Genomic DNA, 136,860 nt, shown 5'->3' with positions numbered 1-136,860 from the left:
TGTGTTTTCCCAGCCTGCAGCAGAGGGGTGAGCTGCTGTAAGCCCACCCTAGTCCTTCCCAAGGTGAAAAATGGGTCCCAAATGAAGGGCAGGTTTCAAAGCCCATTTAAAACAAGCAAATAGGTGAGGATTTGGGGGGTGCACGCAGCAAACAGCCATCACTGGGGGCTTTGGGGGGGGGGGTGGGAAGGGCTGGTCATGGGTTTCTACATGGCTTGTGGTGGTCCTTTTGCTTTTAATCCTGTTGGGTTTGGCTGCCACGCTCCCTGAATGCATGGGGTGCATTTACTGCTGCTCTTGTTGCTCCCTGACCCTCCCTAATCAAACAAGGGGCTGTTGGGCCTGGGGGAGGCAGAGGACCTCTTGGCCCCATAGAATGGGGCAGAGCCCCCAGTGTTGCTGCCCTGGGCAGCCTCACACCGTGCTCCTGGAGCAGAGCAGAGGCAGCTTGTCCCTGTGCCACAGGGCTGCAAACCACCTCCAGAATCTTTGGAGTCCAGCCCAGAGGTTGTGGTCCATGGGCAGCTCCTGTGCTGGGAGGAACAGGCAGGGGATGGCCCCAGCAAGGTGCTGGAGTGGCCTTTTGGGGTTTCCCCTCTCTGCTGCCTTCCCCAGGGCAGGCAGGGATGCTGTGCCCTTGGGCCAAAGCCAGCCGAAGCCTTGGGTACGAACCGGAGCATCTTCTGGGTGCCCCAGGGAAGAGGCTCGCCTCCCGTTTCGCAGGGCAGCTGCTCTCTGAAGTGGTGCTGGTTGTTTAAGAGCACATTCTTGAGGCTTAGCAGCTCCATGGAGCCGTCTGGGAGCGACGGTGCCAGCGGCAGAGCCGCCGCACGTGGCGGGAGGATGCAGGAGGCGGCTGCTGGCAGTGATGCTCTGCAGGGCAGGGCTGGGGATGGAGGCATTGCCCCATGGCCCCGAACCAGGGGACACAGGAGCCTGTTTAGTGCCTGAGAGAGGTTTCCTGGGGGGGAAAGGAGAGGCTGGAAGGATTCAGCCAGGATTTGGGTGGCGAGAGCCATCCTCTCGGAATGGACAGAGCATGGGCATGAGGGGCTGTGCCCTGGAAAAGCATCGCTTGTGGTGTCATGGAACGGTTTGGGTTGGAAGGGAACTTAAAGCTCCTCCAGTTCCAACCCCTGCCACAGGCAGGGACACCTTCCACTAGAGCAGGATGCTCCAAGCCCCGTCCAACCTGGCCTTGGTAGGATCTGCATGGCAGAGGACTGGTGGGAGGAGAGAAGGGTCTGGCCCCTGCCTGTCTCCAAGAGCAGATTCCAGAACAATTGATCTTCTCCGTCCGAAAATGCCAGCTCAGAAGGTGCAGCAGGACGGGCTGCGTGTGCCATGGTGATGGAGGAGAGGTGGCATCGCTGTGCCAGGGCTCCCTGATGGGCTGGGGACACTGGGAGGGTGTGAGGGATTGTCCCAGCCTGGTGATGGGCAGGGACAGGGACCTGGCTGCTGATGCCAGCCCCTGCACAAGAGCTGTGTGGCTGCAAACAGTGTTTTACAGCAGCACGGAGAGCACCACGGCATCGGCTCAGGGTGGGATAAATGATCCCAGTCTCTCATCCATAAGCCCGATCGGATCTGAGCTGGAGCCATAGGAGATGGCAGCGGGATGGGAAGGTCAGTGTCACCGCAGCCCTCCTGCGCACCAGCACCCTGGTTGTGATCAGACGGCAAAGCTTTGCTGATTTGGAAGCTGTGTGGCTCTTCCATGTGGAAAGCCTCTGGTCCCTGAGGGCATCCCAAGCAGGTTGGATGGGAAAGCTCAGGGAATGTGTCCATCGGTGTGATGCTGCACCACCGTATCAGCATCTCTGCACACAAAGGTGCAGGTGATGCTGACCTGCTGCCTCCAGCAATTCCCATCATCTCCAGCCCTCTTTAACCCAAGTATCTCCCAGTTTGGAACTTTCTCCACCCAAAATCTCCATTCCCAGCCCATCTCTGTAGCTGTCTCAGGAGGAATTCCTCATCTGCTCTCTCTGGAGCAGCACTAAGTGGTTCAAGATGTCGGCAGTTGCTGCTGGAGTCGGACAGTAAATGCTAAATGGGATATTAGTCTGTGCACCGTCCAAATCCCACTGGAAGGGTTTAGTGCAAATTGGATTTGCAAACATCTCTTGGGTCTCTCTGCCCTTAGAAAAGCGCTGTAATCCCCGGCGGGCGCCTTGACAAGCCAGCTCCTTCTGTGCAAGTGGAATTAAAGACATAGAGAGAGGGGAGAATGGAGTGAAGATAGGGAGGAATTCCCACTGCTGGGCTGGAGGTGGCATCGGCATCACCGGCGCTTCTTGGTCTGGATCCTGTTGAGGGATGCGGATGGATCCTGTTGAGGGATGAGGATGGATCCTGTTGAGGAATAAAGATGGATCCTGTTAGGGGATGCAGATGGATCCTGTTGAGGGATGTGGATGGATCCTGTTGAGGGATGAAGATGGATCCTGTTGAGGGATGAGGATGGATCCTCTTGGGGAATGAGGATGGATCCTGTTGAGGGATGCGGATGGATCCTGTTGAGGGATGTGAATGGATCCTCTTGGGCAATGAGGATGGATCCTGTTGAGGGATGCGGATGGATCCTGTTGAGGGATGTGAATGGATCCTCTTGGGCAATGAGGATGGATCCTGTTGGGGGATGTGGATGGATCCTGTTGGGGGATGTGGATGGATCCTGTTGGGGGATGTGGATGGATCCTGTTGAGAGATGAGGATGGATCCTGTTGAGGGATGTGGATGGATCCTGTTGAGAGATGAGGATGGATCCTGTTGAGGGATGTGGATGGATCCTGTTGAGGGATGTGGATGGATCCTGTTGAGGGATGTGGATGGATCCTGTTGAGGGATGTGGATGGATCCTGTTGAGAGATGAGGATGGATCCTGTTGAGGGATGTGGATGGATCCTGTTGGGGGATGTGGATGGATCCTGTTGGGGGATGAGGATGGATCCTCTCGGGGAATGAGGATGGATCCTGTTGGGGGATGCAGATGGATCCAGCTGAGGAATGTGGATGGATCCTGTTGAGGGATGCGGAGGGTCCTCATCCCTCGTGGAGCATCCAGGGGCAGTAGCTCCCCTGTCTGCCCCTGACATGGCTCGTTTCTGGCTCAACCTGGCCTGCTGGCAGGGATGCTGGATTAGGGCAGGATCTGTTTCTTTAGGGATGAGAGCAGGAATGAAAGGACCATGCTAGCCCACATGGAAAAGCGGAGGTGGCCTCTCTGCTCCCACAGGCACCCTGGGAATATAAGGAATTAATACATGGAGCCTTCAAAGGCCATCGTGCTCCCAGGGTGTATTTGCAAAGGGGAAACTGAGGCACACCGCAGCACAGGGACATCCCTTAGGGCGCTGGGGGGGGGAATCATGCCGTGATGCCAGCCAAATCCACAAGGAAGGAAACCTACAACCCAGGGAAGGCAAAAGCAGCCCAAGTGAGAGGAGGCGATGCCTTTAGGGCCCCGTCACCCTCCTTCCTCTGTTGTGTTTTCCCTCCTGGCTCCACTGAAGGAGGTTTTGCCCCTGTGGCAGCTCACAGATACCAGCGGTTGTTGAAACCAGCCCAGAGAAGAGCACATCTGGGGCCTGGGCTCCATCTCGCTGCCAAAATGAAAGCTTTCAGCCCTGTTTCCCGAGGCACTGGGGTTGTCCAAACAAGCCACGGTAATTGGTTTCCTCCAACAAACCGGCCCTTTTTGGCATCGTGCAGTGATTTAGTGCACGGGGGGTGCTTTGTCACCGAGGGAAAACAGGAACTGACATCCAGACATCAGGGTTTGGCATGAAGGGGGAGCTTAGGGCTGGAGGAGCAGTGCTGGGTAGCACACAATGCGGGCACAGCATCGCCCATGGGTGCCCAGTGCTGATGGGGATCTGCTTGTGGGGTTTTTATGCCCTGGGCTACAAAACCCTCCTGGATTGAATGTGACTTTGAATGATCCACTTGTATTTTCTCTGCCCATCAGCAAACGGGGTTTGGCCGCATCAGTGGGGTTGGGTTTGCCGTTTGTATTCCCTCCTCATTCCCCGTTGCAGCCACGAGCAATGCTCTGCTCCAGCTGATGTGCTGAGTGATGCCACCTGAAGCGCTTGAGCATCGTTTATCTCTAATTACTTATCTCTTATCATAAGGGCGGCTCTTGCTGCTGCTTAGAGCTGACTGAATCAGCTTACAAAGGTGGCTGCGTTGCTGTGGCCTTGCTGCCCTTGCCAGGGTCAGCAGGGACACGCTGGGGCCGGGAGCTGGGTCCACACCACGCGTGTGCAGCCTGATTTAAACACTGCGGCTGATTCTTAGCAAGGAAGAGGAATAAAGATCCCCCACATCACTGGGGCTGCCCCATCCCTGGCAGTGTTCAAGGCCAGGTTGGACACAGGGGCTTGGAGCAAGCTGCTCCAGTGGAAGGGGTCCCTGCCCGTGGAACTGGGTGGGCTTTAAGGTCCCTTCCAACCCAACCCATTTGTGATTCTATGGCACTTTGATGGTTTAAATGATTGTTTGTGCAGCCCTGGGGGTGCTGGTTATGTCCTGGTGTCCTCAGACCCCCGTGCAGGCACCTCCCTGTGTCCCCGAGCGCTGCAGTGAGAGTTGTGCTGCATTTAAACTGCTTTCTCCTTGTCCTTTGCTGCTCATTGACATTGCAGCTGCGTTTCTGCCTCTGCCCTGCCCCGGCGAGCCATGGAGCGAGCAGCAGGGATGGGAGACGAGGACATCATCATCTTTATGTGCCCTCAAGGGGATCAGCTGAACCCAGCCAGCGCTGAGCTGGTCCAAGCGCGGGCACCCGCAGCACTCGGGGCTGCGTCTGCAGCAGGATTCATCCCATGGGAGCTCCCTCCATCTTCCCTGTTCATTAATGACATGAAAGCCCAGGCAGGGGCTCCGGGGAAGGAATCCAAGGAGCTGGTGCTGCTTCCTAGAGCATGGATGCACCCCATGGGGCCGATGGCCTCCTCACAGCCCCGTGCCAGGGCACGCGCTGGATGGTGAGAGCAGGAACCCCATGGGAGGGACAGGAGATGGTGAGAGCAGGAACCCCATGGGAGGGACAGGAGATGGTGAGAGCGGTCGACACCATCCTGGCATCCGGCCTGTGAGGGGTCCAGCCCCAGTATGGGTCTGGGGATGGGGTTCCTGGACTGGGGGCACTGGGATGGTGCCAGGTGATTTACAGGGTGTTGGTGATGGGTTTTCCAACCTGGTGAGTTTGGCCTCTCCTGCCCGTTCAGCCAGGGCAGCTCCGTGTAGGAGGATGCTGTCCCTTGCCATGCAAGGGTGGTCCTTCAAGGTGCCCCCTGGCCATGGCACAAATCAGGTTTTCATCCCCCTGTGCTCCATCTCCTCCTGGAAGAGCTCCCAAAGCCTCTCAGTTCCTGTTGGCAACGGGAGCATGGGATATGGAATATGGGACACAGGAAAGGGCATCTCCTCCTTGGCACTGGGCACTGGCCATGCTGTGGGGGCTGCCGGGGGTCTCGTGCCTGCTCACTCCCAGCTCTCCAGCCCATGGGGAGGAGATGATGCCCTCCAGTGAGGCACATCCCCGGAGGTGCCTTGGGATGTGGGATGAGTTGAGGTACCTGAAATCCCTGCCACCTCCCGGTGCCATCTCCCTTTGAGCTGCTTTAACTCTCTGGAGCTTGAAATGGGGACAATAGTGGGGTATGGACGGGGGCTGCTCCATCTGATGGGGGCTCTGCAGCTCCGCAGCTCACGTTGGGATGCAGCATCCCGGCTGTGGCAAAGCCCCCAAATCTGATGTCTCTCCTCATTTCCCTCGTGGTGCTGGGGCTGTGCTTTGGTTCTGGGGGGGGGTCCTCCCCCCTAAAGCTGTTTGCAGGGCTGTAAACCCAATGTGCCGTAATTCAGCCCCAATGTAAATGTCATGTCAGCGTGGGAACGGCGCAGCTTCCCGGGGGTTGGCGTGTCAGCCGAGGGGCTCCCCGCATCCCGGGAATGCGGATGCTCCCCCCCACCCCACCATGGCCCCTTCTCCCCCTCCGCCATCCCATGGGGCCGGGACCGGCTCCGTTTCCTCACCGGGATGGGGTTCGGTGGTCACCCCAAGAGGAATTCCCAGGGGATCCAGGCTGTGGCCGTGGCCCAGGGATCGGGGTCTGACTTGTTTGTGGTGGGCTCTTTCGGGAGGGGACCGGGGCTGCGGGAAGAGCTTTGGAGTTTCTCATCGTGGGCTGGTTTTCACTTAGGCAAAGCAGAACCATGTGTCCCGTGCGCGGCTCTGGTTTTGCTTATGGGGGAGCGGGAAGAGCTGGGGAGGGGAAGAAGGAAGGGCAGGGATGAGCAGGGCTGTGGGATGTGGGATGTGCCATTGGCCATCAGTGCCTTTGGCGTGCAAAGCACGGGGCTGTGGGAGAGCAGCCAGCGGGGACCCGGCTGCTGCTGCCCTGTGTCGCCAGCCAAGGGAACGCCTGCACTGGGATTGCGGCTCTGAGTGCCCCAGGAATCACCCCTGGAGCTGAGCTGGAGAGGGGAACCTCAATTCAACTCAGACCCGGCTCTGGGGCTGCTTTTCCCTTTCAGCACTCCCCACTTTGGGGCCAGTTTTGCCATTTTGGGGCTCGTTTGACCCCGGGGCATCCCGCTGCAGGCTCTGGTACCCGCGGTGCAGCATCCACCCTGGTTGGGGGCGTCAAACACACTGATGCTCTCTGGGGGGCTCAACTCCCACCAGAGCATGTCAGGAGCTTGCAAAGAGCCCTGCTTGGGTACTCTCCACCATCCCTGTCCCCTCCGACCATCCTCGGAGCAAGCTTTGAGCTGGAGGAGCCACTTTGCAGCAGCCTCTGGAGCTGCTTGCCCAAGAGCCTGGATGGAAATTGTTTAATTCCAGCGGGATGAGTCATGAGGAGCCGGGATTTCAAAGCAGCTTGGCTCCCATGTAAGGCACTCAAATAAACAGTGTGTGGCAGGTGGAAGCTCTCTCTGATGTCCCGTCAAGGCCTTTGTCTTTCCAAGTGCTTTTGTGGTGCCAAAAAGCCCTCGGCCACTCCATGGCCTCCTCCATTCTTGCACAGCGTGGCTGAGACCAAGTGCTTGAAGGTAATAAATCAGTGCCCGGAAGCATGAATCTGCTGCAAATTTATGGCACACTTACTTAGGATATAATGTCTTTTGGGTTCTCTTGGTCCCTGGGCTTTGATGCATCAGGGCTGAGGGTTTTCACGTCTCCTCCTTCTCCCCCCAAGCAAGAAGGGTACGAAAGGGAAATCTCTGCTTTACCCTCGTCATCCCATGACTCAAGGAGTTGAGGCTTCAAGTCAGTGCATACTGGGAGCAAATCCTGCTTGTAGCATGAGGAATGGGTTAGAAAAGAGCGATGAGAAAAACTGAGGGTGTGAGCAGTGAGGGAAGTCCGAGAAGCCCAAGATGCTCGGGGTTTGTGAGCAAAGGCAACGCATCCGCAGGGAAGGGGTCCCTGCGTTTGGATTTAGCAGGAAAAAGCAGTGGAAATGCTGGCACTGGAGCGCTGAAGTGAAGAAAACCGGAAACAAGACTGGATTGATCCGAGTTTATTGAATGGGATTCCTGCTGAAGAGTGAGGCTTGGAAGAGTTTCCTTAGGGTGTGGGGTGGATTTGTTGGATCCCTTCGAAAGGAAAGCTGAGAGGGGCATGGAGGGGGCTGCCAAGACAATCAACTTGCTCCCTCCCGACTAAGAGGCAGGAATTGGCCGTGCTGCTGTTGGTTCCTTTTCCCTTGGGTTTCCAGTTCTCCAGGACACGGGGTGGTTTCTGCTCTGCTTGGGAAGCAGCGAGCCCTGGGTAGGGATGAGAGCGGGGCAGGTGGTGGAGACTTCAGCCCTTCATGGAGCCAGGGAGAATCCCTGGGTCCATCCCAGGATGTGTTGGCAGCAACCAGTGCCCCATGCCTCGAACCCCCTGTGATCATTTATCATCGCTGGGAGCAGGTTTGAGCTATGTGGAAAGCAGGAAGATGGGAGAGGGCAGCTCCGGCATCATCCCGGCTGAGTCACGGCTCCGATGCCTCTCTTTGTGTGTGTTTTTCCTTTCCCCTTCAGCTCTCACCGCAGGTTGGCACACGTGGTCCGAGGCTTTTTAGAGCGAGAGAAACCAAAGGCAAAGCCTGGAATGTTGGGAGTCTTGATATTGTTTTGAGTGCTGGAGCCGGGATTTCAGCCTTTTGAAAGGTCACTGGCGATGGGTGGGGGCCAGGCTGCCTGGCTGCTGGAATAGCAGCCTCTTTTATGGGAGGTGCAGCAGGGCTGACACCGCTCTGCTAACGTTTTATGGGCTTGCAATGAGCCAGAGGCACTTTCTCAGGTGGATGGGTTGAAGGTCGCAGCCCTTCCCTCCCCGGCGCAGCCCTGAGCAGCTCAGGAGGTGCTGATGAAGGTCCAGGCCATGTGTGATCCCATCCTGGTTGTCCACCACGGTATTCACCTCCCAGAACGCCCAAACATCCGCTGCCAAAAGCTGCTTGTCCTCCCATCCAGCAGCACTGCGAGCGGGTCCCTTCCCACCGCCCAAACCCCTGCATCTGCATCACCCGGGGCTGCTGGTCCTTCTCTCGTCCTTCATTCCTGAGCTGTCACCAGGTCCCCAAGAGCAAACTGCAGCTTCCTCAGGCCTTTCCCTTTTGGCACCCATCCCCTCTGCCTTGCTGGGAGCCGTTTGATGCTGGTGAGCGTTTTCAGTGCCTTTTCCCCGCTCCTGCTCTAATCTCAGAGGAGAAATCTGAATTTAAGGCACCCAATTCATAGAATCCCAGAACCCCGGACTGGTTTGGGTTGGAAGGGACCTTAAAGCTCCTCCAGCTCCAACCCCTGCCACAGCAGGGACCCCTTCCACTGGAGCAGCTTGCTTCAAGCCCCTGTGTCCAACCTGGCCTTGAACACTGCCAGGGATGGGGCAGCCACAGCTTCTCTGGGCACCCTGTGCCAGCGCCTCAGCACCCTCACAGGGAAGAGCTTCTGCCTCAGAGCTCATCTCATTACAATGATGGACGTAGGTACCAACACACCCAGCGCCTCCATCACTCCCCTTGCACCTTCTGGATGGGGCAGCCAGCTCCTCCTTGGCTCTGCAGGAGGAGACAGAGATGGGAGCATCCCAGCCCCATTCCTGGTGCTCCGGATGCTCCCCACGAGCCGGCTGCAGGCTCTGACCTGGTGCTGCCGGTGCTTATCTCCTCCAGCTCCGCCGCCGTGTTCCCGTCGGGATCGCATGGTCTGAGCTCCTTATATGGTGAAACTATTCTTTTCCCAGCTTGGCATTGTTTATAGTTGAAAATATTTAGGCTCTGGCTGGGTTCTACAATTACCTTGCAACCTACAGGGCAGATAATCACTGTTAGCTAATGTGCAATTAGCTGCATCCTGTCAAAGAAAGGCTTGCTGGCAAGGAGGCGGCGTTCCCAGCCCTCCTTGTGTTCTTCAAGAGCAGGAACCTGTCAGATCCCATTTGGAAATAAACATTTTTTTTCCCCTGTTGGTAAATTCTGTTTGGCAAAAAATTGCTGAACCGGGGCCGCTTTTTGTGGTTTTCTTTTCTTTTTTTTTTTTCCCCTGGTGGAAAATTTATTTGAAAAGGGGAAAATGTTTGGAGTTTGTAAGGAGCTGGAATCAAACAAGGGGCCGGGAGGCAGCTGCAAGTCGGTGCAGCTTCCAGAGTGTCTTTGATGGGGATTTAATGCCTGACAGCCCATTGATGGGAGCACCGACCCCATTCCCTGCTGCCCTGCCTGGCTGCAAGGTCAGTTGTAAAATCCCACCAGATCCAACCTGCTTTGGATGGAGGAAATGGAATGGTGCAAGGTAAGGGTGCACTTTGCCTGTGAGGGGAATGCCAGTGGGGTTCCTTTATGCTTTGAGAAACCAGGCTGGGCTGCACTGGATGTTCTGCATGGCTGAGGTCCCACCAGAAGCCTTGCAGCCGTGCTGAGATGCTCCAGGCATCCCATTCACTTCTTCCTGAGGTTGTCATGATTTTGGCTGGGTTGGATGGAGCTGCCGTGTCCCTGTGCCAGCGGGGAGGGATTTGGGCTCTGGTTGAGCATCTGGGTGGGAGGATGGCCGGGACACCAAAGCACATCGGGGCTCTCTGAGGAGGAGGAAGGACGATGGAGCTGGGGCTCCTTACACTGCTCACCACGTCCCAAGGAGGGGATGTACAAGGCAAAGAGGTGTCACGGGCTGGGGTGACTTGAGTTTGCCCGTCCTTTTTCCCTTCCACTGTGATACCAGCCCCTGGTGTGAGGAAACTTGGCTGGAGCCAGGGGAGGTGGATATCATGGAATGATTTGGGTTGGAAGGGACCTTAAAGCTCATCCAGTTCCAACACCTTCCACTAGAGATCAACCTGCCTGGCCAGGCTGCATGGCGTGGCTGAGGGCACCCCCTTGTCCCTTTGCCACCACTGGCCCCAGGCCACCCTCACCTGCCGTGGCCAATTCCCCCTCTGCAGCGCAGCACTATCTCCATGCCTCAGTTTCCCTACATCAACACTGCTCCAGTCTCAGGAGGGCAGAGGGGATGAGATGGAGCCAAGGGGATGCTGGTGGTCCCATGGGAGATGGTCATCCAGTCCAAGCCGTGGGGATGCGGGGTGGGAAGAGGGGCCGTGGGTGAAGGCCACGTAATAAGGATATTTGTTTTGCCTGTTTTGCAGAGTTTCAATGTTCTGACTTGCTCTAAGATGAAGGTATGGAAGTTTGCAGCCATTGCATCGATGCTCCTCAGTTCCATGTTATCCATTTTAGTTTGTAGAGACATGTTCAACGGAAGCCGGAAATACAGCCCCTTGCCTTCCTCGCCGTCTTCCTCACGGGCATCATCCTCCTCTTCATCCTCCTCCTCCTCCTCGCTGCCGGTGGCTCCCCGGAGATCCCCACGGGCCCTGCAACGCCACAGCTCGCTGCTCGCCCAATGTAAGCTGCTGCACCTCTGCACCAGGGCCACGTCCCTCCTGATCCCACAGCATCCGGCCCCACACTCCCATTGGGACACGCTTCCAGCTCACAATGAAACGCTCCAGAGGGTTTATTCCCTTGGTTTCTTTCCCTGCTCTTGCTTCTGCACACCCCTTTATGCATGGTTAAGGAGGAGCTTGGGATGCAGCGGGGGGTCCTGCGGTGCAGGCGCTGGGCACCAAACCGTGAGCATGCAAACGGCTCATCTTAATGCGAAGAAGCTGCTTTTTTAGCACCAAACGGCTTTTTATTTTCTTTAATTTTTAGGGGATTTCTTTTCTATATTTCTGTGCTATTTTGACACATGCTCCATGTCAAACGGGAGCTGAACACGAGGGGGACGGCTCCGCTCCACGGGGAGGCAGCAGCTTCCCCCCTCGGTGCTGGCAGCCGGCTCAGCATCCCGGCGTGTCTGTTCCCCTTCCAAACCAGAACAACTTCTTTTGGGGCTGAAACGTGGGAATCGATGACAAGTTGTTAAATTACACTTTCCTCCATCCTTCCTGCACCTCCCCCGGCGCTGAGCTGGACCAACCCCAGCTTTAGCGTTTGGATAAAGGGATTTGGATGCTGCCAGCGGTGGCTGGGGACAGTTTGCAAGTTGGGGGATGGAGATCTTCCACCCAGGCCATAGGGAAACACTCTGGCTGATTTTTAGCAAGGAAAAGGAATAAAAGTCCCCAAAATCACTGTGGCTGCCCCATCCCCGGCAGTGTTCAAGGCCAGGTTGGACACAGGGGCTTGGAGCAAGCTGCTCCAGTGGAAGGGGTCCCTGCCCGTGGCAGGGGTTGGAACTGGATGGGCTTTAAGGTCGCTTCCAACCCAAAGCAGTCTGATTCTGTGCTGTGCTGGGAGTGGAAGGGGCTGTCTGGGAGAGCTCCAGGCAGGGGAGGAAACAAGAAAATAAAGCAAGAAAAGGCAAAGGAGAGGAAGGAGTTTGGGGTTTTTCACCCTGGGGCTCCCAAGGCCACGGGGGAGCTCTGGCCTCAGGGTTTGGGGTTTGGGTTTTAAAGCCTTGGGGTGTCTCATGCACACCTCAGGATGGCTGCTGGGAACCAGCACAGGGGACGGGCACTGCCCTGGGGCCCTCCAATGTGGGCAGCATCCACCTGCCCCAGGCCACCCCCATTGAATCCTAGAATGAACCAGGTTGGAAAAGACCTTTAAGAGCATCAAGTCCAACAGTGCCAAGGCTACCACTGCCCCATGGCGCTGAGGGCCTGCGGGGGCTGCCCACGTGCCCTAAGCCACCTCCATCCCATGGAGGAGCTGCAGGGTGGGGGGCACCCCACTGACGCGCACCCCTTCCCTTGCAGACAGCAGCCTGCTGGAGAGCTACACGGAGGGGGAGATCCGGCAGCTGATCGCGGCGCTGGTGGAGCGCTACAGCCAGGCCATGAACTCGGGTGGGCACGAGCTGCCGCTGTTCCCCCGCGCCGGCAGCCGCCGCAAGCGCGCCCGCGCTCGCCACAAACCCTGCGAGCTGAAGGAGCTGGAGGTGAGCGTCAGCGAGCTGGGGCTGGGCTACGAGTCGGACGAGACGGTGCTGTTCCGGTACTGCAGCGGCACCTGCGAGGCGGCCGTGCGCAGCTACGACCTCTCGCTGAAGAGCATGAGGAGCAGGAGGAGGATCAAGAAGGAGAAGGTCCGGGCGCGACCCTGCTGCCGGCCGCTGGCTTACGACGACGACGTCTCCTTCCTGGATGCCTACAACCGCTACTACACCGTCAACGAGCTCTCGGCCAAGGAGTGCGGCTGCGTGTGAAGGGCCGGGGTCTCCTCGTAAGGAACAGGAGGGAGAGGTGATGCCCCGGCCCTGGAACCTCGCTGGTCACCAGGCAGAGGGACCGGGCACAAGGATAAGCCCAGACCTCCCCGTGCGGGAGGAGAGACTGAGCTGCTGGTGCGTCCCTTGGCACCGCACAGGACCAGAGACGTGGCTGGGGGTGCCGGTGGAGGCTGCGGTTGTTGGAGCGGTGATGGGTGCTTGCGGCTGTTGTCCCACCCCATGGCGGTGGCCATGGGGTCCCTGTCAGCCTCCCCGGAGGGTGACGGTGGGCGCACAACACACGCAGGGCATGTTCGACACGTTGAGGTTGTGTTACAGGCAGAGGGGGTGTTGCAGAGCGGGTGTCCCCCTGCCGTGGCAGAGGTGATGGGGCACACTGGGCAGCGTTTGTTCGCACTGGGGTGTTGTGCGGGTGTTGCTGCATATGGCGTGGTGCTGGTGGTGCATGGTGCTGGTCGGGGTGTGCTGCGTGCCCAGTGTGTGTTACGGGGTGCATTAGATGGCTGTATGTGCCCGTGCTGCCCCAGGATGGGGCTGAGCCCTGCAGGTCCCTGCACTCCCAGGGGCAGTTTTGTCACCCCAGGTCCCTGTGTTTGGGGTCAGAGATGCCCTGGCACTGGCTGGTGCTGGGGGGGGAAGGCTCTGGCTCCGCTCCCCACCGATGCCCCCTTCACCATCACCTCCACACCGCAGCCCTGGGCTTTTCTTTTTAAAGCTTACGCTGATCTGAAGTAACTGGATTAACCTCGAGCCCGGGCAGCTGGGCTGGGGCCCTGCCGCCACCCTGCCGGTGACAGAGCCTCGAGAGGCCACCGGTGCAGGAGCATCCTTGGTTCGGCATCACGCAGAGCCGGACCGGGCTCTCCCGGCTATGGCACGTGAGTATTGCCCATCGGTGGGGCTGGAATCCTGCGGGAGAGGGGGCTCATCCTGGGCTTTGGCTCCGGTTCACATTTACAGCAGTGTCACTCTTGTTTACTCTGCGGAGAAATAAATGAGACCGCAGACTTTGGCGTCCTCGGGGCAGGCTATATTTGCTGCCTGGGATTGATGGGCTTTCTCCCCTTGGCCCTCTTCCCAGAAAAAGCAAATCATAAACAGAAGGAGAATATTGGTGTCATGTCCTGGGCATTAACCAACATGAGGGAAAAGGGCTCTGCTTGCCACCCCCTGATCGCAGCAGTGTCCCAGCTCCTCCACCCGGCTAAATGGGACTCAATGGCCCATCTGCCTCCATCCCGGCGCAGTAGTGATGAGGAGGAGTCCTCATATAGGTGACCACAGCAGCCGAGGGAGCAGAGTGGGGTGGGAGACAGCTCTCCCTGCTACCCCAACCTCTGCAAAGGGCCGGGCTGGTGGGTTTGATCCTGCTTCTTCATCCCAACGCAGCTCTTGGCTGAGCAGAGCCAGGATGTAGTGAGGCAACATAAACAGCATCCTTCAGCAGGGCTGGCCGCGCACCCAGCACCCCTGGGAAAGCAGCCTGTGCTCCCTAACACAGAGTTTTCCTGCTGGGGAAGGGAGAAGGCAGCCACAGGCATGGGGAGCATCCGTGCTGGGGAGCCAACAAGGGCTGGTGATTCTGTACCACGGGGATGCAAACGCTGCTGAGAGCAGACAAGCGTGGTCCATGCCGCAAGGGAGAGTTTGCACCACAGGGCTTGCAGGGAAAGGAAGAAGCTGGCCCAAGGAGCAGTGGGAGAAGGATGGGGACAGCCATTGGCTCGCTATTGGCTTTAACAGAGTAAATGCACCCAAACGTACTAATCCTGACTGCGCTCTCAAGGGCCTGGGTGCTTTCCAGTTCTCACTACTATAAAACTAAAATTAGTTCTGTTGTAGTAGGAAAAAAAACCAAAAGGAGCTAGGGCAATAAAGCAAGGGAAGGTGTTGCAGAAGCAAAGCAGGGCCCGGTGCTGCAGGAGCAGGGTTTGCAGCCCGGCTGCCTGGAGTTTTCTTACCCGGAGCACAGGGAGATGGCTGGGAGACTTTGGAGCCTTTGCTTGGGGAATGGATTTAGGGTGCCTCGATTTGCAGGGATCAAAGGCAAAGGGATCAGGGACCCAGTGTAAATGCAGCTCGCACCCCAAAGAAAGAGGCACGCTGGGAACTCCCCCAGAGCAATGTGTGTGTTGCAGACCAACATGAGTGGCTCCAATTCATCTATTTTTTCCTCCTTTTCCCTTTCACCCGCCAGCAGCTGAGCACCAGAGGAATAGGGGAAGCGCCTGACATCCGCGGCTGCGCCTGCACGTTTGGGTTTGGGATGCAGCTGGGGTTTGGGATGCAGCTGGGATTTGTAACTGCAAAACTCCCCTGTCCAGGTCTTGGGGTCAGCTGGGGCATCACGGCTGTGGCCAAAGGATGGCTTTTGCTTTGTGTGTCTTCTCTCGTGCATCTCACTGAGGTCCATCCTCCGCGTGGAGCTGCTGCGGCTCCACCGCAGGAGCGCTGCTCATCCCGCGCCGCTTCGCTGCCGCCTGGGCATGGAAATGTGGTTCCAATCGAAAGGCTGATATTTCCCTGATGCTTTCCATTTCTACAGCCCTCTCCGCTGTAATAGGAGCTGGAGCTGTCCGGAAGAATGTCTACAATGCAGAAAGGGCAGCAAAGGACGGAAAATTCCCTGCTCAAAGATGCAACAAAATCGCATCTGGCTCCTTCCTCCGCATCCCATGCGTTATTTAATGTTAATCATAATAAACGGGGTGCAGCATCCGCATGGGGTTGGGTTTAGGTTGGGTTTTTTGCAGCTTGCCTCGGTGTTGCTGCAGCTTTGCTGTTTGCGGTGGCATCCCTCCCCAGGCGAGGAGGGGGGCTTCACAGGGCTGGAAAAATCGGGAGGTTTGGAAACACGAGGAGATGTTTAAAACTCTCCCCATGGTTGTGACAGCGCGAAATACGAGTGTTGTGTTATCCTGGCTCTGCGACAGGGAGTTATGGGATGTCTCATTGTGTTTTACTCTACACGTTGCTCTACGTACAGCCTGTGTTTGTGTAACGCTGGCCGGTGCCGGGGCGGCGGGAGCACCGGGGCTCCGGCTCTGGCTCGGATCCACTCATCACTTGCATCCATTGGGATCCCATTTGCTGACATGGTCTCACTCCCGATTTGGTATCTGTGAGGGGGAAACGGGTCTAACATCATTGTTTCCACTCCATGGACGCACTTGCAAAGGGAACGTTCCTTATTTAAACAGGTCCAGAGACTTGCTGGGAAGAAATCACTTTCCCAATTTATCAAGCGGGATTCAAAACCTCAGCCTTCTTGCCTTGGTAAATAGGGCTACCACATGTTTTCCTTCTCGGTTCAACAAGGCGTAGCCTCCAGTCTGAGGCCCAAGAGATTGGGGGGGGGATTAAAAAGTGGGGGAAAAATAAAAGCAAACAAGGAAAAAACAGGACAAAAAGGAGCCTGGTTTCACAGCCGGGCAGGAGCGCACGGCCCAGCCCGCGGCTCCGCTCGGCACCATCCGGATAAACCCGTTTCCCTTCTGGTATTGTCGGGTCTGACCGACCATCTGCAGAGGTTGATGCAATGCATCTATATTTTCGATACTCTCTATTTATTGGAAGTAACTTATGTTATTTATTTAGATCCCATAGCGTGCCATCTACGTAACGCGCCCTGTCTTTCTCTCTCTTCTTTGTTTTTCAACTTTATTTATTGATCCAGTGGTGCCAAGTGCAGTTTACATTTATGACGTTTTTACCATTTATTCAGAACATTGGGGGGAGAAGCAAAGCAGTCTGATGGTATTTTTTTTAAGCAACCATAAACGCGGGTGTGATGCTGTTCCATACTCACGACAAAGTGAAAATAAAAGGATTATATTGATCTCTTGCCACGTATTGTCTCTCACTGATGGGTAAGCGATGGTGACGTTACGGCCTCAACATGGGGATGGAAATGGGAGAGCAGGCTGAAGGATGGCAGGAGCTTGCCTTTATGTTCCAGGTTCTTTTAGGAACCTCCCTGCACACCTGCAAACAGCTCCATTTCTTTCATTTTCATCTGTTGCAAAACTATATTGATGAAACCGATGATCTGGGACATTGCCTGCATGGGGCTGTGCTACCCCTCCTTGTGAAGGTGCTTCCAGTTGGGTTGGCTCGAAGACACGCCAAGTCTGGCCAAATCGCATTAAAAAAAAAACAAGGAAAATATAAAAAGAAAGAAATGGCAAGGTTTTGATAAGGTCAGCCAGAAAAAAAGCCTCAGTTGCTCCTCTGGAAGCAGTGCTGAGGTTAGACGCATATTTTATTTGACATGGAAAACACCTCAAAGGCGGCAGCAGCATTGGCCAGGGGTTTGTTGCTCTTCCCATTAGAATGACGATGGTGGATGATGTTTCAGGTTGGATGAAAGGCTGCAGTTTGAAAGCCCAGCCAAGTTTAGGACACAAACGTGTTTCGAAGTGGAAAATGGAAGCGTTGGGCCCAGCAGCTGCACGCCCTCCAGTCCCACCCCAGCTCCTTCTCCCTGATACTGGTTTCCAGTAGCTCCCCAGGGGACGAAAGCCAAGGAGGGACCTGCTGTTGAAGCCCCATTTTAGCACAGATTAACCCCATTGAACAGGCGCTGGCCCTTTTAAAAGTGCATTTACCCCTTTTAACGTGTGCTGCCCCCCCAGTGAACATGGGTTACCTCCAGTTAACACACATGACCCCCTCCATTTGACCCCACTGAACACAATTACCCCAAATTAGCACCTATTAGAATTATGTCATTATAACTGAAGGCACATTACCCCCATTTAAGGCACATTATGGCATTTAAGGTGCAGAGCATCAGTGTCCCTGACAGGGAAATGCCTGTCTTTTAAAATCACTACCTTCCCACCCCAGTCTGCCCAGGAAAACGATGATTTTTAGTTCTTTTTTCACTGAAAACCAGGCTGAAACTCCCTAAAGCCCATGGTGAGGGTGGGCACAAGCTCCTGTGCTTGTAGCTAAACCGCTTTGGACCCACAAAGGCTCCATGTGGGGGGGTTTGGGGAATGGAAAGAAAGGTCTGTTTATATTCCCCTCTCCTGCCCACCCGGAGGCCTGGCAGCCCTCGTGGCCGAGTGAAACCTTCACGCCCGAAGCTCTGCTTTGTAAATAGTTTATGAAGCATCTTTGGAGACTCATAAATCTCGGCAGGCGCGCGCACGCATGCGTCCGGGCGCGCTCCAGAGAGCGCTGCGATGCTCCTGCCAGCCTGTCCCGGGAAACAAGAAGGGAAAGAAAGAGCACAAAGTGAAGCTTTAACGCTCGGAAAATCTGACTCCTCCACAAGCAAGGGGGAAAAAAACCAGAAGGGAGACAACAGCGTGAAGCTGGGCTGGGCTGGGGCTGATTTTGGGTGCAATTTCTTGGAGATGAGGTGCACGTTGTTGGTTTTCATGGTGTAAACGGGAGGTTTTCTGGTTCTTGCTTTAAAGCCCCAACTTGACAAATCCCAGCTCTCCATTGACGTCCTGTCTTCATGTGTTTGGGTTTGAAATGGAAAAAGTAACAAGTAGGAAATAGGATGCTGAGAGCGCTCAAGCTCAGCGCTCCGGTTGTGCTGCTCAGGTTTGCCTCCCAGTAAAAACAGGGGGGAAATAAACCCAGCCTGGCTTCAAGGAGGAAAACATGAAATAAAAGTGAAGACAAAAGTGTGGGGTTTGCAAGTCTTTAAAAGAACCAAACCCAGCCCCATAGAGATGATGATTTGGAACTAGATGATCTTAAGGTCCTTTCCAACCCTAACTATTCTATCATTCTATGATTTCTCTCCTTATATCACTACCAAACAATAGTCGTTGCTTCAGCTGCCGTGGGGTTTTGCCATGAGGGAAGGCAGGAGCTTGGTGGTAGTTCCATGTTCCCTCTCCCTGCCTCCCTGGACAAAACTAGGAGCAGGTTTCCAAAGCCTGGGGTGGGGGGTATCTGCCTGCAGGCTCAGGAAAGCTGGAGATCATGGGGTTTACAGGGCTGGTTCAGGCACCTTCACACATCCAGAAGGACAAAGGCAGGGATGGATGATGGAAATGCGAAGCTTGCAAGGCTCCAGCTGCTATTTTCAGGGGTTTGGTGTATCTGAGCATTGTCTCCTCCCTTCCCAAAGGGCAGAGCTCTGCTGAGCCGGGCTCGGGGAGGATTTGTTTCTCCCAAGCTCTGCCTCTCCTCTTGGCTCCCCTCTGGTCTCTCCGCAGAGCTGAAGGCCGACACTGCTCCAAACCCCCATTTTCAAGTTATTATCACACTGATATCCCATGAGGAGCAGCCTTTCTCTCACCTCTTGGGGAAATGCCCCTTCATCTGATCATCGCCTCATCAAGATCTCCCCTTCTCTGCTTTTTGGGCCCCAAAGCATGAGTTGGGAACGCTTCAGCCTGCCTCCTACCACCTTTAGGGAAAAAGAGGAGAGATTTGGGGTCAGTTGGGGTGTTTTCATGTCTTCACTGCGAGGCACTGAAGCAACCCCTTGTGCTGGTACCTCCAACCGGGTGTGGAGGGGAAAACCCACTCCATCAAGGAGGCAACAAGCCCCAAAAGCCAGATTGTGACTTCCCAGCACAGTCTCCCAGCCCCGGGCCCCCGTGGCGCAGCCATCCAGATGTTTCCCTTGATCAAGTCCGTCCCCCCCTTACAGAGTTTCCCAAATGTGGTGTCAGCTTTCCCATCTCCTAACGAAATCAGCCTGTGTGGGGCTCCACGTCACCCACAGCCCTTCCCCAGGACATGGCTGCACCGAGGGGAAGCTTGAATGGGAGATGCATTCACGGGCTCCAGTTTTGGACCTGTTAGCACTGACTGCAGGAGAGGACCTTTCCCAGTGCTGGACAAAGCTACAACTGGGCTGTGAAAGGAGCCATCAATCTGTGCTTCTACCCTCCTTGCAACTCCTTGCAGGCACAGGGAGTTGGAACTGAATGACCTTAAGGTCCTTTCTAAGCCAAACCATTCTATGATCCCCTGATATTTGTCCTGCCAACCCCATGTCCCCTCCTCAAGGACCATGGCTGAAGCCTGTCTGGGTGCCCAGCCCTGAATGCTTCAGCAGAACTAAACCTCATCTTTCAGTCACCCTTTCGAAGGCTGCAGAACGAGGATAAGGTCGATGGTCATCAACCTGCCCCCTCAAAGGCTGGTTGAGCTCAGGGACCCTGAGCTGCTCCCCCAGGTCCTCAAACAGCTCTTGGATCCCAGAGTGGGGTAAGGCTGATGAACCTGTCTGGCCTTCACCTGCCAAAATAGCCCAAAGTGTAAAAGGAGAGTCAGCAACCCTGGCGCTGCCACTCCCCAGTTGAGAGCCCAAAACCCAAGGGGATTAATCTCTTTTTAAGAGGTGTTACCTTAACACAGGTCTTGGAAGCAAAAGGAATGGGGTTTGGGAGGGTGGCAAGGGAAAACTGGGGATTTCTTGCAGCTGTTTCACCGAGCAGGTGCTCCCCAAAGTGCTCCCCCAAAGGGCCCAGGCAGCAGCAGGAGGCATCAGCAAGGGTGGGTAAATTCTGCTTGATTTTCCCTGTAGTCGGCAAAGGGTTCTTCCACAAGGGTAAATAGCCCAGTGTGGGGAGAATTGGCCCTCTGAGCCATGCAAGATGTCTACGAAATGCATGTGTCAAGCCCTATCCCTCTGGTCCCTCATATTAAGAGCCCAGGTCTCTTTCAGGTGATCTCCTGCTATTCACCACCTCCTCCATCCACGTCCCAGCACACGGGCACCTTGAGCCTGGCCATAAGGTGTGTGTCACCAGCCATGGAAATCGTTCTGCTTTGCAGAGGTACTCGTTCTGCTTGAGAGCAAACCCTCCCCTAGCCAGCCGCTTCCCGTCACCGCTTCCACCGGGGAGCCTTTCAAGCTTGGAAAGGCATCTCTTTCCATTGAAAAGCTGCCCCAAGGTCCACCTGGCTCCTCCCCACCCTCTGCATGTGAGTTACATCAGGTTCCAGGTTGGCCTCAACAGAAGATTTCCAGATTGAATTGGGTTTTATGCTCCCCTGACAAGCCCCCAGCATTTGCTTGGAGCTCAATCCCTTCCCTTCCCTACTCCAGCCTCTTCCCAGCCCAACGGCACGAAACCATCGGCGTTTCCTCGTTCCCAGTGCGCGCTGTCACCGACGTGTGGCATTCCCAGAAAATGCCACCAGTGCCAGTTCTGATGGGGTCCATCTCCATGGTGAGGCCTCTGAGCCTGGGCTGGTTGGGCAGGCTTCAGCCACGCTTCATGGCTCCCTTGTGTAGGCTTTGGAGATGCTTCTTTTCCCCCCAGTCTTTGTGACCTGGGGATGTCCTAGACTAATGGATATTATTTATCCCTTTTCCACATCCATATCAGCTCAATCAGCAGAGTTAAAGTCCTACATCTCTCTACCTGGTCTGAACTGAGCTGGTTTTAAAGATGGGAAGAACACAGGGGTCAGTTGATGAGATGCCAGGAGCTACACCCTAAAGGGGAAGAGGTGTGTGTCTTCAGGTGGGCAAGGCAGGGCCAAGTATTGGCACTAAGAATCAGTGCCTCACAAATCCATTGCTCTTCCTTGAAGCAGCAGCAAGCACATGGCTAAGGAAGACGTGGCATCTTTCTACCTGAGTTCCCAAAGGGATTTGCTAAGGTCCAGGAAGACCTCAAGAAACTAAGCCTCAGGAAGGTCTCATCTAGACAGGTCTTGTTGGGAGCACAGGGAAATGATGGGAGGGATAAAGGTCAGGATTCCAGTGCAGGATTTGTTGGTAGGCTTGTGCTGGTCGATGTCTCCAAATGATCTGCAAAAGTGGAGGGGGCAAAAGCTGCTAATGAAAATAAGGGGCTCGCAGTGCTAAAGACAAGGTCTTGCTGATGGTCCTTCTCCCACCAAGTGACCGCAGGAGGAAACGCACAGGGAATCCGTTGGAAATGTGTGCTCAGTGCTGCTGATGGAGAGAACAATCGCATCTCTGTGAGCGCTGCTGGGCTCCCAGCTGGTTTTCCTCATGGAAACACCCTGGGGTCAGGACAGACCTTTGAAAAGCTCAGCTCAGGGCTCAGTAGCAGGCAGGAAAACAAAGTGCACGTCCAGAGGTATGGGCAGGGAGCCTGGAAGGGCACAGCCGTGTCCGCTGCCTCCATGCAATGGGGCTCCTCAACCTGAAAAGGAAACATTTTCCAGAGATGGGACCTGAACAGCAGCAGGAAGCTCGATAAAGGCCAATTATTCCCTGGTTTTCAAACACGTGGCCTGGAGGCATCAGCCGCTGCCAGGAGCTGTGATGTTCGAGGCACAGAGGAGGAGATGGTTCATCATGTGCTGGTCCTGAGCATCAATTTGCCACGGGCACTAAAGCTCAAGGTTCTTTCAGAGGCACCCTTGTCACCTCACACCTTTCCTCTACCAGTCTGCTGTTACCAGACCCCTCCTTAACCCCACGCTGGTTTGTAACCTGTCCAAAACCAGCCTTGTAAAAGAAATGGAGCTGTTTTCTGTCCCTTTAGCACCCTGATGCAGCACCCCAAAGGCAGCCAGGGAGAGAGCCCGAGGCAGAGCAAGGGCAGGACTGGGGCTGTGGGGCTCGGGGAGAGGAGCGTGGCCAGTTCCTCCTGCAGCAGCTGGCAGCGTCGTGGTGTGGCCACCCCTTTGAGCTGCACCTTTGCACACTACAAAGTCCTCGAAACCTGTTGGTGATAGGGATTGCTACCTCGCAATGCCCGCCTACAACCAGAGGTGAGCACAGACGTGCACAGACCCTCTCCCTCTCCCTTGCAGCCCAGGCAGGTTCCTCCTCAAATAAAGATCAATAAAACCAGGAATACTGCAGCTCACCTCTGTGCTTGGCCCTGGTGGGAAGGTGTGCTGTGATGGAGAGCCTTGAAAGGATGATCCAACCAGGAAAAGAAGGGCAGGATGGATGGCACAGCCACAGGGAGGGATCAGTGGCGCGTTCCTTTGTGGCTTGAGCTGAGTGTGCCAGTCACTGCTGCTAGAAACACGTCACCCAGTGATAACAGCTGTAACAAAGGCCACATCCAGGGCTTTTGCTGGGAATGCTCTCCTCTCTACCCTGAGCTATCCTTGGACCATGCCTAGATGCTGTTTGGCATAGGCTAAAGTCATGCTGAGGTGCGCGCAGTACAGATGATAATGGGGCAGTGCTCAGACCTGTGCCCTGGCTCCATTTAGTTTCCCATTGCACGTGCAGTGTGTGAGGAAAGGCCTATAGCTGAGGTGTGAGCTCTTGGAAGCATTTATCCAATGGGATGACTTGTCCCAAGGAACGACAGAGACTCCCAGGGGACAGGGCATGTCTCACAGCCCCATCAGCAATGCGCCTCTGCTACTATCAAGGCATTGAATGCTCGCATAAGGATTAACTGGGTAAACGTCTCTATGCACCTCCAGTTCCTTTGAAAAGCTTCTGACAAGTCCAGAAGGGAACAAACCACATTTCCCAGCTTCAGCTGCTTTGGGCAGAGCGCAAAGAGAAAGAGCAGCGCAAAGCAGTGGGAGGGATGCAGAATTCCTCTGTGAAGACTCACCAGGGAGCTCTGCCCAAGGCATTCACAGCTCCGGTCTCCAACAGCTCCCAGCTCATTTCTTGCATAACGTTTTGTTGAGGCTTTCCAGGAGCAAAGATGTTTTGGGAGATGATCATTAAAAGGCAATTATCAGCATGGATCCATTGGGAACATGCAGCTGAGCTTTGATGGGGAGGGTGAACAGGTCTTGTCCAAACAGGATGTCTGTTGATGCTCCCCTTCATCACCTGCAGCCTTTTTGCCTGCACAGGCATAAAATAAGTGTCAATAGGAGCTCTCACTCTGCTGAATTTCCTATGTGGGTTCCCAAGACAAGGGAGGAGGATCAGGGAGACGGGAGGGTGCCACTGCCCAATGGCCCAACCTCCAACCCCCGAACAGCAGGTCCTAACATGCTGAGCACGTTGTTTGTGCCTGGTCGTACAACCATGTGCCCTGGTTGGCATCTGGCAATGGGTTCCTGATCTTCTAGGCTAGACCCTCCTCACGGCACAGCCTGGTGAGAAAGACACAGCCACCAAGAGCAAACTTAGCGATGCCTGATCCAAAGCTCTTTAATATCAGCAGGGAGACTGGGATGGGAGCACCCTGAGCACCAGCAATGCCCCAAACCCTGCATCCCCTTCACCATCTGAGCACCAGCAGTGCCCCAAACCCTGCATCCCCTTCACCATCTGAGCACCAGCAGTGCCCCAAGCCCTGCATCCCCTTCACCATCTGAGCATCAGCAATGCCCCAAACCCTGCATCCCCTTCACCATCTGAGCATCAGCAATGACCCAAACCCTGCATCCCCTTCACCATCTGAGCATCAGCAATGCCCCAAACCCTGCATCCCCTTCACCATCTGAGCACCAGCAGTGCCCCAAACCCTGCATCCCCTTCACCATCTGAGCATCAGCAATGCCCCAAACCCTGCATCCCCTTCACCATCTGCCTCCCTTGGGGAAGGGGCAGATCTCATCAGCACTGTCTCTCCCCAGACTGCCCCATGGTTTTGCTCCATCCCTATTCTGTCACCAGCCCTGTGCATTCAGCAGGCCCACAACTCCTCCCCTTCGGCATGGGTCTGACTCCTTGGAGGAGCCCAGGCCAGGCAGCCCCACTGCTGCTCCCCACGGGGAGTGGTGCAGGAAGGTTGGGAGCTGTTTGTATTCCCAAGAACATTTCCTTCTAGAGAAAAGAAACAAAACCCCAAATAAACCAACAATGACTTAGTGCTGCACCCGGAGCTGAACCACGCCAGACAGATGCCAGTGCTAATGGCCCTATGTGCCCAGGCCAGGTTGCCCACACACAGCATCGAAAGGCTCCAGCATTCTTCTGGTGAGGAATCAGGTTGTGTTTCCCCTATCAGCTTTGGGAATCAGCGATGCTCTGGGTTTCCATGTCAATTCAGCAGAAATCCTGCGTCCTCTGTGACAGTTTTTGCTCCCTTTCCTGGCTCGGTAACAGCCCAACACATGGTGCTGCTCCCCCCGAGCTCTCCCTGTCCTGCCCATTCCTTGAAATCATCAAGTGTCTTTCCCAGGTCAAGAGCCAAGATCCTACATTTCTCAGCATTTAGTAATCAGCATGTGATGGCGTCGGGGTAGGATTTCAGCGACTGCAAATAGTAACACCTCCAAACCCCATCCTGGTGCAAACAATCCAAAGAGACAGACCAGGGCACTTAAATAGAACAAAAGCTGCATGCGAGCACAGAAACATCCCTGGTGGGTGAGGGAGGGCCTGGCTTTTCAAAGCCATCATTCCCAGTGAACATGCAGCCTGAACGCTGCCAACAGCGTTCTTCCATCCCATGCTGGGTTTGGAGAGGGAAGAGGAAAGAGGGAACAACCATACCCTTGGCTCTGGGAACCTGAATCTCAGCCTCACACAAGCAGGTGGGGAGGTCGCTTTCCCCCGCCCTTGAAGACTTTTCCAGCCTGTGCTTGGATATCCCTGATGGCTTTTGAGCTAAGGGACACTTGCTGTGAGGGTTGTTGGGCTTCATGGAGCCCCACCGGCTGCTTCAGCCCCACTCTTCTCCCCAGCACCTAGAAAGGGCCCCATGTGGTGCCGGATGCCACCACAGCCAGCTCCCGACAGCTTCCCTGCTTCCCATGAGCTCCTGTTCCTTTCCCAGCCCTACCTGCACCCACCATCCTAGGAGGATGCGGACTTGGAAAAAGGGGTGCTAGGAAGGTATACCCAGAGCTGCACAGCAGCCTGGGAGCAGAGGGCTCTGTTTGGTGAAGATGATGGGAGTAAAACACCAGTGAATTTGGAATCCCACTGCCTCCCTCCTCAGCTTGGCTCTGGTTTGCTCTTTGCCCCATTGCCTGCAGTCTGTGGCAATCGATTTTGCCCACCCAGCACCCTCCTACCTGCTGGTCCTGTGTCCTCTGCGCCTGCCTCCCCAGGGAGCCACCACCTCTCCTCTCCTGGGACAAGTCCTGCAGGACCCTCACCACCGCTGCATCTTCACCTTCATCTTCACTCCTCCCCTCTTTGCTCACATCCAACTCAGGCTCGCCAGCACCGTTTCCCCTGGAGAAAACAAGATTTGACCACCTCTGTGTTCAAAGCTTCGCTCAACATCTGGGGAAGGCTCGGGGGAGCCTACAAGACAACAGCTATTTCATAGGTGTGTGCCTTTACAGGCCAGGACAGATCACTTCATCCTCCAGCTGGGCCTGGAAGGACATCATTCACCCAGGGACCAGCCACTGGAGCACTCCACCCCAGGAGGCATCAAGGTACATTTGGGAGCCATTCCCTGGCTATAAAATGCAGCAGGGAAGGATCCAGGCGCTTTTTTCCTCTCTGAAAAGCTTCCGCACCCACTGCTCTCATCCCACAACACCAAGGAGTGCAGGTGGCAAAGCAGAGCATGTCAGGGCACTGCAGAGGCAGCTCCAATGCTACCCGCAGCCCTGCCATCGCCCCAAGCCTCCGCTTCAAACAGAAGGTAGATAAGATACTGCCTGCTAATGGCTTTCCATATAAATATTAGGACCTTCCCTCTCAACCAGTTTACTCTGCCCACTGACCCCCTCGCCGGGGTCACAGGGGATGGGAAGCTGTGGGAGGTCCCCAAGTTTTATAAATGAGAGGGTTTCCCTGCATGGACACATACCGTGAGGCACCCAGGAGCCAAAGACACTGATTAATGGTACCAGGAAGGTTTGTTGTAGGGCAGCAGCGTCAGAGCAGTGCTGGGGAGGGATTAGCACCAGATTCAGCAGCTCGGGTGGATTAAGGGCGATTCGTCAGTCATCTCCACCATTTGTCGTGGGTCTCCACCAAAAAAAAAGCACCTAAAAAATGAGCAAGAGCTAAGAATCGTTTAGAGTGGGAGCAGGAGATAAACCCACAGTCGTTACCTTTAGGTTTGATGAAGGTGAGGTTTGAAAGTGCATCCAGGTGCCTGCTATGGGCTGATGGGTGGAGGCACAGTCGGCCTGAGGAGTGGGTGAGATGGAGGAAACGTGCCACCTCTTCGACTCCAGTACATGAATACAATCATAGAAACACAGACTGGTTTGGGTTGGAAGGGACCTTAAACATCCAGCTTCAGCCCCCTGCCACGGGCAGGGACCCCTTCCACTATAGCAGCTTGCTCCAAGCCCCTGTGTCCAACCTGGCCTTGAACACTGCCAGGGATGGGGCAGCCACAGCTTCTCTGGGCACCCTGTGCCAGCGCCTCAGCACCCTCACAGGGAAGAGCTTCTCCTTTATCTCCAACCTGAACTCCCCTGTTTCAGTCTGAACCCATCACCCCTTGTCCTCTGCCTTCAGTCCCTGATGAAGAGCCCCTCTTCGGCATCTCCCATCATCACCCTGAGCCCCTTTGTGTCCGGCATCTCAGCCATAGCCACTGTGCAGGCAGGACCCTGGTGTCTTGGGGGACACAAAGACAAGTCACAACCCCAAAACATGTAAAATAACAACCCAAAACAGAGAAGAGGAAGATTGGCTCTTACCAGACACTGGTCACACCCTCACAAAGCATCCTTTGGAAAGGCTGCGCTGCACCCTGGAGCTGGCCCAATTGCAGCTTGTTCCAGGTCTCCAGCTGCACACTTGGGTTGCCAGAAGAAAGCACATTTGGGCAGTGACACCCCCCCCCCCCCCCCCCCATACACGCAACATCTCTTTTTTTCCAAGAAAAGGCAAGGGGAGGGTGTAGAAGGGGAAAATGTAATAGACAAGTAGCTGGAAATGTAACTCATAAAATCATAATGAAGACCATGCTAGCAGAACATCTCTGATTTGGAGGAAGCCCGGCTAAACAGCTAAAGGTGTGGGTGAAGGACCACGGGTCTCCGCTGGAAGAGCAACGCAGGACCCACCGCTCTAGAACCTGACTCTTGCAGAAGGGACCCTTTTGGACTTCCCCAAGCGTGCTTGACCCCAGTTATTCCCTTGAGCCTTCCCTAAGGATGGGGCAGGAGCAGAAGAGCCAACAAGGCAGCAAACCGCCCTCCTCCAGCTAATGAGAACCAGCACCCCGACATGGGCTTGATGGGAAAGCACAGAGCAACCCCAAGTGGAACGGGAGCGGTCCAGGGACCAGGCACATCCCCACAGCTCCCAGCTGCCGTCTGCTATAGCCAGGCTCGATCCAAACACCGCTTCTCTGCATGCTTGACAAGCCCAGGGCACCTCCAGGAGAGCACCGTGGGCTCAGCCTCCAAAATCCTGCCCCAAACCAGCAGCGAGCTCCACTGGGACATGCCCTGGGAAGGCTTTGGTAAAGCCAAGACCAGCCAGGATGTCCATCCCACTGCCAGAGATCTCGCTTGGGGCCAGCCCTGGGGCTCTGCTTCATTTGTTTCGATGTGCTCCATGCGGGGCTGCAGCAAACTGAGTTGGTTTGCTGTTTATTTCTGCCCCGCTGTCCTCAAGTTTCTAAACAGAAGGCACTTCCAACCCCGACGTGGAAAACGTTCCCCTTGCAAATGGAAAAGGCAAACGTTTCCATCGTGGCCATGTAGGGCTTTTTCTCCCCAGGCTACTAGAAATCTTTGTGTTGAGAAATCCTTGCTTGCAAATAAGGGATCGGACCTACCTTTCGAATGGCAGCTTCCCAAAGCTGAAAGCTCAAGGTGCCTGCTCCTGAGATGAGCATCGCCCTGCAGAGCCTGAGGGGAACATCCTGCTTGTGGTGCCCATCTCAGGCTTGTGCCAGGCATGGGACAAGATTCAGGGCACACACAGGATCTAACAAGCAGCACGTTTTCCCACTGTTGATTGAGAGGGATGGATGGAAATGGGAATCAGAAGGTATTTTGGCCATTAAAAACGCCCGGTGGCCACCTCACCTCTCTGCTTACTGTAACACCCTGCGTGTTGATGCTTCCGTTGCCGCTGTTGAGCCAAGAACAAGAACAGAACCAAGCTTCCCAGCCCAAGCTGGGGACTCGAGGGCCATGCCTGGACCTGGCAGCAGTGATGGAGGGAGGCTCAGCTGGTTCCCATCCTCTTCTTCCCAGCAGCTGCCCCCCAATGAGCTCCAGATGCGGGCCGGGGTGTGCAGGGGCGCGTGGTGCTGCGGGGAGGAGGCGGAGGCAGCGGGGGCTGCTTTTATCTCCTTGGCTTTGTTTCTGAGAGGGGAATTAGCCCGTGGCTGCCAACAACTGGCTCTGGTGAGGGCAAACCCTCCAGGAGCGCTCGCAGTGCCGGCACGGCGGGAGGACACGGCTCGGCTGCCTCAGGTCGGCTGAGACCTGAGAGGGGCCACTCAGTGCTGCGGCTCGAGCCCAGGCTGAGAGCCGGTCTGCAGGGATGGGTGGCCAAGCACCAAGCAGCAAAGCTGCCCCTGCTCAACCACAACCCGGAGGTTTCTCCTCTGCAGGCACAGCGGGGCAGCCAGCTCTGCCTTTGGGCTATCTCAAAGGCTGTAGCATCCCATGAGCCGCATACAAGGAGGATGCAGTCCTCTGGGGAGGGGGGGATTGGTAGCTGTAAAATGAGCATGTTGGGATGCAGGAGGCTCTTCCCCGTGAACCTGCACCGTAGAACTCAGGAAGGCACCGCAGTGGCAGCCGTGGGGAAGAGGGACTCAAGATCGTAGAGCAAAACTTCACCCTTTGGGTGCTTTGAAGCATACAGAAAGCAGGGGACAAGCAGTGCCCTCAGGCTGCAGAGGCTGCCCTTGGGCTGGGAGCTCACCTGTGCTGCTGGTGAGCACGCACATGGATGCCACCCGTGGATGCCACATCTCTGGAGAGCTCTCCTGGACTTGGGACAGGGTGGGAGTCCAACAGCTGAAGAAGGCTGAAGCCCCTTTTCCCAACAGGATGGGGTCGGGGTGGTTTTCTGTCCAGCGCTGCATGGGCCTGCTGATAGACAATTGGAGTGAGAGTGAGCCAGCATCTGCACAAGGTTATTTATTGCTTTTAAGAGACGAACTTTATTTGGAAGGATTTTGGTTTCATCTTATTTGTGGTGCTTTTGTTGGGGCTGACTTACGGAAACATCCTGGATGCACCAGCATCCCCTCTGCGTGGCGTCACACGTTTGCCAGCCCTGCATTAGCCCTGGGGAGACTTTGGCAGAGGCCTCCCTGCTCTACAGCTGACGTGAGCATCCTCCTGCGCTTCCCAAGCTGGACCCCCGAGCTCTCCCTAGGGTGGGTGGCATGGGGTGAGCTGCCCCATGGGGAGATGCTCTACAGCCCTCTTAGCCAAACACCATCCCTTCCTGTGTCCCCGAGGGTTTGCAGGAAGACCTCCTCCATCCTACCGGTGCTGCAGATCCTTTTGGCATTCTCCAACTCTGCTGCTTCATGGGCTCATTTCAGAGCTGCTTTTATACAGAACAAACAGAAATCACAGCTGGATTGAGGGCAAAAGACAGGAGTTCCCAGCCAGGGCAGAGGGCTCTGCACACCCCAGCAGCTCCCGCTGTCGTTTTCTGTCCACTAGTTTGAGATCCCAGCACTGGGTGGAGGACTGTGAAGATTCCTGCAGATGCCCCAGCACTTCCCACATGCCCATGGGACCATAGCATGGGAACAGAGGGGAGCAGTCAGGACTGTGGAGATGGGCAATGCCAGTACTTGGGGATGGAAGATCCTTGTATGGGTAAATCACAGTGCTCTGCCATCCCATGGGAGCACAACACCGCTGATGCCCAGACGCTGCTGGAGCTGGAAGTGAGTTGGTCCCCCAGGCAACGCTCGGCTGTCCCCACCAAAAAGGTCTCCCAGCCCCATTTCCTCCAAGCCTCCTCTTCCAGGAGCCTCCAGTGGCAAAGGCTGACCCCAGCCCATCCCTGAGGTGCAGCCATGCAAAGGGAAGAGGAAGGGATGAGCATGTGTCTTTCAATAACTTCCTAGAATCAATAGTGCCTTGGACTGCTCTGTACCACTACTGCCAAAAGCTCGTGCAATGCCAGACCGTCCTCTGCACGTACATCTGGGTGGTACTGGGAGGCTGCAGAGCTGAAAGGAACTCTTTGGAAGGGAACAGATATTTTCAGACTCAGCTGCACTCACTCAGGATCAGCTATAAGCTCACTCCACATGTGGTGGCACTTTAATGAATTCCCCCTTCCTCCCGGGACCCGTCTCTAACCTAATTCACACCAGCAAAGGGTGTTTCTGACTGTGCTCCAGCTCCCCTGCGCTTCGCCTGACGTCAGCTACAGCATACAGGGGTCCCAACACCACCCTAGGGCTGATTCTACACAGCCCCTGCTGCCGTTTGCACTCCCAAAATAGGGCCAAAATGGAGCTGCTTCTCCTGCTGGCAGCCACCACTGCTGGCTATGGGTTGTGCAGACTCATGCCCTCAAGGAGTCAAGGTTTACTGGGGTGTAAGGATGTGGGTACCTGGGAGCAGAAGGCAGCACACAATGTCTCTCCTTTTCCACATTCCTCCCCATGAGTTACAAACAGCGCTGTCTTCCCAGCCTGCTGCTCACAGGGCTGTTGTTCGGGTCTGGTCTGGGGTTTTTCTCTTCCAGCTGGAGGGATAAGGCTGTTGTGCAAAATGCACCAGCAGCCCCTGGACAAGGATGCTGGTTTCACCTCCTGGTTCAATGGCCACATCTCCAGTGAGCATCCTGAGCTCTGCAGGCTGCACATCAACAACCAAAGGCTCTCACGTCCTCCCCCAGAGGACCCTCTGCTGTATCCCTCTAGCCCTGAATTCATCAGCTGGCTTCTCCGGTAACACATTCACTCGCATGTCATCAGGAAGGAATTTGGGCTCTGTTTGATAACCAGACATGAATCAGTCCGGCAGCGAAATCCTCAGACCACAAAGCATTTCAACAGGTCTTTTAAGCCTCCTGCTCTCGTGTGTAAGCGGTCCAAGGACCCGCTCATTCCCGGGCATCCCCGGCCCCACTCATAAATCAAAGCATTCCAGGCCTGGTTTCCTCTCTGCATCCACAATCGCTCACAGAGGTTTCTTCTTTAGCAAACTTAATCTGGGCACTTGTTCAAAAATGTTAAAATTACCTGCTCCTTTTATGATATAATGACAGCCTGTGGAGGCATAATTCAGCCCAGACCCGAAGACGTCTGTTTTAAGGTTAAAAAGTCCTCCAAGCTGAACTTTATCCAACAGCAGCAATGAAAAACTCAACTTGCCCCGTGTTAATTTTGGTTCCTCTTCACTAATGAAGCCACGTAGGATCACAGCCAAGGGCGTCCCTCTTTGCTTTATCCCAGCTTCGCATTTCCAGTGCAAAGTTTAATCTGTTTCATGGCACCGGATCCCAGCAGGGATTGAAAATGATCTGGTTGCTAACCTAACTCCATTCCCATTGTCACCACCTGCTCTTGCCCGCAGGGAGACCCTCTGGCTCCAGTCTTGCACACCAGGAGGCCCTTGTAGTTGTTGTCAAAGCCATGGCTCAGCCAAGGGCTTGGACAATGAGTTAATTCCATCAAACCTCCACTTGTTGGCCACGCATCACCACGAGGTCTTTTAAAACCTGAAGAGAAAAGGTGCCTGGAACATCAGATGGATGGATAAACGTGTTAGTTAAGAGAATATGTAGCTACACTACTGAGTTTCGATCGATACCCACCTGGCTGGAGGAGCGGGGATGGCGCAGGGAATACCCACACTGCGTCTTTCCCTTTGAGTTTGTAGCCTGGACAGCTCAAAAGTCCAAGGCAAAGAGACAAAGGTGCCTCCCTGCCCAGGTAATATTCTCACCGGAAACCCCATGAGCTCTGGCACAACCTCACAGCTGCTCAGTGGTTACTCGCTCCCTACCTGTGGTGCTTTAGCAGCATCCCCATCACCTCACAGTTGCCACCCAGTCACCAACCACCCTGGGTGCAGCCCCAGGCTTCTCCTCAGCTTGCTGCCATGTGGGTGCCAGGGCTCCAGCATCCACCCAGAGCATTAAGTGCTTCCAGGCTGGAGAAGCCCCGGCTGCTGCTTGGCGTCGCTCACGCTGGGGAATGGGAGCCTGCACAAGCACACCACACATGTCCCAGAGGGGACGTTAGGGCCTTCAGTTACCCCATTAAAAACGTGTTTGAGGGGATTTGATTACTCACTTTGACAGAGGGAAGAAAACCCTCCGGGTCCTGGCAGCCGGGAGGATTTACGAGCTGCGGCTTTGTTTCAGGTCGCTCTGAAGCTCGGGAGAGATGTAGCAAAGGAGCAAGACCAAGGAAACCCCAAGCGGGGAGCGATGGTGTCTGCATTCCTGCTGCTTGAATCAGACGTCTCCCGTGGCAGCTCCAGTCCCCCCTGGCTTCAGAACTCAGGGGAGGTGCAGCAGTGGGCAGGATGCACTGGAGGTTGTCTCTGACATCCCGCACCATGGACTGCTCGTGGCATCCAGGAGCTCCACATCCTAAACCAGCTCCATCCTCCCACCTTTCTTCCTCTGGCAGGAGGCGATCAGAGGTGTAAATGGTTCCCCATTGCTCACAAATACCGCCTGGGGAGGTGGTGAATGCTTTCCTTTCAGTTTGCTAAAGGGCAGAATCTGCCTTCTTTCTGATCCAGAGTAAACACAGGTCTGGCATTAATCCTGTTGTGCAGCTGGGATCTCTGCTCCTTGGGCACCCCCAGTTCCACCCCCTTCATCTCCCTGTAAAAGCATCACCCTCAGGTTGGGAAATGAGGGAAGACAAATCCCACAGCCGTCTGCCTTTACTGCAGCGTGTGAACAGCGTCCAGAAACGCCTCCAGACAAGATGATTACTAACAAGAGATTTGGAATCACGTATATTTATTGCCACGGCAGTGAATGAGAGACATGTGGCCACCAAACCCCAAGATGGGCTCAGGGAAAGCCAGCCCGGGGCTGAGCATCAACCTTAGGGCCCCAGAGCATCCTCCTCCTCACCTTCCTCACCTGCTTCAGGCCACGGTCAGGACAAAGCTGTGCTCCCACCTTGCTCCTCACTTGTCTTCATGCACAGCACCGAAGTGTCAGGTGTTTCTCTTTAAGGCAATATTAAAATGAAAGGAGAAAAGTTATAAGTTATTTCAAAGCTCTCTGCTTCAAAAACGTTCAACCCAAATTTACTCACCAAAGCCATAAATGTCCCTTTTATTGCACACACAAAACAACCCTCTGCGATATGGTTCCTCTAAATTTATGCTTCTTCCAGAGCTATTAATTCAGCCCAGGTCTTTCCTTCTTCTGTTATTTTGTTCCCCCTCCACCTTAAGTAGAATAATTCATAAATACTTCATGCTGGAGTGTACTTTATGAGCATTATTATGATCACTTGAATGTGGAAATGCCTGTGAAGTTATTACAACAGTTTTAATACACCGCAGGCTCCTCAGCAGTGTGGTATAAAGCAACTTCATCACACACTGGAGGGAAGAGCTCTCTTGAGAGGCCATTTATTTGGCCAAATAATAAGGATCCTGTAGCCCATATATGTCTCTGAACCCAGTCAATGACAATGCCTGGGGAGAGTTTGGGTTTGCTACGCTCCAGCTCAGGAGCATCGCTGGCCAGAGCGAGATGGGGCTTTGGGCCACAAGTTCCTATCCCATTTTCAGGCCCAAACCCAAGAAAAAATGGCCAGAGGATGCACAAACACATTTAGAAGAGCAGGTTATTCGCTTACTCGCAGACCCCAGGTGTGCAGGGAGGCACGGAGAAGCTGAACTGCCCTCATCGGGGAGCAGACACTGTTTTCTGTCATCCTTGCACACATCACAGGGTGGCACGCTGCTGAAAGGCAGGAATCAGGAGTCCCAGGGCTGTGCTCTGCATCTCCCCAAAGACACAGCTGAAAACTATTGGTTTCTTGAATGGAAAGAGGCCGAACACTGCAGTTATTAAACGAGACCTCCGCGGACCGAGGAACTCGCCAAAACGAAAGCTGTTTTCTGGGATCACTGAGCCATACAGGGCCTTTCCTCTGGGTACCTCAAGCAAGGGCCTTCGCACACGTGTCTGGATCCTGCATTTCTCCTCCTCATTCTCCCATGTAAAATGCATCACTGGGGGCAACCGTGGCCCAGCAACCGTAAAGCCAAAAGTCAGCGGGAGCACGTTTGGGTTCCCTGCGATGCGCTGGAGGGTGACACCCCCTCCAGCACCCACAACCTTCCAAGCCAAGCCTCCAGCTGCCCAAGACCACCCAGAGAGAGCTGCAGAGAGAGCCCCCAAGCCCTGCCTTCCTCTGAACCGCCACTGCTCCCCAGGAAATCAGTCTCTAAAGGACTCCCCCAGTAACTGCCTTCATCTCTCAAAGGTGTCTTGCAGCCCCAGAGGTGCAAATATTTACCCATACTTGGAATTGCAGAGTGAAGCCTCACTAAATGTTCCCAGACCCTTCAGCAACTGTTGTTTTAAGACCTGAATCATAGACACCTGGCTGGAATTAATCAGCACATGGGAAGAGGGAGGCAGAGCAAAGCCCTTATTAACCCTTCACACATCAATGTCAAGGTCATGGGGGGTTTTAGTGGGGCAGGCGGTACATAGATGTCAGCTGTCAACAGCCTGGGGATCCCAAAGCAAGAGACGGCCTCCACTGATGAGGGCATGAACTGGTAGCAAGATGGATCATGTTCCTGTCACCACTTGAAGACCGAGGCATTCACTTGTGAAGAGCTGCGATAAGCCGTGTTTATGGCTAGATCCTAAACACAAGAGCACAGCACCTTCCGGATGGGCTGTGCCTAACAGCAACAGGAGTTCCCACATCCCTTTAGGGGAAAGCCTTCACTTTGCACCACGGATGAGGTACCGTGGAGTTTATGTCAGTGCTGACCACACAGACCCCGGCTGGGGATGCGGTCGGTGGTGATGAACAGCACCGGCCAACCTCTGCCCTGTGCTGCCAGCCCTGCTCCTTGTGAGACGTCTGGTGATGGAGAGCTCGCCTGCTTTGAAGTGGAGATGGATGCAAGCACCAGGCAGGTGCAAAGCCTTCCTTGGCAGACAGTGTGCCACAGAGCTCACCCTGCATACCCATCATGTGCAGCTTCTTTGGGGTGGGGGGGATTTCGAAGCAGCTCCCTTTCCACACGCACACACACACCTAAGCAGGATCAGGACTTCCTGCTCTTCTCATTCAGTGCTGAGATGGAAACAGTCTGGGCTTGTAAACCAGCCTCCCTGGTTCCCAGCTCCGCCAGCAGCAGAGCCCAGCACCAGCTCCCTAGGGAGGCAGCTGATGCCAAAGCAGCAGAAAATGACCCTACAAACAGGATCCAAGGAGCAAGGTCCTCATACAGAGCCTCCCACCAGGTCAGGCCAAAGACCCCGTTTCCCTCATAGCTTCTTCCTAACAGTGACTGTGAGAAGATGCCCAGAGACGTGTAAGAACCAGACAAACACACACGACACTGCTCCAAGTCCTCTCCCTGTCTCCAGCTGTTTCCTACTCAGATTAACCCTAGAGCCAGATGTACTTAGTAACCCCTCAGCGATTTCTCCTACTTGCAATTGCCCAGTTTCCTCTTAAACCCATAGAAACTTCCAGCATCCACAGGCTCCTTTGACCAGAGTCACAGCGTGGGTGAAGTTTCCCTGTTTGTGAGATGGAAACAAGCCCTGTGGAGCAGGTCAGGCCACACGATGCCCTCTTACCCTGAGACGTTTCCTTTGGTATAAACAGCAGCCCCAGCTCAGGGCCATAATCTCTCCCAGATGCTTTTGTCCATGGGCCTCATCTCAGGCTTTGAAACCCAAAGTGGGGGATGAAACCATCCCCACCCACCCCTTTCTTTCTCTAGCATCAAGTTTTTCTACCCCAAAACCGCATTTCCCTGATGGAGGAGGTTGGAGAATGGTTCCTACAGGAGGTGCCCATGGTTCTCATCCACACAAGCAAGCGTGGAGCTGCTGTAGAGCACTGCAGGCAGTGAAGTCTGTCAGGGAGCTTAACCCAACCTGTCAGTCAAGGTCTCCATCCCCCTGGCTCCGTCCCCATTCCAAACTTGTCTCACAAAGCCCGGTCCAACGTGACAAGTGTTTATACAGGGCTAATGAGGGTCTCTGTCCCCAGGGGCATCATGGAGCACTCAGGCACCAAGGTCCAGGCAGGCAGGCCAGTTCCCTTGCAGCACGCAGGCTTGCAAAGAGCTGCAGCCACATCCTTTAGCCATGGAAGCCATCTCCTGAGAGAAAAGCACCATTTTCACATTTAAGTGTCTTAAATATACCAGGATTTGAGTAGGAAAATGCCAGCTGCTTCTTCTGCTCCGAGGAGCCCTGGCTCTGCTGAATTGGCCTCCCGAGCCTCTCTGGAGAGGTTCAGTAGCCACACAAAGGGATGGGGCCCATCAGCAAACAGCTGTGCTGCTGGGTTTGATGCATTCCTCTGCCCACACAGGGGCTCCTTCCAGGCAGTTCCTTGGGGCTCCATAAGCCAGCAGCCTCCCCGGAGCAGATGTGAGTTACCCACATCCCACAGAGCCCAGGCTGTGCTCGGGGACTGCCTTCGGATGGGGAAGCTGTGGTCAGGGAGGAAGCAGCCTTCCCTCTCTCTGCCTGCACGTCCCCGCTGTCATGGTTGGAGGCTGGTGGGACCCAGGGGTGACAATTCCCCCCCGCTCCCCAGCCTGGCCTCAGTAATGTCAGTGAAGACATCAGCTTCATAGGAGAGGAGGAAAGGTGCTGCTGGGAATTGCGATGCCTTTGGTTTCCAGCCGCATTTGGGTGCTTACCTCCCTTACCCCTCAGGAGATGCACAACTCCACCAGTGCAGCTGGTGCCACCTAAATGGAGTCTTCCTTCTCCACAGCACTCTCCTCATGCCCTCAGCAGCTTCTGGAATTCACACTCATCACCCCGCTGGATTTCATGCAGAGCTGGGCTCGGTGAGCACAGAGCAGCCGCAGCGTCCTGCAAGAACCAGAGGACAGCAGGCAGCAGTGAAGAGGAGCTGCAGAGGCTGCACCCACCGCGCTCTGGTCCACCACGGGTCCTGTCCCTTTGGACACTGCTGCTCTCACTCCTGGCTGGAGCTGAAGAGCCAGCACAGAAAGCTGCTGCTGGGCCCCTTCTGCACATGGTGAGCTCCGGTTCTGCCACCCCTTAAAAGCCCTGAGGGAAAGGGGCTGTTGTTGCAAGGATGGACAGGGATCCTCGGAGCAGTGAAGGTGCATCACAACACATCGGCTTGTGTCATACCCGTGCCCAAACAAGATTTTGCTGGCAATGACTTCCAGCAGTGCTGCCCCTGACCTGGGAACTCCAATATTATCCACTAAAAACCTCAACTGGAGAAGATAAACCTCCCAAGAGCTGGAAGACACTGCAAGGAGAGGCTGTAGGGGCTTCCACATGCTTATTCCATGGTCTCCAGCTCTGCCAAGACCGAGCCCAGCTTGATGGCCTCAAGTACAACTGTGCCCATGGCAAGACTGAGCTGTCCCCCACACACCCGAGTGAAGGAGAAACCCGTCGTGCAACAGGAATGAGTCCGATCCAACCATAGAATCACGGAATGGTTCGGGTTGGAAAGGACTTAAAGCTCCTCCAGCTCCAACCCCTGCCACGGGCAGGGACCCCTTCCGCTGGAGCAGCTTGCTCCAAGCCCCTGTGTCCAACCTGGCCTTGAGCACTGCCACATTCCAAAGACAGACCAGATCCCATTGTCCCTCCTCCCCAAGCTCCTCTTGGGGATCCCCAGAGGTGAAGGACGGATGCAAACAGCTGCTCTATCCTTTGAAAATCACATAAAAAAAGCAGGAAGAGGAAAATTCTTTCTCTTTAGATCAAGCTGGGATGAAACCTTCCTGTTTTCTGTGATTTCTAGGATTCTATTTGCCCCAGTAAAATATTTTTCTCCTTTAAGTGGAGGCAATGAAAACATTTTGTTCTCCCCAAAATAAAACATTGAAGGCACTTGCAGTCCCCAGCCTTTTTAATCAAAGGCAGGCAAATTTCAAATGGAGAATGTCACAGCGTAATAAAAAGTTGAAGCGTTTAATTTCAAGCGTATCTCAAGCAAGGCCTGATGCTTTTCATCCTCAAAATACTCTTGTATTTTTTCCTTCAAACTTCGGTTCAAGTTGTAAATAATTTCAAAGGAACCAAAATAGCTTTTATTTTCCCTACAAACAACTGTTTCCTCTGAATTTCAGCCAGGCTAGCTTAAAGTGATTGGAGCCAGACTCTTCCCACTGGTGCCCAGTGGACAGGAGGCAAGAGCCGTGAGTTGAACTACAGGAAATCCCTTTTCGATGGAAGAGAAGCGTGGATGGTTTTTGACTGGAAGGGTAAAACACATCCCAACACATCCAGCACGCTGGAGCAGGTCGTGCAGAGCTGTTGGGCAGTCTTCATCCTTGGAGGAATGACACAGCCCTGAGCAACCCCCTCTGGCTGCTCCTGTGCTGAGCAGGGGGTTGGACTGGACAATCCCTAGAGGTGCTTTCCAGTCTCAACCAGCCTCATTATGTGGGATTTTATCACCCAGGCGCTGCAATCGCCTCCATAGGGATACACCAGCCCCAGCAAACCACCACGAGCTGCAGCACCACCAGCCCTGGGGAGTCTGAGGGTCTCGGCGAGCTTCGTGCTGCTTTCGAGCTCCAGTTTGTGGGGTTTTTGCACTGGAGTGTTTCAAAGAAAACGTACATTTCTTACCCTCAGAAAGGAAGAGGAAACCTTAACCTCGGCCTGACCTGCAATGGGAGAAAACCAGGAGGCAGCTCAGTAGCAGGGGAAACCACAGGCATTTCAAAGAGCAGCTTGTCTGAACAAGCTGCGTTTGTGCAGACCTTACACCTCCTGCTTGGCTCCTCCAGTAAGGTGTCAACTCTGAAAACCCTTCCCAGAGCTTTGTTTTCACAATGTCCCGTGCCTGTGTGGATTCTCTGCAGTTCAGTACGAGGTTCAGCTCCTGCTGATGCAGTGCACTTATTAAGGCAGCCATTTCTTCCCTTCCTCATCAGACTCACAAGCTTGGGCCCACTTGGCAGAGCGTGTTGGAACCAGCCACCATCAGCCCTCGGCATTTGATGGGCGCATCAGCTGGGCTGATGGGTTCGTGGGAATGCCAGTGACTTGGGGAAAGATTGGGAAATGCCCAGTTTCCACCTCAAAAATGGGTGGAAAGTAAAGGAAACAGTCTATGGATATCTCTCATCTGGGTTTTTGGAGCGTCGGGATCTGTCATCATCTCCACCTAAAGATGGGTTCAGGAAACCAGAGTATGAATAGAGAAAGAGGAGAGTGTGGAGATCTCGGACCCCATTCATGCCCAGACCTCCCTCTCTGGGATGCTCTCCAGATGCAAACGTTTTAATGTCCTGGTCACGAAGACAGACATTTAAAATGTCCTAAACCTTCAACCAGGCTCCTTGAAACCAGACACGCATGCAAACCTTGCAGCTGTGCATGCACAGGAACAAGCCATAGCCCTGCAGTGTGCAGAGCACTGCGAGCTCTCGGCACCTGTGCAGTCTGGAGAGGGTCAGAGTTTGGCTGCCAGCAAAGTCCCGCTCTGCCCAGTGAGCGTCTCTTACCCTTTCCTTTGCAAAGAGCCTTGGTTCAGCAGCGGGACCTTTTCAAACCTGGCTTTTGGAGAAAGCATCTCAGCCCATCTTCAAGGAGGCACCGCACTGGGGTCAAACTTCACCGCTTCTGCTTTCCCCTTGGAGAAAGGAGCCTTTCCCGTCCCAAGTCCCGTTCATCTCCTGGTGCGAGGGGACCTCTACAGCCCGCTCCGAGCATCTCCCGCTGCAGGCACAAGCGGTCGGGGGGGATTCACTGCCCTCCCATGGCAAGCCTCGGAAACAGGTTCGACGGCGGCTGCCACCCGCGTCCAAGCAGCAGCTGGGTTCGCTGTAATAAAGGATAACGCCAGAAGGGATAAAGGATAACACCAGCCCTGCTGAACAAGCCAGTAAGTTCTATCGCAGGTTCCTACAGGTGGGAAAGGAACCGAGAGCCTCGGGGCTGCTGGCGACCTGCAGGGCTGCAGAAAGTCCCCATCAGCACAAGCTCTCACTGCTTAAAAATGGGCATCAAAATCAAGGGAAATAAAAGAAGGATGCTCTCATGGAAATCACTGTCTTTCCACATCCCCTCCTTTTCTCCCCATCATGTGAGTACTCGGCTCACAGGTCGGAAAACCAAGCTGTCGGGTGACATTAAACCACACTGTTCCAAGTGAGAGGACCCTGGAGAGAGGCTGGAGCAGGGCAGAAGCAGCTGCTTGGGGAAACACCCAGTGCCAGCAAGGACCTGATCCTGCACGGCGCTCTCCCTTGCCTTGCTGTCAGCTCCTCCGAACCGGCAGGATTCCACAGGAGTTGGGCTCAGCACAGAATTCCTGGAGGAATTGCAGCGCTGGGGAAGCAGCTTGGTGCAGTGTTCGCTTTATACATCCCAGAGCACCCAGAGAAAATGGGGTCCCAGCGCTGGGCTGCCTCAGCCCGTCAGAATGCGCTCAATGGAATGCCTCGGTGAGACGGGGATGGCTTTGGAAGGAGGACACTTGCTCCAGAGCCCGGGAATGCAGCCAGTAGATGGCATTCATACGCTGCCCTATGCCATGTGCCCCCCAGCAGAGCACACTGTGCCTCTCAGCTTTAACCGCCTTGGGAAACATGAGGGAAAGGGGGGTTTATATGAAAATGAAGGTAAAAGGCAAATATTCACCTTTACCAGAGGTGACCCTGCAGCATCTGACAATTGACTTTGGAGCCGACAAGTGTGACAGAATTCCTGGCGTCTCTTTCTGTCCTCATGGATCTCCTGACTGCTTCTACTATAGAAATATGTAATACCTATATAAAGAAATATAATACAGCCCTAAAGCATCCATAAGAATCCTGTGTATCCTGCACCACAGGGTTGCCCAAAACCATAGAATCATAAAATCAGCCAGGTTGGAAAAGCCCTTTAAGCCCATCCAGTCCAACCATTGCCCAACACTAAGGCCACCCCTAACCCATGGCACTGAGGTCTCATCTCCACGCTGTGAACACTTGCAGGGCCGGTGACTGCAGCCCTGCCCTGGGCAGCCTGTTCCAATGTCTGAGCACCCTGTGGGGAAGGATGATCAGGTATTGAAGGGTAATACCTCACCAACCCTCTGACCCAGGGTCTACCAGGCTGACCACGCATGTGGCTAGGAGCCGGCAGCATTTGGCTACCACTGATGTGTGTTGCTTTCCTTACAGTGACATCCGTTAGGTTGAGGAAATACTGTCCTTAGCACCTCATCCCGCAGGAGGCACTCACAGAATTTATCATCAAATCCCAGACTGGTTTGTGTTGGAGGGAGCCTTAAAGCTCCTCCAGCTCCAACCCCTGCCACGGGCAGGGACCCCTTCCACTGGAGCAGCTTGCTCCAAGCCCCTGTGTCCAACCTGGCCTTGAACACTGCCAGGGATGGGGCAGCCACAGCTTCTCTGGGCACCCTGTGCCAGCGCCTCAGCACCCTCCCAGGGAAGAGCTTCTGCCTCAGAGCTCATCTCAGTCTCCCCTCGGGCAGGTTAAAGCCATTCCAAAGCAGGAGTTACCTTCATCTCTGTACAGCACGAAGCCCAGCGCCTGCACGATGCAAATGCGGGAGGGAATTTGACAGCAGACATCAAACTAACATGCATCTGCCTGGGGCTGGGTTGAGGCTTTGGTCCAAGCTGGAAGAAAGGCTGTTGAATGGAGCCCAGGAACCAGCAGGCAGGTGAAAATCACTGCTGCTTCGTTCACTTTTAGATTTGCAAAGGAACCAGCAAAGGTCTCGGGCTCTGAAGCAGTTACAGACTGTCTGGAAGAGAAGCTGACACCCCAGCACAAGGAGGACCCCCTGTCAGGTCTGTCTGTGCAGCCAGAAGTGAGACCAGCGCCTGAGGTTCAGGTACAAATGAGCTTTGCCTGCGCAAGGCAAGATGGACCATTAAATCCTGCACCCTACCGAGGGTGAGGCCACCTTTGACTTTCTAAGGGAATGATGACTGTATTAAAAAGCCCTTCCCTTCCCAGCCACCCCTCTCCAGTTCTCACCTCTCCTCCAGGGCTAGATCCTGCTGGGTGATGGGCATCCCTCGCTCCCACTGAAAGCAGCAAGGAGACTGCTCAGCCCCGGCAGCATCATTCATCCGGAGGAAGATATTTGGTACCTTGCAGCCAATTGGCGGAGCGGTGACACTGGAAGGGGGGTGCTTTCAGCTCCTCTCTCCTCCCATCCTCCATAGCACCCCCTCCCTGCCAGCCCCCCCACCGCCATCCTCCTCACACACAAAAGCAATTGGCTGCCTTGGAGCTGAGGCTTAGCCAGCTGCAAGCAGAACGTAATAACCAGCTACCTTGGAAGGGAGGGAGGCAGCAGAGGAAGCAGCAGCCATGGAAGAATACAAATAACTGCCCTCAATTCACAGCGAAATCCAAATCACCAAGCAAGGAGTGCTGTGAGAAAGGCCGACCTAGATGCATCCCCACACCGCTCCGCTGGGAAAGCCGCACACGTCTGCGCCCGGATCCAGGCGCTGGACCTCCTGAGCAGCCCATCTCCATCGGGGGAATGCCTGCCCGGGATACAGGCAGGATCTCCTTTGTTCCTCACTAGCCACAGGCACTGGTGAGTACAGCATCATCTGGGCTTCCATACTGCTGGGTGATGTCTGATACTGAGGAACATCCCACTCCAGCCTGGGATTTGCTTCATACCTTTCCTTTCTCTTCCTCCCTCCATGATGCGCGCAGGGTTAGCAGAAAGCTGATGACAGCGGTGGGGAGGAGGGAGGGAAGGTGGGGTCTCTCTCAGCCCCAAGGTATCTCCTTTGACTGCATGTAGAGGAAGCAAAAATGGAGACATGTGTGACAGTGGCATGGGCATCGCATGCAGCCCAGCGTAAGGACAGGATGCAGAACGTGTGCGCTGGGATGGGTGGAGAGCTGCCACGCTCCCAGCAGCTCTCCGCGCTGATCCCAGTCTCTGCCCGTGCCTGTCATAAAGGCGGATGCTGGATTTACTCGGGCCTCTACATTCCTTTAAAGCAGATACACACAGATTTGTCTCTCTTCAGATCATCACCAGCAGCATCCCCTGTAAAGACAAGTCTCCAAAGGAAGCAGAAAAGGCACTGGCTCTCTAGAAAAACCTTACAGCAATGGGTCAGGCTCTGCTAGGGGCTGATTCCGCTTGGGAAATCACCCTGGGTCCCTTATCCTAAAAAGAACACATCATGATCCAGCCAGAACCTGGATACATTTTCAGTGTAAAAGCTGATTGCAGGAAGAACGTTTCAGAGCTGACCTGCAGTGGGTTAATGCACGTGCCCGACACAGGAGCTGGTTTCACATCAGCGAGTTCTGTACAGGATAAGGCCTGACCTTGTCCCCTCCAGACTCAGGTGCAGCTAAGCTCAGCCACAGCAGCATCCAGCCTGCCTGCTCCCTCTGACCAGAGCTGGTCCTGAGCCCTCAGCCCCGTTTCTCTCAGGGTGCAGGGACAAGCGTGGGGATGGAGAACAAACCAGGAGCAGCAGTCGGGAATTGCTCTGCAAAACCCAAACCCAAAGCCATTAACTTCTACCCAGGCCAGCAAAATGGTGCTTCTGCCAACCCAACCTAAAAGCAGCCTGGGAGGGGCAATTTCCTCTCTTCCCTTTCTGCCACACTTCAGAGGTACCTGTTTATGTTCAGCTTAGTACTGGAAGAGAAGCAGCAAGGGGGAAATGGGTGGACATTGGCCCAGAGAGTGTTGATTCTCAGGGAGATGAGCTAAGGCCACAACAGCACAGAGATGCACCTACTGCCTCAGCCCAGGGCCAGCCTCACCCTCTTGTCCAAAGCGTGACAAGTACCCACAAGTCCCCTTACCCTTCCTTCTCTGTGGGGCAGGGTGTCAGCATACCTGCTCTGAATGGTTTGGTGCCAACCTCTGCCTTCCACCTTCCAGCCCAAGCCCTTCCCCAAGGGACCTGCTGTGCAGCCGGCCCCTCTCTGAGCACCATGGGGACCACAGAGGCCACTTTGCGGATGGAAAACGTGGATGTGAAGGAGGAGTGGCAAGACGAGGACTTCCCAAGGTTTGTTCCCTGCCAAAAAAAAAGTCAGGAGAATTTGATTACTTCCTGTAAGAAACCTGCAGGGCATGGAGCATGCAGGGCCCTCCCACCTGAGGCAACAGGAGTCTGAACTCCACCAGGGCAGTTCTGGCCAGAGAACAGAGCTTTCATAGCCAGGCTGCTCTGAATGCTTAGGAGTTCTGGGAGGCTTCTGGCAACCCCCTGTGAGCACACCAAGGAGAGGGTAAGGAGCTGGTATGGAGCACAGGGAGATTAGTAAGGATGCATATAGGGATGGATGGATGGATGGAGGCACATGGGGGTGGATGGACTCCTTCCCAGTCTCTGAATCAAGCAGCATCTCCCCAGACAGAGCAGTGGCTGCTTCGCCAGGAATTCGCCACAGGAAGCAGAGTCACTGGGATGCAATGACCACGGGCACTGACAGGCAGAACCTGAATGGTCGCAAACCTTGTAAGAGATGATGTGTGGGTGACAGAAGGTGCCAAAGTGACATCTTTCACCTTCACAGGTGCTTTATTAATAGTATGGAATATCAAAGAGAGCATCCCTGTATGCTCGGTGTGCCCTGAACTCCCCACAGCCACCCAAAGGGTGCATCCAACGGTGCTGCCCCACACATCCATCACTGCAGCTGGGGTCTGTGTAGCTGAGGGGCTTTTCAGGGCTGTCTCTCCCTGTCTCAGCTGCAGCTGAGCACCGTGAGCAGCCCACAGAGCCGCTGTATGCACAGACAGAGGCACAGTGTGCTCTGCGGGGGGGCACGCACAGCCCCTGCCCTGTGAGAAAGGGTCTCCTGTTCCCCTTGGCACCATGGATGAGCCTGGCTCTGTTCACCCTGGCTCCAGCTGCAGCACTGATCTGAGCACCTCTGTGTGCCAGCACAGCACCCGGCTCGTGGGACACGGCTCATCCTTCCGCTGGCCAGAGATGGGCTCAGCCAAGGCCTTGGGATCCTCGGATGGGTCCCTTGGTTTTCTTTCCTCTGAGAGCTGAGCTTTGGGCTGATGGAGCTCTGCCAACCTAAGGCTCCCCCCCGAGCACTGTGCTGAAAAGCTTTTAATTGAGTAGAAGGGAAAGTGAGGTACAGAAGGGAAAGCATTGACTCAAAGCTCCCCAAAGGTCTATGGAAGCGTTTAAGTCCAGGTTGGACACAGGGGCTTGGAGCAACCTGCTCTAATGGAAGGTATCCCTGCCCATGGCAGGGGGTTGGAGCTGGAGGAGCTTTAAGGTCCTTTCAACCCAAACCAATCTGGGATTAAATGATAAAATGTAGGACCGAGCTAGTCTAGCACCAGGATACCCAGGCACTAACCCCCACCACCACCTTGGAGCAGGAGCTGCCAGGCTGTTTCACACTTGCCTTGCAAGCAGCAAACTGACCCCAGCCACAGTCAAGCCTTCAGGAGGCATCTCTTCTGCAGAGCCCTCAGCCCCATCTAATACAGGCAGCATCACTCCCACCCAGCAAACAGAGCACAGGGGGAGGCAAAAGGATGCCACCATGGCTGCTGCAGGTCCCCAGCCTGCTGATGGGCTGCTGCAGAGGGATTAAATCAGGAATGATGCAAGTGCAATAGGGCCCAACCAGGCAGGAGGCAAATGAGTGGCTGCAGCTGTGTTTAACTAGCACTGGAAATAAAGAAATGATCATTTTCAAGGCACTTCCCCCCCCTGAAAGTATTAAAATAATAGGGCAGAAGCTGCAGCATGTGGGACAGCAGCTCTCCAGCAGATGATTTGCTGCATAGCTATTTTTGCTTAGCTGTGATTTGTGATTAACCAATCTTGCCACAGAAAAAAGACTCCACCGTATCCTAGACAAAGCTCAGGGCCGGGGAAACTGAAGTGAGCCGCTCGCTAAGGACACCCGGTGACATCCCCGTCCCTCCGGGCACAAGCTCCAAGGTGCAGCGCCAGGGCACTGAGCGAGCGGGGAGGAAAGGGTCCCCCCTGCTGCCGCTCCCGGAAGGTTTCTGTGTCTCAGCTGGCTTGTGCAGCGCGGTCCTGCGCTGATGCTGGAGCTGCCGCGGGGCGGATGCAGGAGCATGCTCACTCCATCAGCATCCCGCGGCTCACGGGCGCTGACCGCTCAGGCTGCTTGGGGCCCGAGAGAAGGTGCTTAGAGAAGGAAAGTGAGCAGCAGGAAGGAAAATGGTGGCACCCGGCGCTTAGGGAACCTGCTTCCTTCAGAGCATCTGGGGCTGGCTGCGTTTGGGAAGGAGGATTTACCCGGGAGACTGGGAGGCGGTGAGCTGAGCCCCCCCTGGGGAAGGTAAGAAAGGCCTTTTCTTCCCCCCCCCGCCTTTGGAATTGCTTTCCTTAAATGAATCCTAGCACTGGAGCACGGAGTGCCCGGCTGCAGCACGTACTCAGCTACGGCTGGGCCTGGTCCCCTTGTGATGCTCTATCCTCAAGTTGTGCCAGGCGCAGCTCACAGACAAACAAGGAGCCGGGCCCTCTGCAGACAAAAGCAAAAGGAAGGAGGAGGAGATGGAGGGGGGCAGAGGGACCTTTCTGGGTGTTCAGGACTGTTGTGGCAGCCCATGGGGTCTGGGTGCTGCACTAGCAAGGAGCAAGCGCCTTTGATCAGGCCTTCAACTCTCATAAATATACAATAACCAGCTAGGAGAGGATTATCCCTTAATCTAAATATTTATAGGGTTTAATTTGGCTGGTGGCTCTGGTGTGATGCCAGCACAAAAAAAGAGCCTTTGTAGGGCAGAGCCTGTGGATGCAGAGGTACGGGGCTCCATCACCCCTGGACCCCAGCCCTGTGCACAGCCCTATCCCTTTGTTGCTGCCCTCAGACTGGTGGGTACCCCCTGTCCCAGCACCCAGGATTTCATGCCTGGGGCATGAGCTCTTTCCCCCTTGAGGGGGAGCTTCCAGCAAGGGGCAGGTGAAACGAGGACAGCTCAGAAGGTCCCTTTTAAACAGACCTTTGACAACGTGAACTTGCCGGGGGGTTGGTGGGGTTTGGTCACCAGGGGACAGGCACAAGGCCCAGCTCAAATGAAGGGGAAAAGCATGCAGGAGGTGTCCAGCTCAGGGTGGCAGTGCTGCTCAGCCACCAGCCAGGGTTCCTGGCTGCAGTACTGGGGGCCATATCCTGACTTCACTTGCTCCTGACCACTACTGGGGTAACTTCATCAGCTTCCAAAGGGTGACAGCCACATCATAAGATTGGACATTAGCATCTGTACAGGAAAGTCAGCTTTGAATGAATCAGTGCTTCCAGCCTCTGGCTGGAGACATGGGGATTGATACCCTCCTTCCCAGGAGCCAGGCACAAGCTGCAGATCCTGACCTCTGCCATGGAACCCAGGAAGGGAGCAGTGGGTCAGCCTTTGGAACCGAAATATGGGTTTGAGTGCTGGTGCCTGCATCTCAGCTCAGGATGAACCTGCTTCCAACCCTTGGCAGGGTTTGGGTGTCACTGTCAGCTCTTGTCAGATGAGGCTGAGGTGACAATTCTGGGATCACAGCTGAGATTTGATCCTTGTGTTGAACAGACTGCCTTAGAGCAAAGGTGCTCTCTCTTGACCTGCCTCCTGGGAGAGGTGGTTGTGTTTGGATGAAGTTCTCTGCTGCAGCCAGGGCCTGTGACAGAAAGCAGGATGCACTTTACAGAGCCATTAGCAGAGAGCACAAAGTGCTCTTTTGCTCAGCATCCAGCACTAGTTCAGCTGCTGCTGGGATCAAAGCATCCCTCCCTGGGCTTAAGAACAGCTGCATTCAGGCTGTCTGGACACTGTGCTGGGAACAGGAGCAGAGACAACTGCGGAAGATGCTCCCTGGTTCCTTTGATGAGGTGCCCTAGAGCTTGGCACTGCCTCTCAGACTTCTGATGGAGATAAAAATGGGGATGATATGGAGAAAGTGAGGATGTTACTAGGCTCATTGGGGGACAGGATTTGTCCCCTTGTCCCTGACTGGGTTTTGAAGCCTCTTGGCTGAATGGCAGCCGGAGGGATGCATTGGTGGGATGGCTTGGAGGTTACCAGGGATCACACAGGACCCCAGGCAGAGAGCACAGGTGCTGGGCTGCTCTTGGGCAGTGTCCCCCAGGCTGAGTTCTCAGGCAGAAGGGAAGGGGCAGAGCACACAGGGGGCTGCATGGTTTTCCCCTGATGTCCCCTCTTCTCTGCACTGCCTGCCATGGAGGGCCTTTCTCCTTAACATTACCTGTTCCCTCCTGTCTTTTGACCTCCACATCTCGGCTTGCCTGCAGACCTCTCCCGGAGGAGACGGGGATGGAGTCACTGGGCAGCCCTACGGAAGATGAGAACACATCCTGTAAGTACCAGCTTGCAGTTAGGGCGGGAGCCAGCTCCCTTGGAGTATCCATCAAAATCCCCATGTGGGAAATGAAACCAGCAGAGATTTGAATTTGCTAATCTTTCACAAGGAGCTGGGGGAGGAGAAAGGCATCTTGGAAGCGTGGGCACTTTTACCCACCCATACCTGTAGGTGTCCAGTACTGCCCAGCTCTGATCCACCACCCTTAGCTTCCAAGGCCCTAGCTTGCAATGTGATCATGACAGCACCATGTCTTGCACTCAGGATACAGCAGGAGGACAACCTGTCAGTTATTTTCCTTTTAACTCCAGCTCCCCCCAATACTTTAAACTTTAACGGGGCGCATCGTAAGCGGAAGACGCTTGTTGCACCTGAAATCAACATTTCCCTGGACCAGAGTGAAGGCTCCATTCTCTCCGATGACTTCCTGGACACACCAGACGACCTGGACATTAATGTGGATGACATCGAAACTCCTGACGAGACAGATTCCCTCGAATTCCTGGGGAATGGGAACGAGCTGGAATGGGAAGGTAAAAAGCTGGTTCTGGGTGAACGGCTGCAGGGGCTGGGGCTTTTCTTAACCTCATTTTAAGCACTTTTGACACCACTCAGCATCAACAGCTGAGGACCAACTTCCACAGCAGCCAAGCACAGCACACACAACCAAGCCCCATCTTCCACACGGCATCTGCCCCATCAGGACCCCAGCTGCTGCTATCTCAGCACTCCCATCTGGGGATGGGGCAGGCAGAAGTAGTTCAGGGACTTGAAAACACCGGTTTAACCATAGTTCAGGGTATGGCATGGGCTGTGGACACACATCCCCTTCCTGCTGCAGCTGGGCCACCACCCCAGGCTGGAAGGTGCCAGTGACCATTCAGACATCTTCACTAACATGGTCTTTGTTAACCTGCCTGGCTTTGGCTGAATGGGGCTCAGGAGGGCTCCTGCAGGCAGTTCTGCTGGTAGATCACAAGACTGATGGCACAGGCAGTGCCCTCTTCAGTCAGTATAGAGGGAGCTGAAGGAAGATCTAACAAAGAGCCTGGTGTTCAACCTGTGACTGCAGGTACTATAAGCAGCAGCATGAGATGTTAAGCTTACTTCTATTACAATTTGGCAATGGAGCAAGGCTGGAACAAAGAAACAAGAGGGGCTTTAGACAAAGGCCGATAGGGACAGGCCAAGGGGATTGGCTTGAACCTGCCAGAGGGGAGACTGAGATGAGCTCTGAGGCAGAAGCTCTTCCCTGGGAGGGTGCCGAGGCACTGGCACAGGGTGCCCAGAGAAGCTGTGGCTGCCCCATCCCTGGCAGTGCTCAAGGCCAGGTTGGACACAGGGGCTTGGAGCAAGCTGCTCCAGTGGAAGGGGTCCCTGCCCGTGGCAGGGGTTGGGACTGGATGAGCTTTAAGGTCCCTTTCAACCGAGCCCATTCTAGGTTATTAAGAGCCACAGCCTTACGCAGACCAAAGCTGCAGATGAAACAGATGATCCTGTGGTTGTTACCGTCAGTAAGTGCCCACCAAAGCTCTCGCAGAGCCTCTCCATCCGTTCTATGAAAGGCAGAAATGTTTGTCCCTCTCCCAGACGACACTCCTGTGGCCACAGCCAAGAACATGCCAGGGGACAGCGCAGACCTCTTTGGGGATGGTGGCCCAGAGGATGGGAGTGCTACCAACGGGCGGCTCTGGAGGACTGTGATCATTGGGGAGCAGGAGCACCGCATCGACCTCCAGATGATCAAACCCTACATGCGGGTGGTGACACACGGAGGTGAGGAGGAGGGCAGCCTGGTCCTGCCTTGGTGGCTTTGTTGAGCTGGAGGGGATGCTGGCGCTGGTTGTTTTGCCTGTCCTTAGGGGGATATTGCTATTCGGTTTGTACTGCTGTGTGGCGGAGAAGCACAAAGCACCCAGCTCGTGCTAAGGAACACACAGCTGCTGGAGCAATGCTTCAATAAGCAAAAGTAGGGATAATGCTGGCTCTGACCAAGAGTGACTATACCCTGACCTTCAGCCCGGGTTAAGTACCGGCATCCCCAGCGATGAAGGGCTGGCAGGTACCTGAACCCTCTGTAGCTCAGCACTTGAGCTGTCTCCAGTGGCACAGCTAAAGGCCAGCACCTCCAGAGAGTGACCATCCCTGAAATCCAAGCAAATCCCAGCCACAACGCAGGGCAAAGCTCCCAGCAATGTGCTGTGACATACACAAATTCCTTCCCCAAATCCTATGTGCATGCTATAGCCAAAGCCAGGAGCAGGGGCAATTCTGTGTGAGAGGCCTGTAAGAGATACAAACACTTCCCTGGAGCTCAACAGAGGCACAAAAACCAGCCCAGGCCCAAATTTAGCCATGCATCTTCCCTTCAGCTCTCACATCTTCCCCTGCAAAATGTCACTGATGCTGCCTGTGTCTTTCTTTCCCAGGATACTATGGAGAAGGTCTCAATGCCATCATTGTCTTTGCTGCCTGCTATCTGCCAGACAGTAACCTGGCTGATTACCACTACATCATGGAGAACCTCTTCCTGTAAGTGGTGGGCAAGGTCTGCGAGGGAAGAGGAGGGCAGGGAAGGTAACTGGGGCTCCAATGAAGCAGTTTCCATGTATTCAGCGCATCCCAAACCTCAGCTGGAAATAGTCTGAATCCAGGCCAAAGGTACCCAGGGTGCAGCTGCAGACTGGGGCGAGCATCACTGGGTGAGACACTGTCCACAGAGTTCACATCCAAGTCCAATGAGTCAAAGCATTCAACCATTCAGTGTTAATTATGCCAGTGATGGACTCACAGCCAGGGCAGAGCATATGTACACAGTGCTGAAGAGCTGGTAGATGCTCTTGCTAGGCAGAAGAACAGTGCAGGATGTCCATCAGTTCATGCACTATGAGAACAGTGATCCCAGAGAAATACCCCTGCAGGGCATAATGAAATAATAATCCTACAGTGGTGCCAGATTCCTGCTCTATTCCAAGACCTACAAAGAAAGGGTCTGGAGGGCTTTTGAGGTAGCACACGGGCACTAAAGGAAGCCTCAGGGACCTTTTCTGAGTCTCACATTCCTGTTCCTTTTGATCACCACCCAACAGATACGTGATCAGTAGCCTGGAGCTGCTGGTAGCTGAGGACTATATGATCGTGTACCTGAATGGAGCAACACCCCGCAGGAGGATGCCAGGCCTGGGCTGGCTGAAGAAATGCTACCAGATGATAGACAGAAGGTGAGGATCCCATTGGTGTTGCCTCTTCATTCTTCCCAGTCTTCTTCCCACATTTCTTCCACTGCTTCCTCACAGCCTTCCCAGCCACTCTGCCTTCCTCCCTCTGCAGATGCTGCGATTCCATCCTGTTAGAGCTTTCTGACTTACTCCAGGCTCCCTGCATCACCCTCTTGCCCTCACGAGCACCTTCACAGAGATCAGCCTAATACAGCACCCAAAAGCAAGGCAGTGCTCCTGCAGCCTGCCAGCTCGGAGCTGAAAGAGGGTTCCTAAGGCCAAGGGCAGGGCTTTTGTCTGGAGACACCCACCTGAGGCTGGTCAGCATCATGACACTTGCTAGTGCCCTGACAGAGTTTAAGGAAAGGTACTTTGAATCTGAGTTCTGTCCCATGGCTCTTCCACAGGCTGCGTAAAAACCTCAAAGCATTGATAATCGTGCATCCCTCGTGGTTCATCCGGACAGTGCTGGCCATATCCAGACCCTTCATCAGGTAACTGTGATGTGTTCCCAAACTTGGCTGGGTTTGGAGTGAAAGTTTAACCTCACAAACCAGATCTTAAGCTCACCTTTAACTCGTAGCAACCAAGGTGGCTCTGTTTGTCTCTTGTCCTACATCTCCCTGACGCTTCCAAGGCCAACTCTAGAGGTGGTTTTAGGAGATACTGTGGTGGTCTGGATCCGGATCAAAGTTTGTCCCAGTGGGTAGCGCATAAAGATTTCCTGGGAAGAGCAGGAATGGTGGTCCTTTTTTCCTCCTATGGATATTGGGGAGCAAGGGTCAAAGAAACGTGAGGTACAGTAATGTGGCACCTCACCACAATTTGTAGTCATTGGCAGATCAGCACTGGCAGGAGCTGAGAACATTCAGACCAAAGAGGATACAGAGATGCAGAGCTCCCCGTTTCCACCGGGAAACTTGTGACTTGCTATGGAGAGAACATCAAAACAAGAGCTCAGGCACACTCTTTCTTTCTCTGCCAGTGTGAAGTTTATCAATAAGATCCAGTATGTCCACAGCCTGGAGGAACTGGAGCAACTCATCCCAATGGAGCACGTGCAGATCCCAGACTGCGTCTTACAGTGAGTGGCAGAGGGACCCTGGGGCACATGTGGCTCTGAGGAGGAGCAGGACAAAAGTGCTGTGTACCAGTTGGGTCAGACCCCATGTACTGGAACCCTATGCTGCTGCTATCCTGGTGCCAAGCAAGAGCCTGCACAATGTGCTGGGTTGCAGTTTCTGTCACCTTCAGAGCAAACATTGCATTTTACTAAAGGTAACACTTACAGACTGTTTTCCTGTTTGTTGCAGATATGAAGAAGAGAGGATCAAGGCCAGAAAAGAAAGGTAAAATTAATGCTGTGGGAAGGGGGAAGAGGTGGGGATTCATTTTGTAGGATGTTGTTGCATTCCTTCATCACTATTTGTGCTATAACCAGTCAATTCTGTGCTCCTCCTCCCTGATACCCCCCACAGCCTACACTTCCTTCCTGCTGATTTTCTCAAAGTAAGCAAAAGCTGCAGGAGGGAGAAGCACCTTGATTCGAAGGTTATTTATCCACAGATCTGTTCCTCTTAACCCCAGCAGTGCACTCGCGCTGCGCTCGCACTGCAGGTGCTAGCAAAGGTCAGCAGAAATCACCCTGTATGAAACAGCACATTTTCCCCCTACATCCCTGCAAACTGACCTGAAAGTGAGAGCTGGTGCTTAGTTCCAAAGCCGCTTCATTCTGCTGAAGTGGCTTCAGGAGGGACATTAGTTGACAGCTCTGTTTCATTTTCTAGGCCTGTTCTGTCGCCAGTGATTTCGGTTAGAAACAGTGGTAGCAGTTGGCTCTGCTCAAAGCAAAAGGCAGTCATGGGCAGAGGCAAGACCAGCTGGGTCAGCATGAGAGTGACCACAGTCACAGACTGCTTTGGGTTAAAAAGACTTGAAAGCTCACCCGGTTCCAGCTAGTGCCCTAGAAATGCCCTGGAGAACTGTATCACACTGCTTGCTTCTAGATGATAGGTTTCAAAAGTGATTTGTGTTTACAGGGCAGAAGAGAAACAAGACATGGCTGAGAGGGAAAGGTAATTACTCTGTTTTCTTTACCCTTTACTTACAAAACCAGTCTTTAGTGACACAAGTGGCCCCACTGCTTGGTGCCCCCCCTGGGGAAGCAGGTCTGACCTCTCAGGAGATGTCTGGAGCCGACAGGACATTACTGAAGTGTCTGGGACCTCTCCTTTCCCTCACAGCTCCCTTTGCCATCACTTTCGTGGTGTTACTGACCTTCACCTATGCCAACAGATTCCTGACACTGCCTTTTACCTCTGCCAGTGAACCCATTTGGTCATGGAGCAGAGCCAGAGGCGCCGGGGACGTTCTCCTGACATTCAGTTGTAGCATTTGTGGGATGGTGCAATGCAGAGGGGCAAAAACTGCTGTCAAGCACATCTTGGCTGTCTGTAAAGGCAAGATATGAGGCTGTAACATTAGATGGGAAGGAAAATCATAGGGAGGCTTGGGAGACAGTGTCAAAATCCTAGGCCAGGATAATTTGGCCTGGTTTTGGCTCTGCTTCAGAGTGATATAGTGTCTCTTTTTTTATTCTAACTAGCTCCTGAGGGGGAGCAGTGCATGTTTCTGCTGTTCTTTTCCCAGAGAAAAAAAAGAGCTTTGCTAAAAATTGCCAAGGTCTGTTGGCTGAGTCTGAATTGTTCTGAGAAACAAATGGGACCTTGGGGCGAAAAGAGAGGGTGGTTATTCTGTGGTGGAGGTTCACGTCTTGTCTTGCTGGTTCTCTTCCAAGCAGGCCTGTGCCCCCAGCAGAAGATCAGGAAACCAGGTTCGATTTGTACCTTTCTCTTTGTTTGGCTCCACGTGACAGATACCATTGCATTTGTAACCCACTGACAAATGGGAAAGCCAGGACTGGGTTAAGCCCAGGGCCTCTTCACCCTGGTGCTGCTCACTCAGCACAGAAGAGGCATGGGGGCACTTTGTGCATGGGGGATGTAAAACCCAGAGGCTGTTGCTGCCTTCATCCTGCTGTGGCTGCAGCCACAACCACTGTGGCTCATTCCCAAGCATGGGCTGGTCCCTGCTGCAGGAGAAACACTGCCCCTCAATAGATTACCTGGGGTAGGGTGTGCACGTGGGTATTTATTGCAGAGCTGCCTTCCTCTACCTGGCAGGAACCTTTCCATGGTCCTATGCACTCAGGAAACATCCTTAGAGAAGAAGAAAGCCCATTAAAGCTATGAATAACATTCTCTTTTCCCCTGATGTGCTTTAGTAGAGGATTACACCCAAACATACTCGTAGTTTTGGTTTTTACATAGTGGGAATACCAACATTTTTACTACAATTCGCTTCCTAAAAATAACTCTGTCTTCTGTTCCTTCCCAGTATGTCGTGAATCAAAGCAGAGTGGAATGAATGGAGCAGAAGAATGACGCAGCCTGGCAGCCACCCACGAAAATGACCTTTTGGTGTAAGACCTTGTCACCATCTCGTTCCCAGTTCTGTAGCTCATGGAGCCTGCCTCCCCCGCCTCCGAGATGCAAAGTCCATTCAACTTGTTGGAAACATATTCCTTTGAAAAAAAAGACAAGAAAAAAAAAAAAGAAACAAAGCCACAAAACCAAGCAAGCCAAGAAGAGCACTTTTCAGGACAGGTTCCAGTATGGTTCAGTAATGGTCTGTGGAGAGCTATTAATAGTGCAAATAGATACCGTGTTTTCTCTTAGTCAATTAAGAGCATCCTGTAGTCCAGTAGTTGCGAGTCCCGAAAGAGATATATTTTTTGTTTAAATTATAAACCCTTCCTCTAACTTGCTGCTGGCCAGCACTGAGACATTCTGCTTTGAACCCCCGTTCCCTCCACAGAGACGTGGCAACCAGGGACTAGTGAACATGGAATGAGAAGAGTGCATTTCCCTCCTTGCTACAGCCAGTGCGTGTTTCTTCCTGAAGATACCAAGTGCCCACCAGTCGAGGCAGCTCTTCCAGCCTTGACCAGTTAATCCATTGCCAGTTCCTCTTAACTCACACCGAATCATTGCTAGCAGTAAATGCCATGGTTTGCTCCTGGTTTGCTCTGTCTCAGCCTGTAAGGCACTCTGGTAACTCTGAGAGTTCCCTATGGTATGGCAGCCTCCACAGAGCTTCTCATGATCATCTTCTCCTATCAGCGCACATACACCAAAAAAGGTCTGGTTTTAAGAAGGAGCCTTATGGACAGGGAAGTTTTTCACCCCTTGTCCTTGTATTGATTGATCTCACGACACTGGACAATCATTCACTATTAATACCTCCTATTGCGGAGACAAGCTGCTAAATGTTTGACATTCCCTACTTGCCATCCCTGGGTAACGAGGGGCCTCGTCTACATACATACCCACCCAAGGGGAGAATGCTGCAGGTGTGAGGCAGGACACTGCCTCTGGGTTCAGCTCCTCAGCAGCCAGGAGATGCAGATGTGCCACCGAGAGGCTTGAAATCTGTGCTTCGGACTCAGGAGGATTCTGTGGGCAAAGGAGGGAAGAAAATTGAAGAAACTCTTTGGCCAAAAATCATTTGGAAGCTCCTGATTTCACCGGAGTCTTTCAGCGAGTCTCAAATCATCAGGTAAAGCCCCTTGTGGCTGAAGAATCGCCTATTTCACCACTTAAGGAACAGTTCAAGCCTGGCAAGCCCCAACCCGTGGCTCTTGGGAGTCACCACCACTTCACTCTGCTCTGAGCTCCCCCGGAGGACAATTCCAGCAAAGCAAGATTTTCCTCAAGATAAGGCTGTCTCCTCTGCATATATAAAGCTTCTCTTTTTTCCTTTCAGTGACTAAAACTGCTCCCGATGAGATCTCCATTTCCCTGCTGCTACAAAGGAGCACCAAAGCTGCTTTCCAACTTACTTCTCTTTTGATGTGTTTTTCTCACATTCTTCACTCACAGATGTATTCACCGAGCAGACCTTTGCATGACAAACAGAGCACTGCACCCCCCTGAAAAACTGAAGGTGATAAAAACCCCATATTCTGTCTCACTGGCATATTACTAATAAGCACCAAGCAAGCACCAATCTCCATGGCTTTCTGGAAACTTCATTCTGAGCCAGTGAATTCCGTGCTTCAGGGGTTTTGGAGCGTGGGTTTCATGCCAATGGCACCTCCCCACAGAAGGAGTTCTGGCCAGAGCTCTCCACACAGGCAGCAGACATCTGTTCCAAGGCAGAAGCAGCAGTCGGGGATTACCAAACACGAGCGGGTTCAGCCACCCTGCAAAGCTGGGTGTTCCTTCTCACACATGGGCTGTCAGATGGACTGAAGGAACCCACTGAAATAAAGAAAGGACTCTTCCAGTGGAATTAATTTTAGCTCAGACTAGTAACAATCACAAATCATGTAGTGTAGGAGCACGGGAAGGCACTATCTCCCACTGACAACGCTTCAACCTAGATTGTCCTTATTACTTTTAAGATCATTTTAATGCATTTAGATAAGAAATCATCTGCTTTCCACGCGAGAATGCAATGCAGTGGGACATTGAAAGGGAACTTTACAATTCTATAATGAATAAAGCCAACAGATCATTTAATAATGTTTTCAAAGTACAATTCCAGAAACCTTTTATGCATCTGTAATTACCAAACAGGAAAAAAATGTTCCCAACGTCATGGAAAAATCCTGCTGTTACAGAACACATGGGCATGGGAGATAAGAAACCTCGATTACGTTTAGTCTTGGGACCTGAAGAAACCAACTGCTCGATCCCCAGCAGCCACCATGCCAGAGGAATCCAGAGGTTTGGTTTTTCCCAAAGAAAAGACACTGCAGAAGAACAACTGCAGAATGAGCAATCCTGGAGGTGAAACTTCCTATTTTTTCAAGTCATTCCTTGAGGGCAAGGCTAAAGGTTCAGCTGGGAAAAGGGCAGACACCAGCTTCATTTCCAGACACGAAGGTTGGTTGTTGTTGGAGCACCAGAGCCAGTTTGGAAGTTCTTTGGCACCATCTTGCAGAAGAGCACTTTCTGACGCAGCACTCTAAGTAGTATGCACGATATTTGAATGGTTAGTACAATGATACGAGTGCGTAGATGGTATGCTCCTGGCTGGATGGGTGGCTATTACTCTTTTCAACACAGAAAGGAACCTGCAACTGTAGCTAAATGTAAAAAGTGTGGTTTTATATCAACAAAAAGAAAGGGTCATTAACATCTTTCAGTGCTTTTAGAAGCTACTGGAAACCAAAGTAGCCCCAAATGCTTTGACAGAAACACAGAAACAAGCAAATTGGCAGAGTTCCTTTCCCAGCTGTGGAGCAACAAATCTAAGTTTGGTGTTGACTGAGCTGCACAGGCTTCAAGCAAGATCAGCTCTAGGTGCTGTAACAATCACACCACCAAAATACCGCATTCCTCTTCAGAAGATCACTGCAACCTCAGATCCACCTCCAGCCGCTCAGGGGCAGCGGATTGAGGTTTCAGAGCCTGCAAACAGATGTAATTGCACTGGGAGGGAGCTGTCAACTGGGTGACAGGATTTACCTTGCATAGAAGCTGAGCTGTGCCAACAGAACAGAGATCTGAGGTGACTGAAGGCATTTTGCAAGTTTCTTTGCCAGTTCCTCAGGGAGCTGCTCTCAAAGCCTATCTGCAGAGGGGTTTATCAGCCAAGCTCTATGCTTCCATTGGAGATGCAGCTGAGAAACCAGCAAAGAAATACAAAATCTTGCTCTTAAAAGCCCATTGACATTAGAACTTTTGCCATGTATATATCCACAGGGTTAAAAACTATAATGAAATAAACTCCATCCTTGTAGCAGTACTGCTGTACTGGTCAGTGTTGCCAGTGTACAGCAGACCTTGCCTCAGAAAAACATCTTGAGAGGATTAATACTTTGATTTATGAATGCACTGTATCCTATCAAACAGCAGGAATTATCAACACCATTTTTCTGGGCTTGGATTTTACCTCTCATGAGCTTTTCTGATGGTGAATCCATAAATAGCCCCATTTTAGTTGCAGACAGAATTATTGGACCCCCATAATATTCACAGCAATCACAGTATTGACTCACTGTCTAATTTATGTCAAACTTCAACATTCAGCCAGCGTCAGCCTGAAAAATCACATCCTGAGAACAGAGTAGGAAACACGTTCCCAGCTCCTTGAGGCAGCCACAGGACTTGACCAGTGTCAGATTTATACAGTGAAAATACTTTGTTTAGGAATCATCCTTTTGAATCACAAGGAAGACCCAGGAAACAAAACTGAGATGCTGCTGTATATTCAGTTGGATAATGAATCCCGTCTCCTCTTCACAGTGCTGTGTAAATGTGAGTGGATGTTTAGAGCATACCTCCTTGCAAATTTATCCATCTATTTTTTCCCAAAGATGATTTGCTTACAGATGTGCAATCCCACATGGGAGGAAACCTCCGTGGGAAAGGTTTTAATAGCAGCACATCCTCTATTTGACATGAAAAAACAAAAGAGCTCCTGAAATGCTGGTGGCAATAAGCTCAGTTTAGCCTGACAGCAGGTGAAATGACCAGGCAAAATTGCTCTATCTCCAAAAGCACATGTTTTCTCTTTTGTATTTCCATATTTACTGGCAGTCAGAAATACAGCATGCTACTGGTAAAGTGAAGTTTAAAAGTCACCATGACAGTATCACTTTGATCTATCTCAGTTTTTTCTCCTTTGTAGTGGGTCCTTTTAACCCAAACCTACCTGTAAAAATGTGTGACCTGTCATTTTTCTAAAGTGTTTGTAACTAGGTGGTTTATGCTAGAAGACATAGATTGCTGTTCAGTATGTATTCTTATTTTTGCTTTGTATTATTCCATCAGAATCTGTGGATATACAATTAAAATGAGACTAATCCTTACGCAAAAATGCATCTCCCTCTTTTTGTCCAGATCTTTTATTTTGATTTCGGTTCCATATGGAAAACATGATGGATTTCTGTGTTTGGATCCTATTCCCTTGAATAAAGCAAGTCCAAGTCCTCCTTGGCACTTGTGCTGCTGCAAAATGCAAAATCGTAGCAGTATCAACAACATTTCTTTCACCACACATTACATCAAAAGGCCACCAGCATCAGTGGTGTGTCATGAAGGAATCTGGTCAACGCTGACAAAACAGGAGACAGGGAATCTTGGCTGAGGAATGCCAAAACCTGGCACGAAGCACAGAGAATGCAACCAGCAGAGCTGACAAAGTTCAAAAGCTCATCGTGTGATGACTAGGCCACGCCACATGGAATGGGATTAGCTGCTACCCTACCAAAGCAACAGTTTCCCAGTCAGAAGACATGATGCCCTTCCTCAACAGCAAACATACCCTTCCATCACCCTTCACTGTAGTTTTCCATTAGCCACGTTACATTCCTCTATCTGACTGATTGAAGGTCTTTATTATTACTTTCATTTAGCGATCTTAAAAGAATATTCCCTGGAAGAGACATTCTAAAAGACCTCTGCAGCAAGCTGGCTGCCCTTTCAAAGATAGGCACCCAAAACCCCCAGAATCTTGTCAATATATTGGGATTCCACTGTTGGTTCAAGGGGTTTTGGTAGAATGAGAAGGAAAAGTTAAACCTTAAATATTTTACTGCTCTTGTCACTGCTTAACTCCCCTGTGCTGCAGTGTCCTGCAGTGTGCATGTGCCAGCCTCTGCTGCTGTGTTGTCGGGTGCGTGGCTCCATGCATCAGCTCTGCTCTGAAGGTACCAGAGAAGGTCTTTGTGGATGAAGGAGTTGGGACACTTCAGTTTTCTCAGTTGGAATGGGATCCGAGGATATTCAGATTGAGATTTCTTTTAGCCAAGGTGGTGGCACCTGAGATGAAGATCAAGATCAGAGCAACAGGTAAAATCTCTGACAAGTTTTCTAATGGAAGTTCAGACACTATAAATTCTCCATCAAGGACATAGTTTTCATGACTCACGTTCTGTGAATTAGGTGCCTGAAACCCACCTAAACTGCATGCTGCTTTTAGGAATCTCACATTTACTCCACCATCAGCTCTAATTCAAAGGCAGAAAAACACCCAGAACATCCCCATTTTGTGTGATTTCAAAACACTAAAGAAAAAGCTTGTGTTCCCCCCAAAACATACAACCCCTTTCCACCCAGACCTCTCTTCTGCAGTTGGAATGAGAAGTCAGTATTTCCCTACTCTTCAGTACTGAAACCTGAGTTGTGAATGAAACTGTCACCCCAGGGGAAATCTCTTCTACCACATGTGCATTGTGCTCCCATTCTTCCCTTTAAAATGACTGTGGCTCCTGAATGGAGCAATAGTCAAGAACATGCTAATTACAGCACAGACTTCTCCAAGGTGTTTGCCATCATTGCTAACCACGATATGCCACTGATAAAAACCCATATTCCCATCTTAAAACAACGAGAATCTTCTCCAAAGAGTTCAGCTCGGTACTAGGGATGAGATTCATCACCTCCTAATTTTATCAGTCTGTAGGTTCCCTCTCCAGTCGATGACAGGAGATGATTTCACCTGTCTTAGGATGGGATGAATCACCCTGTGGTGAGGCCTCTCACTCCCCACTGCTAAGAGATGCAGCTAAATATCCAGCTGCACACTGTGCACATGTCCTTTGGGCTGCCAGCTGAATGAATCACAGCCCAGGGGAGGGAAAGAAGTGATAATGCAGGGGAAAAGAGAGAAAGGGATAGAACATTCCTTCTTTTTTTAGCACAGTTCAGTGTTTTGTCACCTTGAGTTAACTCTCCCGGATGTTTGAGACTTCTTGTGCAAGTATCTAACATGACCAAAAGCAGTCTGTTCTCCTGACTAACACACTGCTGGAAATTATCAAAGGAATGCTGAAGAGCTGAGCTTTGAGAAGCGGTTTGAAGCAGGAAAGAAAGCTAATCCATTCCAGTTCAAATGCAGTTTCGCTTGGTTGGGGTTGTTTTAGTCAAAGAGAACAGCCACAACAGGAAACTCAGCCTCTAGATAGAAGTTAATACTGCCTGAGAGTGAGCTGTAAGATGTCATACCTGCAATGGGAAAGGGTTGGACGGTATTACCCACACAGAACACAGCTTTGGGAAAAACTAACTGTGAGAGCACTTGAGCTAAGACTGACTGGGCTGGAACATAAAGACTTTGTCTTCCTGTGTCACTGCATCCCTAGAGCATGAGCAGCAGGTTGAGGGAGGGGATCCTGCCCCTCTGCTGCGCTCTCGGGAGATTCCCCCTGCAGCCTTGATCCAGTTCTGGGGCGACACCAAAGAGGGATGTGGAGCTGAGGGAGCTAATCCAGAGGAGGCCACGGAGATGCTGCGAGGGCTGGAGCAGCTCTGCTCTGGAGCCAGGCTGAGAGAGCTGGGCTGGGGCAGCCTGGAGAAGAGAAGGCTCCTGAAGGGGAGACCTGAGAGCAGCTCCAGTGCCTGAAGGGGCTGCAGGAAACCTGGAGAGGGGCTTGGGACAAGGGCCTGTAGGGACAGGCCAAGGGGAATGGCTTGAACCTGCCAGAGGGGAGACTGAGATGAGCTCTTAGGCAGAAGCTCTTCCCTGTGAGGGTGCTGAGGCGCTGGCACAGGGTGCCCAGAGAAGCTGTGGCTGCCCCATCCCTGGCAGTGCTCAAGTGTATACTTGAACTGGCTTCTGCCCAATTTATCTTAGTCTTAACGAAGAAGATGAACATTAAACCTTTAGTAAACATTAGTATTCTAAAAATAAAGAGAGGGCACATTTTCTCTCCCTGATCGAAGCACACTGTTGAATGGTATTTGTACCAGTGACGTGTCAAGTAGATAACGTATCTGCAGGATAAACAAGCCCCAAAACAAGGAAGTTTCAGATGTCCCAAGCATAACTCACTGAGAACTGTGGCTAAAAAAAGCATTTATGAACACTTGGTATTTGCATAGCCATATTTTCACAGGTTGGGTGAAGTCCGTTGGAGCTGCTAAGTGTAACTGTCACTGCTCATTTCGGACAGTTTTTGTTCCTGGGGCAGCAGGCAGCTGAAGTGCTGGTACTCTCCAAATACAGGCAGGGACACGCCACCGCCGCGTCTGAGGCCATTTGGGAATGTGAGCTATGTGGGTGAACACTGTTTTACTATCCTGATGTGTGAGTATGAACAGGGGTGAGAGAAAATCCATGGCAGTGGCTTAGAAACAAACCCAGGCACAGGAGCACTGAGGGACCATGAAGGAAAGGTTTAAATAATGAGCTTTTACACTGAGAGCTACAGAAATGAGATTTGTGACTCAGAGCTTAAAAACTAAACCCAAACCCAACCAAACCAAAGCAACCACAACTACAAAATGTGCTTCCTGTCCTTCATTCCTCTGCTTTTTAGAAGCAACAAAGTTTGAACATTCTTTATAGAGATAATGGGTCTTCACTGTTCTGGAATTCACTGATCCCAAAGAACTCAGCCAAGTACTAAAACCTGCTGCTGCTACCAGCACAACCCTTCTTTGTTTGCTATCTGCACTAGAAATGTTTCTTTTGGCACATCTTAGGCCAAAACCTCCTTTTTCCAATGCAAAAGCCCAGATTGTGTTTCTGAAGCCCGTTGATATCAGTAAATCCCAACAGGGCAGAACACAGTTTTCACTCCCCTCGAGGATGGCATGTTCCAAAAACATTTGGATCAGCACAACTCTGATGTTTGGGTCAGGAGCAGCCAAGACCAGTGGTTCCTCCTGACTTTAACTTCAGAGCCTCCTGATTTTTGGCTAGTAGGTAAGGTCAAGCATGGTAAAATGAACACTGAGGTAACACACTTCTTGCTTTCTGAGCCAAGACACCTTCCTAGCTCATGGACAGGAGAGAAACACGGTGAAGGGCATGAAAAACCTGAGCAGGGAGCTAAGCTGAGGTCAGATTTTCAGTTGGTGTAAACATGCATCACTCCACTTCAGTGCCCAATGATGATTTGCATCAGCTGAGAGGCTGACGTGGGGTCTCTCCCCTGGGAATGCTGAGCTTAAAGTGATGGGCAGCTGCTGGATGTCTGACTTCCCCAAGTCTCATCTCCATCAGAATCAAGGATCCAAGCTCCAAATCTCTCTGGAACAAGTATTTTATGTGGCTACCTTGGGAATTAAGCTGAAAGTACAATTTGCAAGTGACATCTCCAGGAACAAGCAGAGAGTATTCTAATGTTGACCATAAACAGTAACAGTGGAAATACTGGCTCTGGTCTATGCCTTAAACAGACAGAATTAAGACAATACATTCGGCTGGAAAAAAACATTCACTATAATCCCATTATAGTGGCTCTATCTTAAAGAAAAGTCCTTTCTTGCCTTCAATATCTTCATTGCAAGAATTCCAGAATCTTATACCTCTGATGGTTAATAACCTTTTCATTGGCAGTACAATGGCTTTAACCTGCCAGAGAGGAGATTGAGATGAGCTCTTAGGCAGAAGCTCTTCCCTGTGAGGGTGCTGAGGTGCTGGCACAGGGTGCCCAGAGAAGCTGTGGCTGCCCCATCCCTGGCAGTGCTCAAGGGCAGGTTGGACACAGGGGCTTGGAGCAAGCTGCTCCAGTGGAAGGGGTCCCTGCCCGTGGCAGGGGTTGGAACTGGATGAGTTTTAAGGTCCCTTCCAGCCAAAACAGTGTCATGGTTCTATGGTTATTCATGATTAGCTCATTTTATCAAAGCACTGGCCTTGACCTAACAGCTGATAAGCATGAAGTAGCTTTGTGGGTAAAAGTAACATCTTTTATTAGATCAACTGACATAGCTGCAGCCAGACAAACAAGAGTTTAGACCACAAAACACTTCTGCAGGCCTGAAATAGAGGCAGAAAAAAATCAAGTTAAACACAGTTTAGGACACAGTTGATCTGAATAAAAGACAATGATGTCAAACAGTTTGAGGAAAAGGTGTCCACAAAATACCAGGGATCCAAGTAAGGTGTGGAATGATTAAGCCATAGGATACCACATCAGAGGAAAGAGATAATATTAACTGCCAAAGTTAGAACATTCTATAGGCTTCTATGGTCATTGTGTTATTTAGGGACTGTCCTGCCTAATAGGGCTGCAAACCCAGTGTATGGGACAGCTTCCCAGCACATCCACTGCCAGGATGCCCCTTAAGCCAGGGGCAAGCCCTGCACAGCACGTATGTGCTGCACACCCAGCTATCAGCACCAGATCACAGTGCAAGAATCAGCTCTGCAGGCTCCAAAGCAGCAAAGAGGAGGAACAGGCCACCACACACCAAGGTATTTGTGTTACTAAGGCTTTTACAGTTGCTTTACAAACCAGAGTAGGACAAGGAATCCTTGAGTGTGCCTTTTAATGCTTCTGTAGACTGACTTTATAAGAAGGAAGAACAAAAGCAGACAATGGTTTGGATAGTTTAAGCCCTCTTAGACAAGCTGTTATTTAAAAACATATACCATACACTTCACATTGAGCTGAACAGCCCTCCAGAACCACGGCCAACTCTGCCTTCACCTAACACCTCTCAAGCCAGCCCTGGTTTTAGAAGCATCTGACACAATTAAAGCCCATTTTCCACAAGGTGCACATGTGGTGAGAGGTTGTCACTTGAGGAAGCAGTCCAGTGTAGCTAACTTCCCTTAAAAAGCACTACCTTACACGAGTGAACTGCAGAGCAGGAGGCCCTCCAGAAAGTTACTGGCATTTTATGTTATTTATGTATTTATATATTCATTTATTATTGCCTATGGCCAGAGAATAAAGTGTTTAAGAAGTCCCTCCTAGAAGTTCTGAAGATATTGGTCCAAATGGATTCACTCCTCAGCCTCTGCATATCCATTTCTCTGAACAGCTTCCCTGAAAAGAATAAAAAAGATTATTTAGTTCCTTTACTTTTCCTATCATAAGTTTAGGGAAGCAAAAAACGTCCTGGATGCATTTTAAACAATGAAATCGGGATGGGAGAGAGGAGGAAAAGGGGTGATGAAGAGAAAGGCTTCAAGGCAAGAAAAGATCATTTAGTTCCCTTACTTTTCCTGCCATATGTTTAGGGAAGCAAAAAACTTCCTGGATGCATTTTAAACAATGAAATTGGGGTGGGAGGGAGGACGACGGGGGAAATGGAGAGGAAGGCTTCAAGGCAAAGGAACCCCAACCCTTTGCACCCTCCCGCACCCCCCAAAGGCACCGCACTGACATTTCCACCCGCCTCAATGACTAAGTTAGGCAAAGCAAGCGCTCGCCAAAGGGTTATTTATAGCGGGGGCGGGCACGGGGGGGTCCCAGCGGGTGGCGGACGGAACAGGTGCCGCGGCAGCGCGCCTGACCCCGGCGGCGGAGCGCGGCTCATGACGGTCACAGGGCTCCAGCGGCAGGCGGGGCGGGGAGAGGCGGCCCGAGGGGCGGGCGCTGTGGGCGGACCCTATAAATGAAGGGCAAAGCCCCATTAGCTCAATGAAAGAGGGAGGAGAGGCCAGGCTGAAGGGGAGGAAACGGAAAGGTTTAGGTTCGGTCCATTGAAAGTAATCGCAGCGTTTCTAAGTTAGTTCTTTTCTTACCGCGTTCCCGTTGAGGAGATGAAATACATCATAGGCATCGGAGGGTGAGTGCCTGCTTTTGGTGTCCCGATGTTGCTTTGTCTTGGTTCATTGCTGTGGATAAGCTGAGCCGGGCGCTGGAGGTGATGTATCTGGCTATGAAGGGGTGTTATAGCGTTCTAGGGATGATGTGACTGTTTGTGCCTCTTAGAGCTCTGCGGGGTGATGCATGCCCAAGGCTCATAGGCAGGTCTGTAAAGGCTTGAAACAGACAGCAAACAGTCAGTTTCTCGGTCAGCTGGAGCAATGTGCCTCACCCGTGGCAAGAGATGTTGAGTTTTGCTTCTTAAAGCTTCTCTGGAAGGCAAAGAGGAAAAATCCTTCATATAGGATGGAGGGGGTAGGAAAAGCTTTTATTTTGTCAAAAAAAGGCAGGATTTGGAAGGAATCCTGTGTGTGAGCCGGGGCAGGGGCATCCCCGCGGCTGCACAAGGGGCTGCAGGTCCCTGGGTTAGAGGCAGCGTGCGGGCTTTATCCCCTTTGAATAAGCGCAGACTGGAGATCGCTGGAGAGGAAGATGATTCAGGCCTTTTGTCTTAAAACCGGTTCGCAGGTGTAAAACTGAGTCAGTGAGGAACGAGCGAGCCTCCCTCAGTGGTGACCCATTGGAGACGCTCCTAGAGCTCACCGGGCGAGGGTTAAACCCTACAAGGGCAACACGGGCGGTGGAGAGCGGTGAACGCCGGTTCCGCCTGCCCCGGGGGCCGCGCCGCCTCCTCCATGCTGAGGCGGCTTCCCCCGGCTCGGGGGCGGCCATGGCGGCTCCCTCAGCGCGGCCGTTGAGCGGGGCGGGAAAGGGAAGGGGCGGTCGCAGCCAATGGGCGGCCAGAGCTCCGGTAGGCGGGAAATTTAAACCTTGGGGGGGGGCTCCTTCCCCTCAGGGTGCTCCCGGCGGGATCTCGGTTCTCCGCCGCCGTCTTCCCTCTCCCCGCAGGGTCACCAACGGTGGCAAAACCACGCTGACCAAGAGGCTCGTCAAGGCGCTGCCCAACTGCTGCGTGGTGCACCAGGATGACTTCTTCAAGGTACGCTGAGCCCCCGGTTAAAGCGTTTAACCGCTGCTTGTCCGTGCGGTGGCAGCCGCTGTAGGCCCCAGCGCACCGGGTTTGGGGTACTTGTGCGTGTTTTCCATGTCGGGTTTGGTGCCTTAGGAGCAGCAGCCTCCTGGTGTTAGTTTTCTGCTCCTCTGTACGATTTTGGGGCAGGGAACGAGGTGCTGGCACAAGTGTCAGTGTCTGCAGCCCCAGAATGGCTGCAGTAAAAGCATCCCTTACTTCTAGCAACAGATCTAACTACTGCTTTCTGTTAGGGGTCATTCGCTGTGCTCTGCACAAACAGCTTCCTCCATGCTGAGTTTTCCTTCTTATTTAAATATGTTGCTTCTAAATAATACTCCGGGATTTAATCATTCCTCTGCTGCTTTAAATACAGTTGTACTGGGGAGCTTTGCCAGCTCTGTGTCAGGAACCCGGTTAAGAGATTGCTGAGTGCACAGAAGCTGTGTGCCCTTGTGCTGAGCTGGGAGAGCAGCAGGGACCCCATCACCGATCCCTGCAGGGCTCCCAGGAAGGACAGAGCTGGACCCCACTGTATGTGGGAGCCCAAGCCATGTGGCCACACACTAGAAGCATCCCTCTGTTGTCCCTTGGTGTGTGCGGCACACTGGCACCAGTTTGTCCTGTCTGCAGGAGCATGTGAAATGGAGACACTCGTTTGAAAAGCTTCTGTGCCACAAGCCTCATGCATACAGGGTCATACATGAGCCCTGAAAGTGAAGGAATTCTTTTGGAGTCTCCATAAAGATCTATAGCTTTTCATTAGCGTGCTTAGTTGGCAAACACCAGTAAAGCTATAGTAGCTAGGCTAGTAAGTAGCTAGTAAAGCTATAACTAGTGACCAAGTGTCTTGCTTTGCTGACCTGCATTTGTGTTAGGAGTTAAAATAGCTGTTCTTGAACATGTAAATTTTAGCAGTCACTTCTTGCTGTATTTGCATTTTAAGTTCTTTAATGTGTTGACTTATAAGCAGGCACCTGTCCTGTTTTTGGTTAATAGTACCATACTGAATTATTAACCTAGAACTTTGCCCCAAATGGTTTCACCAAGCCAAGGGAACTCCACAGTTCCTGGGGTTGGAAACGGGAACTTGTATTTGAATGTAGCCCAAGCAGGGTCTGTAACTGTTGTTAAGTGAACACTTGCTTTGTTGTGTATTGCAGTAATGTCCAGGTTGTGATCGGATCTTAGGTAACTGATCACGCTGAGTTTGCAGCAATGTTTTATTGCTCACTATATTTCAGCCACAAGATCAAATAGAAGTCGGGGAAGACGGCTTTAAACAATGGGATGGTAAGAGCAGTGTTCGCTATAGGATGCAGTAATGTATATTTTTCCTAAGTATTTCTTTTTCATTATTAAAGATTTAACAGTAAATTTCTGTAATTTCAATTTAACAAGTTCATTCTATTTTATACTTTCAAGCTATGTGCTCTATGGTATTTGATTATGTACCTTTGTCCCACCCACCCCCTTTCTTCTAACTAGTGTTGGACTCCTTGGATATGGAGGCAATGGTGAGCACTGTGCGTGCCTGGATTGAGAACCCAGTGAAGTTTGCCCGTTCCCATGGGGTGAATGTTACGCCTGGCTCTAAAGAGCCAGCCTCCAAAGATACCCATATATTGGTCATTGAAGGCTTCCTGCTTTATAATTACAAGTAAGGTTTGGGGAACTATTAACAGTTTGCCAGGGAAGAACACTAGATCCTTGCTGCCGGGGCTAAACCCTCCTTTTTACTAATATACCCCTCCTGTCTTGTCCTGAGGTATCGTGAACAAAGAGTTTTTCTCATGTCCAATGGAAAATTTCCCAGTAAATACTGGGAAAAGCGAGGTGCATGAGGAGACTTTCTCAAGGTAACGCAGGAAGCTCATTTAGGGCATGCCCTTGAACTCCAGGCATGGGGAGCTGTAGATCAGTACTGAGCCAGCAGCAGTGGCACAGGCTTCCCTTCTGGCCTTCCTCCATGAGGCCCAAACCTTGACCTGCAAAGGTCATTGATGAGGACAAGGAGAGCATCCACTCTGCATGGAATCTCCCCTGGAATTTAGGAATAGCTCCTTCATGTGATAAAAGTGGTTGACACTAAACTGAGCTTAGGAATTAATTGTAAACTGGAGCACAGATCAACTTTTTTGCTTTTTTTACACGGGAGGACAAATGTCTGGCAGGAAGAGGGGAGACTCCAGTGAAGAGAGAAAACTCCCAATAGCTAAATATACACCCTGCAGAAATCACGTGCTATGGATGTGACCAGCAGAAGATTCTTGGCTCCAAACTCCAATTTTGTTTACAAAACTCTTTCAGGAGAGCAAGCTGTGACACTCAGAAACCCAGAGTTGTTTCTGAGCCATCAGACAGGCAGCACCATCCCAGCTTTCCAAACTGAACGTAAAATGGCAATTGTGGACCGGCTGTCATGTCATGGCCAAGTGAGGAATGTGCTGGCACACTGCTGGGTGTTCTTGGCCTGTCCCCAGCGAGGTGACTCTTGGTATCTCCTGAAGGTTATAAACACCTCTGAAGCTCTGTCTTGTTAATGGGAGCTTTTCCATAGTCCTGGACCTGTAGCTTGCTCAGTTCATGCCATATGAAGCATTTGTGCAACCTTCCCAGGCTTTTAGAAGTCTGAGTCCCACCAGGTTCAAACTAGGTTTGCTTCAAGGATTTTTCTAGGTTTAGTTTCTTCAGCCTAATAGCAGCATGACACAGAAAGCTGCAGTAGAGCCAGCTCTGGAAAAGAACAGGAGCTGATGGAGCTGCCTTTGCTAAACCTGTGTGCCCACATGTGCTGCAGCACAGCAGGCCAGGTGGTTTTTAAGTCAGTGCAGATCAGATTGATCACAGCTTTAGTCTTCTGGGTATCACAGAACCATTAGGGTTGGAAGGGACCTCTGGAGATCATCTAGTACAACCCCTTGCCAAGGCAAATGATCAAGAAGAGGCACAGTTCACAACCCAGAGCTTCCCAGTCCAGTGTCTGACCCCCCCCACAGCAGGAGGTGCTTGGATGGGAAGACTATGTGGTGCACCATTCTGACCTCCAAACCCTGTGTTCTGTGGTGGATAAACCTACTGTACATTAGCTTGTGTCTTCCTGAGGACACTTACACTTCTGTTGTTTCTAACAGACACAAATATGGGAGAGGCAGATTTTTGTGGCTTTCAGGGGTGATTTAACTTTTCTCTGGCAAAAAAAAATAGACACCTTCTTTCTTTCTACCCTACCCCAGACCACTGATAGATCTCTTTGACTTGCGCTACTACCTGGCAGTTCCATATGATGAGTGCAAAAGGAGGAGAAGGTAAGAAGACTCTTTTGTAAGTCCCTACATTCCTTGTCCAAAGCCCCTCTCCAGGTTTCTTGTTAGCCCCTTTAGGCTCTGGGAGCTGCTCTAAGGTCTCCCCTTAAGGAGCCTTCTCCAGGCTCAACAAGCCCAGCTCTATGAGCATCAGTAAACCCTTGGAGATTGCTTCACCTTCATTGGCCACCTGCAGCTTCTGTATTCACTAAATGAACTTGATGCAAAACAGACAACTATTGATGAGAAATTGGACTGTGACAATTGACTTTTACATCAATTCAAGTGAGAGCTGTCAGATCAGCTTCAGGCTGTCACCATGTGCAAGAGGCAGTGCTGTCCCCATGGTCACACATCACAGAATGGATTGAGACCTTAAAGACATCTTGTCCTGGGCAGGGATAACGCATCCTGATGTTCTTTGCCTGTTTTGCTGTTTGCAGTACACGTAACTACACCGTTCCTGACCCACCGGGTCTCTTTGATGGACACGTCTGGCCCATGTACTTGAAACACAGGAAAGCAATGGAGGACTGTGGTGTTGATGTTGGTGAGCCCCTCCCCAAGCACCCTGGCCCTGGGCTTTGGTTTTTAAGGAATTCAGTACTTTAATTCATGGGAACTTGAACTGCAGTGAGGCAAAGGTTCTATTTGTACTGGGAAGCTCTAATCCTGGCCTACTCTCTGTGCAGATAAACACAGGCAGTTTTACAGCTCAGGACTTCTTCCCTTTGTTTCATATTAAAAGAGACAAACCACATTCTTTATAGTGGGATAAGAGACTTTGTGGGGCACAAGTTTTTAAGGATGATTCTGGGCTTCCAATTTTCCAATTTGGAAAGTTTTACTGCATTTGGTCAATTTGAAATACTTTAAAACTGATCTAGAGGAATTTATTCTGATCAGAAACCTACACCTTCTTCCTCCAGTTTATTTAGATGGGCTCAAGTCCCGAGATGAACTCTACAACCAAGTCTTTGAGGATATTCACAACAAGCTTTTGAACTGCTGACAGGTAAACGTGGTCCCACCATAGATGGGGTGGGACAAGAGGTGCTGACTGGAGAATGACCTGCTTCTGCTCCCCAGTGCTCACACTTCCCCTTTTGCTTTTTAGGATCTCAAAGACCTGGAAGACCTGTGTACAGCGCGATGTAAATAGTACTGCAGTTGTCAGGAGGGTTTATTTGTGTAAACTCGTCCTATACTGTCCTTTGGAAAGTATCTTTTGTATATAATTGAAGAATGAAGGTAACTTATTCACACCTCTGATGGACAGGATTGGTTTGGTGGTTTTGTTTTTTTTTTTTTAACTTTCTTATTTTGTATTCCTCTGGCTTATCCCAAAGTTGAAAGTGCATTTTTATAATGAACAAGTTAGAGCTATGCTGGGAGAAAAACTGGCTCTTCTGCTCATGTGCTTCTGCAGACATGGAGTCTGTCTGCAACAGCTTGTTTGTAACATCTCAATTCAGTAAAAACCTATTTCAAGTCTTTATCTGAGGTCCCGTTTAATGTCAGTCACCTTTCCTGTGAGATGAACAGACACAAAACTCCCCAAACACAACACTTGAGGTGTCAGCCCTACTCTGTGTCACTGTCTTGCTTTCAGTGGTAACCCTGATGGGAAGCCTGGTTCAGGAGTCCCAGTGAGAGTGGGATTCTCCATGCAGTGGTGGGAGGGGAACAGCACTGAAGCTATTTATAACGTGCTAGTATGAAACCAGTTTAATGTCAGCCTCTGCTTCATGGCGTTTCTCACTTCACACTCAAATTAGCACATAAAGATACTGCAGCCCTGTTTCAGCCAGCAGCTGAGTGCTCCCTGGGTGACAAGTTTGGGCAGAAGCCTCTTTCTGCCTCTCACCACCCATATGAGGATGTTATTTGGTCCCAGATTCCTGCCTCTCTGAACTTCAGGTGGTGATGTACCTGCAGAGGGCTCCTATAGAGGTGGATGTGTCCAAGTGGGTGACATTTAGGGCAAAACCCTGTATTCAGTGCCAGATGGCAAACTGCAACTGTAAAACCAAAGTACAGGAGGTTCTGCTCTTACAAATGCTTTGGGTAAGTTTATGGGACGCCCACAGGTTCCTTACTCCTCCGCGTCCTCCCTTCCTAGCAAATTTTGTCAGTAAAATAATAGTGGCAATAATTTTCCTGATGTTTCTGGTGATGGACTTCCTGTCAGTGAGCTAAAGAAACCTCCCACTGTGAGTGAACAGCAGGGCAGTACCTGGGCAAACACAATACTGCACTAACTCGCACCACAGATCATAAAGAGCTTGAGAAAGCAAAGGGGATGTTGTGCCTGAAGAGCACCAAGACCAACCTGGAACCAATGCTGTCCTTGCTCCAAGCTAGTAGTAGCCTCCCTGCTCTACTGTGCCTGGTACTGGGCTGGAATACCATGGTGGGATGGTGGAGATGGACGGCTAAAGATAGGAAGTGCCATTGAACTGCTGCACCTGAGCATGTGCATTGCACCACGCACCAAAGGTTCCTGGGTTAAAGTATAAAACCTCTCACGTGGGGTGAGCACAGGGATCTTCTGGGCACCAAAATAACTTGGCTGTGGCATCAGCACAGATCACTTTGGAAGAGTTTTGGGCACACTTTAATTAGAAACAGTGCTCCAGAAAAGCAGCTGCCCCAGATTAGTGAGCAGTCACCCTGAAACTCCCACCAAGCCGGTTTCAAGGGGTGCTTTAAGCCACCAGACGGATCCAACCACCTCCTCCTCGTGTTAACACTGAGATTTTCCAATTGTCTGGCCAGAATGGAACACCGCAGCCAGCAACAAAACAGGAATAGTGATGGCATCACCCACGCTTCCACAAGCTATAAAGAGGCAGATTTCCTCATGTGTGACATGCGTGTGTCTGGAGACACCCGCAACATTCTCATTACACCATTACAGGGCCGGGTGTTCGTCAGTGGCAAAGCTGTGACCTGTCACTGGTACCTTGTAAGTCCATTTGACTTTGTTACATTGCTTGTTTCCCAGTAGGAAAATCCCAAAGCCCTGGCTCCGTTCTGCAGTGAGTTCTGATGTGGTTTCCCTCAGCGTTCCCCAGATGGGTTTAGCTACCACCTGATGAGCTGTGCAAACCCAGTCTGCTTCCACAAGGATATGTAAGGGAGAAACCCTTCCCCTCACGCTGCTGCGAGGAGGCAGAAACTGAAGCCTAAAAAAGGCACTTTGGTATTCCCTGCCCACGGAGAGCATAAAACATTCCAGGGCAGTGCCGGCTCCAGCTCCGAGAGGGGAACTGAGGCAGCACGTGCTGGTTTGTCACGTGGGTGAAATCCGGTATCCCCTTTGGGTATGCCTCCTGGACACAGCCTCCCCCATAATTCTTCCTCCACGCTGAGCAGTCAGTATTCTCCCCCTCTGCACTGGTACCCGGTGCATCGGAGCCATCTGAGCTCCCTCTGCAATTTAAAACTCACCAGAACCACCCCAAATCCTGCTTTTAAAACACTCTGGTGTTATCTTCGGCCATTGCCCAAGATAGGATCTCCTCAGCACCCCTCTGGAGCAGCATACCTGCAGGGAGAAGCTTGTGCCGGCCGGGGTGAATGGCGAGTGACTTCCAAGAGCCTTTGGGAGCATGAAACAGGAACCTGTGGCACGAGGAGCAGCTGGGAAGCCTCAGCACTATGTGAACTTTGCACAGCTTGGGACCAACTGTCGCTATAGGATTTCCATACATCCCTTCACACGCCGGCTCTGGTGACGAATTGGTTCTGTAAGAGCAGATCAAATATCCAGGACTCCAGATCAAATGCCGTGGCACCAATCCTGCTCTGCGCCGGGAGCTGCCACCAGCCAGGCGGTAACACCATGCGGCACCCCTGGGTGCCAAGAGCCTTGGCCTGGAAAAATGGGGTCAGACTAAAATTATCCCTGGCCCCATGTGCCCCATGGGTTGGGATGAAACCTACACCCGGTGGGACGTCAGTGGCACATGGGGCTGCCCAAGGAATGGCATGGACAGGAACACGGGACATGGGACACGGGACATGTCCCCTCCACCCAGAGGAGCCGGGGGGGGAAGCACTAGAGCAGCAAATAAAGCCTAAATCGGGCAATTCCCCCAGTCCCGGAGCTCAGCCGGAGGGAAACCCGCTGCTGCCTCCCTGCACGGGTGCTGGCAAGCTGGAGGGATGCTGTGCATCCGCCAGGATTTGGCTGGTGATTCCCCCAGATCAAGTTCAGCTGAATCTTGGCTCCATCAGCAGAGGGCTGAGGGCAGCCGGAAACCCTGCAGTGCTCCCAGAGGAAATGGCAATTTGGGACCTTGTGCCCCTGTCCCAGGGGGAGCTGGGGCTCCCCTCGCACCAGCCACCAGCTGCACCCTAAGCTTATCGACTCTTCCTGGCCCCAAGTATATTGGTGCCAGTTCCTTATCCACCCTGTTCCCATCCAAACCGGGATCTGGCAGATCCCCTGCCAAAGGGAGATCCCTGGGGAAAAGGGCAGGGAACCCCCATAAACCCTGGAGCCCTCCCTGAGCCCCAGGGGCCTCCCCAAATCCCATAGACCTTCTCCAGCTCCCAGAACCATGCTTCAATCGGAGCCCACAGGACTCCCCCATGGTCTGAGGCAAGAGGAGCTGGGTGCTCCTCCAGCCTGGGAGCACCCTGCAACCTGCTCAGAGCTCCCTCCAATCCCGCAGGGAACTCCTGTGCCCCAAAACCAATCCCTTCTCCTCCCAGATTAAGGAACCCCTCTGGGACAGGAGCACCAACACCACGTGTGGGCACAGCAGAGGAGCTGTTACCGCACAGCACGTCCTTGCCCCCTTCCCACCACCATCCTCCCATGGCAGGAGCCAAGGCGGCCACCCCGGTGCACAGAAACCTTTATTCTGTTAAAGGGGAGAGTGCCCGTGGGACGGAGGGCTGGGGCAGGGGGGAACAATGCACCCTGGGGGACAGGGGACAGCTGGGGTCACCCATGGGGCTGCAGCGTGCTGGGGGCCACATGAGGCATGCACTGAGCTGCTGCCAGGGTACAGAGAGGGCTCCCCTCACCAAGAGCCCCACAGGCAGCTCCAAGAGCCAGGCCCGGGGTGGGATGGGGGGAACTGGTCCCTGATCACTGTGGCCGGGAGCGGGGCGCAGCCAGGGGAGCACAAGGACGTGAAGCCAAGCAAGAGCCGCACGCAGGAAGCCAAACCCCAGGTGAGCACAACCACAGCTCCCTCAGGGGGGGTCTCCAGGGAGGCACAAGCCCCCCCACACCACTGCGAGCCCAGAGGCTGTTGATGGAGTGGCTCCTGGGGTGAGCAGGGGGCTCAGGAAGGACGATCCCACCTCATCCCGCAGGCAGCCAGCCCCGGCCCAGCTAACGGATGCTGCCGTCGCCCTCGCTGCTCTGCAGCTTCTCGCGCTCAATGGACCACACCAGCTCCTGGACAAACTTCATCTCCGAGGCCACCTGCTTGGCCAGCGCCTCGTAGTGGTTCTCCAGCTTTCGGTAACGCCTCTTGAGGCCGTTGGCCACCTGCACCACGCTCTTGGTCTCCTCCTGTGCCTGCTTCTTCAGGGCCTCCGTCTTCTGCAGCTCCTGCCGGATCTGGCGGAGGTCCTGGCTGATGCTCTCATTCTCCTCTTTGTACCACGCCTCCTTCTCCTCATAGATGGACAGCAGGGCCTCGATGTCCTCCTGGAAGGACTTCTTGTTCCTCTCCAGCTCTCGGAGGCTCTCCTCAGCTGCAGCCACCTCCTCCATGACCTTGGAGAAGCGCTCGAAGTTGATGTAGGTGTTGTTTGGTGGCATGCTGGAGTGGGACTTGATGGTGTACTCCTTCAGGCGTGTGGTCTTCAGCCGGCGGCGCTCGGGCTTCTTGCAGCTGTCTTCGTTGCGGACGTTCCTCCTCTTGATCACCTGTGGAAAGGGATGGCCACAGGCATGAGGTGCAGCACCCACCTATGGTCTGCAACACATAACCCAGACCTCTCAGGTGTCTGATACCCAAAAAGTGCCAGTTCTTTCAGTTCTCACCTTAATCCAAGGGTGCTCCAGGCTTTGAGCGATGGTCATCCGTTTCCTGCAAAGACAGCCAGGCTGCGACCAAGGGGCAGAGGCTTCACTGCCTCTTTCCCTGTCAAAGTCCTGGAAAAGCAGCTTGGATCCGAGCACCTCTGGGGCACAGATGGGCCCAGATGAACTCGCTGTGCTCAGGGGCTGCCGTCAGCTCCCTGGCCTCATGCAGCCTCCCCACGGCAAACACACCCCAAAGAGCCTGCAGGAACCTCCTGCCTGATGTCTGATCACACAGCACCACTGCTCCGGGGTGCTTGGGTGAGCCCTTCACCCCTTCCATAGCCTTTTCCCTCCTTTTCAGCTAAGCTGCTGCACCCTCAGGGTGATCCCAGAATTCATGCCGTGCCTGACACAGGGGAGAGCTTTGGTTTCCAAATCCTACCAGCAGCACGAGGGAAGTGGGGGGATAAACAGGATTTATAAACAAGCAGCAGACAGGCACGGGCAAAGGCAGGCTCAGAGCTAAACTCCTTGTGGACAGGGGATGTGGGAGCTGCCCACAGACAGAGAGTGGGGCAGGAAGGACCGTCCCCCTCCCAAGGTAACCCCCAGCTCTGCTCCCTGCCTCTCACTTGGGGTCCTTGACGAGCAGGCGGCGGATGAAGTCCTTGGCCAGCTCGCTGGTGTTGCTGAAATACTCCTCATCGAAGTCGTAGTTGACAGCAGATATGTTGGTCAGGGTCTCCTGCTTCGTTTCCCCCAGGAAGGGGGAGGCTCCACTCAGCCTGCGGTGAGAGCAGGTTGTGACACCCCAGAGAGGTGACAGCCCGAGTAGGGGACTCGCCCTGCAGAGCCCCTCTGCCCCAGACTCCCCCTATACTCACAGGATGTAAGTGATGACCCCGATGCTCCTGGAAGAGAGAGGAAGATGAGGTTGAAGCTCTGCAGAGCTCCCTGCATGTTCAGCAGGAGGGCAGACCCACAGGGAGGGGATTCACTCACCACATGTCCGCCTCCAGCCCCAGGGGTTCGTAGTTGACGATTTCTGGGGCTTTAGAAGGAAAGAGGAAAGAAAACAGCATTATTCCGGGGGAAAGAAGCCTTTCCCCATGACCTCCCCCTGGCAACACACACCACGGCTTTGGGCATCTCCCTGGGATTAAGCCAAAGCTTTTGGCGTCCCGCTGGAACGCCGCCAGCCGGAGCTCACCTACAAACTCCGGGGTCCCAAATATATTCTTGAATTCATTCCCAGCTTCAATCTTGTGGGCAATCCCGAAGTCGATGAGTTTGATCCGAGGGTTTGGCACGTTCTTGTCCAGCAGCATGATGTTCTCTGGCTGCGGGGGCAGAGGAGCCGGCGGTTACCCCACACACTTCAGGCAGGGAGAGATCCCAGAGCCAGCTCCACAGGAGCCTGGATCCTCATCGCTGCTCCCCAGCTGCCGAGCTCGGGGTGCCTGCATGTCCCAGCCCTCACCTTCAAGTCGAAGTGGGCGATGCGTTTGGAATGCAGGTAGTGCACCCCGTCCAGGATCTGCTTGAGGAACTGAGTGGCCTCCTCCTCTGTGAGGGACTCCTTCTCAGCCAGGAAATCAAAGAGCTCGCCGCCCGAGACCAGCTCCAGGATGAGCACCACGTCCGTCTTGTTCTCGAAGATGTCGTGCAGGGTGATGATGTTGGGGTGCTGGATCTCCCGCAGGATGTCCACCTCCCTCTCGATCTCCTCCCGGCTCACGCCACGGCGGCTGGACGACAGCCGACGCTTCTTGATGAACTTGGCCGCGTATTCCAGGCCCGTTTTCCTCTCCCGGCACTTCCGTACGATGGCAAACTGCCCGCTGCGGGATGCAGGGAGGAGGTGAGGAGAGGATCATTGTGCTGGTGTGTGCTGGGCAGCGGGGTCAGCACCGGTACGAGGATGGGAGTTCACCCTCGTCCCTTGTGCCCCAGCTGAGCCCTCCCCATGGCCCCTCTGCTGGGACGCACAAGGATCCCTCAATGACTTCCCCCTAGGACAGATCCATCCCACTTCCCAGGGCTGCCCTGTCCCCTCCCCGCTGCCCCGGCCATTGGCCATCCCCACCAGCACACGGTGACGTGTGGTCCTGTCACCAGCCTCCGTCATCAGCCTCTGTGGCGCCCGGACCCAAGACTATTCTGTACATCCCTGTATCACCAGGGCCACCCACAGCCCCCCCAGGGCAGGGACCAGCCTTGCCCAGGTGGGATCCAGCCCCCAGGCACCACATCCATCCCCAGGGCTCCCGCTGGATGCAGCTCCAGCCCCAAGGGAAGGGGACCCAGAGCAAAGCAAAGAAGCTCCCCCCTTTTAAAGGAACAAACACTAAAGCCACCCAGAATGTTCCCACTGCTCAATTCCTTCCCAGGGCCTGGGAAGCAGCACCCGAGGGAGCCCTGGGGCCACGGCTGTGGCAGACCCTGACTCCTGCTGCAGCTGAGGCAGCGCTGGAGGATCCAAACCCAGCCCACCCTTACCTAACCCCCCCCCTCCCCCGCAGCCTCTCCATCCCGATGATTAAATCCCATTTTCAGGCAGTGATTCACCCCGGATCTGTCCCACGGGCGCAGAGCCAGGCAGCAGCAAGGGGCCTGGCCAAACCCGGGTAAGACAGGAGCTCTGCTGGGCCTGCCCACGTATAGCAGTGAGTTTAACGTGAATTAACACCTTCCTTTGTTAATACACAGCTGCTGGAGGTGCCTGGCTCTGCCCACAGCCCCACTGCCTGCATAGCACAGAGGTGGCACAGGGACACTACGGGCGCTGCAGTAGGCGGTGAGGATGCTCGGGCAGGGAGGGCTGCAGCCACGGAAGCCCCCAGAGCGCAGAGGGGCCGGCACTCACCTGCCCAGCTCTTCCCCCATCTCATAGAAGTCCTCCACGCTCTCCTGCCGGAAGGTGGACATGGCTGCGGAGCTGCAGCTGCCCCGACCCTGCAAGCGGAGCTGGGCGCTGGGAGCAGCCGGGGATCAGCACCTGCGGCACCAGGACGGGGGGGGGTTCGCACCAACACCAGCAGCGGTGCTGGGGACAGCTCGGGGCAGGGCCTGGCACACGGGGACCGAGGGGAAGGAGCCTTGAAGCAGCGCAGCCCCACTGCTGTGCTATGGGGATGGAGGGGGTTAGTCCTGGGGACACCCCCCGGGTGCCATCACGCCCCTGCACCATGCAGGGACAGGAAGGAGCAGGGCCGGTGGCTGTGACCCCATGGCCATGCTCGATCCCAAGCCTGTCACTGCAGGCAGCACCCCCCCCCCCCCTTGCCACAGCCAACCCCACAGCCCCACATCCCCTCCCTGCCCCACAGCCCCCCCCATCCCTCACAACCTCCTCCAGCCCCACAACCCCCTCATCCCGATCCTCCCCATCCCCTCCCTGCCCCACAGCCCCCCCATCCCTCACAACCTCCTCCAGCCCCACACCCCCCCATATCCCAAACCCCACAGACCTACCCCCCCGCCCCATCCCTCACAGCCCCACATCCCGATCCCCTCCCACCCCTACAATCCCCTCATCCCGAATCCCCCATCCCTCACAACCTCAGCCCTCATAATCCTTCCCCCCCCTCCAACGTCCCAAACCTGGGCCGCCGCCGCCCGCGTCGCCGCCGCCACATTCCACCACAGCCGCTTGGCTCCGCCCATCCTCTGAGCGACGTCCCGCCCCGCCTATTGGCGGGAGGGGACGCCGCTCAGAGAACGGACGGAGCTCATTGGATGAGCGCGGTGGCATCGTCCCGCCCACCATGGAAAGCGCCTTGCCCATCCAACCCTAGTCCTCCCGACCGCAAGGGGGCGCCCTATTAAAGCGGAAAATCCCCCCCCCCCAATCCCAAAAGGAGCCCCTTATCAATTTTAATCATGATCCAATTTTATTAATTCCAGTGGCACTAATACAGGCGGCGATAGTCACGACCGACAGTCACACTGCAGCCCTTCCCCCAACCCCCCCCCCCCCCTCATTTTACATGGATTCACACCCCCTTACCCCCCAAACTGGCTTTGTATCGTTTTTGAGTCAAATAAATACAGAATTGGGCAAATCCGAGTGGAAATGGTTTAGTTCCAATGGCGGAGATGAGGCATGTGCAACACCGAAACCTATAAGGCTGTTTTTTAATCCTTTTCCTCCTCATTTCAAGTCTCAAAATCATTATGAAACCCATTCAATTAAATGCAAAGAGATGGCGGTGACGAGCGTTTAAACCCCTTTGCTAATTTCATTAATTCATTCCCTCCCTTCCCTGTTCCCGGAGTCCAAGGAGCTTGATTAGAGCTTGTCAAGGAAGTTATCCAGCGCTGGAATTCCTTCCTTCAGGCCCTTGCGCTTGCGGGTCTCGGCCACCACTTGGCTGGGGCGGCTGGCGCTGTCAAAGGGGTCCCCGGGGAGGATCTGCCAGTGGTCGAAGACGCACTGGGGGAAGGCCTGGCCCCCAGTGTTGGACCGGAGATCGGCTGTGAAACCTGCAGGGAGAGAGGACAGAGTGAGAACCTGCACCCCCCGGGAGATGGGACCCACAGGGACACCAACACGACACCCAAAGGAAGAGCTGGGGGAGACGGGGTCAACGCATCAGGGGGCTCCAAGATGGGGATGGAATGGTTTGGGTTGGGAGGGACCTTAAAACTCATCCAGTTCCAACCCCCTGCCACAGGCAGGAACACCTTCCGCTGGAGCGGCTTGCTCCATGCCACATCCAATCTAGCCTTTAAGGTTTCTGTCTAACCTGTGTCCAGTTTTGGTCCATGCTCTACAAACAAGCTGTCGAGGGGGTCAGTAGGAGGGCCAAAAATGAGACAGAAAGACTACACAGCCATGCGAGGACAGGCTGAGAGCTGGGCTTGTTCAGCCTGGACAAAAGTGGCTCCAGGGAGACCTTATCATCATATTCCAGCTCTCTCAGTCTGGCTCCAGAGCAGAGCTGCTCCAGCCCTCGCAGCATCTTCATGGATGGCCTCCTCTGGACTCACTCCAGCAGTTACCATCCCTGGAGTGATTTAAGACACGTGTAGATGTGGTGGTCAGGGACACGGTTTAGTGACGAACTTGGCAGTGCTGGATTAACAGCTGGACTTGATGATCTCAAAGGTTATGTTCTAATTGAAATGACTCAATGATGGCTGTGGTCAGACAGTGACATGCGGGATGCCCCCACTCCAGGCTGGGATCGAGTCCCCAGAAGCAGCACTCACCAAAGGACTCATTGACAGGCAGGTAGGCCTTGACCACGAACATAGGGGTGCCAGCCACCTGGGTCTCCTCAAACACGTGGCCACGCTTCCTGTTCAGCACCCCATAGATGCCACCGACCACCTGCTCTGGGCACTGCAACAGAGAGAAAAGGGTCAGGATCACAGGCCACCCACTGCCACGTCCTTCTCCAGTATCTTCTGGCCTGAGGGGATGCTCCTCACCTGGATTTCCACAAGGTAGATGGGCTCCATCAGCCGGGGCTGGGCAGTGAGCACGCAGGCATACAGGCACCTCCTGGCAGTGGGAATGATCTGCCCGCCTCCACGGTGGATGGCATCGGCGTGCAGGGTGACATCATGCACATCGAAGCGCACGCCACGCATGTTCTCCTCACACAGGACACCCTGGAAAAGCAGAGCAAGGGCTCAGACACCACCGTTCTGGGGACAGCTGTGCTCCCAACCAGGATGCTCCGGCCCCTCAGCTTATGGGCATTCCCTGGAAGCAGTTCTAAGGGCACGAAGGGCCAGAGAGCCACTTATCAAGTGGTCTTCCTCACCCAGGAGCTCCAAACCAGCTGTACCTGGCCTGAGGCACAGCCACAGCCCTTTAGAGAAGCCTTCAAGCACCAGAACCATTCCCACCAGCACCTCATCCCTCATCTCAATGGCTCACGTTGGCAGCAGAAGCACCAACATACATTTATGATGCTGCAACCCAAGTTTTTGGCCAGGAAAAGTAATTTTTTTCCACATAAATGGGGAAAAAAGCCCAAGTTGTTGGCATCTAAACTGGAGAAGAACTGCTCCTGTTGCTGTTCCCAACTAATTTCAGAGTCATCTCTTGCCTAGTCCCATGAAAGTAACTTGTAAGGCAGGCCAGATCCCTATGGAGCCTCCCAGAGCACCCCTCATTTCCTTTGGATGCCAGCTCTGTTGTTCATCTCAGCAGGTTCTGTCCCTGCTGCTCCACTTTGCTCTGAAAAGCTCTTTCAGATTTGAAGCACATGCTGCTGTGATGGAATTTCTCCACAGTGCTGGGAGAAAGCTTTTTGTCTGGAGGTTGTTTGTCTGAAGTGACCTCCAACCCAGTCACCCTGTTCCATTTATCCTAAAATACACTTTCAAATTACACATACATTGCCCCATGTGTGATGGGTTTCCCTCACCTCCTTTGTTGCCCACTGGAAGCCAGCCACTACGCTGTCCTTGATCTCATTCAGGTACTGCACCCCCTTGGTGATGTCAGTCAGGATGTTGGGGCCGGTGCCATCGGGACCAAAGCACCAGATCTTCCTGGCCTCGGTGACATCCCACTCGTACTTCTCAGCCAGGTAACGAGCTCGTTGCTTCAGCTCCTGACGGGCAGAGACCTCCCCCTTGTCGATGTCCTCAGCCAGGCCATCAGGGAAGGGCCGGGCCTTCATGTAGAGCCTGTTGTGCTTGTTGGGGGACTTGGAAAGGCACATCACGTTGGATTCCTCACTGACTGTCTCGCGGTAGGACACAACAGGATCCGATTTCTGCAGTAACAGAGAGCAGGGAGCAGCAGTGAGCCACCAAGCAGACCACAGCTCACCGAGGGCTCTGACCACCGCAGCCCCTCTACCTTGATGGGGATACAGGCATGGTCCTCCTCCAGGTCCTTCAGGCAGATCTCCAAGTGCAGCTCCCCTGCGCCAGCGATGATGTGCTCCCCGGACTCCTCGATGATGCACTGAAAAGACCATTAATGCAGCAGGTGAAGCTTCTGGCTGCAATGCAACAAAATCTCTTGCTCCTAAAACATTAGTGATTGTCTCTGATTTTTGACTCTCAGATCTGCTTTTAGATGCTCTTTCTGCTGACCTGAGGATGATCTGGTCTCACCCCAAGGTGGGACACCGCATTCCCTCCCACTCCAGCAGGCTGGGACCAATGCTCAATTCAAGACTTCTCCACCAGCACAATCACCACTGAAAGCCAAGCCTCCTGTGCCAGCAGCACCAGGATTCCTCCTGGCCCCAAAACCATTCTGGACATTCACCTGCACCATAGGGTCAGACTTGGCCAGACGCTTTAGTCCCTCCACCAGCTTGGGCAGGTCAGCTGGGTTCTTGGCCTCCACAGCCACACGCACAACAGGGCTGACGCTGAACTTCATCACTCTCATGTTGTGAGCGTGCTCAAAAGTGGTGATGGTTCCAGTCTTCACAAGGAACTGGTCAACACCAACCAGACCAACTATGTTTCCACAAGGCACGTCCTCAATGGGTTCAACGTAACGGCCCATCATGAGAATGGTCCTGGTGAGAGAGAAGGCTGTTTTAATGAAGTCTGACAGAAAAGGTCCCACCAGGCAGGATCCTGGAGCTCAGCATCAGATTTGAAGCCGGGGCCAAGCACCTCAGAGGCAAGAAAAGACACAAAATAGCACTAGAACCACAAATCTGAAGCACCAAGCACATCCCAGCCAGGACTGACCTTTGAATTGGCTTCAGGTACAGATCCTCTTTCTTGCCAGGTGTATAGTTTGGTCCCATGATTCTGACTTTCAAGCCAGTTGAGACGAGACCAGAGAAGACACGACCAAAAGCGTAGAAACGTCCCTTGTCAGAGGTTGGCACCATTTTAGAGATGTACATCATCAGGGGGCCTTTGGGGTCACAGTTCTTAATACCTGGGAGAAGGAGAGGTCAGCCTGGTTCAGTATTATCTCTAGTACCCGGCACACATCCCCTGTACCCCCCCACCCCCCAAGTATCAACACAAGACATGCACCCACTACTGTCCCAGGCTGCTGACTTCTGGACAGCCCAAGCAGAGAGAAAGATCTCACAGAATGGTTTGGGTTGGAAAGGATTTAAAGCTCCTCCAGCTCCAACCCCTGCCACAGGCAGGGACCCCTTCCACTGGAGCAGCTTGCTCCAAGCCCCTGTGTCCAACCTGCCCTTGAACACTGCCAGGGATGGGGCAGCCACAGCTTCTCTGGGCACCCTGTGCCAGTGCCTCAGCACCCTCACAGGGAAGAGCTTCTGCCTAAGAGCTCATCTCAATCTTCCCTGCCACTTTAAAGCCATTACATCACCAAGAGATGTTTTATATTAATACAAAGCTCAGCATGAGCCTCTGGCATACACCCTATCTACTCTCCAGTCAGCTAGCTCAGCCCTCCGGAGTAAATCTGTGAGCTAGTTAAGCATGTTTGATCCGTCCCAGAACAGATACAGACTCAGGAATTCCAGTAGCTACCGAGCTGTGTGCCTGGAGAATGAGATGGCCACACGGTGGTGGAACACTGAGCACTTATATGAAGAGATAACTAGCAGCAAAGCAGCAGCTCGTCCTACCTATGGCAGCCTCATCATCAGGGGGTCCCTCGTAGAGCAGCTCACAGCGGTACTTCTGGGCTGTGACAGGAGAAGGCAGGTGAATGGTGATCATCTGCAGCAGGGCATCTCCAGCAGGCAGCCACCGCCTCATCACGGCCTGAGCAGAGATCGGAGGAGCAAGACCTGGTCAGGCTGTTCACAACCTGCAGTTCACCTTCCACCTCCAACAGCACCTCCCGACACAAGCAGGGTTTGGAGCTGCTTAGTAACTTAACACAGCTGGAGCAGCACAACCCCTCATCTCCTCCCCACAGTCTCACCTTCAGCAGGGGTTTGCCCTCTTTGTCCTTATCTTCACTGTCAAGCTTGATGTCCAGCTTCTCAATCAGTTTAGCCGCCTCCTCCTTCTTGAAGTTCATGATTGCACTGAAGACCTGGAACAGCAGCAGCAGTTACGAATGCTGCCCATGACCCAGTTTGCAGCAGCACCATGTCTCTGAGGAGAATTTCTGTCCTTGCTCATCACCCAGCTGAACCCACCCAGAGGCACAGACCTGCCTGCACAACACCCACTACCCCTTTCCCTGCCCACACGGAGTAACGAGACGTGTCAGAGGTTTCAATTTCTTCAAGCAGACAAGTCAGGTCAAAGTGAAGAAATTTTCCATCATCATGCACAGCCCCAGCCTGGATGAACACTGAGGAACTCACCTTGAAGATGGGGTCAAGGATGAGCTGGCAGAAGGTCCTGGGCAGTTTCTTTCCATCTGGGCTGGTAGCAGATTTACTGAACTTGCCAGTAGCAGGATCAAAATATCTGGAGAAAGAATCAAGTCAGACAAGTATCAATACAGAGCCCAGCTACAGAAATGTGGCTCGTTCTGGCTGCTGAGGCCAGCTGCTAAAAACCATCTTCATACTTTCCTCCATCACTCCCATGTTTTCAGAGCAACACTGAACTTAGGTTGCCAGTCACCATCCCCTCCCCATTATCTGGGTTTCCTACTCATGGGTAACACCCCCTTTGCTAGCACACACCCCAAGTGACTGAGCCAGGGCTCTAAGCAGGCACAGCCACATCCTCCCTCCTTCCCCATCTCCCCCACTATCAGGCTGCAGCCACACGAAGCTGATCCAGAATTAGACCAATCTTCACCTGTCTCCCCACAGCTTCTTCATCATGTCTTCAACCTTCTTGGCACGCTCAGATGCGTTCAGCTGGGCATCCCCCTTGGCAGCAAACTTTGCAACGTACATTTCAGCAAACTGCTTCAGAGTGAAGGCCCAGCCATGCAGGCCAGAGCCAAAGCCCACTGTGCCCAGCACTGGGTCAATCTGGAAGAGAACCAACAGCAGAGCTGGGTTACAGAGGAACAGCCACAGCACGTGACTGCAATCAGCTCATTTCATCCCAAACAGCACTGAGTACAAAGGTTCAAAGCGGAGCTTCAGGACTAATGGGCTCTTGAGCCACTCTATGACAGCAGCCATCTCTGAGGTTGCAATTAGATCCCAGCCCACCTCCACTTCAGCTTTGGATCGCACAGCCAGGTTGGGTTTTCTTCAACAGGCTCAGCAGCTGCCCTGGTGTGGGTGCAGGGAACACTCCTGTCCTTCAGAGGAAGGATGAGCAGTACAGAAAAGCCAGCAGCATGTGGCGAGTGCTCAATGGGGACAAAGCAGGAGCCTCCAGCCCACAGTCCAGCTTGCTCTGAGGAATTCACCCAGGAGCAGGGCTTGGGATGCAGGAAATGGCAAACACCTACTGGCCTCCCATTTCAGAAGAGAGCTGGGGGTGGGATGCTGTATGGGAACCTCAGGTCTCATGTCACCCACCATCACAGATGTGAGCAAGAAGGTGGCCTCCAAAGCAACAGTCCCCTTTGGAAGGGGAGAAAATGCTTCCTTGTGTTTATAGTCTTTATTTGCTCAAGCTTTGAACTAGGAGGTTATATTAGATGAAAGCACAACAGAGCTCCAAACCAGCACCCATCTGGGTAGGATAGCATCTTCGTTACTGCACTCTTGCCTTGCTTCTCCGCTTGGGACAGCAAAGAAGGACCAAGGAGACAATCAGCTCCCTCCCACTGCAGGACATAAGCTCAAATCACAGTGCTCCCAGCTCCCACTTACCATGATGTTTCCCATGGGGCCGCTTTCCCCTTCTCCATACGTGGAGATGATGACGTTCACGTTCTCCACGATGCGCTGGAAGGTCTGGTACAGCTCTTCTGGCTCCAGCTGCAGCTCCAGCAGCGCTCGGTCCATCTTGTTCATCATCAGGACAGGCTTGATCCTCTCTGCAATGGCCTGACGCAGCACAGTCTCTGTCTGCACGCACACGCCTGCCAAACACAGGGGAATCAGTTATCCCCAGCTTCAAATTCACCCGACACACACTCCAGCTGCACATGGCTGCGGAAGCCCTTACCAGAGACACAGTCTACAACAACCAGGGCGCCATCGGTGACACGAAGAGCAGCAGTAACCTCTGAAGAGAAGTCCACGTGCCCAGGAGAGTCAATGAGGTTGATCAAGAAGCCAGAACCATCTTTGCTCTGCTTGATGAAGGCCAAGTCGTTTTCAGAGAGCTCATAAAATAGGGATATAGCTCTGAAATGAAAGAAACATTATTCAAATTGTCACGTATACATTACCTCTCCTTACAGCTTAGAAACAGGCTTTTACTGCAGACAGACAGCTGTGCTTGAGTCTAAGGATCTCTCCCAGTGTGGGAGATAACCAGGAGCACAGGCTAAAATCTGCCCTTCCTGTGGCCCTCTGACACCAGGACCTCTTCTGAAACCATAACCTCTTGTGACTCTCTGCAATATGAAATACCCAAAGAGGGTTCCATTTCTTCCAATCAAGCAACTACCCTTCTCCTACAAGGCCCAACCACCTTTCTGAGCTCTCTCCATGCCCATCAGGGTCATAAAACTGCCTGTGGCAACACAGCCACAAGGTACATGACCAGAGGTGCTCCCAAGACAGTCGCTGCACAGCATCCACAGGACTTCAATGGGTACCAGCCACATCCAACAGTTCCAGGGCTAAAATGGAAGGCTGAAGCTCCTGCTGTACATCTACTTCCCAGTGGCCACTAAGGTGATGCTCTATGATTCACCAGAAGCTACTCAATACTCTCTCTCCCAATTAAGTAATCCTCAAGAGATGAGCTTCTGAACTAGCCTAGACAAAGCCTGACGCTGTCTTCACCCCTCTCATCGCCAGCGGAGCACTCAAAGCCCACCGTGAGCTCAGGCCACGCTGCAGGAGCGCCGAGGAGCCCGGCGGGAGGGCACTCACGTTGATTTGATGGTGATGCACCGTTCCTGCTCATCCTTTCTTGTGTCGGTGAACCGGGTCTCCCCCGCGCGGGCAGAAGCGATGATTCCAGCTTTGCATACCAGAGAATCAGTCAAGGTTGATTTGCCATGATCAACGTGGGCAATCACAGACATGTTTCTGATGTTGGCCTTTTTGTCCATGATGGCCCGTATCTGGTCTACTGTGAAGTTCACCTTGACGAGAGAAGGGGGGGGGAGAATAACACGGGGTGTATAGAAACAGCTCCGGCAACTCCAGGGAGCCCAAACAACTGCCATGGCCGCACTGACAACGGCTCTGCCTGCATTACACCACAGCCCACAGCAAGGGCACCGCAGACACCGGCGTCACAGGCTGCAAGGCCCAGGTCTGCAGTGTGAGCCCCCAGCTCCGCGTCCTCCCAACCGCAGCACCACGAAGGGGGTGTCCTCCCGTCCCCCCCACCTGAACCCAAGCCCTCTCTTGGGCGCTGCTCCGCGGCTGGAGGTATGTGTGTGTGTGTGTGGGGGGGGGTGACAGCCCGGAGCGCTGCCCCCGCCCGGGCCGCAGCGTTACATAAGGCAGCGCAAAGGCCCGTCCCCGGCGTCAACACCGCCGCGGTGCCACATCACCGCCAATGCCACCCTCCCCGCGGGCCGGGCGCAGGGCCCCGCTACCACCGGCGGACAAGGACCCCGCTGGGGCCGCGGAGCCCAGCCCCACCCGTCCCCCCCGGAGCCCCGGCAGGCCGGGCCCTGCCGCCGCAGGGCTCATCGCCGGGGACACGAGGAGCGCGGTGGCCGCGGAGCTCGGCGGGGCGGCGGCGGGGCGCGGGGGCTCACCATGGCGGCGGATGGCGGCGGATCCTCTGGGGCGGGGGGGTCACAGCAATGGCGGCGGCGGCGGCGGCCCTGTCTCGCTGGCGAGCGCAGAGCGGGCGGAAGAGAGCGCTGACGTCAACAGCCGCCTTCTTATAGGGCGGCGCCGGCCGAGGGGGCGGTACCTGCGCAGGCGTAGCCGTGGCCCTCTGCCCCGCCGCGGCTCTATGGTTGGCGGCGATAGGAGGCTGCACGGCCGCGCACCGGGGGCCTGCAGCGGGGAAAGCAGCCGCCGGACCGGCGGGCGAGCGCGGGGCTCCGGGTCCTGCAGAGCGGCGGTGCAGCAGAGCCCGGTGTCAGTCCCGTCCCGGCGCCCTGCTCCCATACCCGGTTTGCCGAGGGCCTGTAGCGGCGAAGCTCCAGCGCCCCCTGCGGGCAAGGAGGAGCACGGTCCCGCACCGGGTCCGGATGGGACCCTTGGGGATCCCGCTGCCAGCTCCTGCCGGGCTCCCGCACGTGTCTGTGGCAGGCAGGGACGGGCAGGACGGCGGCGGAGCTCCCGCTGGGGTGACAGGATGAGTTACAGGCTGATGGGGTTTCCATAGCCATCGCTTGAAGCTTTAGGACCGGTACTGATCTGTGGTGGACTGGAAGGGAACGCTGGAGAGCCTGACCGGTCTGTCTAGGAGGCTGGTTAATTGCCTTTGTGCTTAATTAGCTGTGGGGTTGATAAGGAAGAGAAAGTGCTGGAAAAGCTCTCCTGGTGCAATGTGTCACCCCGGCTTCCAGGATTCCCTCCTGAAGAGGATGCTGTGTACGCATAGAAATGGAGCAATTGGAGCCCAGGAGGGAAATACAAAACATAGGAGAAAAAATTTCTACATAAAAGATGTTTTTAATAAGTGATGGTTATTGGAGAGAGCTTTCCATGGGGGTAACAAACACTGACCTGGATGGGAGGGCTGCAGGATCTCAGGGCTGCAATCACCACCAAGCAGGGTGGGTGTCGACACAAGATGCCACAGGGGAACGTGACTAAAGGGACAGCATGGCACCTTCCACTGGAGCAGCTTGCTCCAAGCCCCTGTGTTCAACCTGGCCTTGAACACTGCCAGGGATGGAGCAGCCACAGCTTCTCTGGGCACCCTGTGCCAGCGCCTCAGCACCCTCACAGGGAAGAGCTTCTGCCCAAGAGCTCATCTCAGTCTCCCCTCTGGCAGGTTCAAGCCATTCCCCTTGTTCTGTCCCTACAGGCCCCTGGCCAAAGCCCCTCTCCAGCTTTCCTGCAGCCCCTTCAGGCACTGGAGCTGCTCTGAGGTCTCCCCTTCAGGAGCCTGGCGAAAGTGAGTGAGTGAGGAGAGAGCCGGGCCCCGGGGGCGCCGGGCCGAGCCGGGCCGGGCAGGGCAGGGCCGGGCGGGGCCCGGTGGGGGCACCGCGGGCGGGAGGCACCGCTCCGGCCTCGTCCCTGGAGCCGGCAGTGAGAGCCGAGGGGGCGGCGCCCTGGGACCGCCCCCCCCCCTCCGCATTTACCTCAGGGGCTGCCCCGCCCCAGCCGTGGGGTCCGGCAGCGGCTCCCCCCCGGACTCCAGGCCCGGTCCGGTCCGGCTGCAGAGCCGCCCGCCGCTGGGCTCTCTCCTGGGCCGGGCCTCGGTGTTCCCCGCGGGGAATTCCCAGTGATTAATTAGCGCAGGTGGCTTCCCCCAGCCGACCGGCGGGCTCCGGCCCCCGCTCCCCGCGCACCTCGCTTTCTCCCCCAGGCCAGGCGTGCCCTGTGCTCCGCGGCCTGCCCCGGGCTCCCTGCGGCCGGCTCGGGGGCGGGGTGCGGAGCTGTCCAGCCGGGCCCCGCGGGTGGAGCGCTCGGGAGCTGTTGCGGCGGCCTCGGGGGGGGATGGCGGTGTGGGGCGAGCAGGGCCCTAGGCCGAGGTAGAGCGCTGCGTGGTGGGGACGGCCCCTGAGGCCCCTTTGGCCGTGGGGTGAAGGGAAGCGGCTTCACAGCAGACGGGCCTGAAGTTGTGTTGGGCTTCCTCGTGTCCTGTGCACCCCCCCAGGCCTTGTGGGGTACCGCGCTCTGCCATGTGTTTCTCGTTTTCCCTCGGGGTCCCTCTCCTGGAGCCAGGACTTGTCCGTGTCCTATTGGTGCCACAGAGACCTGGTTGGTGGCACTGGAGTGGGCTTCACCCCACAGCCTGGCAGGGAATCTGGTGCTGAGGGTGCTTACAGAGCAATAGCAGCAGGTAGAAAGTGTTTCACATCTGCAGGGTCAGCCCATCGGTGAGGATGTGGTCAGATGCCTGTGGGAATAGGATTTGGAGAGGCTTGTTTTAGGGGACATTGCCTTCTCCCTGTTCTTGGGCCACTCTCAGTGTGGCGAACTGTGCCCAATGCTGCAGAGAAGGGCATGTACTTCCAGGGTATTATGGTTGTTCCCATAGCGCGTGTTTAATGGGCTCCGTGCCACTCACGTGCAAGGATTCCTGGGGGAAGGAATAGGCTTTAGCATTAAGGATCTCAGTAGTTAGTGGGATGTCTCTTACTCGTGCTCTTGTACAGGTCCAAGCCTTAGTAACAGTTTTTATTTGAAGTCCCTTTGGCTACTGCTTAAATCTGGTCATCCTTCAAAATGGAAGCTGCAGAAAACCATCAGCTTGAAACTCCACTTTATGCACCCACAGTCCCGAGTGCCCAGTGGAATAGGAGCATAAGTGTGGGAATACCTGTCTGCTGTGCTTCTGGTGCTGCCTTGGTGTATTTACCTTTGCAAATGCACGGTTTAGCCTCCAAGTGCCTCAGAGAGGACACCACGCTCTCCATTTTGTAGTTGAAGAAAGCTGAGGCACAGAAAGTAGGTTTCTCCCAAGATCACTCAGGTGGGATGTGGCGAAGCAGCAGGATGATCCAGATCTCCTGAATCCTGACTCTCCATCATTTAAAAATCCTTTCTTTCCTCTTTAAAGTTGTCTGAGAGGGGAAAAACAACCCTCTCATCAAAGGTATTTTGGGACACATCATGACTGCCAAAGATTTTAACTACAGGCAGTGACGTTTTTGTAGCATCTTTTGGGCTTCCAGATTAAATGACAGATTTCATGAGAAAGGAGAAAATAAAATGGCATTTTCCCTGTAGTCTAATTCCCACACATGTGAACGAAGCGGCTGTTCAGTGTTGCTGGAATCAATAGTAGCTTTCTTAAGTTAAAATTTAAACCCCCCAAAACCAATCAAAACCCTTTGTTTCTGTTTTAGTCCAGAAAATTACAAGGCTCCTATTAACTTCCACAGAAATCTGTTTTTTATACATTCTTTTTAAACTTTAATCCCCATACAAGAGCATAGGCTGGATCTCTGCTTCTGCTTTGGTTTTTTACTGCAAGACAGCTGGGTTTTCTTCTTGAATTCCCATCCTTCCCACAGGCCAGGGAGGATACTGAGTGAATCCACATGGATACCTATGAAATATATTTTTAGGGCAGCTTGTGTTTTCAAAAGCATGTACTTAATAAGCTTGTCTTGTGCATTCGTAAAGCTGCTTTGGCATACGAGAGAACTGAAACATCAGCATGAGCGGGCTCTAGCACAAATAATTCCTACTTCTTACCCTGATGGAAAATTACCTGATAGAGTCACCTGTGACCCTGCACCTGAGTTTCCACAGGAGCAACAGAGTAAAGTTTTGGAGATGGAGGTTGTTTTTTTATTGCTTATCAAAGCACTGCAATCGATTCATCTCAGTGCAACAGTGGAGGCAGCTGGCTGTGGCCATGGGGGAGTGCTTGGCAAAGCACCCAAATAGGGTTTGGAGGCATTGTTCTCATGGGAACATGCTGCTCTCTTTAATAGTCTTCTAATAGCTTTCCATGCTCTCAAATACGTGGGTTTTTTTCAAAGATCCTGTAGGAATGATTCGGAAGGGGGTTTTGCCCATGCAGGTAATGTACGGGTGCACTGAAACACAGGCCAAAAGGACTGGCAGCTCCAGCTCACTTAAATGTCACTTGCCATCCACTTCCCATTCATTTCCTTCCTTTGCCTTCCACTAATACCAGTTTAGATGCAGTTTTTAATGTAGCTCTCCCCTGAAGGTGCCTGGGAAGTCTGGGTGCTTGGAGCTTCCATGCCCAAGGAGTTAAGGCGCTGTTTCAGTGTGTGGGGACTGGTCTTTGAGGTGTTTTCCTTTGTGCTCACTCTTGCTTCCAGTTGACCCACCTTGAGGATTTATCTGTAGCATTTATCACAAATGATTTTTGAGTAATTGGTTGACTGTTGTGGCACCTCTCTGTTTCTTGCTGGTATTTCAGTTGATGGTCTCCTCTATATTCACGTTACTCAAAGAAGTACCTGAGAAACAGGATGATACTCAGGTGAATAAGAACTGGTATAAACAGAAGGCGTAGTGCCTTGTAAGGGAGTTTCGTAGTGTTTTGGCTTCTAGTTGTAGTATGTAATAAGAACTGACACTCTGCATGCTTATAACTGTAAGGGTGTTTTTACTTTTTTTCTCCCCTAGAACATGGTGATGAGTTTCCGAGTCTCAGATCTTCAGATGTTGCTGGGTTTCGTTGGCAGGAGTAAAAGCGGACTTAAACACGAACTAGTCACCAGAGCACTGCAACTGGTGCAATTTGACTGCAGCCCTGAGGTTTTCAAGAAAATTAAGGAGCTCTATGAGACTCGCTATAACAAGAGGAGCTCTGAAGCTGCTCAGCCCCAGCCCCAGCAGCACCGCTCTGCTGAGGCACTCTCCATACACACCAACTACGACCGCGGGAGCACCATTCCCCGGACTACTATCCCCACCACTAACATTGACTATCCTGCTCTCTATGGGAAATACCTTAATGGACTGGGGAGGTTGCCACCCAAAGTTGCAAAGCCTGAAGTTCGCCTGGTGAAACTTCCCTTCTACACGACCCTGGATGAGCTGCTGAAGCCAACAGAATTAGGTGAGTTTTCAACACGCTGCTGCATTCACGCTGGGCTCGGTCGGGGAGAGAAAAGTGATTCTGGATTAAGTGTCAGAAAGGAGACAGTGTTCTCAAGGATCTGTGGCAAGAGAGAGGCTGATTACCAGGGTGGTGGGTGCCCTCCTTTCCCTGTGTTCCCCCCTTAGAGGAGAATATTTCTGTCTGGTTTTCCCCCTCCTTGCCTTAGAACAGGTCTGTGGTTGCTTTGAGATGTAATTTGCAGTCCTGTCTTGTTTGGCTGTAGCTTTCCCATCCTTCGTTGCAAATGCTGCTGTGTTGCATGGTGCGGTCTTTCCCTGTGAATCAGAATCTGTATTCCGTCTCTGTAACAGAGCAGTGGATTGATGAAAATCATTCCATGTTGGTATCACACCTGTGCTAAGCCAGTCTGCTGGCACATGCTACACTCATGCTGTTTTCCAGTGCTTAAAATACCTGACCTAAAGCCTCCTGTGGATGAAAGAGGGTGGCACACACAGAAAAGGGTATTTCTGACTCATTTTGTGCTTGCTGTAGCTATTTGTGTCTGATGCTATGTATTTTGAGCTAGGAAAACTGGAAGAAGTGGTTTTTTACCCACCCTGGGGCCAGGAGGCTGATTTTTCATCAGTTTAGTTCTGAGAAACAAACAGGATTGTCACCAGAGTTTCACAGAATGTTCTTGTAGCAAAGACAGTGTATATGGAGGAGAAGCATCACTGTGGGTCGCACCTCAGCATCTCACAAAGCCCATGTGGTGATAGCAGGCTTCACTTCTAAATGAAGCTGGCACTTGGGAAGCTGCTCTGTCTTTGCTAAAAAAAAAAAGGTTTGATGTGCATGTGGATTGGAGGGGAAAAAAAGATAGATGAAGGTATGATTGTGCATGTACAAAAGGAGGACCAAGTCATCAGACTTGGGTAGTTTTCATCTCTGTTCATCAGAATATACATAGTTTTCATCTTCGTTTGGTAGCTTCAAATCTGTTAATGCTATGACTGATAAAACAGTTGAGGGGTGATTGCTAAAATAGTTTAAATGCTCTTTGGAGAAGGAGTTAGTTCAGCCTTAAACATGGGGTGGCATTTGTTAGTCAGAAAGACAAATGTAGTGTTTGAAAGGAAAACAAATTCTCAAGAGGTAGAACCATCCAGAGGCAGGAGGAGGGCCTGGCTGTACTTACTGTGATTAACAGATTTTGTTAAACATTGACATTAAATCTTCTGCATCGGATCAGAAGCAGGGTCTCATTATATCGAGTAGCTGACACCTCCCTCGGGTCAGCTTGTTCCCTGCAGCACATTTGACTGATTTTTCCCTCCTGATGAGAGTGGTTTCTGTGTAATGGTGGGGGATTGCTGGTGAGGAGCTGGGCATGAGCAGAGCTTTAGTCTTTGTCCCAGTCAATGTTCAGAGCCTAACAGCATCTTCCAGACACTTGTTTAATTTTCCCTGCCTGGTGACCTGCAATCCCTTCTGCCAGAGCCAACGGAATGAAGAAGCTACCTGTAACAGCTAGCTGCTGGAATAACTTCTACCTGAGGAGTTATGCTTGTGTGGGGCTCTGCTTAGTGTGGAAGGGTGATATAACAAACTGCTCTGAGGAAAATGAAGCATTTTTCCGTATGGAAGCTGCAGCAGTTTATGCTTCATTGCCCAGGTTTCCTGTTCTGTGTCTGGACCAAGCATAGGCTCCTTGTCAACCTCAGAAACTCGTAACGTGGAACTATCTGAAAGAGATTTAAGATTCCAGATCCACTTGGAGACGCCCAGCTGCTGTTGTAGTACCCTAGGCCACAAAAAGAGCTATTTTAAGCAGATAACCATGGTGGGAGTAGGGGAAGCTTAATTTATATGTTCCAGACTTCAATTAGAAGCATCTTTCATAACGACAAAGCTCTCTTGCCTCTCCAGGATGATTGCCTTGAGATGAAAGGTGAGGTGGGCGATGCCCGATTTGGCCTGTAGGCAGAGCAGGTTCCCTGAAGAACTATCAAATTACTATTAGACTTGTAGACAACAGTGGCTTCAGCTAAAAGCAGATAAATTAGGTTCCTTGCAAGCCAGCTAATACCTCATATTTGGTAACTGCAGACACAGTTTCAGTCAGTGGAAGCGTTGAGTTTAGCATCTGAGTTATCTACATGAAGCAGCTTCTGCTGCTTCTTTCTGGTCATGTCTGAGGGCTCTGACATGAAAGAATTTGTTCTAATTTACTGAAATTGCTGAAATTCTCTGGGGTGGATAAGGCTTAAAATGAAGATTGATCAGATACCTTCTTAGAGGGAATGAATCCTCACATCCCTCCTGCACTGTATGTTAAGTAGCTGACAAGGGGAGTGTTTGTGTGAGCTCCCTGGTGTCTGAGCACCTCGCTGATAAGTGTACGTGTGCTCTGGCACCTTTTTGGGCTGAAGCAGTGTGAACAGTTTTTGACACTCACAGTGTGCTGTGAGGGCTTCTGAAAGGGGTTTTTGTTCTGCACATGAGCTGCGACAGCCCATGCTCACTGTAGATACTGAGGCTTCTGGTCTTCTCCTGGAGGCATGCCAGAGAAGACCTTGGGGTACAGCTGCAGGAGCACAAGGCCATGTAGTCTGCAGGGTCCTGCTGCTGTCTCTGTACACAGCCTTGTTTGGGTTTCTCCCTCTGATAATACCTGCGGTGGTGTTGCTCTTCTCTCATGTCTAAGTCCTAAAACTGCTGCTTCAGCTCCCCACCCCTCCTCTGAAGCTGGACTTCAGCTGCTATAAACAGGGCCACTGATTTTGTGGCAAAGGCAACTGCCTTCCCCTGCTGCAGGGGCAAACACCGCTGCCATGAGGGAACTCCAGCAAATCCCAGCAAAAGCACATGCTCGTGCTGATGACCATGTGTTAAATGAGTCCTTCACCAGCTTACAAATATAAGAGATGCTGTACAGTTAACTTACAGAATCCCAGCCTGGTTTGGGTTGGAAGGGAGCTTAAAGTTCATCCAGCTCCAACCCCCTGCCACGGGCAGGGACCCCTTCCACTGGAGCAGCTTGCTCCAAGCCCCTGTGTCCAACCTGGCCTTGAACACTGCCAGGGATGGGCAGCCACAGCTTCTCTGGGCACCCTGTGCCAGCGCCTCAGCACCTTCACAGGGAAGAGCTTCTGCCTAAAAACTCATCTCAGTCTCCCCTCTGGCAGGTTCAAGCCATTCCCTCTTGCCCTGTCACCAAGTAGCTGCTGACAACACTAGCAGTCCAGTGGAAGATGTCCCTGTCCGTGGCAGGGGGTTGGAACTGAATGAGCTTTAAGGTCCTTTCTAACCCAAACCAGTCTGGGATTCTGTTTGATGCATCACAATAGCGACCAAATTGCCTGATTTGCAATTCAGGAGTGGGCTGGTTTTGATACTGGAAAACTTTGCTGGAGAGGTGACAGTGAATGGATTGGATACTTCATGGGCTTTGACTTCCATCAGCATCCCCCTCAGGTTCCCGTTGGTGCTGTGCTCAGAAGGCAGACGCTGTTTCTGTTTTCATAAAGGAAGAGTGAGCTGATAGAGATGCAAAATAAAACACGAACAGCTTCACAGATTTTTCTAATCAGGTTTGCTTTGTCTTTGTGTGGCTGAACAGAGAAGAGCGTGTCCATGGGCAGTTATTTAAGCAACAACATTAAAATGAGAGTCCGTGTGAAATGCTTTACTCCTCGCTGTTGTTTTGGTCAAGAAGACATTTTGATGGAAACTGGAATTAAATTAAAAGTCCATAACAATACCTTAGTTTTTGTTCTGAAAGCCCTTTTGTCAGTTTAAAGCTGAATTACCAAGGGGAGGTGTATGTGGTCAGTGAATGATTTTGTCACCGTGTCCTCTGAGATCTTAGAGCTGCTGAGGTTTTATCCTTCCTTCATCTCATCTTACTCATACACAGTAAAGTGCATTTCCATCCTTGGCAAATTTTGGTGTATTGGCCTTGAATAAACTCACAGTTGAGGTGATGCAAAGAAAAACGCCCAATTCTTGTTAAAAAGGTAAAAAAAAAAAGCTGTTTTATCACTTCCCATTGGTTGTGTTTATCCTGTGACTTTCACCTGCTCAGGGCCTGACTTCAGCTGGAAACATGCTCAGAGAATTTAACTAAATGTGTCTAAATTGAATATAAGGTACTAAGTGGAAGTTGTTACGAGTTTTGCACATCTCAAGCTTCATTGTAACCACATTAAATTGATGTGATCTTAAAATTGTCAAGGGATGAAAGGCTACAGTTAACACTGGGCTGTCAGAGGAGCTTGTCCAAAAGCCACTGCTTAACACCCTGCTGCAAGCACACCCTGAAAGTTGTGTGTTTAAGTCATGTTTTTTTCTCTTACAGCTGTTTTTTTTTGATGATTTTTTGTAATACTAAGCTGATCTTGTTGTTATTTTTGTTGCTGTTTCCTTTCTTTCCCAAAATCCGTCTGGTAAGTTCATGTTCTCATGTCGTGCATAGGTCTCTTCTTTTGCTGCTTTGAGCTCTAGTGATGCCACTCATGGTTTGTGCTCATGGATTATTTGGGGGGAGGAAAAATAAAGAAAAAGCAGCTCCAGATCCACTGTGTATTAGTGTGCAAACTGGCAAAACAGGCAAGGAATGAATGAGCAAAACTGTAATCAGTAATAGAGTTACCAAAACGCGCAATGATCAGCCTTCAGCTGTATGGGAGAAAACAAGACTTGGGAATAAACATAGCTCAGAACATCAGCGTGCTTCACAGTGTGGGAAGAGCTGGATGTTATCAGTTTGATGTACAGTCTCTTTTTTTCTTCTCCAGTTCCACAGAATAATGAGAAGCTTCAGGAAAGTCCATGTATTTTTGCATTAACACCGAGACAAGTGGAGCTGATCAGAAATTCCAGGTACTTCTCGTTGGGTATTAACAGTACAGGAAAACATTGCTGTGTGTTTCCACAGTGTTCCCTCTGTGGAAGCTTTTGTTCTGTGCAAGGAAACAGTTTGTTTGAGGACATGAGCAGACAGGCCACTTCTCATGTAAAGCAAATAGCTTTGGGGGAGGTGGGAGGTCCAATTTCAGCCATCTAGGTCCTGACGTTTCACTTCTAATGCTCCTCTAATCTTGCCTTTGAATAGTACATTTGGGCAGGAAAAGTGCTATGAAATGGTTGGTGACCCAGGTTGTCTGCTGAGCTTGTGTTGTGGGTATTTGCACATTTTTCTTTGCCTCAAATGTTCAAAAGCTACCCATGTAACACTGCCCCTGAAAGAAAGCTTCCTTTTTGTAAAGGCTGCTATAGTAACTGTGTAAGAAAACATCTTGCACCGGTTAGGATTTACCCTGACCTCTGTCACGATACAACTTTTGATCCAAACAATGAAGCACCCCAGAGATGTCAGTGCAGGCAGTGAGGCTTCCTCTTTCCCTGACCCGTCCCCTGGCCCTTGCTGTGGGGAGAGGACAATGACACAGAAGAGGTCCTCAAAACTAAGCAGAAAACCTTTAGGTGTTTTTCTTCACAGTAATATCACACTGTTATCATGGAGTGGGTGAAATATGATGTTTCTTGGCTATTCAGTGCTTGATTACTGTTGCAATCCAGTAGGTCAACAGAGGCAGTGCAGGGGAAGCTGCTTGAAGACTTGACAGAAGGGAAATGATAAACCACAGAAGTCTTTAAGGGTGATAAAAGACTACACCCTTTTGTCATAGCTGATTCTTGGTGCTCTTTTCTCCATGTATTCAGATTTGTGAGAAAACTTAGGGCCAGTGCCACGAATATTTCAGAGAAGGGCTTTCAGTGAGTCTTTGCTTGTCTCAGATGACCACTCAGCATCAAATTCCCTGGCTTGTGGGTGGTTTCCACATGTGTGACCCCCAGCTCTAAAAGTGCCCAGTCATCTCCTGTCTGTCAGCTGAATGGAGGTTCCATCCCTTCCACCCCCCGATGTCCAAACATTCATATTAAAACTCTGAGCTGGAATGTGAAATGCTGTCAGAGGCAACTCAAGGCTCATTTGGGGATCTTATGCTTTGTGTCCTGGCAGAAATGAGTGTATGCTTTCACCTGTGTACAAAGACCTGATAAAATACCCTTGTTCTGGGGTCTTCTGCTTTCCTGGTACCAGCTGAAATCCTGTTATGATCAGCACCACTGAACTCAGTGATATTGAGGTTGTTCTGCTTGTGCCACTGGTTCCTTTGTTTGCGTGAGCAGCTTTAGCTGAATAATTGAACAAAGAGAGTCTTAAGAACACTCAGGTAGTCCTGACCTTAAATCCTAGCTGTGTAAATGCTTCCAAATCACCAAAAGGATGCCAGGCAAATTGATGGCTTTCACCAGACACCATTCCAGGTTTGAAAACCCAGAAATAGGCTGCAGGATTGTGCATTAGGGGGAAAAAAAAAAAATCATTACAGAAACACTGATATTTGTGGGGGAATTGAACTATTTGAATGAAATTCTGTAAAGTAATTCTTTAAAGGTCTATAAAACTCACAACAGCCTAAAACTCTGGAGTCTAGCACAAGTGACAGCTGAGTTTGGTTGTTCTGGTTTTTTTGTGGGTTATTTAATTTTGGGGGGTTTTGGCTCTTTACATCATGAATCTGAACTTTCCGTTTCTTCTCTAATTTACTAGGGAGCTGCAACCTGGTGTGAAATCAGTTCAGGTTGTGCTAAGGTATGTCTGAGCATGGGGCTGATTTAATATGAGATGCCGACCATGGGGGAGAGAGTGTACTGCCTAAAGACAGGAACTTTCAGTGTGGCTTTAGCAGTTACAAAGATAACTTAAAATAAGCTGCTTGTTCACATGCCTGACACAAGCTTCTTAAACTCCTTCCTAACCTCTGCTTGAGTCAGTGCTGTGGTGGAAACCAGCAGTGTCCAAGGCTTTGCTACCCAGGTACGAAGCCTGCATCCGATCTGGGAGAGCCGACTGGAATTGGCTTTGCTTTGGCCAGATGAGGGAGCATGGGTTGGTGTGGTGATGTGCAGAGGGTTTTGAACATGCAAACAGTGTGGGGATATTGAGAGACGTGTTGTTTCTTTCCAGAATCTGTTACACAGACACTAGTTCTCCTCAGGAGGATCAGTACCCCCCAAACATCGCCGTGAAAGTGAACCACAGCTACTGCTCAGTGCCGGTAAGTCAGCTCAGCGGGGAGCTGTGACACTGCAACTGTGGAAGGACTTGTGCCATTTAGAAGGACATTGCTTTACTGATGAATGCAGACAAGAAGCCAGAGTATAAAAGTGCACTGCTTAGTTTAAAGCTGATTTTCTCGTGAATTAGATGTGGTGTTAATAAACTCTTTTTGCAAAAAGACTCAGTCCTTTTTACTTTGTGCTTGGTCTGATTGTTCAGTTCCCTTCTACCCCCTTCCTTGAACAGTGTTGGTGAGTAGAATTTAGTGATGCTGGTGAATAGATGGATCCATGTAGAAGCATCTTGCGTTAAAAAAGAAATGTGTGTGTGTCTATGTATATATTTGATCTTTCTGCCTTAGGGCTACTATCCATCAAACAAGCCTGGAGTGGAACCTAAAAGGCCCTGTCGTCCTATCAACCTCACCCATCTCATGTACTTGTCTGCAGCCACCAACCGCATCACGGTTACCTGGGGGAATTACGGGAAGGTACGTGTGGAAGGAGGCGGCGCAGAACGTCCAAGGGCAGGGCAGCAGCCTCACTCACTCTTTCTCTCCCTGTCTCATTAGAGCTATTCTGTGGGGCTGTACTTGGTGCGACAGATGACCTCAGCAGAGCTGCTGCAGAGGTTGAAAACCATCGGGATCAAACACCCAGAGCTCTGCAAAGCCCTTGGTGAGTATGACTGCTCTGAGGTGGCATGGGGGCTCAGCTGGCTGCCTGTCACACTGCAGCACTCCTGACAGCCAGGAAACCTGCTGGAAACCTGCTTGGGAACAGCTGCCAAGTTTTCTACAGTTTCTTTCCTCCAGTTGTCTAAAACACTTTCGAGTCGAGCAGCTTGCTAAGCTCTATGTCAGTCACATGAAATCACCCCAGATCTGTGTGTGAGCACAGTGCTCCTGCAGCTCATGGCTCTGCAGAAGCTCTGAATCACTGGAGCTGGATTTAGAATTTGTCCTCAGGTCGTATCGTGGTGAGTGCTGCTGAGAGCCGGTGTCGTCGTGACACGAGCGGCTTCACGCCTTCACCTGAGCAATTATGAGCTGACAAATGCTACCACAGCACCTCAGCCTTGACCCACACTATTTCCAAAGGAGGTTTCTGGAGCAAGGGATCCTGGTGAAAATCTGCTGCCCCAAGCCCCTGTGAATCCTTGGGGCTGGCAGTGGAATTTCACCACCAGCACTTTCATATGCCTTGAGAGCTTCAGAGAAGAGATGATCCCGAGAGATGCTTATCCTAAACCATCCAGGTAAATCACTGTGGTATGAGGCAAATGCAAAACATGACTGAAAATGAGGGGAAATTATCTTCCTAAGGTAGAATCTGTCTGGAGGCGTTCCATTTACTTCATGGTACCAGTGAGAGTGTTTTTACTATTTAGTTCTGGATCGTGATGGTCTTTGAAACATCCTCTTCAGATCATGGACAACTCTTACTGAGAATAAGAAACATTATCTTGAAGATAAACATTAGTTCATTGGGCAGGAGATGATTTGGGGCATGTCTAGTCTTCAGACACCTAACGCCCGTTGTGGCACATGTTGCAGCTTCAGCCAGGCTTTTGATCTTCATATGCAGTGCAGCATTTTTGCAGTAGATTGCTGAATGCTTCTGTACCCATGTGCCACACCAGTGTCTGCAGCAGTTTTGATCTTGTTCAAGCACTCTGACAGTGAGCACTTAAGACATAAGAAATGAACATTTCCATGTGTTAAATACCTACCATCCTCCAAAGCCCAAGGCACTGAGCAGAGGCTGGCTTTTGAGTTGTCCTAAACTGCAGAGGATCCTCTCATTTTCTTCTGGCACTTCTTGAAACCAGGGTCAGTAGTATGTGCTGTTCCCTTTCAAGTGAGCACTTGCAGGATGGCCTCTCAGAGTGTGGCAGACAGGCTTGAAAGCAGCTTTACACTCAGTAACAAGTGGGTGCCCCTGGTCCTGCCGCATTAGGTAAGTAACAGCTTTGGCTGGACTGGCGGGCAGAGACAAGTTGCATTTGCTGACCAGATAGAAACATCTTGTTTCAGTTCCTTTGGCCTGTTACTGCTTGGCAGTTGTTTGGACATCTGAAACTGGCAAGAACAAGTAGCTGTAAACTTCGCTTTTATAGCTCAGGTCTGTTCTGCAAACAATTCTGTCTCATGTTCCTTGTAATAGCCCTCAGTACTCACTGAAGCTGCCCTCTGACTTTGGTTGTATCTTGGGGCTGACTCATCTTCTGCATATGCTTCTGCCAACTTCAGTATATAGGAAAAATTGTCTGACAGCAGAGATGTTAATTCCATGGCTGTGGATCCCAAAGCAGTCTTAAGCCAGCTTGATTCTGCTCAGGAAGTCCTAGAAAATCCCATTTCTCCTTCCCATGTATCATAGTAATTGAGGCACAGAGAATGCTCTCACAGAGAACTTGACAAAAAATAAAGCTTGGATGAAAAGTCTCCTAATGTGAAGAAAACCCCACCAAATCTTGTAGTCTCATGGGACTCTCACATCTGAGAAGCCACTCTCTAATTAGAGCTGCGTGTAGCAGAGCTGCGTGTAGCCTCATTGTCTAGAGACATCTTGTTATGATCTGAAAAGGTCAAAAGAAATGGTTGACTTGCTCCAAAGAAAAATAGTGATGGAAGTGTCAGAGGCCCTCTCAGAAGCAGTGGCAGCAGCAGCTGCTCTTCAGGAGTTGTGCAGCAGTTTAAAGCTAATTTTCTGTGTTCATTCCTCACCGTGATGCGGGACCTGCACGTCTGCTGCTCTTCTTGATTTGCCTGCAGCTCCTTTGGGTTTTCCTTTCAGGATGCAGCAGCGGGGGCAGGATTCTCTCTACCTCCTTTCCTAACATCTGATTCTTTCCAAACATAGGCTGGCTCAGTGCTTGTGACTGGTTTTGCATGGCTGCCTTGCTCTTTGAGCTCTCTGCTCTGGTACCTTTGGGTCTGTTTGTGGTTCCTGTGAAACAGTCTGCTGGAATAAATGAGCTGGCCAGTGTGTAAGTTGAAGAGTTGCAGCCTGGTAGTGCTAAGAGAAGGCTTGTTTGTTTGATGGCGAAATGATGGGATGTGGTTTCCTGTCAAGACTTAAAAACTTACAGAGGGAAGATGAAGATTAGATATTAGGAAGAAATTCTTCACTGTGAGGCCCCTGCACAGGGTGCCCAGAGAAGCTGTGGCTGCCCCATCCCTGGCAGTGCTCAAGGCCAGGTTGGCCTCAGGGGCTTGGAGTGAGCTGCTCTAGTGGAGGTGTGCCCTGCTTACAGAGCCTGGAGTTTGTAAGTAGGAGGTAGAAACGTTGCTAAGAGGGCATTAACTGTAGCAAGCCTATAGTAAGCAGCCTCATCCCAGCTCTGAAGTCCACTCAGTCTCCTTCATTTGCTCTGCCTGGATGGGAGGCAGAACGTGGAGAGCTGTGTCATTGGGATAGGAGGGTTTGCAGGAAAACCTGAGCTTCCTGGCTCACCCAGAAGTGCTCCATGACCTGTGCATGACCTGCCTCATCCTGCTCGAGGTTTTCAGCTAGTCAAGCAGTGTCTGTGCTGAGCTCTGCAGGTTGCACAAGCCTGGGCCATCACAGCAGCTTTCTGTCCCCCGTGTCTCTTTTCTCTGAGGTTGTCATCCATGGGTAAAATGCCTCCTGCACAGCCAAGGGCTCTTGGTGAGCTGCTCAACCTGTGCTACGTGTTGTTTCCAAGGGTTTAAGTTTGCATCTGTTAAATTCTGTGCCCTCTACTCTTCCTGCAGTAAAAGAGAAGCTACGCTTGGACCCAGACAGCGAAATTGCCACTACAGGTGTTCGTGTCTCGCTTATCTGCCCGGTGAGTCTTTGCAATATGTTTAGTCTGGTTTTGTCAAGAAACCCTTCTCTGTTGCCAGACCAGCTTTGCAAACTACTGAACCCTTTGTGCTTGATACTGAGAACTGTCTGGTGGTGGCTTGGGTGGGTTTCATTGCTGATCTCCTGCTCTTTGCTTCAACAGCTGGTGAAGATGCGGCTCTCTGTGCCGTGCCGGGCAGAGACCTGTGCACATCTGCAGTGCTTTGATGCAGTCTTCTACCTACAGATGAATGAGAAAAAACCCACGTGGATGTGCCCTGTGTGTGACAAACCAGCACCCTATGACCAGCTAATAATTGATGGGTGAGTACACTCGCTTCTCTAGCCTCAACCTCTTTCTTTACTCCACTGGGTGCAGCACCGTGTCTTTTGGTCTGTGCAGCTGATTGAAGCTCACCTCAAAACAGAGTTGGAAGCTTTTTGTGCTGGCTTATAATACTCTGCCTTAATTGTCTCAGTGTGTTAGAGCAAGGCTTGACTGTCTGCTGCTTGTAATTTTTGGATTACATTATGTTGGGAATTACGTATTCCCTGCCTCACTCTTCATCAGGCTGATGAACCCTCACAACCAGCCATCTTGGTTGACAGGTACTGAGATGCATGGAATAAATAGCTTTAAAAGCACCCAGTAAGAGGATTTTTGATAGGAAACATTTTCCTGTTCTCTTGTTGGTGTGAGGTGCTCATCAGCTCACCAGCAATTCTTGGCATGCTGTGTATTTGATTGGGGGATCTTCTCTGGCAGCTGTTAAACAGAACGTCCTGCCCTGGAGATGGAGGTACAAATGCAGGATTTGGGAAGGTTTTTGTGCAATCTGTTCCAGTACAATTTCCATGGACACTGTGGCTATTTTAGTGCCAGGGATGGGAAGGATGCCTCAATGGGAACTAATTCTGTGGTTTGTATACCTGTAGGGCAAAAAAAGCAGGAGGCTCAGATACACTGGAGGGACAGAATTGAAATACTTTGGTTATATTGTCCAGGGTGGAGGTTTTGTGGATCCACCCTGGCTCCCTGGGCCTCCCTCTGGAGCCACCCAGTGGCTGAGCCTGTGCAGCAGGACCTTGGGGTGTTCGGGGTGGGGGCCAGGAGCTCCCTGCTGGAGTCACCATCCAACACACTGGTGATCTTGTCAGGCAAGTGGGGTGCACTGGGAGGGAACAGGCTTTTGGTTCAGGACTCCCCAAGTGAAGGGCAGAGAATGAAATTTTGCCCCAGCCATGCTTTTGGACCCGCTGCCTCCCTGCGTTGGGCAGCAGCACAGAGCCCCCCCCAGCATCCCCATTCTCAGTGTTCCAGTGAGGCAGTCCCTCTCTCTGCATGAGGGATCTTCTCTTTCTACTGTCTCATTTTGAACATAGTTGGAGTAGTGCTGTAAAAGCACAGGTAGGAACTGAAGCAAATCTTTTCCAGACGGCATTTGGGAAGGGTGAGGTGGGAGATGTATGTCCTAAGCACTGCCAAGAGTTCTCTGGACTGGGGAAACTGGGGAAAGGTTGCTTTGGACTTGGCACTCAACTGGTAATCTGATTTGCTGTCTGTATGGGAATGCTGCCTCCCATATCTCTGGACTAGAGTTAGTTGGCTCTGTCTCTTTACCAGAGAGAAGGGCAGAGGGCTCACCGTAAGCTTGCAGAGCTGGAATGCTACAGTTCAGCACTGCAGGAACACTTTGGACATGATGCTCCTGTGTCTGAGTGAGGTTTGGTACTGAAAAAGCTTGAAAATGCAGCTGTGTGCCAAGAGGATTACTCTGAAAACCAGGAGATTTCCCTCTCCTTGGTGCAGACCTGGCGGATGGAGTCCTAGATACAGACTGCAGAGCGAGCTGGGCTGGCAACAGGGGCCACCTGAGGCAAGCCAGAAAGCTGGCAAGGGTGCTTGTCAGCTCCAGAAATATGGGTTCTCTAGAGAAGAGCACAATAAATTGCCTGGCTTTTGTCCAAGAGTAAAGGAAGGAACCAGGAGTGAATTAATGCCAACAGAAATCTCCACCCACCCCCCAGAAGAAGCTGCTTTGCCTCAGAACCCAGCGAGCCTGGTTCCCAGGCTGGGACCACTGACATCCACAGTGGTGCAGCCAAGCAGCGAGCAGCCCCGAGGACTGGTGGGGCAAGATACATGGTACTTGTCTTCTGGAAAATGATCTCCACCCTCCTGGCTTGGATGATTGGCCTCTGATCCCGGTTCCCTCCAAAGCAGGAAGAGTTGAGAGGAATTGTTCAGGTGCACCCAGCTCCCTTGGCACACAGGAGCAGATGAGTCTCCACCTGGGTGGCATATTCCCAGGGCCAGGCTAGTATTCTGAGCATTGCTGTGTTTGTAGGTACTGATTTGATCCAGGACTTGTGGCTTTTTAGACTGTGTGAAGCAGCTTAGGCATAGATAGATAACCTGTTTGCTTTGTCCTCTGGCCAACACTTGACAGGAAAATCCAGTTCCTTTGAAGTCTCTAACAAGGCTGCTGAGACTGAAGGGGAAGGTGAGAGGGGCTGGATTGTGGAACCTCTACAGGTCAGCCATGCACGTGTCCCTGCTGGCTGAGGAGGAGGTTGTCACTGGTGAAGGCTCAGTGGATTTCTTTGTGCTCAAGGCTGGACTTCAGTGTAGTTCTGCTGGATGAAGCACCTCCCTTGAAAGTAAGCTGGAGGGAACCTGGCAGCCTCAGCTGGAGGGTTGGTAGTCAAAAAAGGGGCACAGGCTCCAGAGGAGGTGAGTGGTTGGTCGAGTCTAAGCTCCTCTGGGCCTTGCCAGCTTGTTTGGAATTGCAGCCCTGGTGGTTGCTCAGCTGGGTGATGACAGGACCATCTGTGGAAACACGTTTCCTACTTGAGCTGGGAGAAAGCAGCAACTTCTCCCACCACTGTGCTGCAAATAGTTCTCTGGAGCTTGTAAGATTTTTGCTACTTGTTCCCCTTCATACCAGAGGGAAATGCTCAAGCCCAGGAGTGCATAAGGCCTCGCAGAGCAGTGGTTCCAATAGCAGCTCCAAAGAAACATCCCAGGCAAGGGGTGGGACATGGCAGAATGAAGCAAGGACCTGGTTTTGGAGGCACAGTGAGTGGAGGCTCACTCATTCTGGTCAGGGTTGTTGTCACTGAGGTGTTTTCGGGGGGGGGACATGGGGGAGGCTGCATATATTGTTTTGGTGGCTGCTGTGGAGGCTTTAGGAAACAAAAGGAGGGAAGTACTGGAGTGCTTAGTTCCTAATGTAGGGTATTTTGTCTTTGCTAATGCCTGGGTGTGAAGGAGGCACCAGCCCTCCCCCAGCTCTAGATGGGGCATCAAGAAGCCTGGAATCTTCTGGAAAACTGAGTGAAGCGGCAAAACTATCCTCTAATGGCGTGTAATGAAACTTAGTTCCTGGGTCAGGGTCATTGTCAGAAAGGACTGGGGTGGTTTATGGGAATAAATCAAGCCCTTGACTCAAGGTCCATCTGCTGGGCAGCCTTCTGTTCAACGTAGGGCTGCTGAAGGTGAAGATCCAGTTTAAGACCCATCACTAAATGCATTCTGATTGCCTCAAGCTTACTAGATGGCATCTGTTCTCTTGCCCAGGCTCCTCTCAAAGATCCTGACAGAATGTGAAGATGCAGATGAAATCGAGTACCTGGTGGATGGCTCCTGGTGTCCCATCAGAGCTGAGAAGGAGCGGAGCTGCAGCCCTCAGTGTCCCATATTAGTTCTAGGTGAGCATCTCTAGGGGTAAAGACTTGAAATTACTGTAGAAAACCTGCACTGCAGAAGTGGAGTTCCCCAACTGGCTGAGAGGGGGGTCAAACCTTTAACAGGCTTCCTCGAAAGGAGGTCGATCCTCAGCCTCTCCATGTTTGAAGCATTCAAGACAATGCCTTTAATAACACGATTTAGCTCTTGGTCAGGCAGTTGGAGTGGGTGATGGTCGTAGTTCCCAGGTGACCGAGTCACTGCATGGCTGTGGGAGATGGAGAGTGTGGGAGCAGACCCTCAGCTGATGTGAGGTGTCTCAATGTGCCCTCTCTTCCCCCTCTTCAGGTTCCTCTGATGTGAACGGGCTGTTGCCCACTCCCAACACTAACGGTGAGAACGGTAAGGCCGCTGCAGACGTTGTAGATTTAACACTGGACAGCTCCTCCTCGGAGGAAGAGGAGGAGGAAGACGAGGAAGAGGATGACGATGATGAGGGACCCCAACCAAAACGACGCTGCTCTTATGAGAAAGGTTTAGTTTCTGCCTGCTGACTGCGGAAGCAGCTCTGAATCTCAGAACGGACAGACTTGAATACTCTGGTGCTTATTGAACTGGAGGAGGGGGATAGCGTCCTTTTCCATCTCATCTCCCTTCCTCTCTCATCTCCTTTGACCTTCCTATTCCAAATTAATCATTAAAACGAGAGAAAAAGAAAACAAAAAGCAAACTACAACAAAAAAGAAAAAAAAACAAACAAAATTAAAAAAGAAAACAAAAAACAAACCATTGAGCTGCTGCTTGGTTGGAAAACAAATGACCCCACTCAAAGCCTGATCCTGAACTGGAGTCTGAAGCAAGGAAGGAAAGTGTCTTCAGCCAGGCAGTCGGAATGCACAGCTCCACCTGCACGTCGCCAGGACACCCAACTCCGTGCATCTCCAAAGCTGTGTGCATTTTAATGTCTTGTTAAATAACCATTCCTTAATTAATCTAAAGGGGTTTGCTGGACGTGTGAGTCCGGGGTGGGGAGGGAGGGGGGAGCCAGGGCGGGTGGGCGAGGGAGGTTTGTATAACCCAGGAGGCTTAGAAGGGATTTTTAGGGGTTGGGGATGGGGGGCATGGGGTGAAAGGGGAGAGACGTACAATTGGAATCGCACTGTTCTAGATAGGAGCTCCAGCAGCTCTGCACCTCATGTAAAGAGACATGGTTTGAATCCTTTTAAGCTAATCCGAAGGTAAACGTAGAAATTGTGCGTAGTGCATCGCTTTAGTTGAGCAGAAGCCATGGGGAGGGGTGGGGAGGGGCTCGAACCACAAATCTGTTGTATTTTTGAAGTGCAATAACTTGGTGTTTTTGAAGACTTAAAAAGGGCTGCACATTCCCTTTTCGTTGAGGCGGCTTCGTTTCTGGAGGTGGTGGCAGTGACCTGCAGGACAGCCGGACGCCTGGCACGTGAGGAGGAGCAGGGCAGGGGGGCGAGGGCCTTCGACAAAGGTGCCAGGTGGGGGAATCTCAGTTTCTAGCCAACTACCTCGGTAAACTCCAATTCAGGTTTCTTTCAGTCACGACCCAGTGCACGGCCCGGCACCGGCGCTGCTGGCGGCACTCTTGGCGCAGGGTGTTGAGGACAGAGCCGAGGGACGATGCGTGGAGCCCTGCGACGGCGTGTTAACAGCCTCTGGACTTTCCACTTCTCTGTTCAAGACTTTGGTCCCAGACCCAAAGCTACTGCTATGCTCTTGGTGGCAAAACGTCGTTATTTTGAGTTTGCAGACGGGGAACCTTTCTGACTTATCTTAGGGAATTTTTGTAATTAACTTGACGCCTCTGAACTCTCTTTTGCTTTGGACCTCGCTGGCTTTTCTGGGCTGCAGAGGGAGAAACAAACTGTGGCAGCAGGTTGTTCTGTGCCCCTGCCCCGCAGGATGGGTGGCATGCAGCGGCCATGTGCCCGTGCCCAGCACATCATCTCCTTGTGCTGCATGGAGACCTCTGGGTGAGAGGTGCCATGGGGAGCTGCTGTTCCCGGCTGCCGGCACGGTCCCAAGCCTCCTGCCTCCCCCTGGGCCAAAGCAGCACCAAACCCAACCCTGCGCTTGGGCAAAAGCAAAGCACGGCCAACGTCACCTCACCAGAAAAGCCACCGAGGTCCCCCCAGCGCGATGTGGATTCCTTGTGGTGATGCCCCAAAGTACAGGATTGATTCTCTAAATGCTGCCGAGCAGGAAGCTTCCACTGGGTTTGGGGGTTTGGGAGCTTCCTCTCCCGCTCTCTCCCGGGGCTCATCCTTGCTCCCAGCCCTTCCTGCCCAGCTCCTTTTCGTCTCCTCAAACAAAAACTTGAAGGCAAAAGGGGGTTGGGGGGGGGGGGGTTGAACCCCCCTGATGTCCCCTCAGCATCCTGCGGGCGTGTCGTGGCTGGGGGCAGCCGCACCACGAGCCCCCCCCCAGCGACGCTCTCGCTTGTTCGACGTGGACTTTCCTTTTCCTTCTCTCTTGTTCTTCTGTTTGTGTCTGGAGCAATACGTTGTCAGGGTTCAGCGGGGTGGGCCGGGGGTTAAAGCAAGCGTGGGGAGGGCTCAGAGCGTTTTGGGGTTCGCTGTCTGAAGTTCGGTGGCTCGGTCCCTGGCTACACGGTAGCTTTAGAGTCCACTTTTTGTTCCTAATATTTGTGTTCTAATTTAATTGCTTCTTACATTTTCCAGGCCAAGCCACTGTTTGGAAACATCATGGTTGTGTTACTGCTTTTTCTGTTTGAGTTGGCCAGCTCTTCCTGTACATATGTTTGTTTGCTTATATCCCGTTTCTTTCCTTTTTTTTTTTGGTTTGTTGTTTTTTTTTTTTTTTTGTAAAGAGAAGAGAAAAAAAAAAGAAAAAAAAAGAAAAAAAAAGAAAAAATACAAAAAGAAAATTATTTTTCTTTCCCTCAGTACACATTCTTCGAAGTTCAAATTATAGTGTTTGTTAAATAAAAAGAAAGATTTACATTTAACGCGGTGTCGCCTTTGGCTCAATGGGCTTTCCGCTCACCCCAACCCCAGCTCCGTGGGGGGTTTATGGACGCAGTGGGCGCAGGAGGACCGGGGCGGTGGCCCCACGGGCACCTCGGTGCCACTTTGAATTCCTCCACCTCCATTGGATTAATCATTTTATTGATGAGGCTTAAAGGGCCAAATCCCGCTAAAGCCGCGGCTTTGCCAGATAAACACCCGCTTTGGAGGCAGCCCGTTTGTGAAAACACAATTAGCAAAGGCTCTAATCTGCACTAATTACCGCCCGGGCCCCGCAGCGCTCCCCACGCGCCACCGCCACCATGGGGGACACGGGGCCCGGGCACCAGCGCCCGCCCGGGGCCTCCTTCACCATCGAGTACCTGCTGTCAGCGCAGGGGGACCCTGAGCCCCCCGGCCCGAGCCCCCCAGCACCTCCCCGGCCGCCGGCGGAGCCCGGGGACAAGCCAGCGCAGTCCTACATCGCCCTCATCTCCACCGCCATCCTCTCCTCGCCCGAGAAGAAGCTGCTGCTCTCCGACATCTACCAGTGGATCATGGACCACTACCCCTACTTCAAGAACAAGGTGAGCGGCTGCCGGACCCCTTCTCCTGGGCTTTCATCCGGTTTTGATGGTTCAGGGTGGGCAAAGAGGGGGCTGAGCCCACAGCGCCCGTGTTGGGCTGGGGAAGGGCTGGGTTTGACTCACCCCATCTCCAACGAGCCCGATCCGGCGCCCACACGTCTTGGGATGGTTCCTGCACGCGGCTCGGGCGCCGTTCGCTCTGGTGCCTACCGCCGTGCGCCGGGGGCGGCTGACGGCCCCTCTCGGCCCAGGAGAAGAGCTGGCGCAACAGCGTCCGCCACAACCTCTCCCTGAACGAGTGCTTCGTCAAGGCTGGGCGCAGCGACAACGGCAAAGGCCACTTCTGGGCCATCCACCCGGCCAACCTGGAGGACTTCGCCAAAGGGGACTACCACCGCCGGCGCGCCCGGCGCCGCGTCCGCAGGTCAGCGGGACCACGGGGAGCCTGCGGGGGGGTGATCTGGGGGGTCAGGGGGCTGACCCGGCTGCTCTGCTTCCCCTTCGCAGGGTCAACGTCGGCTTCTACCACCCCTATGCCCTGTACGGCTGCTGCTGCCCCTGGTGCCCCCCGGCACCGCCCGCGCCCTCCCTGGCCCTGCCGGCTGCCCCCCAACGCACCCGCTGGGGATGGGGACGGGTTCCTGCTCCCTGGGGTCCCCTCCTGCCCCGGGCCCCCTTCCTGTAGCCCCCACCCTGCTCTGGGGGTCAGAGGCAGGGGAAGCCTTCATGGGACCCCCCCAAACCATGGCAGGGATGCTCTGGATGTTGTGTGTGTGTCCGCCATCACCCCAAGGGGTCTCCAGGGCCCCCCCTTTGGATGCCCCGCTGGGATGAAGCCTGAGCCCAAAGGGGGACCCCCATCACGCTGCCCCATGTCCCCCATCATGGAGGGGTCACTGCCATCCCCCCCCCCCCCCCCCGCCAGCACAGCACATATGGGGCTTAGACCCACCAGGCCCCTGCCCTAATTATTTCCTTGCTAATTGCCCCTGACGCCCCTAATGAGCCTCGCGGCTCCCAGGTGTTAAGTGGCATTAGGGCGTCTCGCTGGGGAAGGCGACTTGGCCACTAAATCCCGAGAGATAAAACCCCAAAGCCCTTCGCGCTCCGAGAACTAGGAAGCTTATGACACAAGGTAATCCCTAACACTGGATGGACCCTGGGGGGGGGGGGCAAAGGGGGGGTCCGGGGTGATGGGGCTCGCATGGGGATGGGGGGGGTTGGATCTTGGGGTCCCCTCTGCCTGCCTCAGTTTCCCCACTTGCAGCCGGTCCCAACGCTCCCTGGGGGGGAGTGAACCCCCCAAACCCCATCCCCAAAGGCTCCTTAACCCGCTGCCATCTGGGGTGTTTGCCCTGCTCCTAATCTGTGCCCAATCTGTGCCCCCCCATCACACCTCGGCCCCCCACCAGCAGATTAATGGGGGGAGATGGGGAGGGAGGACCACCATCCCCCCCCCAATCCTGCCCCACCACTTTACAGCGTGGGGGGGGGGTGTTCCCATTGGGGACACTGAGGCACAGCACCAGGAATGAGCCCCCCATATCCCACCCCAAATCGGGCTTAAACCCCCCCAAAAAGAGAAATACCCCCCCAAAAACAGAAATACCCCCAAAAAACAGAAATAACCCCCCCAAAACAGATACCCCCCAAAAACAGAAATACCCCCAAAAAACAGAAATAACCCCCCCAAAAACAGAAATACCCCCCCAAAAACAGAAATAACCCCCCCAAAAACAGAAATAACCCCCCAAAAACAGAAATACCCCCCCAAAAACAGAAATAACCCCCCCAAAAACAGAAATAACCCCCCAAAAACAGAAATAACCCCCCCAAAAACAGAAATACCCCCCCAAGAAGCTCCCCCCCCAAACACCACCACAACCACTCGCTCAGCTGTTTTTAATATATAGTTTATTTTCTTTTCTGTTTTTAAAGCCCCCCCTCCCCCCCCGAAAAAAAAGTGCAATTTTTATTATTTTAATTTTTATCTTTTTTTTGTGGTTTTTTGTTGTTTTTTTTTTTTTCCTTTTTTCCTCCTCTCCCACACTTTAAAGAGCTATCAAAGTTACAATCTATGGAATGTCTTTTCTGTGCTTGTTTGAATAGATATAGATTTCATTCTCCGCCTCTCTCTTTCTCCTCACACCTTTTGAAACACCCCCCCCCCAAAAAAAAAAGAGACCACAAAAGTAGTTTTTACACATAAAAACCGCTGCAACCTTGCGAGTGCTTTCGATAGAGAAATCTCTTTGAATAATTCTCTTTATAGATAGAAAGACGCAGAGAAATAAAAACCCCAAAACAGAAAAAGGGGGGGGGGGGGGGGAGAAGCAACCAAGAAGTGGCCCTGGCTCGAGCATCCTCGCTTGGGCTCACACGGCCCCGTCCACCCCCTCTGCCCCAGGAGCCCTTCCAGCTCTCGCTGTGTGTGTGTATATATATATATATATATATATAATCACTATAAAACACAACGTTTGCTACAGTTTGCCCCCCCCCATTCAAAACGGTTCCTCTTTATTAAATAAACCTTTATAATCGAAAATATAAATAAATCCGAGCTCCGATAGAACTTTATTTGCTTTTAAATACCCAAAATCAGGTGGGTTTTATTTTGGGGGGGGGGACACCACACACAACCACACACACACACGCACGCACTGAGTGGTGGGTGCTGAATGGGGATGGAAGGGGGGGATCAGCCCTTTACCCTGCAGAACCAGCCCCCCCCACCTCAATCATAGCCCAGCCTGGGGGGACACCCCCCCCTTAGCCCCATTTTGGGGGTTACAAGCCCCCAGTGGGGCTCAATGCAGCATCTTTACACTGGGGGGTGGAAAGGGATGGCCCCCCCCAAAGCCTCCCCATTGCCACCAATGCACCCCAAACCCATCACTTGGGGGGGGGGGGATAGACGTGATCCCCCCCCTCTCAGCCTTACACTGGGGCAAGGGAAGGTTTCAGAGGGTTTTTTACTTCTTTTGTACCAAAAAAGCTTCATTTTCCCTCTGTTTTCCCTCATTAATGGGATGGGAAGGGGGGGGGGCAGCCAGGGCTTGGGAATTTCTAATGCATTTTGGTTTATTCCTGGTGTTTCCCGGCCGGGCCCTAACTCAGCAGGATCTTTGGCAACACTTTTATCACGACCTGAATTGCAGAAATCAACCCAAACTCAACCGAAAGCAACCCAAACCGAAACCACGACAAGGAAGGGGGGGCCATGGGACGGGACAGACCTGGGGGTTGTTTTTGGGGGGGTTTCGCCTGTTTTCTATCTTTTAGTGCAAACTGAAGCTGTGCTCAAGTGCTGCAGCGAGGGCTGGGGGGGGGGGGGGGGGGGCGGGCATGGGGCTGTCACAAGCCTGGGGACATTCTTGCTGTGGGGGTCCTGAGAATAAACCTCTCCTCTTCCTTTTCTTTTTTGCCATTTTCTCTGGTTTTTACCCCTTTTTTCTTCCCCCTTTATTTCCCCGTCCTCATTTCTTCTTCTTCCCCTTATTTCTTTTTTTCTCCCTTATTTTCAGCTTACTTTATCTATTCCACCCCCTTTATTATTCCTCTTTATTTCTTCCTTCCCTCCCCCCAATTTCTCTTTGTTTTTCCCCTTCTTTTTCCCCCTTATTCCTTTCTTAGCCTGGAGAAGAGAAGGCTCCTGAAGGGGAGACCTCAGAGCAGCTCCAGTGCCTGAAGGGGCTGCAGGAAACCTGGAGAGGGGCTTGGGACAAGGGATGTAGGGACAGGCCAAGGGGAATGGCTTGAACCTGCCCCAGGGGAGACTGAGATGAGCTCTTAGGCAGAAGCTCTTCCCTGGGAGGGTGCTGAGGTGCTGGCACAGGGTGCCCAGAGAAGCTGTGGCTGCCCCATCCCTGGCAGTGTTCAAGGCCAGGTTGGACACAGGGGCTTGGAGCAAGCTGCTCCGGTGGAAGGGGTCCCTGGCTTTAAGGCCCCTTCCTGCCTAAGCCATTGAGTTTATGATCTCCTTTTTATTCCCCTTGTTTCCCCCACCTTATTTGTTTTTCCCCCTCTCTTTTCCCTCTCCCATTCCCACCCCTGCCCGAGCTTTGCCAGCCCCAGGGAGCCGCAGGTTTATCCCTCAAGTGCCCCAAACCCCACAGACTTCCAGGGCTCCTTTGAGGACCGGGAACAGGGGAAGGCAGTGAAAACTCAAATCAACACAAACTAGAGCAGAGATACCACAACAAGGACGAGAAAGAGCCTCAAGTCAGTGTCTATTTACAACGCCACGCTGGGATTTCTCTTTGCATATGCCAGGGTTAGCCAGTGCTACGCAGAGGAGCCCATGGAGAGGGAGAGGGGGGGGGTTACCTGCGCCTCTTCCCAAGGGATTGGATGCCCGGGATGCAAAGCCCCGGGAGCATCGGGTCCTACCCCCCCCACCGTGTCCGGAGCGACGTCTGGCCTAGCACTGGCTACGAAACATGGAAGGAAGAAAACAGAATCAACTTCAAAGGATCATAAAGGGGAGAAAAGGAACACGGCCGAGCCCCCGAGCACCCCCGGCATTCCCGCCCGGAATCCGAGCTGCCGTGGCCTTTCTGCCCTTCCGCCGTGGGAATGAGCCCCGTTCCTCCCACCCCACCACTGGGGCTCCATGAACTGGACGTTGGGATTCTGCCGATGGGGTTTTTTTGTTGGTTTTTCTCTTTCTTTGTTAAATATATATATATATATATATACACATTATTTTTTTTTCTTACAAAAATAAATTTAGGCTTTTTTTTTTTTTTAATAATTTTTTTCCGTAGAAGTTTTTTTTTGTTTTTTTTTGTTTTTTCACTTGTAAACATCTTTTTGCTTTTGCTTTTTAAATTAAGATAAAGTGAGCTCAAAGTACCCGTTCCATCGCAAAGTGCTAAGACTTCTTTGTATTTATTTTTTTTTTTCTGGTTTATTGTGGTTTTTATCATGGTTGGTTGTTGGTTTTTTTTTAATTCTCCTTTTTTTTTAAATTCTTTTTTATTGCTTTTTTTTGTGTGTGAGTTTTGCTTTGTTTTTATTTCTGCATTAAATAAAACATCCGTCTCTCCCCCAGCCCCACCACTCAGCCCTCCCCCCCAGCACACGCTCCCATCTCACTCCCTCTCCAAAATACATTCGGCCAATAAAACCTGCTCTTTGCTGTTTTGAAAGTAAAAACACCAAAAAAACCCAAGGAAATAAAACCAAAAAAATAAAAGGAAGAGAATCTAAAAAGTGCTTTTTTTTTCTTTTAAAATAAAAGGGCTTAAAAATCTTTTCTTTTTGTTTCATTTCATTTAAAAATGTGCATTTAGAAAACAGGTGACCAGCTGAAAGGTGCCTTTTCTCATCGTCCTCCGCTAACCCCAAGGGGTATTTACCCGCCTCTCGAGCCATAGAGCATCTCTATATATATATATATATTTACTTTTGGGGAAGGGGGGGGCTGGGGGAGCGGGGGGGTGCAGCTCCTCACCCCCCTCCCTGCCCGAAGGCCTCCTGCCCCCTCAAGGGAGACCTCAAATAACCTTTTCCAACAGGAATTGCCCATTTTTAGGCGCTTTTGGGGCTTTGCTGCACCGGCCGGTGCCCAAAATCCACTGTGGAGATTGGGGGGGGGGGCTCCAGCTCCACCCCCCCAAACCCAGCCCCATCGGTGCTGGGAAGGGGCCGGTGGGATCCACCCGGTGCCGGATCCGGACCCATTTCGGCTCCTTCCCGGGAGCACAGGGACCCCCTGGGATGGGGACGGGTGCACCCTCAGTGGTGGCACTGGCATGGGGACGGTGTCGTCACCTTGGGTACCCCAACACTGGATGTCCCCAATGCCAGGTGTCCCCAACATGGGGTGTCCTCACCTTGGGTACCCCCAACACTGGATGTCCCCAACATGGGGTGTCCTCACCTTGGGTACCCCCAACATCGGATGTCCCCAACATGGGGTGTCCTCACCTTGGGTACCCCCAACACTGGATGTCCCCAACATGGGGTGTCCTCACCTTGGGTACCCCCAACACTGGATGTCCCCAACATGGGGTGTCCTCAGCCTTGGGTACCCCCAACATTGGATGTCCCCAGTGCCAGGTGCCCCCACCCCAACAATGGGTGTCCCCAACACAGGGTGTCCCCGCACCCCATGTCCCACCCTGCAAACTCCCTCTCGTCCCTCACATGATTGGGCAAATTTCAGGCAATTTTCGGCAATTTTCTCCCCGGTGCCCATCCCAGCTTCACACGGGGCTGCCGGGACGGACCCTGAGCCCTCACCCCAAAACCCTGACCCCATGTCCCTGGATGCTGCCCCGGGACGCAGCAGCCACCGCGGGGGCTCTGACTTCCCATAGAGCAGAGTGGGGAAGGCCCCACTCCAGGCCCCTGACTGAGCCCTTCCTCTCCTACCACCTCATTTTTTTTTTTGCTATTTTTGCTTTTTTTTCCTTAAATAGATCTCTCTGAAATAAGTATTTTATTATTTTTTTTTTCTTCTCTCTTTTTAACGTGTGTTTGGACACAAAATAAAGCTTTGGATTTACATGGAAGCTCTTTTCCATGCGACACAGCCACTTTCCATCCCCGCCCCGTGCTGCCTAGCGTCTGCCTTTCCAAGTGAAGGTCCTTGGCTACTGAGGGATCCTCGGGGGAGCCCTGCTTACGATGGGAAGATTGGAAACGTAAAATCTATTCTCTTTTTTTTTGTTGTTTTTCTTTTTTCCCCTCTTTTTTTTTTCTTTTTTTTTTTTTTTTTTCTTAAAAAAAAGGGAGAGAAACATCTCTAAAGAGAAAAAAAAACGGGAGGAAAAGTTGCTAACTATAAGGGGTTGGTTGGTTGTTTTTTTTCTTGTGATGCTTTCTGTGATGTTTTTGGTTTAGGAGAGTCCTTGCGTGTTACCCTCAGCCGACCCTCCTGCTACATTCAATCCCGACGCTTCGTTAGCCGAAGGCTCCTCAAAGTGCTGCTGCTCGGGGCCGTTCCTCTGCTGGGTGTCCTCTGATTCCTGACTCTCCCCACCCGTTGGGAAGCTCCCATCTTCCGCGCTGCCCGGCGGGGTGCTGGGGAGAGCCCCGGCATCCCTCACGCGGGGCTTGCGGCCCCTCCGGGATGGAATCCCGTTGCATCCATCTTTTTTAAGGTGCCTGTGCAAGTGGTCGGAGCGGACGAAAGTCTTGAAGCAGCTGTCGCACTGGTAGGGCCGCAGGCCGGTGTGGACGCGCATGTGGTTCTTCAAGTCGTAGTTGTGAGCGAAGGCGGCGCCGCATTGCTGGCACAAGTACGGCTTCTCCCCCGTGTGCTTCCGCATGTGAACCTTCAGCTTGTCCTGCCTGGGGGGGGGACACAAAGGACAGGGAAGGGGAGGGCAGGTCAGCTGGGGGGGGGGGCTGCCTTCATCCCCAAGAGTGTGGGACAGGGCTGAGCATCGCCTCGTGCAGGGTCAGAGGGAACCGGGGTGGAAAAGAGCTTTAAGAGCATCAAATCCAACCATTCCCAGCAGTGCCAAGGCCACCCCTGACCCATGGCACTGAGGCCTCATCTCCACACTGTGAACACTTGCAGGGCCGGTGCCTGCAGCCCTGCCCTGGGCAGCCTGTTCCAATGCCTGAGCACCCTCTGGGGCAGGAATTGTTCCTCAGCTCCATCTAAACCTGCCCTGGTGCAGCTTGAGGCCGTTTCCTCTTGTCCCATCCCTTGTTCCTTGGGAGCAGAACCCAGCCCCTCCTGGCTCCATCCTCCTCTCAGGCACTTGTAGGGAGCCATCAGGTCCCCCCCGAGCCTTCTCTTCTCCATCTGAATCCCCCAGGTCCCTCAGCCCTTCCCCATCACACTTGGGCTCCAGACCCTGCACCAGCTCCAGTGCCCTTCTCTGGCCCCATCCAGCACCTCAATGTCCAAGCACGGGTACGGGTGCGAGCCCCGTGCCGTGGCGCTGGCTCCGGTCAGGCGGTGCTGCCGCAGCGCACCCGAGCCAGGGGAGGGCACTTGCAGCAGCCGGGCTGGAGGCCAAGGGAGCCACGTGAGCCGCTGCTTCCTGCAGGAAAAACCCATCAGGCCCGGGGCGCATGGCCCCACATGGGGAACCCAGCTCCCTGCTATGGGGCAGAGCCCGGAGCGGCAGAGCCACCGCTGCCGTCAGCCATGGGGGCCAACCCCATGGGCACGAGGAGCCCCAGGGAGCCCTAAACCTGCAGGGAAGGACGTGTCCACCTCCGGTCTGAACACCGCTGGGAAGCAGCGCAGGGCACAGCAGCACGGCTCCTAATTCCCTATGGAATCACGCAAAGCGTTATCGTCGTCGTAACATCGGCAATCAGCAGAGCGCCATCGGCGCTCCTCCCACTGCCAACACAGAGGAACCAGGAAGCAGAAGTCAGTGGGAACCGACGGGCTCCGGTCCTCACCCAGCAAGGGGGTGGCAGGGAACACCCCAAATCAAACAGCCTTCACCCCAAGTGCTCCTGCCAGAGCCGCAACACTGGCAGGGGTTGGAACCGGATGAGCTCCAAGGTCCCTTCCAGCCCAAACCACGCCGTGTTTCTGCACGCGGCGTTTTTAATGGCACAGGGAAGAGATTTGTTTCCAAGCTGTCACCCGATGGGATGAGGATGGGGAGCACAGAGAGGGAATGCAAAGGGGTGTAATAAGGCTGATGGAGTGAGGTTTGCTCCCACTCTGACATTAGAGGCTCTGAGATGAGGCTTCAAGCCCCAAGTGCTGGGGGAGAAGCAACAAAAAGCAACTGATGGGCACCCCTTTTGAGCAGAGGAGACTTGGACCAGCACCTGAGCTGGGCCCACTCTGCTGTGCCCCATGGCAAGGCTGCCCTGGGGGGACAGGGCAGAGGGAGCAGGAAACCAGCTGCAGCCTCATGGAGGCTGTTCCACAAGTGGCGTGACCGCCTGAGCCGCGCTCCTGTCCCCGTGTCCCATCCAGGCTCCTCTGTGCCCAAACGCCAGCTGCAGGGAGAAGCAGGGGCAGGTATTTTGGCTGGAAAACAGCACAGCCCTGCTGTAGGATGAAAGGACACAGCGCTTCCCCCCTGTCCTTCACAGGGAGGCCAAGGGGAGCAGGTCCCCATCCTGTACCCACAACAGTCTGGGTTGGAAGAGGCTTTCAGAGCTCATCCAGTTCCACCCGCCCGCAATGAGCAGGGACCTCTTCAACCAGAGCAGGCTGCCCAGAACCGCGTGCCCTTGGCAATGGGGCTGGCGCTGCCCCAATCCCAGGCTTCCCCCCTCATCTCTCCCCCTCTCCTCCAGGGACCCCGCGGCGTTCCCACCCCCTCCAGCTCCTCCATCGGCAGCAGGACCCCGTCCCGCTCAGGTGTGGCCGAGGGCTCGGGCTCAGCGCCGGGCAGGGAGGTGCCGCGTGGCAGGGCCGGGTGCTGGCATCCTGCCCCCGCCATTATCTGCATTCCTCAGCTCTCCAGCGTGGGGCTGGGTGCGGCCGTGGCCATGGTGTGCACCGGGGAGGGGGCTGGCAGCGCCGTGGGGCAGGACGCGGCCTCCTGCCCATGGCTCAGCCCCGGCGGCTTCACGCCGGAGCCGCTCGCTGCGTCCACGGGCTGCCCCATGGACCCCAGTGCTGGTGCTGGCAGCGACGCAGGCGGATGTCTCAAGGGCAGGAATATCCCAAGGACAAGCAGCCCCCAGAGCCCCCCCTGAGCAGGGCTGTGGAGGAGGACACCAGGGTGGGACCCCAGCCCCGGCTCAGCCACCAGAGCCACAGAGAGCAGCGAGGAGGCGGCGCTGGGACGCGTGGACTCGAGTGAACCGCAGGGATTTGAACAATATCCCCTTTCTTCGGCGCTCCCGTGGTGGACGGAGGGGAGGAGCGGAGGAACCCTGATTAGAAACAGGGCTGAGGAGAACGCCCCCAGGGAGCTGAACCACCGGGGTTTGTGCTGCTCGGGGCCACCATCACCCCAAACATCACGGTTGGCTGAGAGTGGACACGAGCAGTGCGGGCTCCGACCTCTTCCCAAACCCAACTGCCAGGGCTTCAAACTCCCCGGCTCCTGCCTCAACCCTGGGCACCTCAGCCACGGTGGACACACCAAGGCCTGCAGTTCTGTTGCATCAACCCCGTTATCTGGCCTTTGCAGAAGCCCAGGTCTGGCCAGGTTTCCAGCAGAGCTCAGCAATTCAGGACCCCGGGACACTGTGGCACCGTGCCCCTTGAGACACCTCAAGAGCCAGGCATCCAAATTGCTCCTCTGGCCTTCACTTGCCCGTTAAGATGGGAGCGAGCTGAGCAGGCAAAGTAAAACCGCCCCAGATCAGCGCAGGGGAAGCCAGGAGCCGGTGGTGCCTGGGGCAGCCCCTGTCCCCCCGCGGCCGCCCGCTCCTTACCTGGTGAATCGGACTTTGCAGATGTTGCACTCGTAGGGCTTCTCGCCGGTGTGGGTGCGGATGTGGCGCGGCAGCTTGCCCGCTCCTTGGATCACCTTCTCGCAGATGGGGCACTTCTGGAATGCTTTCGCCCTGATCTTCTTCTCCACCTTCTGGGACCAGGAGGGGTAGACATCGCCCTCGTTCGAACTGCCGAAGTATTTCAAGTAATAATCCATGACCCCATCGTCGTCCTTGCGGTCGTCCTCCCCGAGCTGCTGCCTCCCCACGGAATTCATCATCTGCTGCAGCAGGGCGCTCGCAGCCATCCCATCCACCTCCCTTCCATCATCCTCCGTCTCCGCTCCAGCAGGAACGAAGCTGGGGGAGTCACCGGCTTCCTGCTGGTCCAGAGGGCCCCCCGGGGTGCCCTCCTCTTCTCCCGGCGTGGCCAGGCCACGGCTGCTGTAATGTCCATTCTGAGAAGGGGAAAACATGGAGCCGGGAGCCGCCTCCTCCTCCTCTCTGTCCAGCCACATGGCTGGGTTGCTGTCAGGATCACAGTCATTCGCCTTTGGTCTTTCGTTTAGGGGGGCTTGCGAGTACAAGTCCATGCCATTGCAGTCCGGCTCCTCCTCCTCCTCTGGGCCTCGGATGTTCAGTCTCGAAAGGTCTCTCAACTCTGGGTTGGTCCACGGAAAGCTGCCTTGATGGCCATTGACGGGGTTGCTCTGGAAGAACTCCAGGTACTCTTTTGCTCTGAGATGGTTCCTTTGATCAATTTGATCTACTGTATCCATCTGGTCATTTTTGGCCAGAATCTTCCTGTCCAGGAGATCCGTGCAAACATCCCTCACCGCCGGGATCTCCAGCAGTGTGGCGGCGTTGAGGATGTCGTTGACGTTTGAAGTGCTGACGGTAAGGGTCGCGGTGTAAGCGAACTCCAGCAGAGCCGACAAGGCGTCTGCGCTCACAAAGTCTATCTCATACACGTTTTGCTGGTCCACCACTAACCCTGAGGTGAAGAGCTTCTTGAAGTACTGGCTGCAGGCCGCCAGGACGGAGCGGTGGGTGGGGAACTCCTGGCCTTCCACCAAGATGACCACGTCGCACAACAGCCCGTTGTTTCTCTGCTCATTCAGGCTGCTGAGGATATCGCTGCTGTGATCGGGGAACGGGATCCCGATGGGGCCGTCCACGCCACCCGCCATCTTCGATGCAAAAGGCTACGAGAGAAGAAGGAAGCTCCGTGAGTCACGGGAGGCATCACATCACACAGGCACAGTCCTCAAGGCAGAGCAGGGACCTGGCTGCCGATGCCAACGTGCACCAGCTACCAGCTCCTCTCCACATCCTCATCTAAGACATCACCCTCATCAGCAGGTGAGGACGGATCCACGCTCACCTCCGCTCTGGGAAGGAGCAGAAGTGCAGCCCAGATGCTTGAGAGCATCTGGGAGAAGAGGTGAATTAGCACGGATCTGGGTCAGAGCAAGCAAGCCTTGGCAAGGACCAGGGTTAACACAGCCAGGCTGCATCTGGACCGAGCTGGCAAGGCATGCCCGGCCTTGGGCTACGGTGGCTTGAGCCTCACCAGTCAAGTCGAGGAGTATTTTCCAATCCCACCACTTCTCCTGGGAAGGTTTCCTGCTCATTCAGCCCTGCTCTGCCCAGCTGAACTCATGACAGTCACAGAATCATGGAATGGTTTGTGCTGGAAGGGACCTTAAAGCTCCTCCAGCTCCAACCCCTGCCACGAGCAGGGACCCCTTCCACTGGAGCAGCTTGCTCCAAGCCCCTGTGTCCAACCTGGCCTTGAACACTGCCAGGGATGGGGCACCACCAGGAAAACCATTCCCATCACTTGTTCCTGGGCTCCCCTTGTCTGCAGGCAGGGCGCTGGTGACGAGCATCCTTTGGGAAGGGCCCAGCAGCAAGCTCAGCGCTCCAGGGCCCTGGTGTGCAGGAACAGGGGAGCACCAACCACCCCAGCCTGAGCTTTACAGAGAGCACCGTAGCCAGCTAAACCCTTGGCACCCGCTGCACCTTCCCCAGGAGCAGGTCTCCCCAAGGGCCAGCACCAGCCCCCCTCTCAGAAAGGCTCCAGCAGAAGCCGCAGTTCTTTCCTATGCCCAGGGTTAGCTTGGGAAAAGACAACCAGGTCACTCCTGACCCGGCAGCACAACACAAATGGATCCACGTGGCTTTAAACACATCCTCTCTTCAAAGGCTGAGGAAGCCAGGGCGAATTGAGCAGCTCCGTTCCAAAGGGATCCCCCCTCGCTGGCAGAAGGGCACTGGGGCAAGCCCTGGCAAGAGCGAAACCTGCCCTGCTTCACCACCCTGCTGCCCACAGCAAGACCCTCAACTTCACCCAGGCCCAGTCTACTGCTTCCTACAATGGGGAGGGAATGATGCTCTGCTCCTCCCCATCTCAGTCAACCCCCGTACTCCTTGCGGCAGAGATGCCGCCTGCCTTTCCATCTCCGTATTTCACCACCACCACCCCGAGCCCCGGGATCAGCAGAAGACACAAGTCATCCGGTTCACAAAGCACCCTGCCACCAGTGCAAGCATCACCGTCCCCGGTTTACAGATGGGGGAACTGAGGCGCAGAGGGAAGCAGCTGCCCCATGCGGCGGTGGCGGTGGGGGGGGACACACACGGATGAGTCAGGAGCACATCCAGAACCCAAGTAATTACACAGGAAGCGACTCCCAGCGCCGCGTTACGGAGCTGGCAACCCGGTTGCAAAACAACAGCGGCTTCCCGACACACGCAGCCCCCCCATCCCCAGCACGTTTCCCGGGAGTTCTTTGTGTTTCCTCGTTTTGTAAAAGCTTCGTTAATCCAAGAGGAGGAACAAAATCCCAAACAAGGGATTTCTGCACCTTGTTTTGGGCAACGGGAACACGGGAGAGGGCGGTTCTGAGCCTGCTCTGAGGGACAGCCCTTAACACTAACCACCAGTGATGTCCAAAGAGCAAACTTGGACATCAAAGTTGCTTTGGACCAGTGATGTCCAAAGAGCAAACCAGTGCCGGGGGTTCAGGGTGGGATGAGCCCCAGGAGCCGGGCTGGATGCACAAGTCCGGCCACGAAGCCCAGGCATGGAAGCAAAGCAGCTTCCCGGGATGCCCGCAGCAAGGACACCGACTCCAGAGCTGGTTCCCAGGCTCCTGCAGCAGCAGGGATTGCATTCAGGGCTGCTGGCTCACAGGGTTTTAGGATAAGGAGCCCGCACTAGGGAGGAAAGGGCTGAGCAGAGCCTGGGGAGCAGGAAAGCTCCAAACTCGGGCACCGGCTTGCGGGGTGACCTTGGGCAAGGTCACTGCATCTCTGCATCCACAGCGGGGTCCAAGGGACCCCTCCTGGCCTCTCAAGTGGCTGGGGTACCATGGCGGAAGCCTCCACTGCCTCCTCCCCACCAGGACAGCCCCAGGGCTCCCTGAGCCCCCCTGATCCGAGCCACCAGAGCACATCACTCCCTTAAACAATGGGTCTGACACCTCTGCCCACCCCCCAAATGCTTCCTGGCCCTGGAAACAACAGGAGAGCCTCCCTCCCCCTGCTTCCCCCCTCTGAACTGAGATGATTTACAAAGCATTCGGGCAATACAGCCGAGCTCCATCACCCACCCAGGCGGGCCCTAGGGACGGGTGGGACCTGGGGGAGCAGGTCAGGCCGTGCAGCAAGGTCACCCCCAGCCCAGCCATGGGGCTGGCAGGAGCAGCCCGACAGTGTGGGAACGGCGGCGGGGTCATGGGACCGCCGGGGGCTGGCATGGGAAGTGGTACAAGTTTGCAGCTCATTCTGCAAGCACAACACGGCCTTTGTGTCCCTCATCTGCGGCGGCCCGGGACGGGCAGGGGTGGGACGGGCTGCCCTGAGCCCCCCCAGGAATGGCTCCGGCACCTGGAATGCTCGAGGCACAGAGGCTGGGCCCTTCAAATCACAGCCAAATCACTTGTCAAGGGGCTGAATGGACGGCGTGTTAAAGCCTGGGGATTAACCGGAGACAGAGCCTTCCACCTTCACAGGTTCACAGAGCAGGCACAGGACGCAGCAGTGCAATGACACGATGGGCAAAATCCTCTGGGAAAGGTCCCGATGGCCGGGTGACAGTGAGCAAACCCATTGGCACAACAGCCAGCTAGCTCCCTACCTTGGCAAGGGTGAGGTCTGAATGGGCCACCAAGGGGGAGCAGCTTCCACTCCTGGCCTGGATTTCCCAGCACGCAGCTCTTTGTTCTCTGTACACCCTCTGATCACCCAGCAGCATCACACACTCGCTGTCCCAGACCGAGTGTCTCCGCAGGGCCACAAAGGTGCCACATTTCACCCCAAAGTGCCCGCGTTTGAGGCGCCTGGAGCTCGCCCTCCCATGGCACCCATGGCAGCGGAGGGAGCACCGGGCACTTAAAATACAGCCCAGTTGAAAGAGGGAGCTTACAGCAACCCCAGAGCTTTCAGATGTATTTACCAACCTGATTTACAAGCCTGGCCTAACTGCCCAGCTAATTCGCCTTTCAGCAGTGCTGAACCCGCTCTGCCTTTCCAAGACACCAACTCAAGGGAGCTTTGGCTGTTCCTGGCTCCAAAGCCCGGATTCCAGGCAGGAGAAGCTGTCATTGCGCTGTGCAAGCAGTGGTGCAGAACCCCAAGGTGCTGCTCAAGGCAATCCCGGCTGTCCCGCATTCAACCCGTTCCGCACTGAGGATGCCTCCTGTTTGACGCTGCTCCTCAGCGCTAAAAGGCTCTTTCCTTAAGCTCAAGTTATCCACTTGCTCCTTCCAAACCTAGCAGAGGAGCTGCAGCAGAGCAGAATGGAGTTCACCGAAACCCCTGCGCTCGCTTGCACCCAGCAGGAGGGATGTCACCCCACCGCTTTCCTCCAGGAGCTGTGGAATGTGACATTTACATTCAAATGAGACGACCACATTAAGATGGGATCACAACCAAAAGCGCTGACAGAACGCTGCTGAATTACCAGTTTTCCATGCCACCTCAGTGGTTTGGTTGGGGTTTTTCCTTCTCTCTTGGCACTGGGCAAACCGGGGAACCTGAGCAGCTTGGAAGGGCTCGGAACCGCGCAGGTATCGGGTGAAGAGCTGAGTCACATCTGCTGAGCAGGGAACAGGGGCTGTTTTCAATGTGCTCTTCATCTGGAAGAGATCCCGAAGCCCTTTACAAAGGGCAGAGCTCTCCTCTCCTCGCAGGTGCCACCCGCTCCAGTAGCGCAGAGGGGAAGCTGCAGCAATAACGCGCACCCACCTGGGGCAGGAAGGGAAAAATCATCCTCGCCTTTTCCACTGAGCACCAAGCAAAATGGCTTTAGGGCACCTCTACAACCCCCAGCACGAGGCTTCCTGGGAGTAACTGCCTTTTGGGCTACAGCACCTGGTTATCTGTACCCTATACGGGACAGTACGGGGGTTATTTGGCCTCCTGCAGCTCAAAGGTACCCAAGGAACGGGGATGACAAGCTGCTGTGCCCAGTTTCTTGGGAGGAAATGTGCATATGAGAGCAAGGGCAGGCTCTGCAGAAACCCTGCTATGTGTTGGAAAAGGATTATTAAAATAATGTTGCTATATATATGTATCTATATACGTATAAAAAAAAGGCAGTGGTTTGCTGCCCAAGACCCAAACATTATCCCAGCCCTCACTCGCCACCGACCAGAGAAATGGGCATTCTTTCCCTATGAATAGCTCACCCCAATTACAGGTCACACAACGCAAGCCCTTGTGCCTCTTCACTTTGTATTTCGGGAGCGATCATCCCAGTTCCCCTCTTCCCTTCTCCCAGCTGCACGGCCACATCGGCAAGCCGGGATCCCTCGAGATGAAAGGCAGCTCTCCGGCCATTTGGAGCGTGAGCCATCGTCTCTGCTGACACCAAGCTCTGCAACAGCTCAAGGACAAGCCCGAGCAGGTCTCCCTCTGCCCAGGATCCACCCTAAACTATGCAGAGGCCTGGGGAAACACACCTAGCACGCAGCAGCACAAAGCCAGCAAGGTGGGAAGGTGGTGGTAGGCAGGAGGAAATGAAGGAGGGTGTTTTGCCTGCTTGGGAGAAGTCACTGCTTCAACCACTCTACGGTGCTATTAAAATTCAACTGCTCTCTAAAGGAATGTGCTGTTGGCAGCCTGGTGCTAACCCAGCTGAGTTACGTGGACCTGCAAAAGATGCACGGTCCTGAGAGGAAGACCCTGCGCACCAACAGAAGCCGATGGCACTGGGTGGCAAAATTAAGATCAAATAAAAGCAAGTGATTTGGTTTGGGTTTTTTTATTAAATCTAAAATGTTGACAGTGCAATGGGAGGATCTCTTTTGTGTTTAGCAGGTAACAGCCATCAACAGCTAAGAGGGGACTGCAGCTTCCTGATGTCTTGGCTGGACATCGCACACGGGGTAGAACACCAGAGGACACGCATGGCATGACCAAGATCATGCAGCTATTGAAGTGAAGAGATCAGAGCAGCACAAGCATCCTGCAAATATCTGTGGGCTCCTGGTGGACAATATGACTCTGTTCTCCAGCCCCTCCAGCTCCCACAGCTCCTCATCTGAAGGCCCTGACTCTGGGAAGCATCATGTTCCCTTCATTCAGTGCAGGGTCTTCTGTTACCACAGCTCTCATCGCTGGATTCACAAGGGGGAGGCTCGCCTAAGGAACAAGACTGGCCACATCACGAGGATTCAGTCAGCTCCTGAGCACACAACCAGCCCAAGCTCCCACTCCACTGCCTCCTCAAAGCATTTACTTCTGATGCCCCCAAAGTTCAGAGCTCCCCGAGCATCCCACTTCCCAATGTCTCAACTTGCACATGAAGAGGAGAAGCAACCGAGATGCTGGGACAGTCTGAAGGCAGCCCAGGCTCCTCAGCCCCAGCAACCAGCCTTCGTTTCAGTCCAACTTGATGAACTCGCACCACTATCAGGTAAGCAAACCAGCTGGGGCTTCCCTTGCCACTGCCAGCTCAGACCTGCCAGAGAGGTTTGCCTCTCCCTACTGTCTAGAAAGAAATGCCTGGGCAGCATAGGAAGCTCCAGCGCAGTGAACCCGCGTTCTAGGACTGCTTCATCCCAAGCAGCTGCCCAAGGTAAAAGCAAATCTACCCCAAAACCCTGCGGTACCATCAACCACCCTTCCTTCAACCACTACATCCTTCATCTTAGCAGAGCCAAAGCACTTTACGAGCCGTAGATGGACCAGGAAGAAACACCTAATACACGACAGAAACAACAATCTCCAGGGCAGGACACACGAGGATTTAGCAGCCCAGAAGTTCAGGCAGGAAAGGAGAATCCCACATCCTGCAACTGCTGCCAAGGGAACTCTGGTAGGAAGAATATCTGGTAATTGCTCCCATTGAAGCCTGGATGGAGCGCTGGAACCAAACACCCCTCAGCCCCTCAATGAGCATCCTGGGAACTTTGATGACCACAAGTAATAAAGAACCTTGATTTTCCTTCGTCTTTAAAGCAGAGTAATAACACTAATGCCCTCCCGGAGCAGAGCACCTCGGAGGCAGGAGCGGTGCCAAGAGCTGCCTTTGCCTTGGTGCTCTCCTCTCCTGGGGCTGGCCAAGAGGGGCAGATCTGCAGAGCCGGTGGAGCAAGGACAGCCCTTCCCCAGCCGCCAGCCAGCCATTTCCTCGCTCGGGAACGGCTGCATCCTGTGCTCATTCACAGCAGCCTGCGTAGGTCTGATATATTTGGCAGAGAATCTAAATTGGGCTGGAAGAGCTGCATTGAAGAATTCGGATGGAGAAGTCCCAAGCCCACGTTACACCGGTGTTTCGGCTTGGATACCGAATCGGGCTACTAAGGGCCAACCACCAAGGCTCTCATCAAGGTGACACATCTCCTGGCCAGACAGGTTCTGGGGTAATTCAGCATCTCCCCGCTCCTGCAGGCAGCCCATGGTATCCCCGAGAGCCCAATTTAAATGTTACACCTCAACCCATTTGTAATCATTTCAGTATTCAAACGCGCCCCTCTCCCAGCCCTCACCACTGTGCCAGCGGTGGGAAGAAGCACAGAGCTCCACCAAGGCACCTCGGTGGTGGAACAGTGACCGGCTGTGCCAAGCCACAACCTGGAATTGGGACTCCTAAATCCTGCCACTGAGGCAAAGCAAAGCAAGCAGTGGAAGAGATAACCACTGCCAAGGTGGAGCTGGTCCCTGCGGTGCTGCTTAAGGGGATGCTACAGGTCTGGGACTCCTCGGTGCGCTAGAGGAGATCATGAGGGACACAGCTACAGAACGCACCAGGAGGAAAGGGTTTATTTGCTCTTCATGCTCTCAAACGGCTTGAGTGCAGGTGCTTCTCAGGTGATGGCCCAGAAGAGAGGACAGTGCCAGATGTGGCTTTTTCCCAGCAGCATGGACAGCGAGAGGACAAGTGCTGCTGAGGGAAACGCTCACGACCACCACCTTCAACACCAAATCCACCAAACAAGTACCCCTTCGGCAATCCCACCCGTTTCTCCCTCTGCTTCCCCATTAAGTCGATCCAGACTCCAACCCCTAAGCCCAACCACAGTGCTGAGAGCATTACTACTGCTAACTAAGAGAGTTAAACCAGAATCAGCAAAGGCAGAGTCACCTTCACAGTGCCCAGGGCTCCCTGAATGTCCTGAATACCTGGGGAGAGGCACCTCGCAGGACGAGGGCTATGGAATCATGGAATGGTTTGGGTTGGAAGGGACCTGCAAAGCTCATCCAGTCCAACCGCCTGCAATGAGCGGGGACACCTTCAACTAGACCAGGCTGTGCAGAACCACATCCAGCCTGGCCAGGGATGGAGCATCCACCACCTCTCTGGGGAACCTATGCCAGTGTTTTACCACCCTCTGTAAAGATGCCTTTCCACACATCCAGCCTGAACATCTCCTTTACGAAGGAAGGACCTAATGGCTATGGCTCTCACCCAGACCTACTGCCATTCCCCACACAGAGATGCGTCACAGCGTAGCTCTATCTCCGAAGATGCTGGTAGCTCACTTCCACAATGAAGAAACCAGATGAGGGACGACCAAACACCACGCTCTGCAGTGCTGCAGAACCAAACATCACACTCTGCAACGCTGCAGATCCCCACTGCTGGGCAGGGACACCACACAGTGCATGGGGAAGTTGGGTTTCAGCTGCAGCACCAACTCCTGGCAACCCCCAGAAGCAGCCTTAGCCCCTGAGAGAGCAGGGCTCTGCTCCTGCTGCCACGTCACCCTGCCAGCACCAGAGCTGGCCCAGCACAGCCAAAGAGCCTCCTCGAGCTGCACCCCCCAAAGCCACCCCCTCTCCATGGCTGACAGCAGCCACCAGGCCGTCCCGAGACCTCAGTGATGTTGCAAGGTGAGCTTGAACTGGTTACTCCACCCAGATCTCCGTGCCAATTTGCTCCTTTGTCATCAGAGACCGCAGTTAATCCAGCAGGAATGCGCCTTGCTTCGAGCCTGTGCAGCCACAGACCCGAGGACCCCGTGTGTTTCCCTTGCAGGGCTTTACTTTCGTGCTAGAAGCCTCCCCAGCACCGGCACCATCGATCTGCCTTGGTGCTCCTCAACACGATGGTCCCGGGTCCATCGAATGAGCTCCGTGTACCGGGACGGTCACCAACGGCCACCAGGGAACAGAAATGCCCCCATGCCAAGAAGGAACAAGCCACCATCCCCTGAGAAGGCCAAGAGCCACCCAGTGACCCTCAGACCCTGCCCAAACCCACCTTCACCCAGCAAGGCTCACAGTTGCCTTCACTCCAGTCGCTCCTCTCCTCAGCTGAGCCACTGCAGCCTACACAGGCAGCCCTCAGCCCGCTGAGAGAGCATCCCAGCCTGCTTTACAGGCCAGGAAGGCCACCCCTGGGTTAATGGAAGCTGCTTGTTTTGCTGCTGGAACAAACCCTTCCAAAGCCAAGCCCAAGCGTTCCCACACGCCTCGTGCTGCAGCCCTCCGACGGGCTTTCTCCCACATAGCTCCGCTGCTGCCGTACAGCAACCGAGCGGCTCCCTGCAAACCCACAGCGGGGGGCTCAGGAGATCCTGCACAGCACCAAGCCCTTTGCTGCTCAGCCCCGGCTTCTCCTGAAGAAAGCCCCAGACGTTGTATGCAGAGGGAAAAAGAGAACACAAGGTACAAAACCGTGCGCTCTTCTTGCCTATGAGCACAGTGCGTACGGAAAGGGAAGGTTTCTTTTCCAACTCAAACGCCCCGTAACGCTGAAGGCCCCAAGATCCACGCAGGAATAGGCTGCCAGTGTTGTAGAAAGGCAGAATTCGGCCCCTTTGCCAAAGGGAACGACTGGGGGCTTGTCCTGAAGAAGCAAAGCTGCCATCAGCATTGACCCAAGGCACGAGGGCTACGGGGCCACCAGCACATCCCAGCCACCAAGGCTGGATGAAAACAAGAGCTTCTGCAGGTATTTATACACCCTCAGAGGCCAGGCACAGCCAAAGAGGCCAAATCCTGCACCCACCGCTCCAGCCAAGATCCTTCCAAGGCACCACCAGCCCTTTCCCCGACAAAGGCTGACTGTAACTGCCCCTTCACTGCACGATCCCCTCCTGTTACAGCTCCTCTCCATCTCCTAAGCACAGGGAGCCATGAGAATCTCTCAAACCCCAAATACCCCCATTCCAACAGCGCCAGCACCCATCCGCTTCCCCACACGCCCTGTTTTCCACCCCAGCTGAGCCCCAAACCCACACATCCCTCTCCCACTGCACTGCCATGTCACAGGTTCCCCTTTGCAGCCTCCATGTCATCCTCCCCCTCTGACAGCCCTGATGCTTCCTGCTTTGCCCCCTCTGCCCTCAGCTTTGGAGGTCCAGCACCAACCCAACTGCCTCAAATGGCACCTCAAAAACCTCTTTTCTACACCAGGAAGGGTGAGGAAAAAAAAGGCAAAATAAATGAAGGCCAAGACTGGAGTTTCCTGACGAAGCAGAGCGCACCGGGCAGGGCAGTCCTTTAGGTAATTCCTAGCTGGTGGATGAACACACAGCTCGCCCTGCCATTCTCAGCTCCACACGACGTGCACAAGCGAATCCCAGTAGCAAACACGCCACATGCTTCATCCCCACCAACGCTGTCCTGCCATGGAGCTCTTTCCCCCCCCTCCTCAGCACACAACCGGGATGCAGGGAGGGAACGCTGAACCGGCACTGCGTGTACTCTGCCTGTTGGGGCAAGAGGCTCCGGGTAACCAGAGAGCAGCAACCTGTAGCTACAAGCCTCCCTCGATGTTTGCCCAGCTCTGTGCTGGGCAGGCAGTCAAGCAAACAGGAAAGAAGAAGAGCTATCGACTGACTGGTTTCCAGTTTGCTGGTGGGAATTAGGGTGGTGCATGAACCAGGAAGGAAACAGGGCACACAACTGGAGTTTAACAACAGGCAACAAGGAGTTAAAACGCAGCACTGGGACGCTTGGAGCATCCTCTGCTGTGACACTAAGCGGGGCAGCAGCGTTTCCAGGAGCGGGGAGAGGATCTCCCATGGTTTCGGATGGGCATTACAGAGCTGCAGGGCTGGGAAGGGGATGGAAAATGGTCCGGAGGGGGCAAGGAAACCACCCACAAGCGCCAGCGCCGTGTGCTTCTGCACCCCGGGAGGGGACGCGGCTTCGAAGAGCTGATGGAAAGTATTTGACACAGCAAAGGCTGTCTCCAGGGAGATCCCGCTCCCGACACTCCTCCTGGCCGCACGTTCAGAGGGGTCGGCGTCACAGAGCCGGTGCTTGCCAGGGGATCTGTGGCTCATCTCACCCCCGTGGCCTTGGCTCCCACCTGCACCACGGGGCAGCTCGCAGCAGTTTCCAGTTTCTCACACCTTGTCACATTCCGAGGGGACTCTGCTCTGAGAGCTTCCCTCCACCTGCAGCCCAGGGCTGCTGCCTGCAGGCTCCCAGGACGTTTCCAAGTGCCTCAGGGGGAAGGAGCCCCACCACCATGTGAGGCACGAACCCACTTCAGTTCCGTGTGCTCCACGGAAGCCGCGTCCGGGCTCTGCTACAGGAGCCGGCAGTGACACCGGGGAGGCAGGGAAACTGAAACTAGGCACGGAGGGAAGACGATCCGGCCACGGAGCTGGGCGAGAAACAATTGTCCCTGGATACTCGCAGAGGATCCCGACGCTCGTCTGACCTCGTTTACTCCCGCTCTGACGTCCTGCCAGAGCTCCTCTGGGACCGGCGGGATGCTCCAGGCACAGGTATTGGGACAGACAGATGGGGAACCGGCTCATGCGGACCGGGAGGCAGCACCGAGCACAGCCACACACCAGTTTGGATCAAAGGGTCATGGGACTGGGTACAAACGTTTCCCGTCAGCCCAGAGCCCGCCTGCCTTTCCCCCCTTTCCCTGAGTTTTTCCCCATCAAAAGGCTTTTAATTACAGACTGAAACCAGACTCTTCAAATTTGAGGTTAAGGCTGGTTGAGAGCATAGTTAAGAGGAACAATTTACTGCTCTGACTATATAAGATAACAAGTAGAATCCTAATTGTTTGCTACAGAAGTCCTCTCTTTCCATAAACGCAGAATCCCAAGACTGGGAAAAAACCCTCAAGTGTCAGTTTTAATCAAGATTAAACCAAGTTCTCAGAGTTTAGGCTCCATCTCAAGTGCAGACATTTCCCAGCCCCAATTTTTAGGTTTGAGGAGTTGGCTTTTTAGGCTGGGGACCTGATTCTAAAGAGTTAAACCCAAGCACCCAGGCACCAAACAATGTCTGGAGTAAGACAGGCAGCGAGCACAACCCATCACAGAGCCTTGGGATCAGCATAAATTTCTTCCCTGATTTGCGTCCCAAGCCGACATCCAGGTTCTCACGCTGGGAAAACAACTTTACCTTTCAATTCTGCTTTCAAAGCCCCAAAACACAAAAGCAAACCCATTGCCTTCACCGTGCCAAGGCAATTCCATCCTGCACCTCTCACCTCGGTGAAGCCCACGACATGCATCAAACCCACCGCCACAACACGAGGTGCATACAGGAGCAAATAATAAAGCAACAAGCAGAAAACCCACTGTTAACAAGAGCTGCAGGCCAGCAGAAAGCAAAGGACTCCTTTCCTTCACCACCGAGTTTCTGAAGAGCTCTTGCCTTGCAAAACTCTCCCCAGGTTGCTAACGCAATTAAGGCTTGGTGGAAAAATCCCACCATCTCCCCGCTGTTTTGGTTGCGCCTCTTCACTCCCTCTTTCACCAGAACAAGCCTAAACAGGGGCCAGGATGAATATTAAACACGAACGGCTCCTCTCGAATAAACGGCTCCGTTTCTCTCCGTCTCCCCCCTTTTTTTGCTTTTGAAGCTGCTTAAACACAACATCTCCAGCAACCCACCGGACCTAAACCAGCCCAGCTCACCCCAACCAGCCTCCAGAAGGGGCCACACGCTGCCACTTCCAACCAGGACCAGCAGAAACAACCCGAAATAAAACACTGCCTCAAGAGAAAGAAAGGAAAAGGCAACTTCAGAAAGCAATAGGATGACCTTTTCGCTCCGCTCCAGTCCTCATTAGGTTGTAAATTCTTCCAGGCAGAGATCTCCTCTGCCCGTGTCTATAAAGCACTTATATATGAGTTATGGTTTCGATAGCAGAGACGTTTAACAGCACAGGGCTAATGTTGAGCTCAGACCAGCAGCAAACTCTTCCCAAGAGTCCTGGAGCTGAAACTGCTCTTGCCCCACACGTCA

The 136,860-nt window shown here is 53.2% G+C and overlaps 8 protein-coding genes, 1 long non-coding RNA gene and 1 other non-coding gene across 13 annotated transcripts in view; 5 read left to right on the top strand and 5 right to left on the bottom strand.

Annotated features, from left to right (window-relative positions):
- NRTN (neurturin) overlaps positions 1-13,487 on the top strand; it is a 17,172-nt gene extending 3,685 nt beyond the window's left edge. The window contains exons 2-3 of one of the 2 annotated variants that reach the window (XM_057406745.1): positions 10,655-10,913; positions 12,272-13,487. In XM_057406745.1, the coding sequence (XP_057262728.1) occupies positions 10,682-10,913; positions 12,272-12,720 (681 nt within the window). In that variant the 5' untranslated portion in view covers positions 10,655-10,681 and the 3' untranslated portion in view covers positions 12,721-13,487. Of the gene's footprint in view, positions 1-10,439; positions 10,914-12,271 lie in introns of those variants that run through there. The other variant, XM_057406744.1, reaches the window with a different exon arrangement.
- Positions 13,488-43,064: 29,577 nt separating this feature from the next.
- On the top strand, positions 43,065-55,758 carry ATCAY (ATCAY kinesin light chain interacting caytaxin). Of its 2 annotated transcripts, none has more exons than XM_057406743.1 (13): positions 43,065-43,205; positions 44,529-44,658; positions 48,893-48,957; positions 49,272-49,493; positions 50,551-50,736; positions 51,390-51,492; positions 52,050-52,181; positions 52,586-52,672; positions 53,164-53,262; positions 53,492-53,527; positions 54,218-54,253; positions 54,979-55,011; positions 55,575-55,758. In XM_057406743.1, the coding sequence occupies exons 2-13, from the start codon at positions 44,582-44,584 to the stop codon at positions 55,582-55,584; spliced, it is 1,086 nt and encodes a 361-aa protein (XP_057262726.1). In that variant the 5' UTR covers positions 43,065-43,205; positions 44,529-44,581; the 3' UTR covers positions 55,585-55,758. The 2 variants fall into 2 exon arrangements, with proteins under 2 accessions (XP_057262726.1, XP_057262724.1); XM_057406741.1 differs by having other exon boundaries at positions 54,976-55,011.
- On the bottom strand, positions 43,199-56,756 carry LOC130597851 (uncharacterized). Its single transcript, XR_008971868.1, has 6 exons — positions 56,570-56,756; positions 55,303-55,396; positions 48,847-48,933; positions 44,484-44,667; positions 43,884-44,125; positions 43,199-43,411 (listed from the first exon to the last, which is right to left on the bottom strand). It is a non-coding gene; the product is annotated as an uncharacterized LOC130597851 (long non-coding RNA).
- A 9,926-nt stretch (positions 56,757-66,682) lies between these two features.
- On the top strand, positions 66,683-72,562 carry NMRK2 (nicotinamide riboside kinase 2). Its single transcript, XM_057406746.1, has 8 exons — positions 66,683-66,712; positions 67,642-67,732; positions 69,007-69,055; positions 69,251-69,422; positions 70,999-71,070; positions 71,511-71,617; positions 71,997-72,082; positions 72,185-72,562. Exons 1-7 carry the CDS (start codon positions 66,687-66,689, stop codon positions 72,077-72,079), a joined length of 600 nt encoding a protein of 199 aa, XP_057262729.1. The 5' UTR covers positions 66,683-66,686; the 3' UTR covers positions 72,080-72,082; positions 72,185-72,562.
- A 3,356-nt stretch (positions 72,563-75,918) lies between these two features.
- Positions 75,919-80,753, bottom strand: DAPK3 (death associated protein kinase 3). The gene is made up of 9 exons (XM_057406740.1): positions 80,666-80,753; positions 79,929-80,060; positions 78,543-78,903; positions 78,273-78,402; positions 78,065-78,113; positions 77,947-77,973; positions 77,695-77,847; positions 77,081-77,126; positions 75,919-76,963 (listed from the first exon to the last, which is right to left on the bottom strand). Exons 2-9 carry the CDS (start codon positions 79,988-79,990, stop codon positions 76,421-76,423), a joined length of 1,371 nt encoding a protein of 456 aa, XP_057262723.1. The 5' UTR covers positions 79,991-80,060; positions 80,666-80,753; the 3' UTR covers positions 75,919-76,420.
- A 373-nt stretch (positions 80,754-81,126) lies between these two features.
- Positions 81,127-89,858, bottom strand: EEF2 (eukaryotic translation elongation factor 2). Its single transcript, XM_057406736.1, has 15 exons — positions 89,739-89,858; positions 88,897-89,111; positions 88,019-88,200; positions 87,721-87,932; positions 86,744-86,922; positions 86,299-86,404; positions 85,908-86,021; positions 85,606-85,744; positions 84,740-84,935; positions 84,303-84,561; positions 83,886-83,993; positions 83,446-83,799; positions 82,499-82,681; positions 82,277-82,409; positions 81,127-81,547 (listed from the first exon to the last, which is right to left on the bottom strand). The coding sequence occupies exons 1-15, from the start codon at positions 89,739-89,741 to the stop codon at positions 81,354-81,356; spliced, it is 2,577 nt and encodes an 858-aa protein (XP_057262719.1). The 5' UTR covers positions 89,742-89,858; the 3' UTR covers positions 81,127-81,353.
- Positions 86,196-86,264, bottom strand: LOC130597896 (small nucleolar RNA SNORD37). The gene has a single exon (XR_008971876.1). It is a non-coding gene; the product is annotated as a small nucleolar RNA SNORD37 (small nucleolar RNA).
- A 4,336-nt stretch (positions 89,859-94,194) lies between the features above and the next one.
- Positions 94,195-110,303, top strand: PIAS4 (protein inhibitor of activated STAT 4). 2 transcript variants are annotated; one of them, XM_057406738.1, is made up of 10 exons: positions 94,195-94,654; positions 99,439-99,523; positions 101,262-101,303; positions 101,679-101,769; positions 102,133-102,261; positions 102,343-102,448; positions 105,511-105,584; positions 105,747-105,907; positions 109,164-109,294; positions 109,620-110,302. In XM_057406738.1, the coding sequence occupies exons 1-10, from the start codon at positions 94,222-94,224 to the stop codon at positions 109,823-109,825; spliced, it is 1,458 nt and encodes a 485-aa protein (XP_057262721.1). In that variant the 5' UTR covers positions 94,195-94,221; the 3' UTR covers positions 109,826-110,302. The 2 variants fall into 2 exon arrangements, with proteins under 2 accessions (XP_057262721.1, XP_057262722.1); XM_057406739.1 differs by lacking the exon at positions 101,262-101,303 and having other exon boundaries at positions 109,620-110,303.
- A 2,284-nt stretch (positions 110,304-112,587) lies between these two features.
- LOC130597888 (forkhead box protein L2-like) lies at positions 112,588-113,542 on the top strand. Its single transcript, XM_057406812.1, has 3 exons — positions 112,588-112,851; positions 113,103-113,275; positions 113,359-113,542. Exons 1-3 carry the CDS (start codon positions 112,588-112,590, stop codon positions 113,534-113,536), a joined length of 615 nt encoding a protein of 204 aa, XP_057262795.1. The 3' UTR covers positions 113,537-113,542.
- Positions 113,543-119,667: 6,125 nt separating this feature from the next.
- ZBTB7A (zinc finger and BTB domain containing 7A) lies at positions 119,668-124,411 on the bottom strand. Its single transcript, XM_057406737.1, has 2 exons — positions 123,178-124,411; positions 119,668-120,153 (listed from the first exon to the last, which is right to left on the bottom strand). Exons 1-2 carry the CDS (start codon positions 124,365-124,367, stop codon positions 119,700-119,702), a joined length of 1,644 nt encoding a protein of 547 aa, XP_057262720.1. The 5' UTR covers positions 124,368-124,411; the 3' UTR covers positions 119,668-119,699.
- Positions 124,412-136,860: the final 12,449 nt, after the last annotated feature.

The sequence above is a fragment of the Pezoporus wallicus genome, unplaced genomic scaffold (assembly GCF_028554395.1).
Source record: "Pezoporus wallicus isolate ANWC-B61680 ecotype Strahan unplaced genomic scaffold, APGP_CSIRO_Pwel_v1 contig_10514, whole genome shotgun sequence".
Lineage (NCBI taxonomy): Eukaryota > Metazoa > Chordata > Aves > Psittaciformes > Psittacidae > Pezoporus > Pezoporus wallicus.
This window is presented reverse-complemented; position numbering and strand designations above follow the sequence as displayed.

Bases quoted from the DNA above. Each gene is read 5' to 3' on its own strand.
- ATCAY (XM_057406741.1), top strand. From the start codon at position 44,582: ATGGGGACCACAGAGGCCACTTTGCGGATGGAAAACGTGGATGTGAAG. The intron at 51,493-52,049 runs GTAAGTGGTGGG...ACCACCCAACAG, and splicing joins ATCATGGAGAACCTCTTCCT to ATACGTGATCAGTAGCCTGG. The intron at 53,263-53,491 runs GTGAGTGGCAGA...TGTTTGTTGCAG, and splicing joins ATCCCAGACTGCGTCTTACA to ATATGAAGAAGAGAGGATCA.
- ZBTB7A (XM_057406737.1), bottom strand. From the start codon at position 124,367: ATGGCGGGTGGCGTGGACGGCCCCATCGGGATCCCGTTCCCCGATCAC. The intron at 120,154-123,177 runs GTAAGGAGCGGG...TCCCCCCCCCAG, and splicing joins TGCAAAGTCCGATTCACCAG to GCAGGACAAGCTGAAGGTTC.
- PIAS4 (XM_057406738.1), top strand. From the start codon at position 94,222: ATGGTGATGAGTTTCCGAGTCTCAGATCTTCAGATGTTGCTGGGTTTC. The intron at 94,655-99,438 runs GTGAGTTTTCAA...TTTCTTCTCCAG, and splicing joins GCTGAAGCCAACAGAATTAG to TTCCACAGAATAATGAGAAG. The intron at 101,770-102,132 runs GTAAGTCAGCTC...TTTCTGCCTTAG, and splicing joins ACAGCTACTGCTCAGTGCCG to GGCTACTATCCATCAAACAA.
- EEF2 (XM_057406736.1), bottom strand. The intron at 86,923-87,720 runs GTAAGTGGGAGC...GTTCTCTTCCAG, and splicing joins GCCCCATGGGAAACATCATG to ATTGACCCAGTGCTGGGCAC. The intron at 82,682-83,445 runs GTGAGGGAAACC...CTGCTTTTCCAG, and splicing joins TCCAGTGGGCAACAAAGGAG to GGTGTCCTGTGTGAGGAGAA.
- DAPK3 (XM_057406740.1), bottom strand. From the start codon at position 79,990: ATGTCCACCTTCCGGCAGGAGAGCGTGGAGGACTTCTATGAGATGGGG. The intron at 78,403-78,542 runs GTGAGGGCTGGG...CTGCCCCCGCAG, and splicing joins TCGCCCACTTCGACTTGAAG to CCAGAGAACATCATGCTGCT. The intron at 78,114-78,272 runs GTGAGCTCCGGC...TTCCTTCTAAAG, and splicing joins TGGGACCCCGGAGTTTGTAG to CCCCAGAAATCGTCAACTAC.
- NMRK2 (XM_057406746.1), top strand. From the start codon at position 66,687: ATGAAATACATCATAGGCATCGGAGG. The intron at 67,733-69,006 runs GTACGCTGAGCC...ACTATATTTCAG, and splicing joins ACCAGGATGACTTCTTCAAG to CCACAAGATCAAATAGAAGT. The intron at 71,618-71,996 runs GTGAGCCCCTCC...TTCTTCCTCCAG, and splicing joins GGACTGTGGTGTTGATGTTG to TTTATTTAGATGGGCTCAAG.
- LOC130597888 (XM_057406812.1), top strand. From the start codon at position 112,588: ATGGGGGACACGGGGCCCGGGCACCAGCGCCCGCCCGGGGCCTCCTTC. The intron at 112,852-113,102 runs GTGAGCGGCTGC...CTCTCGGCCCAG, and splicing joins ACCCCTACTTCAAGAACAAG to GAGAAGAGCTGGCGCAACAG. The intron at 113,276-113,358 runs GTCAGCGGGACC...TCCCCTTCGCAG, and splicing joins GCCCGGCGCCGCGTCCGCAG to GGTCAACGTCGGCTTCTACC.